Below are 124,312 nucleotides of genomic sequence, written 5' to 3'. Positions count from 1 at the left end.
GTTTTTTGTTGTGCAGATTTTTAACTACTGCCTTGAATTCTCTGATGGTTATTAGACCATTGAGGTCTTCTATTTTTTCTTAAGATAGTTTTTTAGTTATTTTTTCCCCTAGGAAATTGTTCATATTGTTTGTTTTCAAGTATTAACATATTGTTCTTGGTAATCATCTTTTTTTATATAAATTTATATTTATTTATTTATTTATTTAATTGGTTGTGTTGGGACTTCATTGCTGCACATGGGCTTTCTCTAGTTGTAGCGGGGGGCAGGGTGGGAGGTGCTACTCTTCATTGCCGTGCGTGGGCTCCTCATTGTGGAGGCCTCTCTTGTTGCAGAGCAGGGGCTCTAGGCGCGTAGGTTTCAGTAGTTGCAGTACATGGGCTCAATAGTTGTTGTGCACGGGCTTAGTTGCTCCTCAGCATGTGGTATTTTCCTGGGGCAGGGATCAAACCCATGTCCCCTGCATTGGTAGGCAGATTCTTAACCACTGCGCCACTTAGGAAGTCCCTGTACTCATCTTTTTTTAAAATTTTTTTAAAAAATTTATTTATTTATTTAATTTGCTTATTGGCTGCATAGGGTCTTTGTTGCTGCACACGGGCTTTCTCTAGCTATGGTAAGCGGGGGCTACTCTACATCGTGGTGCACAGGCTCCTCATTACGGTGGCCTCTCTTGTTGTGGAGCATGGGCTCTAGGCACGTAGGCTTCAGTAGTCGCAGCACATGGGCTCAATAGTTGTGGCTCACGGGCTCTAGAGCGCAGGCTCAATAGTTGTGGCACATGGGCTTAGTTGCTCCACAGCATGTGGGATCCTCCGAGCAGGGCTTGAACCCAGGTCCCCTGCATTGGCAGGCGGATTCTTAACCACTGCACCACCTAGGAAGTCCCCTCATCTTTTTTTAAATCAATAAACTTTATTTTTTTAGAGAAGTTTTAGGTTTACATCAAAATTGAGCAGAAAGTACAGACAGTGCCCATGGACAACTTTTCCCATTGTTGACATCCTGCACCACAGTGGTACATTTGTTACAACTGAAGAACTTATGTTGAAACATCATTTTCACCTAAAGTCCACACTTTAAATTAGGGTTCACTCTTGGTGCTGTCCATTCTATGGTTTTTGACAAATGTATAATAACATGTATCCAGCATTGTAGTATCATATAGAATAGTTTCACTGCCCTGTATTCTGAACTCCGCCTCTGTGCTTCATTCCTTACCTCCCCCCATCCCCCCACCCCCTGCACAACCCACTGAAAGGATTTATCCTTTTACTGTCTCCACAGTTTTGCCTTTTCCATAATGTTGTATTGTTGGAATCATAGTATGTAGCCTTTTCATACTGGCTTCTTTCATTTAGTAATATGCGTTTAAATTTCCTCATTATCTTTTTAAATATTGGCTTTATCTATAGTGAAAGCCCTCTTTTTGTTCCTAGTTTTATATGTGCTTTATCTTCCCTGCCCCCCACCCCAATCAATTTCACCACGATGTTATGTATTTTATTAATCTCTGCCAAAGAACAAACTTCTTGGCTTTTTTGAGCTAGTTTATTATATCTGTGCTTTCAACTTTATGAATTTTTGCTCCTATTTCATTATTTCCTTCCTTATTGTTCTTTTTCTAACTTGCTAAGCAGGAAACATTGCTCATTAATTTTTTTTTTTTTTTTTTTTTTTATAGTTGTGGCACATGGGCTTAGTTGCTCCATGGCATGTGGAATCTTCCCAGGGCAGGGCTCGAACCCGTGTCCCCTGCATTGGCAGGCGGATTCTTTACCACTGCGCCACCTAGGAAGTCCTGCTCATTAATTTTTAACCTTTATTTTCTTATATAAGCATTTAAGGTTATACATTATTTTCAAAGTGCCATTTTACTTTTGTTACACACAAATTTTGATATATAGTAATTTCACTTTCTTTAAAGGTTAAATAATTAAAATTTTTCACTATGACTTCTTCTTTGACTCATTAGTTATTTATACATGTGTTATGGAGTTTCTACAGATTTTTGTAATTGATTTCTAACCTAACTTCTTTATGGTCAGAAAACATGACAAGCTACTTTTTTTTTGATCTCATAGAAACTCTGCTTTATTTATCTGTTAATAGATGAATAATAACTTCTGATATTTAAAGGCATTTCCAATAAAAAGAATTTGTGTGGTACTTGCACATTAGAACAAATATTCACAGTTCTTTGATTTTTGCCAGTTGGCAATAATTATACTTCAACTTCCTTTACCCTTCTAACCCCTGCGACCTTTTAAAACCAGTATTTGCTTGGGACTTCCTTGGTGGTCCAGTGGCTAAGACTCCATGCTCCCAGTGCAGGGGGTCCAGGTTCCATCCCCAGTCAGGGAACTAGATCCCACATGCCGTAACTAAAGATCCCACATGGATAAACTAAAGATCTCACAGGCCGCAACTAAGACCCAACGCAGCCAAATAAATATTAAAAAAAAAACCCAAAAAACCCAGACAACAGTATTTTCTTAAGTATTCCAAGTGTGCTTGAGAACAGATGTGTGTATATTTTCTTTGCTATTAATTTGGTTATATCAGCTTCATTTAGGGCTTCCTAGGGTATATATTTCTTGCCATACATTTGCTTTAGCTACTGCTTATTTAAAAATCCAATTAGACAATCTGTTTTAACTTATTAGCTTAGTACATTTATTATGCTTTTTAATTCATTTGGAATTATTTCTACCATCTAATTTTGTGATTGGTTTGTCTGGCTTTCTCTATGTCTTCTTTTTCTGCCTTCTTTTGAATTTCTTTTGTTATGTCCTCTTCTCTTTTGGAAGTTATATGCTCTGTTTCTATTAGCAACAATCCTTTACATTTTAACCCAAGGCCAAAGCTAATAAATTTTTCTGCCATTCTCTGGAAAAAAATAGTGATCTTAGAACATTTTAATTACCTCCCGTCATATATGTTGTTATTATCCAGTATTTTTATTCTCCCTGAGAAAAAGGCACTATTATTGTTGTTTTAAACTACACATGTATATACATTTCTTTGCTTACCATTTCATTTGCCAGCTCACATGTTTGTCCTGGGATTTTTTTCTCCTTGAAATATATGCTTTAGAAGTTCATTCAGTATTGGATTTATTGTTGGTAAATTCTCTTGGCTTTCCTTTTTCTATTTCATCCTCATTCGTATACAACTGCTTTAGGTTGGTTGTTTCCGTCAGCACACTGAAGATATTATTCCTCTGAATTTTGGCCTATCATCTTGCTGTTCAAACATTTGATGTCAGTCTAATTTTCATATAATTGTAGTAGTACACACACCCCCACTGCTTTTAAAATCTCTGTCTTTGATAATCTGCAATTTGGCTATGTAAGTAAGCACGGATTTCATTTTATTTATCCTCCTTGGGATTCACTGTGGTTCTTGAATATGAGAATTCCTTTCAATACTTCTGGAAAATTCTCAGCCATTCCAAATTGTTTTCTCTCCTTATGGAACTCCAGTTTAAGTATATTTTAGATTTTTCATTCTATTCTCCATGCTCTCTTCATATTTTCTCCCTCTTTGTCTCTGCACTGTTGTACTGTTCTAATTCACAGATTTCTTCAGCTGTAACTAATTTGGTTTAGTCATCCACTGAATTTTTAATTTTAGCTTTTGCTTTTTTTAATTTCTAGAGGTTCCACTAGTTTCTTTAGAAATTCTGCCCAGTCATTCCATAGTCACTTCTTCCTTGCTCATATTTTTACTACATCTTTTATTTCTAAAGATATATGAAATATAGTTATTACATACTCAGTATTTGATTATTATAATGTCTAAAAGTCCTTGGAGGTCAAATGGACAAAGGACATGAACAGACATGTCACAGAAAAGAAACACAAACAGCCAATTACCATGGGAAAAAAAATCACTAACTTTACTTACAATCAGGGAAACAAAAGAGATCATTTTTCATGCATCAGATTGGCAAAAATAAAAGCTTAATAACCGTCAGCATCAGTAAAACTAGGGGTAAACAAGTGCTTTCAGATATTATTGGTTGGAGTGTAAAATAGTACAGCTTTTAAGAGGGCAATTGGACAATATATATCATACAATTTTTACATTTACATTCTTTAATTTACATTCTTTCATCCATCATTCAATTCTAAGTATCCTAGAGAAACAGTACACACATGCACACAAACATTCTTTAACTGTTGTTCCAGTTTTTTATATAAAACGGAGGTGAATGTTTTTTGTTGTGTTATTTCCGAATGGGTGAACAGTGGGGTTGTTTTTTTTTTTGGTGGTCATTTACTTACCTTTGTGATATATTCATAGTTTATTGTATTGAGATTTTTAAAAAAGATTGCTTTCTTAAACCCATCTCCTCTTTCCTCTCTCCTTCCTTCTCTCTACATCCCACTGAATCGGGAAGGCAGTCTGCACTAGTTAACTATCCCTACCTCCCACTCCTTGACTCACTGAAGCCTACATTTTGCACCTACTACTTCATTGAAAGTGCTCATTTTTAGTCACCAATTTCTTCCTTATTGCTAAATCCAGTGGACGTTTTATTTCACAACTTGTATTTTCCCCTCTGCCATATTTGACTCTTGACTGCTGCTATTTCCTTGCATTTTCTCCTCCTCCATTTCTGCAACATTACGGATCCTCAGTATCTCTCCCAGCTGTCAGGCAGCTCCTCCTCATTCCCCTCTGCAAGCTTCTCTGTCTCTGTCCCCTTCAATACAGATAGACCTAAGAGTTCTGTCCTCAGTCCTCTTCTCACTCTAGTGTCTCTGGGTGATTGCCACTCCATGGGTTGAACCACCTAAATGCTGATAACTCCCATCTCTATTCCAGCCTGGATCTCCCTTCCAAATTCCATATCATTACCTACTGGATATTTCTACCTGAATGTCACACGTAACCAAGCTCCACATTTTGAAAGGCAGACCTCATTAGCTTTCATCTTCTGCCCTCTAACTAGCAGCTATCCTTACTCACCCTCACAAACTGCTCTTCTTCCTTTTCCCACCCCAGTAAACTAGTCCCACCATCCATCTCCTCATGCCAGGAACCTGGAAGACATCTTGACTAAAAACAGATTAGATCAAAGGCACCCTAGGATATTTTAAGATTAAGAAAAGTCCAAATTCCTTGGCATGGCATTAAGAACTGGCCCTGGTTTGGTCCTTTAGTTTTAGATCTTATCACCTCACACCCAGTACTCTAGCTGGTAGTACTATCAGCACATGGTAGAAAGTCATTTGGTTAAAACAAGATTGAGATAAATCGATTAACTCCACAAACGTACTGAGCACTATTATTTACTACCTACTGGGTATATACAGCATTGAAGAAAACAGTCACCAGCTTTCAGTGGGGAACACAGGTTTTAAAGATATAACCACACAAATACATAATTTAAAATTACGACAAATACTATAAAGGGAAAGTGTAAGACAGCTTGAAAGGCTACTGATTTAGATTGTGGGTAAAGGAAGGAAGGCTTTACAGGAAGAGACATTTAAGTGGACAATTGAAGACAAAGAGTAGACAAAAGGCATTCACCTGGCAGGGATCTGCAATGGGAGTCTTGGTCCCCAATCCACCCTTCTTTGCCTTGCTTTGTGAAACAATTCTCCTTTGGCAGTTGATTCGGTGTTAAGCTTTGTCAATAGAAGGAGCTGGGGGAACAAGGCAAGGTGATAGTGACAAGAAGGCACGTTCCTCATGGTTCTTTTTATTCAGTGTGCAAGCCAGTGGATCAGTGTACATAAGACCCAGTGGTGCTCCCCTCAGTGGTTCTCGGGACCTGTCCTGGCTGTACCCTCAGGCCACACTTTCCCCACCTGCGGCTGCTTCCATGGCAGCTTTGGCTGCACCAGCCTGCAACACTCTTGCAGGCTGACATAAAATACAGGATACCCAGTTAAATGACAAATAACTTTTAATACGTTTCATGCAATATTTGGGACTGTGGTTTCACTTGCTAAATCTGGCAACCCTCGCTCCCTCACCTGGTGGACTATTTCTGAAGATCATCTTCAGCCCACCCACCTCTGGCCAATGGTAGGCAGCTCCTAAGGACCAGCTTTGGCTCACACCCGCTGGCGTGTTTCTTCACCGAGCTGCATGCTCCTGCCCACTTTGAAGAGGTCAGAAACTCAGTGCTCTCCTAAACCCTGAGTTTCTGCATTGTCCACTCTGTCCGCAAGTAGTAGCTGCTTTTTTTTTTTCTGTACCTGCAATTTCTGGATCCTTTTTAGTAGTTAACCACTTTTTACTCTTTAACAACTATTTATGGAAAATTTTCCCTTTTCAAATTTTAGTGCTTGTCGCTATCTCCTGACTGGACCCTGACTGATAGTGTTCACTTATTCAAGAAACTGAAAGATGAGTGTGGAGCAGAAGGGCTTACAGGAGTGGAGAACGGCTTGCTGTGTGTGAAGCTGGGTCAACACAGATTGCGCTTTAGAAGGCACTGCAGGCAATATTAAAGATTTTAGATTACACACTAAATACAATTTGAAGCAAAGACTTTCAAGCAGGGAAATATCATGTCAGATTTACATCTGTAAAAGATTCCTTTGGGCTTCTGATTCTGGTAGAAATGTTAGCGGCCTGGTTCTGGATCTTTCCACTTCTGGAAAACACAGGGAGCAAACAAGGAAAACATACGACCAACTGACTCCCACAAACAGTATCTTAAGTAAAACTAGGGATGCAAAGAAAACGTACACATTCCACACTGAGTGGAAGTGTGGTACTGGATGGGAAGCCAACCGAGTGCCGTGGGGAAAGGACAGAGAGTGAGGAGGGGGCTGGTGGTGGCAGACCTCAGAAATCACTCGAAAATATTCACTCTGAGAAGAGAGACAAACCCTGAGTGGAGCCTGCTGTGGGAAGGACTGAACAAGTACGTGAGTGCTGGGAGTGGCAGGGAGGGAAGGTGTGTGAAGTGCCAAACGGGTCCAGAGGCTATGTCTTTCAGAAAGCAAGTGAGGGGATCTCCTTGAAGGCAGAAGTTAGGTCCCTTAATGTAGCAGATGAACAAACCAAGGGAGCTCAGAGCTGGCACAGAACTTCTGAACAGGGTCACATCCCAAAGAGGACCCATGGCTACGCTTTTAAGGAGATAATTCATTCATTGTAGCCACAGAGGGAGGTGAGAAACCTCAACAGGGTCTTTCCCCTTCATCCTCCTGCTGGTACTTGGTCTAAGAAAAACCGTTTCAAGTATGAATAAATAGAAAGGAATAAGCACAGCATTTGTACCAAGATAGTGTAATTAAAAATAAGAAAGACAGCAAAACTTACCTAGAGTTTCCCTGGAGAAAACTCACAAGAAAAATGTTTCCACAAAGCAGCTGAAAATAATATACCGACATTCCAATGTGAATTTTAAAAATCTAATAAAGTAAATGCAGCTAAGAAATACAGGAATTCAGGGAAGAGATGTCCCTGAAGTGAAATAGAAATTGGTAGAATTTAGGAAACGGAAAAAAAATCCCTTCCCCCCCCCCAACCCGAAATGAAGATTACATTAAAAGGAACACAAGTGAGTCTGGATACCACAGGAAGTGAATATATTAAGGAACGGAGATTAGAAGATCAGAGGTGAGAAAAGCAGGGACTTTCTTGACGGTCCAGTGGTTAAGACCTCGTGCTTCCAATGCAGGGAGCGCGGGTTGGATCCCTGGTGGGGGAAACGAAGATCCTGCATGCTGCACACCTCCCCCCCACCCCCTCCAAAGAGAAAAGCAGACACAAAGATAAAAATAACTAAGAAGAAATGATAGAAACCGATGACAGGCAGAGGAAATCCAACATACAATTGCAGTTGCCAAACAAAACCAAAGCAGTGGAATAGTATAAATATTTATGAATATAATTCAGGAAACATGAAATATTATCTTGGTGCATGTACTTGGCTCAGGGAATGTTTCCTTACACAGTGTTTTCCCTGAAATGTCTCTTCCCATTTGCCTGATTTTCTTTTAGGATCTAGTCTTCTTATTTTCTCCATAGTTCTGTAAAACAACTCACAATACATAGCCTGACCTCTCAGATAACCTTAAGTCTAGCCCTCTGACCACCAGTCTGGATTGGCTGCCAGGTTGCTTCACAGCTGTAATCGTGGGACCTCCCGTTACCTCACTCCTGTTTCTAGATGATACATCATATTTTTTCTTCACTTACTCGTTTTGATGAAGTTCATCCAGTAACTGGGAATCAGTGAACAGGAAGAAAATCTTTTGAAAACTTGCATGTCTAAAACTGTCTTTATTCTATTGTTATCCATGACATAATTCATTCAAACTTTTGAAGACAGTACCCCATTGACCCCTAGGTTCCAATGTTGCTGTTTAGTATTTTTTTAATCCTTTTTCTAGTTGGTAAATTTTATTTTTTAAAAATTTATTATTTATTTATTGGCTGTGTTGGGTCTTCTTTGCTGCACACGGGCTTTCTGTAGTTGCGGCGAGTGGGGGCTACTCTTCGTTGTGGTGCGCAGGCTCCTCATTGCCGTGCCTTCTCTTGTTGCGAAGCACGGGCTCCAGACGCAAGGGCTTCAGTAGTTGCGGCACACGGGCTCAATAGTTGTGGCTCATGGGCTCTAAAGCGCAGGCTCAATAGCTGTGGCACACAGGCTTAGTTGCTCTGCAGCACGTGGGATCTTCCTGGAGCAGGAATGGAACCTGTGTCCCCTACACTGGCAGGCAGATTCCTAACCACTGCACCACCTAGGAAGCCCTACTTGGTAAATTTTAGAATGTTCTCTTTATAGGTACAGCATTCTAAAATTTCACAGTGGCATGCCTTTGTATGGGTCTTTTATATTTATTGTATAAATTCAACATTAGCCTTTTTTCAATCTTGGAACTCAAAAAAATCATCAGGGAAATTTTCCTTTATTTAATACATTCCACCCACTCCCCCATTTTCTGTTTTCTTCCTGGGACTCCTACTGATTTTATATTAAACCTCCTGAATTGATCCATATTTATTTCTTCCCTCCACTTTTGAATCCTGTTCTAGAACATCTCCTTGTCTTTTAATATTCTCACTGCATTTATTTATATTCTAGTTTCTTGTGGAATTTTATTAGTATCCTGTTCTAATTTCTTGAGTACAGTATCTTATTTGAGGATATGATAGTTGAAGTTTTATGATTCTTGAGAATTGCTTTTTATTTAGCTCTGCCTTTCACAATCAAAGTGTTTCTCAATTTCTGGTGACCTTTGGCTGTCTTTATTTAAAAGTGAAGCACTAAAAAAGGTTTGTGTACATGTGCAGGGCTTACTGATTGGCACACTCCACTGTAAGGGGATGGTGGCCAGTTACTTTTTGGTGGGGACTCTCAAATGTCAGTATCTGTCTTTTCACTCAAGAGTTGCTCAGTTTTCCCAGAGTAGAAGCCTCTAAATCTTGCCTGGTGTGTTTAAGTGTGGCTGTTGGTCTTCTAGAGATGAACAAAGATAAGGAGCTAGGGGTCTCATTTACCTAGCATGTAAAACTGCTTAATTCCTATTTTCTGTATAGCATCTCATCCAAGCTTATTAACCCTGAGTCAGAAATCTACTTTTTCCTTTTTTAGGTGAATTACAATCAGAATAACTTTTTCCTTTTTTAGGTGAATTACAATCAGAATAACAACTCTAGAGGCCATACTATAAAGTCCTATTCAACTGAGACACATTCACATACATTTTATCAAGGCTCTTAAATTAAAATTTGTTGTTTTGGAGGTATGTTCTTTAAGTTCTGAATAGTCAAAATGCTGTGACTGGAAAAAACCTACAAAGAAGATTTTGTTTTTAGAAATCATCACTCTTTCATAGAAAGGGTTTGCTCTTTATTTCCTACAAACACATTTTATACTTCCAATTCAACCGTAACCTCAAGAGCACCCTGTTGCTCCTGGTAAACTCAACTCTCTTTGTGTATGCAAACTAGTCCTTATCAACAGTCTTCTCAAAAGTAATAGAATTCTTTTTTTTTTTTTTGGCACACGGGCTTAGTTGCTCCGTGGCATGTGGGATCTTCCTGGAGCTGGGATCGAACCCGTGACCTCTGCATTGTCAGGCAGATTCTTAACCACTGCGCCACCTAGGAAGCCCCAGTAATAGAATTCTAACACACAAAAGGAAGCTGAGCAAGCACAGGAACAAAACAGGAGAAAAATAAAACTAGAATGTTAATTTCATTTTCAACAGGGAGAGAGTATCAAGAAAAATGAGGTACTGATTTTATAATGAGCTAAATCTACAGCAATTCTTTGTGGTTTTAAACAGTAACCCAATGCAAACCATGGTTTCTGGAATAAGACTGAAAAGAAATCTAACAAATACCTGAGTGAATATAACAATATGGCTAGACCAAAAAGAAAAAAAAAAATCTTTCACACACAATAATCACTGCAAGAAGATCCCAAAGGTTATAGAAAACATAAAGGAACTTTAATATCCAAACAGTCAGGGCAAAGAATACCGGATTAATGACCCATTAAGTGTGAACCACTTCAGGTTCTTTACAGTACCAGATGTATTTTAAAGTAAAATCTGAATGCATATTGCAGAGAATGAATCCATTTTAAAACCTTTAATTTCCTTACCTGATACTAATACCAGTATGATTTTTAGACTGTAATTTTTTTGAATGATTTAACACTGAGAGTAAGATTTAAAGCAAAGTTAGCAATGTTCCTGAATTGCAAATTTGTTCAGTAGTAACCCTTTGAGTAATACTACTTTCTTCTCAAAAAGTAGTCAATGTACATTTTAGAACTGTGCAGTAAGAAAATATTGGCTAATAAAAAGTGTTATTATTTCAGATAGTCAAAATGAAAGAAAAATTATTCTTTTGCTTAGATTATTTATGCCCAAATAATTTACCCTGCAGTCCACAGATGTATAGGACACAAAACATTTTTGAATAAGAGAAAAATAATGAGGGTCCTAAAACAGGAACATAAATCAGAAGAATCTAAAAACAGCATCCTGTTATTTTATTTTTTGAGTATTTCATTTAAGCTGCTTTTGGTTGCATGCCCTGATCTGTAGAAGTTAACAAGGAAATAAAATTTCCAAGTGTTTACAACTGCATAGAATTGAGCTCCAGAGAACTATACACTTATGAGCTGTCTTTCCTGGGCTCTGGTTTACAGGAGTATTGGCTTAGAGACCAGCTTAGAGACATTTGCTCCTACTTGGAAGATACAGGCCAGGAAACTCTTAAGATTCCACAGGCCTTTTCTGTTCCTAAATAAAACACCAGGAACTCTCTGGTCTTGAAAACAACCAAGTATCCAAATAGGTATACTGGGGACCCTTCCCCTTTGTGAGTCAAAGAAGAGGAGAGTTTGTGACTTTCACTGAAAACAAAACAAAACAAAATCTCCCACAATTCTTCCAAGAGACTCTGAAATGTACTAGAAATTTCAAAACTAGAACAATGCCATCAAAGATTAAATCTCTTAATGCTCGGAGCCACCCCAAAATAATAACATTGGGAACTCCAGGAAAACAGGTACCAAAAGAATCAAAGTAATGATTGCACTGAGGATTCTCCTCTTTGAAGGCTGTTTAAGGAGGTAGGATTTCAAGGGGGTTTTTTTGTTTGTTTATCTTTTGGCCTCTGAACATTTAAAAAATGCTTTGCCCGGCTGGTCATTCAGGCTAATTTTGGACTTCACAAGGAACCCCAAGCCTGATATAAGGATATTCTACAGTTTCACAGCTATCATTTGTACATATTAAAATCAAGTTGATTTACTCTTTTTGAGTAAATATAACTAGAATATGGCAAATTAATATATTTCTTTACATACAACTTCATGTCTCAAAATTCTTGAAAAACAAGAGCAGATGACTTTGTATTTAAAGACTACCAAAGTGTGTATTTGATATTCACATGCAAACAAAACCTTATAAATCTCCTGTCAACTCTGCATGATGCCTTTAAGGAGGAAATGACATACAAAGTTTGCTAACTGTGCAAAATATTAAATTGCTAAAACATTTTACATAATGAAATAATACATGTAAATGTAGAAGTTGACACATGAAATTAACATGGGTTCATAAGAACTTATCACATTTCAGAGATTTTCTTTAGTAACAAATTTTTGTTTTTATATTTCCTGGTACATGGCAAAGTTTATCACAGAAGATAAAAACCCTTTTAAACAAATTCAACAGGGAATTCTTGAGGCACCTTCTCATATAAAACACAAGATGAATGCAATTATCAATCCATCTGATAAAAGTTTTCAATCTAAATGAACATCATTTTTTTTCCCATTTAAGTATATTTTACAGAACTTTAATAAGGCAAGACAAATTTGTGAAAAAATGTAGATACAAAAATGATGTTAACTAATAATTTATATTTAAAAACCCCAAAGGGAAAACAGTGGAGATGGGACAGCTCAAACAATGCCTATTTCAAAAAAACCTAAAACAGAATTGTGCATAAGCTGAAGATTACAAAGAACTTCTAGACTATGCACAGTTTTGGTTTTTCTTTCTTTTTTTTTACATCTTTATATTACACGTTTTAAATCATATCAGGAATGCAAACGAACTGCACACTACTTCAGTGGAAAAAAGTTCAATATTGTGCAATTTTCTGCCTCAATTTTAAAAAAGTGGCAGCAATCCCTGCATTTGTATTTGAGACAAGGATCTGAGAAACTTTATCAAAAAAGGTAATGAAGGCAAAAATTGGCAGACATCCAGCATCTTGTTTTCTTTTTAAAACAATGCGGATGGTTAAGTAATTTCATGATTAAAAAATGAATCTTTTAAATAAATACATTGTATCTGACATTTGCACTGACTGATTTGATAAATCTGTAAGTAAACAACGGCTTCACTACACTCCCTGTAGCCTTAAGCCACTAGCTTTAGATCCTGGAGTCCTTTTCACTGGGTTTCATACCCTGCCACTCGATACCCTGCAGGCTGATTAGGCATCATGCTGCCGTTCTGTCCTGGAGGTGGCTGCACTCCATAATTTGGTCCCATCCACGGTGCAGAAGACTGTGTCTGACTGGTGGAGAACGTGAAAGAAGCAGAGGGGAGGGGAAATCCACTGATTAAAATAAAATGTAATGCCAAGAACAAATAACACATACGTGGGAAATATCCTTTTTCTTAGCCCAAATGTAACAAAAATTCTTATGCCAGAGAAAGCAAAGGCAAAAGGTTTTTTTTTTCCCCCCAGAAATAAGCATCCTTGTAGTTTTAATTTGTACAGTTTAATTCTGTTAGTTTATTACAGCTAAGAAAATATCCTTTATCTATAAACATTTATTCCTTTTGAACTCCGAAAAACTCATCTCTAATCTCAGAAAAATGTCCATCTGGGGTTTGACATACACTGAACAAGCCACTACCTAAAAGAAACTTGATCATTTGGTATAATATGGACTTTCATTTATATTGCTCAAAGAAGAAGTTAAAATAATTATTAGTATATGTAAGTGCATAAATTTTTCAACATTACAAGATTCTTTTTATTTAAAAACAGCAAAGTGTTTTAATTTCCAGTTTGTTTTTCAGAAATTTAAGTGAAATTGTGTAATTCAGGATGTATAAAGAAGCTTCAATATAACAATATATGAATAAACCCTTTTGCACAGAAAAAAAGCATAATGAATAATGTAACTAGGATCAAAATAACTGTATCCAAGAAAGGCTAGTGACCATTAGTCACATAAGAAGCTTAACAACCATTAAGTTCTTATTTTCTTACTCAAATATTCATTGATTCATTACCAAGCATTACCAAAATTCTTATAACACTGGTTATAAATCAAGGCAACACATTTCTAGACAAAATTTTAAAGATATACACTTAAAACTGTAAATAAAAACCTAAGTCCTTCAAAGGCTATGCTTTAGACAGAAGGCCATATTACCTGCTTATTACTTAAAACCTCTTCCTAACTTTTGGATATTTCAAAGTCTAATAACAAAGGAAAAGAACAAGTATGCTTACTTAAATCCCTGCTGGTTCCATGGCTGGCCATACATTCCATATGCAGGTACTTGCCAACCATTAGGCATATATTGACCAATTTGTTGTGCATTCCCATACCACTGGCCCCACTGGCCATAAGCTTGTGGATATCCAATTTGATTTTGCTATTAAGTAAAATTGTAACAGATAACAATATTATTTGAAGTTACAAGTGCACATACAGTTCTAATATACCACAAATACATATCCACAACACACAGGGCCATCGTTACAATGAAAAAACTAAAGGATAAACAAGGGTTTACAAAGTCACTGCTTAAAAAAGAAAAAAGCGAGATTATAGTGCTTTCACTTTACAATGATGCTCTAGATGGCATAGTCTTTGTAAGGTAGCAGATAATGCCGTAGTAATAAATATTAAACTCAGGATAATGTTTAAGTGTTTTGTAAATTATCCACATGACTGTTTACTTTAGATAGGGAAGATATAAAGACTATTTGTATATTCAGTTTACTTAAGAAAGTTATATAATTTAGGATTTTCTTACTCCTATCTTGATGCTCCATTTACTATTTCCTCATAGAAATGTTTGTTCAAACTTGTGGGATCAAGTTTGAACCACTAGAACTGCCTGGAAAAACAAAGGCTGCAAAATTGGGAAGAAAATGCCAAGGTCCTAAATTTATTTATAGGTTTTGTTTCAACTGGATCAAACATGCTTGTGAGTTCTCCACATAATATGTGCATAAATCTACTAAGTTTTACAAAAAATTTAATACCCTGTTAGGTTTGTCAGAGCATTTTAAAATCCACTGTGTAAGCACGAGTCAACTGATGCAGTCACACTCACCATGTCACCACTGCACCCATGAACCACCACTCTGGAACTATAATACACGTAGGAAGAGCCCTTATACACTATCATTTTAGCTGGAAACATTAATAAGGATTATCAACAATTTCATTAAAAAATACCTATTAGGCTAGCAATTACTTTGCAAAGTCAAGAACCTCTCACCTGTTGCACGGGATTTATCATATCAAGAGTTTCTTTGCCCCAGTAGCATTTCACAACATGGCCTTCAATGGTAGTTCCATTAACAGAAACAATTGCATGTGCTGCACTTTCATGGGAATTGAACCTATTGAAAATAATATTAAGAATTACCAATATAAATTGTTTAAAGTACTTATGAATAAAACCTATTTTTAAAAATCAAACTGAGCCTGAGGTAAACAGGCAGTTAATATAAAAGAATCAATGAAATGGCATATGTTCATCCCCTCTTCCCCCCAGAGCTTATAGTTCTGGCGAAACTTCTTTTAATAGAGACTGCTTTATTTGCCTTGTGTAGGAAGGAGAGAGCTATTAAAAAGGTGGCAAATGTGATAACTGCTAGAGAAATTTCTATTTCTTTATAACCAAAGTAAATTTTAAAGAAAACCATTAGGCTAAATGTTCAAAAATGATCTGGGGGAAAAAGTTTTTTAAAAAACCACCCATACCGAACAAAAGAATATCCTTTATCTGGAAAGACTCGAATTTCCATTATTTGTCCAAATGGCGAAAAAGTTTGACGCATTAGTTGTTCTGTTAGACAAAAACCAAAAACAAACCACATTAAAATTCTACAAATATCAACTTTTTAATTTAAAAATTAATGTCAAGATGCCACAAAGGTAAAGCCCCCATACCTGTTAGCCCAGAGGTGACACCTCCACAGTATACAGTACAGTTGCTTGGACTAGACTGATTTACGACCTCATCATATGATAGCTGTTTGGTGTTTGCTGGGGGGTGAAAGTTCAATATTTTTAATTCATTAAATAAAATGTTCAGAAAGAGAAAAGCAACATTAACTACACTACTATAATGGTAATATTTATCTTGATCAAAATGCTTAATACATATTACATTTGATCAAGGATTAAACCTCCCCCAAGAATGTCTAAAAATTACTCAGTATTCTCTATTTAATAGGAGACTTGACATTAGAGATATCATTTATTATTTATAATTACAAAAATGAAAACTAAGTACATTTTTGAACAGTAGTCTTGATTTGCTTCTCATCTATTTCTGCAATAAGTCTCCGGGAACAGCTCTAACATTTAAAATCTAGTGTATTTTCCTCCAAAATTCCACATTTCCTTTTCTTCTCCAATACACCTACACTCATATGTACTCTTTGGAGCTGGAGGCTTTCGGGTTGCCCAGTTAGTTCTGATTTGTCTTCCACCAAGCCACTGGCCACCCATCTGTTGAATGGCGTTTTCGGCATCCTGTTCCACACGACATTAGAAATGACAAAGAAGCCACTATTAGTTGATGTTAAACAATTGTTAGCAATAGAGAAAACTCATGGTTGCTTTTCACAGATGTTTTTTGAATGAAATGCTTTATGCAATACACAATATATGACAGCTTTCCTAAAATGCAATGGTGCTTTTAAACTGTCTTTCTTTTACTTGAATATCAGACTTTGTGAATGTTAATCACCTGAGAGACTCAAGCCCAAAAGCCCTTATGAGGTAGCCATTGTAAAGTTCATGTAACAACCAAGACTATTAAGGATGGAAATCTCACTTTATACAATCCAACAAGCTCTTAACGACAGTGTTTGGTTTTTCATTCATCTTACAAGTAAATACTGAACAGCTATCATGTTCTCGACAGCAGGTTAAGCGCTGGGGAAACATTGGTTAATGAGGTAGACGTGGAGCTTACACTCTTTAGGGGGGAAAAATAAAGTAATCACTCTTTAGGGGGGACAAATAAAGTAATCACAAATTGTGGTAAATGCCATGACAAAAACAAAAGGCTGAGAGAGTGAGTATCCCATGCTGAGATACAGGCATGGGAATCTACCTTAGAGCAGCATGATTAGAGAGGGTCTTTTTGAAATGATATTTAAACTGAAATTGAGAGGAATAGGAGGTAGAAAAGTCAAAACACCATGGTGTCCCTGGTAGAGAAAAAAAGCACTGCAAAGTGTGTTAAAGCAGGAAAGAGTCTGGTATGTATCTAAAAGATGCATGCGAAAGATGACTAGTTTCACTGGAATCTAGTGTACAAAAAGGAAAAGTGCCAGAGGGGAAAAACTGATTAAGTAAGAGATTATCATGATCCGATTTATGTTTTAAGAAGGCCGCTCTTAGGCCAATCTTATGTTTTAAGGAGAATAGTTTGGGGAGAGAGATGGTAAAAGGAAAAAGACTTATAAGACTAATGCAATTTCCAGATTAAAAAAAGATGTTGGTGACCAGGACTAATGCAGCAGCAGTGGATGTAAACTAAAGGAAGACTCAACAGAATTGGAGGGGGAGGAGATGTGCACAGTAAGTAAACGGGGAGGAATCAAAGATAACTCCTAGGTTCTGCCTCTGCAGTAGGGAGGATAGTGCTAGCATTATATGGAAATAAGAAGCCTGGGAGGGGGGAGGGAAAACAAGTTTGAGGAAGAAACAAAGACCACTGAAGACACAGTAAGTCTGAGATGTCTGTAAGACATTTAAATGAAGACCATTCGTTAGTAAGTGTGAAGTAAATGGAGGTGGAGATATAAGATTCAGAGTCATGAAGAAAGACTTAGAGAGAAAAGAAAGCATCCTGGGATAGAGCCCTGAAACACAGCAAAATCTGAAAACTAGGTAAAGGACTAAATGCTAAGTAAGGTGACTAAGAAGGAATAGTCAGTGATGAATGAAGAAACCCACAGAAATGTACTGTCACAGAGCCAAGCAAACAGAAGTCAAGAGGTGAACTTGAAAAGAGTAGTGTTAGTACAGAGCAAGAACAAAAGTCAGCTTAAGAGAAGACTGAAAAGTAGCTAGGGTTCAGCTTTAGTTTGCATATGTCAAATGTGGGCCTAACCTAACACAAAAGAACTGGCAAATTCAAGGCTAAAAGCTGTTCTTGAGACACATAAAAAGGAAATGCATATTCTTAAAAAGAAACAAATACTGCTTACCACACTAACCAGCCTGAACTCCATAAGATGTTTAATTACTGCTATGGGTTGAACTGTGTCTCTTAAATTTATATGAAGTCCTATCTACCTGGCCCCATAACTGAGACTGTGACCTTATTTGGAAGTAAGGTCTTTGCAGATGTATTAGTTAAGATGAGGTCACACAAATTAGAGTGGGCCCTTTAGGGCCATTATAAGAAGAGGAGAAGCTAATGTGGACACACAGATAGGGAAGAGAGAGGGCCATGTGAAGACAAAGGCAGAGATTGGAGTGATGCAGCTACAAGCCAAGGATACCAAGGGTTGCCAGTCACCACCAGAAACTAAGAGGGAAGGAAGGATTCTTCCAGAGTCTTCAGATGGAATACGGCCATGATGACAACTTAATTTTGAACTTCAATCCTCCAGAACTTTGAGAGAATACGTTTTTGTTGTTTTAAGTCATTCAGCTACTTTGATACAGCAACACTAGAAAACAATTACTTGCTCACAGAGGAAGGAAAAGTTTTCTATGGGGTATATATATATTGTGAATGGGAAACAGAGAAGTGGAAGCATATGCAAACAAACTCTTTTGAGAAGTTGGATTCTGAAGTATAAGAGAAATAAGGGACTTCCCTGGTGGTACAGTGGTTAAGAATCCGCCTGCCAGTGCAGGGGACACGGGTTCCATCCCTGGTCTGGGAAGATCTCAGATGCTGCAGAGCAACTAAGCCCGTGTGCCACAACTTCTGAGCATGCAGCCTAGAGCCCACGAGCCACAACTATTGAGCCTTCATGCCACCGCGATGAGAAGCCTGCACACTGCAACGAAGAGTAGCCCCTGCTCACCGCAACTAGAGAAAGCCTGTGCGCAGCAACTAAGACCCAATGCAGCCAATAAATAAATAAATTTATAATAATAATAAAAAAAGAAATGAGGACACAGATAGGGAAGGGATACAGGGTTAAGTGTGGTTTTATTAAGAGACACTAGAATATGTTTTTTGGTTTATGGGAATGATTCAGTGAAGAGGGAAAGACTGATGACACAAAACAACAAGCAGTGCACAATTACACAATTCCATTTGTAAAAAAATGTTTTGGATGGGACTTCCCTAGCGGTCCAGTGGCTAAGACTCTGTGCTCCCACTGCAGGGGGCCCAGGTTCAATCCCTGGTCAGGGAACCAGATCCCATGTGCCTCAACTAATAAGATTTCATATGCCACAACTAAAGATCCCGCATGCTGCAACTAAAAAAAAGGATCCTGCACATGCTGCAACTAAAACCCACGCAGCCAAATAAATAAATATAAAAAAATGTTTGGAACAGGGAACTCTATATAGACAGAAAGCAGATTAATAGTTGCTCAAGGCTGAGGGGAGAGGGTGTGGAAGAAAAAAGCTAGTGACTGCTAATGAGTATGTAGTTTCTTTTTAGGGTGATGAAAATATTCTAAAATTGTGGTGATAGTTGCATAACTTTGTGAATATTCTAAATCACCTAATCACAAGTGATCTGGTCTTTTATAGGAAGGATCTTTCTTCCACTGTAATAGGAGGAGGGAAGAGGTGAGTGCGTTTAATGCAGGTTTGGTGGTTGAAAGCGATCCTGTGTGATAGCTTCTACCGTCTCAGTGGAAGCTCAGGGTGATGATGGAGAAAAGAGTGAGAAATATTTGAGGAGAAATGAGGGGGCATGAAATAGTTATCAAAGAACAGGATCAAATCAAATTTACTAGAGAAACACAGGTTTGCAAAAACAGTACCACGTACTCATCTAACGTGTGTGATCATTAAATTAGAAGCAAAACCTGTTGACTCAGTTTTTCTCTAGCAATACTCAATAGAGAGGCTATGTTCAACCAGTATTGGAGTTTGCCTAGCATACACAACAGAGGCAGAGGCAAGGGAGCCGGGGATAACTGCAATGACCGCTGTGGCACTTCACAGCACCAGAGAATGCCTGCCAATCACATATCACAAATTGACAGAAGCTGAAATACAAATTTGAAAGATCAAATTAAATCACTTACTCAAAGTTACACCTATCATGATGATTGTGAGAATTACAATCCATTTCTGGCTAACTCCAGAGGCCACACACAGACATACTTTGCTATCTGACTTTCATGCTAAATAAGCATTAAATAGTGCCTTTCATATAGCAGGGGTATATATTTCATAATCTTAAATGGAAAAAATGAGTACAATAAAATAAATACAATAAAATCTAAGGTTAATGAAACCTTAGTGTATACTCCAAGATTAGTGCATTTAATTCTCCTACAATCCACTCCAATATTTTTTGAAGTGTGATATCTCTGCATTTAATTGCTTGGAACCTTGAGTTACTGCACTAAAAAAATTAAATTATTTATTTGAATTTGTAATATACTTACAAGGTTCAAACTTCAAACAGCAAAATACAGCTGGAAGCCGCCTGCTCTGCTGCCTATCTGGCTAACTCTCATTACCTACCCCGCAAACAGGAAACCCCACAAGTTTCTCGTTTATCCCTGCAGGGGGAAAAGAATCACACACACAGACACACGCACACACCACATACACATACGCTCCCTTCTTTTTTAAGCAAAAGAGCTTTTTCACCTGACAATATACCATGGAAATCTTTCTATAACCAATACTTACAGAGCTTCCTCATTCATTTTCTTTCTTTTTTTTAAATGACGGCACAGTATTACATTGTATGAAGAACATACCAAAGATTTTACTCAGCTGTCACACTAAATACAAGCCTTTTCCTGCTTTATACCCTCCTTTCACCTGTCATTTGACAAACTGCACTATCCTTCCTTTTCTCTGCAAAACCCAGAAATTTCAAGTCCATGCAAATTCATGTTCAGTAATGTTTACTGAATGAAGGAAATGATGAGGTTTTTAAATACATTAATATACAATTTTAAGAAAAGTTCCCACCCACTGGAACATTTTATTAGCTATGTTTAAATTACCATGGGAATATAAAACAGGGAGATGATGAATTAAACACACAAATGAGACGCTCAATATCTACCTTTGGTCAATGATTTAAACACCTCTACTTTCTATATTCTGAAAACATTTTATAAGTACTTTGCATGCATCAGGTGCTAAAGAAATGTTGACTAAATGACCAAACAGGAGAAAGAAGATATCCTCTAGTAAGTGTTAATTATCAGCAAAATGAACAAACAGCAGATGAGAGAAATGATTAATAATTGAAACAAAATGAGTATTTTTATTCTTTACTCGTAAAGCACTGCACATGCACTTTTTATTGAGCTCACCCATTTGTTGAAAAAGGAGACAAAGCCATATCCTTTAGACTTTCCTGTTGCCATGTCTTTTACCACTCGGGCATCTCTGAAATCAGAAACAATCAGAAGTTTAGGTTTGCAAACTTTCCTCTGGATATCAAGTAAGAATTTCATACACAACTCATTTTCATGTTTCATCTTCATTAAAATGAACCTTTAATGCAAATTCACCTTTTATTCTATAAAATTTATCATGTATTAGCAAATGAAGCTTAATTTTATAAACATGCAAATCAATTTCTTAAATATATATGTTTACATTGTACAGAAACTGCCTCCCACTTCAAAAAGTTTTAAATTTTCAAATATTAAGCATGGTAAAAGCAGCTATTCACATGAATTACTTAACAACTTATAGGATTCACAGGCACACTAAATGAATGGCTTTCTTTAACCATGCAATTTATAATTTGCTATTTGACACTATATACTACCTAATCATTAAAAAATTAAAATAGAAAACTGGAAACTAAAAGAATGAAAAAGTTGTATATTCCCTAAATTAATTAAATTTTTTCATTTTCTCAGATCAGTTCATTCCCCCCTTCTGGACTATGGGTAAATTTTGAGAACTTGACATTTTCAGAAATGTTAAATCATTGAAGAAAAATACTAGACACACACTTTAGTTTTAAACTATATAAGAAAAGATTTTACACTAAATTCTAAAATAGCAATCATATAAGATTGATTGGAAACTACAAGATATAAAAGCAAAATTTTAAAAAGTCAGAAAGTAAAAAAGCACGCCAACATTTATCCACTGTGAACCGTAGCTTGTAGTTAGCCAGGGCAATTCTGTCCATTCTTCAGAGATACTCTGCAAAATAACCAGAGCCCTATTATTTGAGATTGAGTAAAAAACCCAGCCATGATAGCTAAAACTCCATACCTCAAAAAATTGGACTCAAATTGTGCTTCACAGGCAATCTGCTTTTAAGTTAGCCAGGTATGTCACAATGCTTGTTCTCTCAGGACACATGAACAAAACAGGCACTTTCACAACAAAAACCCAAGTCAGAAAGCCATGCAATATAATTTTATATTAAAGTATACATAAGCATATTTTGATCAATTTAGGAGTGATTTATTAAGTGTTTAGGGTCAAAATGACAAAGAGGTGATGGTGAAGGGGGAAAATTAATGCAAGTCACTTCTCAATATGTAAAAATACTTATTAAAATTATCTGTATGGTACCCATGCATTTAATTTGTAGCTGATTCACTTCTACAGCAAAATTTGTTAGAGTACCCTAAACTCAAGGAATAGGAAAAGTTTAAGCTGTATAAATTAGGGAAAGAAAGTACTGTATTTTATATACTAAATATTTTAATAGGCCAACATTTACTACACACCTTTTATAAATCAAGCACTGTTGGAGATCTCTACAGAGAATACCTGACTATCATGAGAACACTTCAATATATATAGTTATCAACTTATCTCCTTTAATTAAAAAAATCAACTGAAAAACGTTACCAGATGAAAATGGTTCCTTCAAATTTAGAAACACTAACTCTTTGGGTGGCCTAAAGCTTAGACATTATCTTGACTGAAAGTTACAAAACTTAAAGGCCTTACCAAGAAAAAAATGACATATACATCAGTAATCATACTTGACTCTAAGAAAATCTACAGACTATAATTATGATACCAACATATTTAACAAAAAGAAATTATTAATCCTTGATTAAAAAGGAATGAAATTACTAAAATTTGAATTGTTAAACAATCTTTATCTAATCCCAAACTAAAATTCTCATGCTTTTAGAAAAACTACTTCAATCAAAATCAAAGCATTTAATAAAATAGCGTTTAATCTGTGAAAATGTTAGAAAAGCTTTTTCTTCTTAAAGTTAAGTTTCAGGAAATGTTAGCCTTGAAATATACTGGGTTGGCCAAAAAGCCCATAAGATGTTATAGAAAGACACAAATGAACTTTTTGGCCAATCCAATATTTAATTCTTACTTATATCTAAAAGGATTCTCTAAGGAAACAGCAGCAAAGATCTGGATTAGAGTTCTTTAATCCTTTATGGCCCTGTGACTACTCTGAAAATAGGATAAAACTTACAAAGATACTCCACACCAAAATGAAAACAAGCACAAAATTTTGCATACAGAGATTTATAGAGCCTCTGAGAGGCCAAAGGTTAAGACCTTCCAACCTAGTATTTGAAAGCAAGCTAACTATCATCAAAACCCTAAAACAGATTAAAAGAACAATTGAGAAATTAGAACTTTATTTTCCTAAAGTCAGTTCGCAGAGACAAAGAAAAATGTCACCTAACAGAAGAGTCCACTTATAAACCCTAATCTTGTGACTGCCTTTAAAATTGGCCCCTTATTTATGGTCATTCTTTGGTCCCTATGCATTTCATCCTCCTGCCAATGAACTACAACTCTTCAAACAAAAACTCCCAAAATTCAACACCAATACCACCAGCATTTACTTTCCAGTCTCCTCATCTATGCTGTTGGACTGTTCATCAAACCAAACCAAAGCTAGCATTTCCTTTCTCTATTCTTCTAGCTGGAACAACAACAATAAAGCAACGAGAAACTCTAAAAAATTTTTTCTAAATTTAACAATTACTTCTAAGAAAGTTCAATAATCAACTTATTATTCTTACTCTACTACAGGCATGCTTTTCAAAATATTAAAGTTCTTTTTATGAGGAATACTCCTTGAGTGAACTATTTATAAAAGGCCTAAACTGTACAATTAATAACAAATGCAAGCAAGACAGTGCTTTACAAAATACCAAAAGGATTATTATTATTGTTAATAGCAACAACAACAACGAAAGGATAGACACCTTGGAATTAACATTTAATAACTGCTTTTTAGGTTGAATTGTTAAGGTTTCTTTTTGTTAAAATATATTAACAGAAAATGCATGGTATCATAGAAGTGCCAAAGGGTCTAAATTCCTTAGTCACAGCACAAATTCACTAAAGATTATGACCAAGCTAGCAAGACACTCATGTAAGAAACAGTATGCACAATAGCACATTTGTCTCTTAAAAGCTAATGCTAATTGAAAAAGAATTTTAAGATAACTGAAGACCAAAGATGTATTTATCAATGGGAAAACAATCTTTGGCTGTTAACTACTTGAATAGCCTCTAAACAATATATTTATTCAAGTGAATATAACACATCACACTCAGGTGTTAAAATTAATGTCCAAAATTCACAATAGATTTTCAAATTACTTCTACATAAGATTGTTTCTAATTAAAATAATTTTAAATTTTTCTGTTACTTACGATATTCTTCCAAACGGTGCAAAAGCAGCTTTTATGTCTTCAGTTGTAATTTCTGGACTGAGATCACCAACAAAGACATGGAAATGATCTTATAAGGGGAAGGAAGGGGAAGTGAAAAGAAAAATATAATTTTAGGATTTAAAAAAATGCTAAAATCTATTCAATAAAGTATTCTTAAAATAATTTATAGATTATAGTAAAGTATAAGTAAAACACTATCCTCTATCTAAACAAATCCTATCAGTTTTAAACATAACGAATCAAGGTGACAATATAGGGAAGATTCTCCTAAGGACTGTGATATATCTAATGGGAAACTGACAGTTACATTTCTATCAAAAGCCGATTATTATACTGGTCTAAGAAAATAAACTAATAATACATAAGTTTTGAAAAAAAAAAAGACTTAATTACCATTCTAATAGTAATTATTTACATTTATTCAGTTTACCACTATATTAAATCTTTACAAATTAAAATAGTGGTATTATGAGTTACGTAGACTAGATTTGCCTCAGTTAAGACAATTTACTGAAGCTAGCTATGCAATACTTGGTTTAACCATATTTTGTGAAGAACAATCAAAGAAATACCTTGCATTGCAACAGTTTGCTGTTAAAGTATTTGACAGTTTTCTCAAAAGCCAACAGTTTTGGTTGCCCAGACATTACACCATTCAGTTTATGTGAATCCATGTGCAAGTGAACTAAGACTGAAGGCAACAGAATGAAAACAGTAATCCCTTCACTTTATAGCAGAGCCATTAAAAAAGCATTGGAGAGAAATAACGATCCCATATATGGAGTTTTCTTAAAAAGACAATGCTCAAAAAAAAAAAAAGAAAAGAAAAAAAAAAAGAAAAAAAAAGAAACACTTTAAAAATACAAAATAGCTGGATCAACACTTTAAATGGACATATATATCAATTCTGACAAAGTATATTTGGAAAGAAAAGTTACCCCTACTTGGCAGGCCTTAAGCAACATATTGGGTTGCCATTTGGGAAACATAGTTTCAGGAGCAATTCAAGCAATCAGAAGATCTGGGTATGAAGCACAGATTGTGACCTCAAGGAAACAGGGTATCTTGCCCTTCAGTGGTGAAAGTATTTCTAAGGCATCGGCTGCTACCAAGGGGGATCAGAGAACTTAAAATAGCACCAAAGTAGTGGACAAGCCACACACAGTCAACACTGGGAAAAAGGGGGAAAAATATTGCTAGAGAGACAAATAGAAATACAATCCCTCCCTCCCCGCTCCCCCCAATATCAAACAAAAAAACTTCAGGTGGTTAGTGAATACCCTTTCAAGAGATTTCATTTTATGTTTAAGAAGATACAATTACCTTGTGAACGCTGTGTGCTGACAACGGTACTACCTGATGACAAAGATTAGATTTGTTCTTAAATTTATTAACACAAACACATTCAATCATATCTTAGGATAACGATCAAAACATTACTGCAAACGTATGATGTTTATATGCTTTACAATAAAACTACTATGTACAATAAACACAAACGTTCAAAGAGTATAAAATATACTTACTGCTTGTATCTTTCTTTTGACTGCTGGGGGTTGTTGCCCAATTCACTTTGACTTCCTAAAAAAATTTTTCTACATTTATGCGCCATAAAAATAAAGGTCATAATCAGATATTACAAGATTTGCATCTATGAAAACTTAGATACACGTTTGAGATGAAGCATTCAAACTTTCTGGCCAATTTTCAATACTTATTTTTTTAACATACACTTATGCAAATAATATTAACAAATCCTAACCAAACATACTTCTTTATTAACATTTAACTAACCTTTCTAAAGCACCAATAATTTTTTTTTATTCTTTCCCACTAGTATCCAATGTTCCTAGATGTTTCATCAAAGCTTGAGTAATTCAGCAAACATCTGAGTAGTTACCATGTGCAAGGCACCATGAATACTAACACATAAACACACCCTCTAAAAGCTTTATCCCATCTTTTTAATATTTCACAGTGACCATTTTCTGTAAAGCAAAAATAGTGCTTCTAAAAGGAAACAAAACCGTATACAACTTAGAATTTCCCAGTGCAAGTCACCTTCTTTAATTATGACAGCTTACCTTACCCATTATCTTCCGCCCATTCATAGCAGCTAGTGCTGCAGCTGCATGACGATGCTCATAAAACTCCACAAAACAATATGGATCATTGCCAGCTGTCTGTGAAGAAACACAAAAGCCAGTTTTAAGTCTTATATTTCTGTTACCTTAAAACTATATAAAGTTTTATACATCTCAGTATCAGCCCATGCAGAATGAAGGGTCAGTTCTGCAAATAAATGTTCAGGTAAGGAAGTAAACACTGAAAAATGAACTATTTTTATAGAAAGCTATCTTCAACAGCTTATACTATACTACTATATATAATTTAATCTTTTATTAATGGCTAAGTGTTCTAATTAACCTTCTTAAACCTGTTACTCAAATATAAGTAAATAGGCTCTGAAAACTGAAGAGGTTCTCTGGTAAGTAAAGTTTTAGAATGTGGACTTTCTGACATCAAAATGTTTGCCTGCTTAGAACTCTTTTAAAAATAAAAATTCTCAGGAATTCCCAGCAGTTAGGACTCTGTGCTTCCACTGAAGGGGGCATGGGTTCAGTCTCTGGTTGGGAAACTAATATTTCACAAGCTGTGCGGCCAAAAAAAAAAATTCTCTCCTCTTTTCTGCTGGTGTTCCAACTAGTTGAGGTCTGATGACAGGTGAAGCCTGGATGTTTCCTTATAAATTAAAGAAGCAGAAAAAGCACCCAATATTTACACCTATCAGTGCAAAACACCAAATGACTTTATAGTGCATTTTAAAATTCTTTCCATAATCTCCTAAGCAGAATTGTTAAAATAAGAAGCTAATTCAAAAGACTAGAATGATAATAGAATAAGGAAATACGCCATTTTGTTTCAAGCACAATTAACAGTTAAAAAATGTTACTGGCAATGATTTTCAAGAATTTGGAGCAATGAGGCAACCACAAAATTGATGACATTGAAACTATTTTATTTTAAAAACATATTTTTATTATTTTATTTTAAAAACATTAGAGACTATAAAAATGCTTTTTAAATTGCATAATTCAAACTAATGCTATACTTAATGGGAATTCTACTACCAAGATCAATGTTGACAGGCATCAGAATGTGGTTAGAAAAGTGGCTTACACCTAAGAGTGGGGCAATCAAATAAATAAGAATGTTCATTTTACTTAATTTGTGCCCGGAAGAAAAAAAAAAAAACCTATACTTTTTAGATTAAAAAAAAATTATAAGCATATACATTATCAGCCTTTATACTCTAAGGAGTATAAAATTCATAAGTATGAACATCAGTCCAACTGTGTGAATAGACTGGAATTTAGACTTTAATCATAATAAAATAATGACAAGGAGGAGGAGAAAGAGTAGTTAACCTAAGACTGAGTGACCAAAATCCAAAATTTATACAAAATGGCAGAGGCTAACCTAACTAGTCTTTTCTGTAGGTCCAGCAGTCATTAATATTTTGTGATTTGCCTAGTGATCTTTACCAGGCAAATATTTAGAGAGACCCCAACATAGAGAGAATAGCAGCCTACAGAACTATGGAGAGAATAGACCAATCTGGGTTTACATCCTTGCTTTGCCTTATTTCTGTATATATTAAGTAGGAATAACACTTGCTTTGTAATGTTTCTATTGAGCATTTGTGACAAGGCATCAGCATTAAAATAACAGGCAGTAAGCATTCCATAAATGCTATTACTAAGATAAGGAAGGAGACCCAGATGAAGGCAAGACTGGTTTTAAATTCTGTATCATTTTCCTCATCTCCCCCTCTTATCTTCCTTTATGGGTACAGGAATCTTTTCTTCTTTATCCAGAAGCATACAGATATTAAACATGATAAGAAAACACTTTAGAAGAGTGTAAAGGACAAAAACATCCGTTGAATCCATCTATACTATGTGAGGTGACCCTGCCACATCAGGAGAAAGGCCTGACATTTTAAAATCCAAAATAACAAACCAAAGCCAGCTGGCTAAATAAATACCAAGTTTAAAAAAAAAAAAAAAAGAGTTAAATTGGAATACAACAGAAGAGAAAGTAGATAAAGATACATATATGACTTTCTTCCTTGTAGAAAAGAAAATCAAAAATTTAAAGGAAGGAGAGACCATTGGATAAAAGGATTTCTCTTTAGCACTGTTTTTCTCATCAAAAGAATTTCAAGTTGACTTTTTACATATGTTATGATTCAGGATTAACACCAATTAGAAGAGTGAATTCAATGTTTTTTCTATACATTAACGTCTGATGGATGGGCACTGCTATAATACAAGAAAAACTTGAATCATGACCTTTAAAAATAAAGTTAAAAACACTTTCTCAGTATCAAATGTCTATACAAACAATTCTGATGCCTCAATACATTTTAAAACAAGAGCCCACATATAGTTCTCATCTGCTTTAGAAATCATTAGTTCTCTTCTCTATTTAGTAAAACAAACTTAGTGGCTAAAACTGGATTCATTACAAATTTACTAAAACCTCTATGAATTTAGACTTACAAACCAATTTAAGAGTTACTGGAAGTAATGGATTTAAATAATGTATTAAAAAAAAGAAGGAAGTTAACTAAGTAAAATACCCTTACATCCATAATCATTTTGCAGTTTTTACAAGGTCCAATCTGGCTAAAGAGCTGGAGAATTAGAGCTTCCGTCACATCTCGGGAAAGGTTACCGACATATCTGAAACACAAAGAAAAACAATTCACCATTTTAAGTTTGCTTCTCTTGCAAAGTTGATTAATGAAGAGTGAATTTGGGGAACAGGTACATCTTTGCTATATACTACACTATTTGGGAATTTATAAAAGTTAGTAAAAACTTCAAAATCTCTTTCAAAACAGATGTAAGTTACTTTATTTGCAAATATATTAGACGCTGTTAGAAGAGGGAAAGCTAGTGTGTGTCTGTTTTTAGTCAAGGCTGTGCAAATTAAACCTGTCGCTTGTCTCTAAACTTCTAGGCTTACCTTAGGAAGATACGGTTAAAATCTCTCAATGAGTCATTAGACATATAGAACATTTTATATTGATACAATCAATCCTGGAAAGCTTTGCAATTATTTCTACTTCTACAGTATTGCTGAGAACATTAGATTTTCAACTTTTAAATCACATGATTTCCCTAAAACTGTCCAATTTAGGTATACTTTCGTTTACAAAGTAAACATATTTTTGAAAAATCATGGATAAAACACTTATCGGGTACTGCACATGCTCACAAAAGAATGGGAAACCTTCCAGTGCAGACCACTGATCAGTGAAAGCGGAAAGGGAGTAGGAAGATTCTAGGAGAGACTTTTAACAGATAACATGAACTGGTGACTAACAAACTTAATTAGTATAAATAATGTGTTACAAGACCACATGACTAGGATGATCCTTACTTTTTTTAGGGGAAGGGGGATGATCCTTATTTACAGGGTTTATAAATTTTCAAAATGGGATTCTGAAATGAGATTACCTCCAGACATGTTAGAATTAGAGGTTTATTACTTCTGAAATCAGAGAATGTAGTCTCCCAACAACTCTAAGAGTTTCTCATTCTTCTGCTAAGAATCCTTCAGGGAATGTGATGAAGGGTATGGACGCTCTCCCCCAAAAAATAAACACCTATACATGCCAGAAGGTGTGGATTCAATTCCTTCCTTCCATTTACCCATTCAACAGAATTTTCAGTGTCTACTATGAAGGCATATGTATAGGTTAAAACGGCAAAGGGAGAAGTGCTGAGTCTTAAGGAATAGCGAACAATTCCTTTATAGAAAAATGTCAGTCAATAAATGTAGACAGACAGCATTAAATTAACAATGTGTAAGCCCTACTGAAATAATTGATTCAGGCATGAACCCTTAATGGATGTAAAACTATCAGGGAAAGGTTGGTAAGAAAATGGTATTTGCAGGGTGCCTAAGTTATCACATGGATTACTTAACAATTGCAAAGGGAAAACCCACCTTAAAAGTGAGAGCTTTGGCTGTTTTACCACTTTGACTCAGTGATCAAACTTTAAATCATTTTATGGATAAACAATGAGACATTGTGTGTACAATATGAATTATACAATATCATCCATAAAGTAGTCAAGTCAAAAAGATCTAACTTGGACTTCCTAGGTGGCGCAGTGGTAAAGAATCTACCTGCCAATACAGGGGACACGAGTTTGAACCCTGCTCTGGGAAGATTCCACATGCCATGGAACAACTAAGCCCATGTGCCACAACTACTGAAGCCCACGCACCTAGGGCCAGTGCTCCACAAGAGAAGTCACAATAATGAGCCTGCGCACCACAATGAAGAGTAGCCCCTGCTCGCAGCAACTAGAGAAGGCCCGTGTGCAGCAATGAAGACCCAATGCAGCCAATAAATAAAAATTTTTAAAAAATTTAAAAAAAGGATCTAACTTGAATCTAGCTGAGTTTAAATTTATATCTAAATTTACAGGATACTGGACATATAAAACAATTACACAAATCCAGATGGCGGATATTATATAAGGTGACTTATTTGATATCTTCAAAAGAGTATTGTCCTAAAAAAAAAGTAAAAAGAAGGGAAGACTGTTTTTGATTAAGAGGGACTTAAAAACACTGACAACCTAATACAATGAATAATCCTTAACTGCATCCTAGATTAGGATGGGGGAAAATAGCTTTTCCTGGCAGAATTCTGATTAATAAATGTAGAAGAAATGAGGGAAACCACCATTAAAACACCTTAGTAATAATTGCTACTGGCAGAATTCTTTGATACACCTCCCTCTATGAAGTGAAGCTTTATTTCCCTCTCCTTGAGTGTATGCTACTCTTAGTGACTCAATTCTAACTGACAGAGTATGTTGAGAAAAAAAGTAGTCACTGCACAGTGGAGAAACAGTACCCTTCAAAAAGTGCCATGGTAATGAAAGATATATCCTCACATACTAAAGGAAAGTAAAGAGACATGACAACTAAACACAATGTGGTATCTTGGATTAGATTCTGGAATAGAAAAAGGACATTAGTGGCAAAACTGGGGAAACAGTAATAAAACTTGTAGTTAATAGTATTGCACCCCTTTAATTTCTTAGTTTTGATAACTATACCATGGTTACATAAGTAAGATGTTAACATTGAAAGAAGCTGGGTGAAGGTCAAGTGAGAACTCTGTACTATCTCTGCAACTCTTCTGTGTCTCTTCTTCTCCAACTCTTGTGCCTTTAAGAAATCTTAGGGATGGCATATGTCTAAATAAAAAAAAGGTTCTTGTAAAAGCTTAATTCTGACATATACTTCACTAAAGCTAGATAATCTAGAGACAAGTTGACAGTATTTAGGGAACCTGGAGTCTATCAGTTACTCTTTGCAAAACTAAGATTTTCTCAGAAATATTTTCTAAGTGATTTACCTAGTTTGAAAATAGCTAATAATAATAATAATAATAGCTATTTGAAAAAGCACTAAGGTTTGTATCGCCTTTATATTTGTTCATTTAATGTGGCCTGATGTATACTGTAAGCTCCAGAAGCCTCTATCAATTAACTCTACACACAGCTGTTCAGAGAAACTCTCTTCAGAGGAAGTTACACAAACAACTTGCTCTCAATCTTTGACACCATTACAATAAACTATAAGTAACATACGCATCATTTTCACTCCCACTTTTATATATAAATGTTTCTTTAGTTGTCTCATCTTTGTCACATACTATTCTGTCTCTGAAGCTAAAGGATTTCCTATTAACCATATGGATTTAAGTAACAGATTTTTTTTTCTTTTAGGCTGGCAAACATCTTCCTATTTTTATAGAAATCCTCACTCTATGGCAAAGCTTGACTCCTCTTCAGAAGATGAAAAGGCTAAATATGGTTATATAGTCTCACTTGCATGTGATCAAGGCTAGAGCAATTACAGATACCAAGTCCTGAACACAGGAGACAAAGATAGGGCTTAAAGAAGCAGAGACTGAAGAGAATCCACTTTGGTGGCAAATAGCAGTAGAGTCTGATACCCAGTGAAAGTGGAAGCTGTAATATCAGGCCCTCAGTGGATATGGCAGTAGTATCTTTTCTGGGATGGTCTGTGGCTTGATTAGGACTGTGGGCCTGACAGTTAGTTGTCTTTCTTTCCTGAACATTTTCTAAGCCAGGTTCTATAACCTTCCTGCAAATTCTGGGAGTGTCCAATATCTTTTTAAACATTATGTTTAAATTTTTTTGCAGCTTGCATTTAAGAAAATTCTGGTTGATACAAAAAATTGATATTGGAGCAATTGTAAGCCAAGATTCCCTGTCACAATGTCGACTGGACTACTAAACAAAGAAGTAAATTTCTTTCATTTATATAGTCTTAATTTTTCAAGATGCTTTTTATTCAAGAACATTAAAATATTTCTTTCTAGGTGTTCCATGAACTTCTTGTTAACAACATAGATTGAAGTATCCCATGTTGATATTTATTATATCACCTCTGAGATCATGTACCAATCTTGTGCAGCTGGAAAGTAAATGTCCTCCTTGGGCAACTGGATAAAATATGAACTGTGTATTAGTTAACAATACTGCATCAATGTAGTCTCCTTAATATGAAAATTATATTGCAGTTATATAAGCAAATGCTCTTACTTCCAGACATATTTAGGCCCTAAGTGTCATGATATCTTCTCAAATGGTTCAGCAAATCTGTATAACTGTTAGCAATTGGTAAATCCACATGAAAGGTACCTAAGTCCTCAACGTACTATTTTTGCTACTTTTCCATAGGTTTTATATTTTTCAAAATAAAAAGCTACCTGAGAAGATTCAATGGAAAAGTCATCAATGCTAGTGACAACTTTGACAGGTCTGAGGCTGGATTTCATGTCAATTATATATATATATGTGTGTGTGTGTATGTATGTATATATATACATACATACTTATATTTTTGGCTGCGCCGCACAGCATGTGGGATCTTAGTTCCCTGACCAGGGACTGAATCCACACCTCCTGCAATGGAAACACAGACTCTTAACTGGACAGCCAGGGAAGTCCCTAATATATATTTTTGAAGCTGATATTAAGTTCAAATAGTTATAAAATTGGAATCCAAAACATTTAAAATATTTATTTTGATCAGTACAGCTCTAGAAATTTTAACCTACAAAGAAAAACTGGCAAGGCAGAATGCTGTATTGGGTTTGTTTTAAGCCACAATTATTGTATAAAAATGAAGAATTTGATATGGGGCCTCTGAAAATTTGAGTGAAAAACATGAATAAATAGGTTTACTCTAATGATAAATTTCATAAGAGTAGAAATTTTCTTTTCATTCATACTATACACCTACTATCTAGAACCCTGCCTGGAATATTAGAAGTGCTCTATAAACACTTGTTGAAGAGGTAACTGTACGCTCTCAGAATTACTTTTGAATATTTGCAATTTGCTAGGAAATTAACCCATTTTGCCTGAGTTCTTCTAGTTTGGGGAAAAGGGTGTGTCTCTTACTAATTATGAAATTATGACAAGGATATATTGTACATCATGGGGAACACAGTCAATATTTTATCATTGGGCTTCCTAGGTGGCGCAGTGGTTGAGAATCCACCTGCCAGTGTAGGGGACACGGGTTCGAGCCCTGCTCCAGGAAGATCCCACATGCCTTGGAGCAACTAAGCCCGTGTGCCACAACTATTGAGCCTGTGCTTCAGAGCCCGTGAGCCACAACTATTGAGCCCATGTGCTGCAACTACTGAAGCTCACATGCCTAGAGCCTGTGCTCCGCAACAAGAGAAGCCACAGCAATGAGCAGCCTGCGCGTCACAACGAAGAGTAGCCCCCGCTCACCACAACTAAAGAAAGCCTGTGCACAGCAAAAAAAGACCCAACACGGCCAATTAAATAAATAAATAAATAAATAAATTTATTTAAAAAAATATTTTATCATTGCAAATGGAGTATAACCTTTAAAAACGGTGACACTATATTGTACACCTGTAACTTACATAATATTGTACATCAAGTACATTCCAATTAAAAAAAATTATGTACAACAGTAAAGCTTGCTATACATAACACACAATACACATACTATATACCAGCATCATAACCTTACTATTATTTAACAACTGTCTACTCTTCACTAAGGATAGTCTGTTTTATGAGAGCTGAAACCCTCTTATTTTATTAGCTAGCACTTCTTTCACTTGGAGATCAGATCATATGCAGTCATCCATCCCTTGGTACTTGCAGGGGATTGGTTCCTGGACCTGACCCCTCCCATGGATACCAAAACCCATAGATGCTCAAGTCTCTTGCAGTTGGCATCTGAGGGTTCCACATTTGTGGATACAGAGGGCCAACTATACATAAACCAGTCTAAACAAAAGTATCTAACACTATGCCCAGAAGACTTACTAGGACATCCATACTCTCAAGACAGTTCTCATTTTTCATTATATTTTGCAACAAACTAACATTTTAGATGACTGATAATTGCACATTTGTAAATAAAAGTTATTGTTGACTTCATTCTCACAGTCAACATCCAAACCAATGGCAATTCCTGTAGCTCTATTTTCAAGACATATCCAAAATTAAACCACTTCTCACAATATGGTTGACCTCTGAACTGCTGTAGATCCACTTATATACGTAGATTTTTTTCACTAAATATGTACTACAAGATCCACCGTTAGTTGAATCCCACAGATGTGGAGCCACTGATACAGAGGTCTGACTGTAAAAGTTATATATAGATTTTTGACTACTCAAGGGCTGCAGCCCCTAAATCCCTGCATTGTTCAAGGGTCAACTGTAGGTTTCCAGAGTACTGCTGACAAGAAATTGAATACTGGCAGTTTCTAACAAGGCAGTGCCGCACACTCATTTGTGGCAAACAAAGGCACTTCCTCTGAGCCACTTTAGAAAGGTACACAGGCAATACTGAAATTCAGACTATATCTTACCCTCAAGAATGAGTAAAATCTTGATTTCACTGCTTGAAAATGAACCAGTTTTTAAAACAAATTTATTGATCACTTACCACGGACCAGACAGTCTAAGAACATATTAAAAGCCTCTGACTCCCAATGTTATTCAAACAAACATTCTGTACTAAAATTAAAAACACTGCTGGGAAAACTTAGGGATGAGCACTGACTCATATTTAATCAAGATTGGTCTGACTGGAAGATCGAGAGTTTTGACTGAGAAGGGTAGAAAGAAGCAAGGGAGGAGATAATAGGTAAGCATGGACTACTTGGGGGAAAAAATTCTTGGATGGGGTGTTCAAGTAAAGGATACAAGCGAAAACCATGCATAAATGTAAGAGTCAAGAGTTGAGGACAGGAGAGCTGTAGAATGATGAATAAAAAAGGAGATGACATAGGATGAGTTACTTAAATTCTAAACTTAGCTTTTCCTCAGCTGCAAAATGGACCCATTTACCGCAGAATTCTGGTAAGGATTAAACAAGAACATAAAGCACTTAACAGAGAACACAGTATTTGTTGAATAAAACGTTCTTCAATAATTCTCCTGCAATGATTGGTCCCCTGTCGCCAAGCTAGTACTACTTAACTACCTGCTTTGTAGACTGGCTTGGGAAAGCCGAATTTGTCTTCATTATTTGATATTCCCAAATCAGTGTATAAAAACGTCAAGTTCTCAGATATTTTTGGCAGTTTCTGAAATTATAAATTTCGAAATAAGAATCTTAAAGACATTAGAAATGATGAACAGTGCTTAATCCAATATGCTTCTGGCTCTCATACCTCTAGCGGAGAGGCAAGAGGGAAAAAAAGGTTTCCATAAACTCTATGGGGCTAATGATTTTTTAGGGAGTATTCATCTACAGATACAATCTTTCAAAAAAACAAAAGTCATGCGCTAATTGCTGCATCCTATTAAAAAGATACCTAAGGTAACAGCTTGTGAGATAAACTAGCAAAAAAGTGCTTATCTATTAAGAAAACAAGTATGACCACGTCTCATATAGATTACAAAACGGAAAGAACTTTGGTGGTGAAAAAAAATAATTGATTACATTGTACTTCATAACAACTGTTATATCTAGCTACAGAGTTGCAAAAAGAAACCTAAGATTGTATTTTTAATGCATAGAGTTCTCAAACTGCCAGTCCTCTAAGAATAAAAACAAAAAGCTACGTCAAAAACTCATCGAGCTTTTTCTTTATGAGAAAAGCAACAAAGGCAGAATCACCTCGTCGGATTATACTTCGAAAAACAAAGGAGAATGCGGGGGGGGGGGGGGGGGCGGCGGGCGGCTACAAAACAAAGAAAAGATCCCAAACTAAGATCACTTAACACTAACTCTAAAAATGTTCAGAGGTGACTAAAGATGTTAAGGTACTCATCAATCGCTGCTTCATTAACCGCCCCCCCCCCCCCCCGCTCCCTCAACGACATGTCAATCACAAAAGTGGCAAGCGACGATATAAATGCATTAAACCCACTTCCCCTCAGTTGAAATATACCTCCGGGTGAGAGTTCCATTTTTAAAAAGCAGTTTCAAAATCCTTAGGGGGCCGATTTGGGGCTTTCTGATGGGGGGGGGGGGTGCCACAGACGGAAAGCCAAAGAGAAGTTCAAGAAAAAACACTTGGCTTTTTTTCCAATTCGCAACAGCGAGAATAAAGTTTACGTCCCTGAAAATGAGTACAAGCATTTTCAAGACAGAAATTCTTATTAAGGAAAAGAAAATCAAACAACGCGTTTCTAAAGGGAATCACAGTAAAATGAAAGGGTGTAAAGATCAAAAGAGGTTAAATTGAGAAGCGGGGGAGGGGGATAGGGGAGAGAAGGAAAGCGTGGGACAAAAAAGCTCGCCGAGTTCTAAGAAAAGCTTTGAATGAAAGTCTTTTTTCCAGGCCTAAGGCCACGGAGGGCCCGGGACCAGGCCAAAGGCCACGCTGTGGGGGTAGCTACGGTGTAGGGACTAATTCCGAAGGCTGACCCCCCTCTCCCTTTATCTCGTGCTCTCACAGCCCGGATCTCGGTCTCTCGGCATCCAAGTGAGCGCCAAGGAGAGGAACCAGGATATCGCGGCGTCCACGGGGAACAATAGGCTGGGGAGCGGCGCAGAGCCGAAGCCTCGCTCCTGGACCACCATCATCCCGCCCCCCTCATCGCTGCCCCAGACTCACAGAGTCTTAGGCATTTCGTCCTCCATGGCTGCTGCTGTCGCGGCGGCGCCTCCGGGTCCACCTCCCTACCCTTTCCTACCTCACAAATCTTTTGAGCGGCTATGGCTGCGGAATAGTGGGGTTTCTTGGCTGACCGGAGGTTACTCGCCGCCTTCTTCGGCGGCAACTACACTAAACCGCCCGGCCCAGCGCGAACAATGAAGACCCAATACAAGATGGCGGCGAGCCGGGAGCCTTAGAGCAGCCAGAGAAGTCACCCGGGCCGCGCAGGCGTAGAAGAATCTTGCACTTTCAACCTGCCGGCCGCCAAGCTACATCTCAGTCCATATATTCACTTGTTGCGCAGCCGCTCTTCCAACGACTGCGCAGGGGATGCTGTCGTTGTCTCAGACTGCGCAGGCTTAAAGATTAACTATTTCATGACGAGTAAACTTTTTTGTATTTCACCTCCAGATTCGAATGTATCAACAGTGATTTATAGTGAAATATAAATCTTTATGGAAATGAAATATTCTAAGTGTTTCCAGAAGAAAGATTATAAAAAGTATTCAAAACAAGGACAAAAGTCACATGCGCCGCCCGGGAATCGAACCCGGGTCGCAAGAATGGGAATCTTGCATGATACCACTACACCAGCGGCGCTGATAGTAGGCGGGTTTGCGGAAATGCTTTAGGACTAAGTATGAGCAAACGTTCACGTATGAGGAAGATTTGCTTATTCATTTGAAAATAAAAGTTTGAGAGTCTGTATAATCTGCTACTTTTCACGTAAGAGACGATTTCTTTTTCTCGCATTCCGATACTCTTGAATGGAGGTTCCTACTTTTTCTGTAGAGAAAAATCTCATTAAAATTTTTTTATCTTTTTTCCTTTTTTTTTTTTTTTTCTTTTTTAATTTAAAAGAGTTTCTGGAATCCTCTGGGGGGCCAGTAGTCAGGACTCCGCTTTCACTGACGAGGCCGCGTTCAATCCCTGATGAGGGAACTAATATCCCACATGCCATGCCCCGCGGCCAAAAAAAAAAATCGTTTCCTTACAAATTTGTCTTCTTGGTTTGATCAAATTTTTGCGAGCCAGGGATATACTACCAGATCTTTGCGGAATTTTTCTTTATACTTGAATTACTTGGTATACTCAGTGTACACTGGAAAATAATTAAGAAAAAGTTATTTAATGCAAATCGGTCCCAAGAGTTCTAAAACCGAATGAATCAGAAGATATACAAATTTCGGTCCTCCTCCGGGGGGGGGGGGGGGGGGCAGAAAAATTAGGGCTCAGTATACTCATTATGCATTTTGCATTGCATTTTATGTTACGTAAAAAAATTTTTAAACATTGGAAAATGTACATACCCCAAAATGTGATGATTTCTTTGAAGTAGTTTCTTTAGATTATGATACTTTTGGATAACCATTTTTGGAATTGTCTTTAGAATCTGTGACGCATTCTTTGGATTTTATTCAAAGATATCAATATTAGTCTTTTGAGGATGAATAAGACAAATCTTAATAGTAGATAGTCTTTTTAAACACATTTTTGAGATATAATTCATATAACATACATTTCTTCTGTTTAAAATGTACAGTTCAGGAATTCTGTGGTGGCCTAAAGGTTAGGAGTCTGGGCTTTCTACTGCCATGGCCTGGTTTCAATCCCTGGCCTGGGAACTCAGATCCCGCAAGCCAGCAGCCAAAAAAAAGGAAAAAAAGTATATAAAAATAAAGTGTACAGTTCAGTGGGGTTTTTTAGTGTATTCACAGAGATGTGCAACCATCTCTATAATCAATTTTAGAACATTTTCAGCCCTCCAAAAAGGAAACCCTTATCAATTAGAGGTCACTCCCTATTCCCCATCCCACCCCTCTCCCATACCCACTAATCCTATATCTCCATATATTTGTCTATTCTGGACATTTCATATTGTCCACAAAAAATTGATTAATAGTCAATCTAAGAAGGAAATAGAGAATTTTATTTGAGCCAACCTGAGGATTATAACCCAGGAGACAGTCTTTCAGAAGGCTCTGAGTACTTTTCCACCCACTAGAAGTTAATGCACAGGGCTGCCCCAGGCTGCTGCTGTTGAGGTGAGCTCCAGTCCTTCTGCACTGCCACAAGGAGGCCACCCCGGCCCCACAAATCAAATCAAGGTTGGATCTGGAGGTCATGCCTGAGTGCTTGCTGGGTAAAGAGCAATGGGAATTCGCACTGGTCTCCTCTAAGCTGTGACCTCATCCTTAACCTGACTCAGGATGGGATCAAACTACTGTTTGATGCTTTCAATCAGAGACTTAGGTGATTGAAATGTATGACTTGACTAAAATAAAATTGAAATATTGTGTTGTGCCTTTCAGTTCTCAAGCCATAGCTCCCACCATTGAGCAGATTGACCAGTCTTTTGGTGCAACCCATCCTAGAGTGTACAACTCTGCTGAGCAGCTCTTCCACCTCAGCTTCAGAGGCCTGTCTTTCTCCTTTCAGCTAGATTCATGGACTGAGGCTCCCAAGTACAAGCCCAATTTTGCCCATAGTCTGACTTCTCTCCAGATACCCCACGTAGCAACTGTGAAACGAATGTACATCTACAGTGGAAACAGCCTACAGGATACCAAGACTCCCATGGTGCCCCTGAGCTGTTTCCTGGGCAATGTGTATGCTGAGAGTGTAGATGTTCTTTGAGATGGAACTGGACCCTCAGGTTTATGATTTCGCCTACTTGCTATAGGTTGTGGACCCAGCCTATTGGCAGATGCCAAGATGCGGGTATTTGAATTCTTGGTGTGTTTTGGCGATTCCTGCCAAGATGTTCTTAGCTTGCTTGACTCTCCACACAACATCTTCTGCAAGTCAGAAGACAAGATGAAGTCATTCTCCTTCTCCTCATAAGCAAGTTCCATCCAAGTACAATGACTAAAATACTTCCCTCTCGGGGTGGACATCTCTTTGATGCACGTACACACAAAGTAAAGAAGTTTGTCCTACACACCAATTACCCTGGACATTATAATTTTCTTATTTATCACCACTGTGAGTTCCAGATCCCACTACCCATAAAGAGAGAAAACAGAGATGGTCAGACAGAAATATGCATGCCCTACAGCAAGTGGGACAACATCCAGGAGCTTCTGGGCCACCCTATGGAGAAGCATGTTGTCCTGCACAGGTCTTCCTTCCCAAACAGCACCAACCCATTTGGCTCCACATTCTGCTTTGGTCTTCAATGGATGATCTTTGAGGTCATGCAGAACAACCACATTGCCTCAGTGACCCTTTATGGCCCTTCCAGGCCTGGTGCCCAGCTGAGAGCCATAGAGCTCCCCTAGGAACATCACCATCCGTGGCCCTCTGCCCCATGGAACTGTGCATCGTATCCTATGCAGTGGACCACCCTGTGGGTTTTCTTGGACACCTTGCCAGGGTGGAAGGGCTGTTGTGATATTTTGAGGTGGAGTTCAGGCTGGGTGCTCTGCCATGGGGTGAGAGGCCCAGATAGTCCTCTGTCCATTCTCAGCCTGCTGATACCAACAGGGGACACAGACTACAAAGAGAAGCACAAACTCTGAGCCTTGACATCTGGACCCAGGAGCTCTCGACTAACATGTAAGGAGACAAGATTCTGTCTCCCCTGTCCTACACACATTGGGAAAATTGGGGGCTCTTTCTGTGGCTGAGGACACAGGTACCCAGGACAAGGACAAGGTCCTGCCTTTGACCCAGCATTGCCATATGACCCTTAAGGCAAGCAGGTAGTATGTCCAGAGACTTGGTTTTGACCTTTGTACTACATCAAATTTAGTTACTTGATAAGCTGTCTGTGGCCAAGGTGGCCCATCTGCCCTTCCCTGTTTCCTTCCTGTACCGCCTCCCTGCCAGGCCCAGTAGGCACACCCAACTGGTTGAAACACAACTTTCTACTATCAAGGTACGTGCCCAGGCCTGGTTCCCACCCCTCTTGGAGCCAGCCTTCAAGGCCACCTGTTAGCCTACTCTGCCCCAACCTGGCTGGTGGGGATCCATCCTATTTGCCTCTTTTATTTAATGCCAAAGTTTTAGCCAAAGACACCTTTCTCCTTTTTTGTGTTTCAGCATTTTGTTCTGCACTGTGAACTTGGCCCCCCTTCCCTGACTCTGGGCAGTGTCTCTTAGCCGCACCCATTCATGGCTCAAGGCCTCTGGGGCTCAAGAAGGGCTGGGCTGCTCAGTCTCTTCATGGGATTTGCTAAAGGAAGTAGCATATGTGCTTTTAAAGTATTAATCCATTTGAATCAACCAGTTTGCAAGGCAGAAATAGAGACACAGATGTAGAAAACAAACATATGGGCACTAAGTGGGGAAAGCGGGGAGGGTTGGGAGAGAATGGATTGGGAGATTGGGATATCGAATTGTACACTCTAAATATATGCAATTTAGTGTATGTTAACTGTATCGCAATAAAAATTCTTAAAAAAATGTATTAATCCATTTGAAAAGACTTGAGAAAAGAAATGCATAATTTTATCCTATTTTTAATATTTTGGATATTAAAACTTGGATTTAGCAACTTGTGATACATAGATGACAATTTTGTGAGTTTTTCAAATGTGTGTACAGAGTTTTGTAAGTGTGACTCTTTTGTAATTAACTCACATATAGCCTCTTCCTGTATAGTTTAACAATGAATGTGCAGGGCACCTGCCTTGGGCTCCTGTGTGGTGCCTGGGCCTACAACCAGGCTTGTGTGGCATTCCCATGACTTTGTGACTGATTGCTGTCTTCCCATGTGGACTATGGCCTGGCCAGAGACCCCCACACAATCCCATTGTGGGGCAGCCAGGACTGTTCCCATCCTCCTAGAATGGGGGAAACTTCCTCATGCCCTGCCCGTACCCCTCCTCCAATAAAGACCTATGCCCTCAGCAACAGCTCACCATGTGTTGCTGGGATGTTTATACAAAAAAAAGAAAAAGAAAAAAAGAAGAAAGAAAAAAAGAAAGGAAGAAATTAACGCACAGTTATATACCTTTTGAAGACAAAGAGTTAAAGGTCAAATGATGTATTGACAGTTTACATAGTCCAGATCTGCATGTACAAGGCAAGTACAGTCATCTTGATTAAGGGTTAAGAAAGGAATGTGGGAATTCTCTGGCGGTCCAGTGGTTAGGATTTTGCATTTTCACTACCCAGGCCTGGTCAGGGAACTAAGATCCTGCAAGCTGTGCAGTGTGGCCAAAAAATTAAAATAAAATAAAATAAAATAAAACACTTCAGCTGGATATGAAAACCCTCTTCAGCTGAGAAGGAAAAGAAAGAAAACACCCCCATGCTCAATGCTGCCTCATCCCTCACATTATATCCTGAGGTATTACCTTTCTGGTGCCAGGAAAAATTGCTCTTTAATGTCAAGCAGGCATTCCTGTGTCTTTTAAGGAACTCTGGTTAATGCATAATTGTAGAAGCACAGTGCACACTAAAGAGGAGTAGTAAGCCAAATGCGCAAAGAGAGAGTTTTATGTTTACATTTTTTTTGCCCTCCCTTAAAAATAGTTTTATTTCATCAGTTCCCTCTTTTTATCATTAATCTTTTGATAGAAAGCATTAGATGATCAAATAATTGGTCCCTTGATGCCACCCAGGGTGGTTGCTTACCTGTCCTAGGTCCATCATGTCTCTCCAGTCCCAGTTCTAAAAGCCTGGTTCTTTCTTTCCTTTTAGGGAGTTGTACTGGTAGAATGTCTGGCAAAGACTGGCAAGGACTGACAGTCAATTCCAAGTTGTCCAATGGGACTTATGCCAATTTTACATTGCATGTGCATTGTGCATGTTAATTATTTTATAGAGAACTATAGACATGATCAATTGTTTCAAGCAGCTTAGATATCATTATCGTAGTAGAAGGCGGTGATACACAGCCTGAAACGCAAGAAACCATCACCTTATAAGGTACGCAAACTGTAATCAAAATTACCAGCAGGAGTAACAATGCCATTAGTAAAGATTTAAAGCAGGACCCACCCAACCAAAACAAACAAACCCCCACATTTTCCTAGTATTTCACCTAAACTGGGAAGATCATTCAGAGTAGAAATCTGAGTTTCCATATGTGTCACGACATGAATTATATTAGAAGATTATTGGGAAGCAGTTAAAATATCAAGGGCCATCAGATTTTGTAGGACATCTTTTCTCATCATGGAAACTTCTGAAATGAGCAAGCTAATGGCTTGGTTACTATCATTTAGGGCTTGCTGGGTGAATTTTCTTAAAGCCTCTGTGAATAACGACATCTTCTATTCCAAGTGAAGGAAAAAATATCCTGGCCAAATGATCATACCAAGACTGATTGATCCCAGTGTGTTCACATCAAAGACAGACTGGCAGGGCCAGTATCAAAGGCTACCTCTAGGTGGCATTGAGTGTGAGTAAAACCAATTGTGCATCTTCCTAACCAAGCTGGGGAGAGCCAAGGCCATAAATTTATTTCATAAATCCACTGGATCCTGGATTTAATATATTTAAATGCTAACATATTTAACATCTAGTGAAAAGGAGTGGCCAGATTCCAAACAAATGTCATTAATTGGCTGGATAAGAGAGTCCCACTTAGTGGTATCAATGGTAGGTTGCATAGTCCTAGAGTATCTTTCTTCTAAGAAGAAATTTCTAAGGGCCCATCCAATTAGAGCCTTGGAGAAGAGAAATCCACCAGGGTACACCCAGAAGAATTGGACATAGGTTATTGATGATAAAACCAAAAGTTGAATTAATTTTAAACTCTACATAGAATTTGTGCCCATGATAGGAAAAAAAATTGATATATGCAAAAGTCCAAGAAATCAATAAAACACTGCAAATGATCGTACAAGTCAGGTCCAGCATCTCAGGATAGCTGTCTATACTTCTGATGTCATTGCCTTCTTGTCCTAGTGTGAATGCAGTTTCTCTTCTATTTGAGAACTACCGGCCCAGTGCAAGTCATTTTTAAGTGGGAAATAAGAATCCAAAAGTCAATTTCCTTCAGTTTTACTGTGCATGAACTAGTTAAGTGTACCTGCTAAGGGTCTTTCCATCTAGGTTGGGGATAGTCCTTTTTTAAAAAAATTAATTTATTTTATTTTATTATTATTATTTTTATTGGCTGCATTGGGTCTTTGTTGCTGCGCATGGGCTTTCTGCAATTACAGAGAGAGGGGGCTACTCTTCATTGAAGTGTGTGGGTTTCCTATTGCGGTGGCTTCTCATGTTGCAGAGCACAGGCTCTAGGCACACGGGTTTCAGTAGTTGCGGCACGTGGGTTCAATGGTTGTGGCTCGTGGGCTCTAGAGTGCAGGCTCAGTGGTTGTGGTGCACGGGCTTAGTTGCTTTGCAGCATGTGGAATCTTCTCGGACCATGGCTGGAACCCGTGTCCCCGCACTGGTAGGCAGGTTCTAACCACTGAGCCACCAGAGAAGCCTGGGGATAGTCCTTTAAATAATGTCTTTCCCAGTATGTGTAATGTGCCTGGTTGCAGGTCATGGGGCACCTGATCTTCACCCCAAGATAGAGTACTAGGATAAGCTTCAGAAAGAAACTTAGAATGCCCTTTAAAAATTTAACAAAACTTTACAAAAATATAATATAGTAATGAGGAGACATTCAGGAAGTGAGTCTTAGGTAGTAAACATAAAACCCCAAAGACAATTGAACAACATTAGAATTTAATATCCACAAAGTTATACTGCTGAAACATAATTTTTTCTCTCTAAAATTATTCTCATTTCCACCAAATTAAGACTAATTTGTTTGCAAAATAATCCTGGTTTCAATAAACTTGTCCTGATTATTTACATAACTGTAATTGATTATATAGGCTCTTTAAATTGGCTTTGCTGGAAGTTTTCATAAGGAATCTCAGGTTGAACTTTTAGAAGGCCTCCCAAGGGCAGGAAGCCACATCAAGGGCTTGCTATCAGATTCTGCCTGCAGTATCTATAGATTTGGATAAATTCCTCTCTTCTTGAAGTCCCCAAAATATCTTGCAATTCCTGCACCAGCCAGGAGGTGGACTTCTTTATTTACCTGGTAAGGCTGCTGAGAACCCTGAAAGCAGGGTAGCAGGTTGTTTTCCAAGGGGTTTTATAGTTCCATAAAGTTCACTTAGTTCTTTAAAGCTGTTTGGTCATATCTGACTCTATGCATATTCTGTAATATGACGTTCCAGTCAAAGCCATGTTATAAGGAGAACAGATTCTTATCGAACTTATGCAAATAACTTTATTGCCTAAGAATAAGAATATTTACTAAGAGTTTCCAAATTCTGGAGTGATCAGGTAGAGAGAAAAGATAATATTTCAATTGTGCTTAAAAAGGTACAACTTATCAAGTTGCTATATGTCATAATTAGCTTAAGGGGAAAGATTTCCTTAAAACTGGAAAACAAAGATTAGAATGTTTCAGGCAAAAAGCCATAAAAATTATAACCATATTATCAGTTCACTCAGTCCTATGTAGCTAATTCTTGTTGATCCTGAGCATCTGTTAACTGTTTATGAAGCCATCTCATTTTCCATTAGAATTCTTTAATCCCTTACCCAGATTAGCATTGTGATTTGAAAGTTATCAGAAACCTGTACTTGTCCAAAGTTCTTTTCTATGAATATTCTTGAAGATGAAGCATTTTTTTTTTACCAAAAACATGAGTACAACAATAGCTGTCTATAAATGACAAAAGACTTTAAAAGTTACAGTTAAAGATCTAACTACAGTACAATTGACAAAGAAACTTGGTTTCATCAAATCAAGTTCTTTTTCTTGCTGACTAATTTTTTTAACAGAGATAATGAGGTCTTATTTGACTTTTAGGTACTTAATGTTGGTGGTTCCAAAGACATATCTGTATTAATCAAACAAAAAAAATTAAACTAATTTTGACACCAAATATTAATTAAGCATTGAATATTTTCCAGATCATGTCAACCTGAAACTCATTTGGGTTAGTTTCTTTTATATTTCTGAGTATCTACATAATAATTTATTTAATTGGCTATTAAAGTCTATTTAATTGGCTTAGTTTTCTTTAAGCCAATTAGAGCTAATCTACAAGTTAATTTTGGTAAAGTCAACTGACGGTAAAGGTATGTCATATCTATAACATACACAAATAGAGAGACACAACCAGAGATCTCATAGCTTCATTTTCAAATCTAGTCATGAATCAGGCATTACAATATAAACTCATGTTTGTAAATAACAATTAGAGTAAGTTAAGCTTATTTTCATGAGTTTAAGAAGGCCTGTTTTCCATTTTGTTTCCTCTCAGTCTCAAGAATTGGAGATGGTTTAGGTAAGAGTAAGGTAAGAGTCCCTGAGAGCCCTGGTAAAGCATTTACATCTCAAGGCATAGGGAGAGAAAAGCAAGTTCCTCCTAGAAGAACTTGTTCCCTTTGGGTCCGAATTCTGACAAGATGTTTATCAAGCTGGCATATCAGGTTCATATTTAAGCCAGTTTGGGAATGTCAAAAGAGTCCCATCTTGGTCATTTTCAGGGTTCAACTTTCCTCAGTTGCCAACTAAGTAAGCATTTGCAAGTATCATTTCCATACGTGTTACACATAAGCCCAGCTGGGGTTCCCATAAGTTCCTGTCTGTCAGGGAGCGGTTGGCCTTTGAGGAACAATTGCCCATTATTAATTTGGTAGCCTAATTCAGATATGATCTGAACACCTTCTGAGAACAGTGTGGTGGATTGGATGTGTGCTGCTTCTGAGTCTAACTCTGAAAGTGTTAACCTTGGATTGGTTTGACTCTTTTATGCATCTCTCTTTTCCCCTCTGACAGTCTAAAACTGCTTTGGGTGCTCAGAGCACTAGATGACCAGTCTTTACATCATGTGTCTCAGGAAGAGCAGAATTTACTTAATGGTTGTACTGTGATTCCCTGTGAGACTGCTCCATGTTGCAAGGATTAACCCTCAGATACTTCCACTAGGTTCTCAGTTGCCTGAGGACACCTTGTGGCCAGAAGAAGCAAATGTCCCTTTTCTTTGGAGCAGAATAATTCAGTCTCATTTCACTAGCAGTTTGTTCAGACCATATACCTACTTGTTTTTCAGTTAAGCCAAATTTAACAAAAACCTGGCCACCTATGTTTCCCTGAGCCTCCCACCCAGATTCCCCAAATCCCTGCCTAGGAAATGCACCAGGGCTCCTTAAGACTCCAAGTCTTAAGTAAAAACAACTTGAATAAAATTTTTAGGATCATCACTTAAAACAATAAGATCTGGATATCAGGAGAACTCACTGGAACACTTGCCAAGTACAGAGAAGCCAGGGGAACTCAAAGTGCCTGAGCTGGTACTGAACACCAACCTGCTCAGAGTAGACTGCAGGGGTCCTCTGTTGGGTGTCTCTGATATCCTGCTGGCTATGCCATGCAAATGTCTATGAAAAATCATTAATAGTCAATCTAAGAAGGAAATAAAGAAATTTATTCGAGCCCATCTAAGGATTATAACCCAGGAGACAGTCTTTCAGAAAGCTCTGAGCACTATTCTGACCATTATAAGTTAAACACAATTATATATATTTTGGAGACAAAAGGTTATACATCAAATGATGTATTGACAGTCTACGTTGTTCAGATCTGCTTGTATAAGGCGAGAAGTGGGTCATTGGTGACCCCTTACAAGATTAAAAGATGAATGTTATATCCTAAGAAGTTACCTTGCTGGAGCCGGGAGAAAAATATTTTTACGGCTGAGCAGGCATTCCTACGTCTTCTAAGAAGATCTGGTTAATGTATCAAACAGATGCACAGTGCAAGAGGGGTAGTAGCCCAAACAAGCACACAGATAATTTTATGTTTAAAAATTTTCTGGTCCTGCCTTAAAAATAATATTATTTCATCAATATAAATGGAGTCATACAACATGTGGTCCTTTGTATCTGGCTTATTTCACTTAGCATTATACGTTTACAGTTCATCTATGTTATAGCCTGTATCAATACTTAATTCCCTTTTTTTCTGCCAAATAAATCCTTCTATGGATATAGGGAGTATTTTTAAGCTTTGAAAAGTTTATTAAAACTTTATTATTTTATTATTATATTTATTTTAAAAGCTTTATTAAAAACTTTAATAAAGTATCAAAGTTACAACAGTGTTGCCCTAAATTAGAAATAACTTCCAGAAAAGAATCAGGGTTATCTTGAAGCAAAAAGACAGCTTTATTGTTCACAAGGTTTGCAAACCGGGGATATGCAGCCCTCATCTGAAACTGAAATTGTGTTCCCAGGGTGTGGAGGGATTGAGGGATTTTTAAAAGCGAAAACCTCAGAAGCCATAGGTGGGAGACTTGTAAGGGACTGGATGGCCCTTGCAGACTGACCACAAGTCCTCCCAGCGTGATCGATGATTGGCTGTCATTGGAGTTTCTTGATTGAGGCTTTTTAAGTAGGACCCTTAGCAAAATAGATGTCTTTAAAGCTTTCGTTGGTGATTTTTCTAAGAACACAGTATGTGACTAAACCCCAGGTCTGTCATGACTGCCCGCCCCATTTTTTTGGCCCCTGTTAGCCACACTGGTCCTTTTTCTATGTTCTTCCTTAGAAGATTTCTCTTTTTTTTTTTTACTTTTTCTTAAAGGACATTGTTTTATTTTCAGAAGAGTAATACATGCTCACTGTCACAAATGAAACAATGTAGATAAATAGGGAAATGATTAATAATCACCTCATCTTCCCCCCATTAGTCTGTTAAGATTCCACATCTTACGTGATATGCATACAGATGCATATGTATATAAGTACTTTGGGGTTTTGTTATCTTAAAAAATGTGGTTACACCATGGATACTACTTGCAACTTTCTTTTCTCACTTAAACTTACATTGTAGATATTCTCTAATTCAACTAATATGGATCTCATCAATTGTTATTTTAAAAGCTGCAGAGTCCATAGAATATGCCACAATTTATTCAATGGTAAATTGAATAAATGACCACAAGTGGCATTCAATGACACACGTTCAGGTTCCACCTGTTTTTTTGATTTTGTACTTGTTAATCTCCCTCACCTATTTCACTCCACCCCATGACCTCCTCTCCTCTGACAACTGCCTGTTCATTCTTTGTATCTATACCTCTATTTCTGTTTTATGTTTGTTCATTTGTTTTTTAGATTCTGCATATATGTGAAATCGTACAGTATTTATCTTTCATTGTCTGATTTATATCACTTAGCATAATCCCCTCTGGGTTCATCTATGATGTCACACATGTCATGATTACATTGTTTTTTTCTGGCTCAGTAATATTCCTTTATATATATTATACATAATATATTCCTAGCTACACAGTATATAGGGAGGAATATCTAATATGTAATTACTATATGCAATGAATATATAAAATAAGTATATATAGAAAGAAATAGATATATATAAGTATATATTAGATACTATAATTATATAATGTATATAATTACTATATACATATTATATATATATTTTATATATATATATATATACTATATATATATATCTTCTCTATCCATTTATCTATTGATGGGCACTTAAAATGCTTCCATATCTTGGCTACTGTAAATAATGCTGCAATAAACATGAGGGTGCACATATCCTTTTGAATTAGCCTTTTGTTTTTTTCTGATAAATACTCAGAAGTGAAGCAGCTGGATTATATAGTAGTTCTATTGCAATTTTTTTTTTTTTTTTTTTGCTGCACCCACGGCTTGCGGGATTAGTTTCCTGACTAGGCATTGAACCTGGGCCTTCAGAAGTGAAAGTGCAGAGTCCTAACCACTGGACTGCTGGGGAATTCTGTAAGTTTCTTTTCTGAATATCCAAACTGTTTACCATAGTGGCTGCACCAGGTTACGTGCCCACCAACAGTGTACAAGGGTTTCCTTTTCTCTATATCCTTACCAACAATTGTTATTTGTTGCCTTTTTTTTTTTTTTTTTTCTTTTGGCCATGCCTCTTGGCTTGTGGGATCTTAGTTCCCTGAACCAGCGATTGAAACTGGCCCTCAGCAATGAGAGCACAGAGTCCTAACCACTGGACCACCAGGGAATTCCCTATTTCTTTTCATTTTGATAATACCCATTCTGACAGGTACGAGGTGATATCTCATTGTGATTCTGATGTGCATTCCCTGATGGTTTGTGAAGTTGAGCATCTTTTCATGTGCTTGTTGATAATTTGTATATCCTTTTTGGAAAAATGTCTGTTCAGGTCCTCTGACTATTTTTTAATATTTTTTTGATTTTGAGTTGTGTGAGTTCTTTGTGTATTTTGGATATTAACCCCTTGTTGTATATATCATTTGCAAATATGTTCTCCGGTTCAGTTGGTGGCCTTTTCATTTTGTTGGTAATTTTTTTCTCTGTGCAAAAGTCTGTAGTTTGATGTTATCCCATTTATTTCTTTTTGCTTTCGTTTCCCTTGCCTGAGGAAACATCCAAAAAGATATTGCTAAGACCAATGTCAATGAACTGTATGTTTTCTTCAAAAAGTTTTATGATTTCAGGTTTTACATTTAGATCTTTAATCTGTTTTGAATTTATTTTTGTGCATGGTGTTAGAGAGTAGTCCAGTTTGATTCTTCTGCATGCAGCTGTCCAGTTTTCCCAAAACCTTGTTGAAGAGGTTGTCCTTCCCCCATTTATATGCTTGCCTCCTTTGTCATAGATTAATTGCTTATATAAGTGTAGGTTCATTTCTGGGCTCTCTATTCTGTTGCATTGATCTATGTGTCTGTTTTTGGTGCCATTACCATACTGTTTTCATTACTGTGGCTTTGTAGCAAGAAGCATGATATGTGCAGCTCTGTTCATCTTTCTTTAGATTGGTTTGGCTATTTGGAGTCTTTTGTGTTTCCACACAAGTTTTAAAATTAGTTTGTTTTAGTTTTGTGAAAAATGGCACTGGCACTTTGATAGGGATTGCATAGAGTCTGTAAATTGCCTTGGTAGTATGTTCATTTTAACAATATGGAATCTTCCAAGCCATTAACATGATATATCTTTTCATCTGTGTTATTTTCAATTTCGTTCATCAATATCTTATAATTTTCCAAGTACAGGTCTTTTACTCCTTTAGTTAGATTTATTCCTAGATATTTTATTCTTTTTTATGAAACTGCAAAGGGGATTGTTTTCTTATTTTCCCTTTCTGGTTGTTTGTTGTTAGTGATAAATGCAGCAGATATCTGGATATTCATTTTGGATCCTGTAATTTTACTGAATTCTTTGATAAGCTCCATAGTTTTCTGGTGATGACTTTAGGCCTGTGTATAGTATCATGTCATCTGCTAACAGTGACAATTTTACTTTTTTATTTCCACTTTGTATTTCTTTTATTTGTCTTTCTTACCTGATTGCTGTGGCTAATAGTCTTAATATTACAAATAAGGGTGGTGAAAGTGGTCATTCTTGTCTTGCTCCTGATCTTAGAGGAAAGGCTTTTAACTTCTTACCATTGAGTATGATGGTAGCGATGGGTGTGTCATATATGGTCTTTATTGTGTTGAGGTATGTTCCTTCTAAGTGTGCCTTGTTGAGAGATTTAATCATAAATAAATGTTCAATTTTGTCCAAAGGTGTTCTGCATCTATGAGATGATCTTATTTTTATTTTTTGATTTGTTAATGTGGTATATAATATGATTGATTATCAGATATTAAACCATACTTCCACCCCTGGGATAAAGCTCACTTGTTCAAGGTGTATGATCCTTTTAATGTATTGTTGAATTTGGTTTGCTAATATTTCATTGAACATTTTTATGTTCATCAATGATATTGGCGGGTAATTTTCTTTTTTGTGTGATATCTTTCTCTTGTTTGTTTTCAGGGTGATTTTGGCCTTGTAAAATGAGATTGGATGCATTCTTTCCTCCACAAGTGTTTGGAATAGTTTGAGAAGGATAGGTGTTAACTGTTCTCTAACCATTTGATAGAATTCATCTGTGAAGTTATCTGGTCCTGGGCTTTTATTTGTTGGGAGTTTTTCTATTCTATTCTATTTCAATTTCATTACTGGTAGTTGGTTTGTTCATACTTTCTATTTGTTCATGATTCAGTCTTAGGATATTGCATGTTCCTTGGAATTTGTCTATTTCTTTTAGGTTGTCCATTTAATTGGCACATAATTGTTCATAGTACTTTTTAATGATCCTCTGTATTTGTGTGGCATTGGTTGTAACCTCTCCTTTTTTATTTCTGATTGTATTTATTTGGGCCCTCTCTCTTCCTTTTTTTTTTGGCTGCATTGGATCTTCGTTGCTGCACACGAGCTTTCTCTAGTTGTGACAAGTGGGGGCTGCTCTTCGTTGCGATGAGCAGGCTTCTTATTGTGGTGGCTTCTCTTGCTGTGGAGCATGGGCTCTAGGCATGAAGCCTTCAGTAGTTGTGGCACGCAGGCTCAGCTGCTGTACAAACAATGTTGCAATAAGCATCATTGTACATTTATCCTTATGACTGATTCTTTTATTTCTGTAGATTTCCAAACATGGGATTTATGAATTAAATGGTGTCTCTCTATATATCTTAATAAATAATTGTCTTTTAAAGGTTTTAGTTATTCACACCTCCACCAAAACTCAGTACCTGAGAATTCCACCCAGTCCACCTTATTTTCTCTTGCATTAATATCTTATTAGTCTTGGGACTTCCTTGGTGGCACAGTGGTTAACAGTCCGCCTGCCAATGCAGGGGACATGGGTTCAATCCCTAGTCTGGGAGGATCCCACATGCTGTGGAGCAATTAAGCTCGTGCGCCTCAACTACTGAGCCCATGTGCCACAACTACTGAAGCCCCTGCGCCTAGAGCCCGTGCTCCACAACAAGAGAAGCCACCACAATGAGGAGTCTGCACAACACAATGAAGAGTAGCTCCTGCTCGTTGCAAGTAGAGAAGGCCGGTGCACAGCAATGAAGACCCATGCAGCCAATAAATAAATAAATAAATTTATTTATTTATTTTAAAAAAGATGTTATTAGTCTTCCTAACTCTTGTATGAGTGATGAAAACTGGTATCTCCTTGTTTGAATTTGCATTTGTCTAAAGTACTACCGGAATTGATCATCCCGTTGTGTGTGTGCGCGCGTGCGCGTGCGCGTGCGTGTGTGTGCGTGCGTGCGCATGCGTGTGTGTGCGTGCGTGTGTGTGTTTTGACGAATGGTACTTGCTCTTTGTTTTGTGATTTGCCTACTCATGTACTTAGTCTGTATTTATATTGAGTTGTTTACCTCTTTGTATCCATTTGTAGAGCTCTTTGTATGTCTGTGATATCAACCACCATCTTGTCTGTAATTTTAGCAGCAAATATTCATTCTCATGCACTGTTTTTTTTTAACTTTCAAAATTCTATCTCTTGCTATCTGAAAATCCTTATGTTTTATGTAGTCAAATATGTTTATCTTTTTTTGTATTGCCTCTGAATTTCCTTTTCCTCCCCTAAGATAGAATAACTATCATTTGGACTATTCAGAATAAGAAGAAAATGAGAGTAGTTATGAAATGAATTTTTTCAAGGTAGTTTCAAAGACAAGCAAAAAAACCCCCAAAATGAAAACAAAAACCCATGGAGCAGTGTCAGGATTATTGACTTGAGTGCTGTCATTGATAAACAATGCCAGACTCAACTTAATGCTTAAATTTTAATCAGTGATATACTATTGTAGTAGGGAAAAGTCCAGTGTGAATTGTACAAATCAGCTTTGATTTGTGTAGAGTTGATAGTCTGGTTTAAAAGAAGAAAGAGGAAACAGGGAGGGAGATAAACAGGGGCCCAGTAGAGTCAGGGAAGTGTAAGATTAAAAACATTGGGAAGCAGGGATTAGTCCAGGTGAAACACTTCTGTTTTCATTAACTGATGCTTATCAAAGTTATACTCTGACCTGAGTAATATTCCATTGTATATATATATTCCATTACATATATATGCATATACATATGCAATATCTCTTTTATTCATTCATCTACTGATGGCCTTTGCTTGCTTCCATATCTTGGCTGTTATAAATAATGGTGCAATGAACTTAGTGGTGCATATGTGTTTTCTAATTAGTGTTTCAATGAACTTAATGGTGCATACATGTTTTCTAATTAGTGTTTTTGTTTTGGGGGGATAAATAACCAGTAACGGAATTGCTGGATCATTGGCATTTCTATTTTAATTTTTTTTTCCTTTGTGGTGGGGAGGGGAGGGGTGTGTATGTGTGTTTTGTTTTAAATAAATTTGTTTATTTATTTATTTTATTGGCTGTGTTGGGTCTTTTTTTGCTGTGCGCGGGCTTTCTTTAGTTGAGGTGAGTGGGGGCTACTCTTCGTTGTGGTGCGCGGGCTCCTCATTGCTGTGGCTTCTCTTGCTGCAGAGCACGGGCTCTAGGCGCGTGGGCTTCAGTAGTTGCAGCACATGGGCTCAATAGTTGTGGCTCACGGGCTCTAGAGCGCAGGCTCAATAGTTGTGGCACACGGGCTTAGTCACTCCGCAGCATGTGGGATCTTGCTGGAGCAGGGATTGAACCCATGTTTTCTGCATTGGCAGGTGGATTCTTAACCACTGCGCCACCTAGGAAGCCCTATTTTAATTTTTTGAGCAACAGTTTTCCATGGTGACTGCACCAATTTACATTCCCACCAAAGTACAAGAGGATTTCCTTTTTTCCATGCATTGTTATTGCCAACACTTCACTTGTTATCTTTTTAATAGTAGCTATTCTAACAGGTGTGAGGTGGTCTCACGGTGGTTTTGATTTGTATTTTTTTGATGATTAGTAAAGTCGACCCTCTTTACATGTGCCTGTTGGTCATGTGCCTTTTGTCTTACTTGGAAAAATATGTATTCAGAGCCTCTGCCCATTTCCCAGTTGAGTTTTCTTTTTTTCTTTTTTTTGCATGTTGAGTTGCATATATTCTTTATATATTTTGGATATTAACACCCTGTTGGATATATCATTTGCAACTATCTTCTCTGATTCAGTAGGTAGCTTTTTGTTTTGTTGACAGTTTGCTTCGCTGTACAAAAGTTTTAACTTCAATATAGTCCCATTTGTTTATTTTTGCTTTTGTTTCCCTTGGTTGAAGAAACATATCCAAAAAATATTACTAAGATGGATGCGAAAGAGCTTACTGCCTATGATTTCTTCTGGAAGTTTTATGGTTCAGGTTATACATTTATGTCTTTAATTCATTTTGAATTTATTTTTGTGCATGGAGTGAGAGAGTAGTCCAGTTTGATTCTTTTGAATGTAGCAGTTCAGTTTTCCAATTATCATTTGTTGAAGAGGTTGTCTCTCCCCCATTGTGTATTCTCCCTTATGTCTGCTAGTATTTTACACCTGTTCCCCTCCCCCCAACTACAAACAATGTTGCAGTAAGCATCCTGGTACATATAACTTTATGACAGATTATTCTCTTTCTGTACAATAGATTTCCAAACATGGGATTTATGAATTCAATATTATCTCTTTATGTATCTTAATAAACAATTGCTTTGACAAGTTTTGTCATTCATACCCCCACCAACAAAGTCAGTACATGAGATCTGTATCTATTCCATCTCATTTTTAAAAAAATAAAGTTATTTATTTATTTATTTTTATTTATTGGCTGCGTTGGGTCTTCATTGCTGTGTGTGGGCTTTCTCTAGTTGCAGAGAGCAGGGGCTGCCCTTTGTTGTGGTGCATGGGTTTCTCACTGCAGTGGCTTCTCTTGTTGCAGAGCATATGCTCTAGGTGCACAGGCTTCAGTAGTTGTGGCACTCAGGCTCAGTAGTTGTGGCTCGAGGGCTCTAGAGTGCAGGCTCAGTAGTTGTGGTGCACGGGCTTAGTTGCTCCATGGCATGTGGGCTCTTCCTGGGCCAGGGATCTAATCCATGTCCCCTGCATTGGCAGGCAAATTCTTAACCACTGTGCTACCAAGGAAGCCCCACCTTTTTTTTTTTGCATTAAGATGTTATTATTCTTATTAATTTTTCCCAGTATGATTGATGAAAACTGATATCTTCTTGTTTGCAGTTGCATTCGTCTAAACTACTACTAGAGTTGAGCATCTCTTCACGTGTGCTTTTTTGACCAATGGCACTTGCTTTCCCTTTTTTGATTTACCTAATGTTCACGTTTTATGTAAACATGTTTTATGTAAAAATGAGATGTATGGAAGTAACATATGAACATGAATTTCTTCAAGGTAGTTGCAATGAAAAAAAAAACCTGGAGACATTGCAGAATTATTGATTTGAGTGTTGTCGAAGACAAAGCATACACTAGTTAAATTTTGACTTTTGTCAGTACTATACTATTTCACTGGGGAGAAGTCCAGTGTGAATACAAAGCCGGACACCTGTCAATATTTAAATTTTAATCAATAATATACTATTGCAATAGGGAAAGGTCCAGTGTGAATTGTAGAAATCAACTTTGATTTGTACAAAGGTAATCTCATGTTTTAAAAGGAGAATGAGGGAATGGCGGTTGGAGGATGAGCAGAGGCCCAGCAGAGACAGGCAAGTGAAAGATTAGAAAAGTTGAGAAGCAGCTGTTAGGCAAGTGAAACCCCTCTGCTTTTGTTAATTGCTGCTTATCAAATTTAGCCTCCTGTCCTTCCACAAAGACTAGAAGTTAAGCAGCTCTGATATGTGTAAAAATACAGCTGATTCATTTTGCTGTATCTTAAAAATTGGCACAGCATTGTAAAGCAATTTTATTCCAATAAAGAGCTTAAATAAAAAAAAAGAAGAAGAAGAAGTTAAGCAGCTCTATCTTCACTTGTTAGCTGGAACCAACACAGTTTTTTTGGCAGCCTTGCGTTTTCTCAGATAGGCACTTTAAGGGAAGCTAGGCTTATTCGAAGGATGCGGCTTTGAGCTGTTGTAAACTACATTAGCCTTTTATATGCTAAGGTTGAGGCCCTGTTGAGAAGAGGCCCTGGCTAGAGTTTGGTCAAGGAGAGAATCTTAGTGTTTAGCTTCCTAAGGTGGACTGCTTTCTTGAACACTCCTTCCTAAGGTGGACTGCTTTCTTGAACACTCCTTCCTAAGGTGGACTGCTTTCTTGAACACTACTTCTTAAGGTGGACTGCTTTCTTGAACACTCCTTCCTAAGGTGGACTGCTTTCTTGAACACTTCTTCTTAAGGTGGAATGCTTTCTTGAACACTTCTTTGAATAAATGTTCCTTATATTACTTTCTATACATGGCAACAATTTTCCACAAATGACTTTTTCTTTTTGGCTGCTTTCGGTCTGGGTTGCTGTGCTCCGCCTTTCTCTAGATGCAGAGATCGGGGGCTACTCTTGGTTGTGATGTGCCCGCTTCTCATTGCAGTGGCTCCTCTTGTTGAGGAGCATGGGTTCCAGGGGTGTGGGCTTCAGTAGTTGTGCCTCACGGGCTCTAGGGCACAGGCTCAGCAGCTGTGGCGCAGGGGCTTTGTTGCTCTGTGGCATGTGGGATCTGCCCGGACCAGGGATTGAACCCGTGTTCCGTGCATTGGCAGGCAGATTCTTAACCACTGCGGCACCAGAGAAGTCCTCCACAAATGACTTAAAAAAAATCTTTTTCAGTTTTAGTGACAGTGTTTTTTTGACAAGGTAAGAGTGTAGAATGAGAAAACCTTCAATCCATCTCCACTTTGCAAATCTTTTATACTGTCTCTTCACCAAGGGTCCTTTTAGCAAAATCTTTCCTGATGTTTTAGAAGCAGAAATGAAAGTTTCCACCTAGAATACATGTGTCGAGGTCACTGACATGCTAAAATTAATCAACAAACATATTTATTGAAGGCCTTTTACGCTTAATGTACTTAGGTGTTGTGGGTATAATGTAGTTTGGAAAATAAAAAGTAAAAGACATATTTTAGTTCTTTCTTTGTGATTTGTAGAAAAAGGAGACAATCTTCATATTTTTATTTTCTTACATGGAAGTGTTTATTTCTCGTGTGGCCTGGATCTTGTTCTGTTAACACCTCCATTTCCCCCTTTCTTACTGTGCTCCACTGGCTGTTCCACAAACATGCCAGGCTTTTTCCTTGCCTAGAAAGTTCTTTCCCTAGATATTGACCTGGTTCACTCTCTCACTTACTGCAAATTTTGCTCAAATGCCATCTTGCTCAGTGAGGCCTGATCTGACCATCCTATTTAAAACTGCAAGCCGTTCCCCATGCCTCTTTACCCCATCTCCATTACATCATTTGCTTGTTTATTCTAATTGCCATCTGTCTTCCTCCCCTAGAATGTCTGTGTCATTAGAATCAATATTTTTAAAAAACTCATTTAAAAAAAAATAAAAATAAAAATAAAAAAACCCATTTTGTTCACTGGTTTTTCTCAAGTACCTGGAACACTGCCTGCCACTTGGAAGGAACTCAGAATAAATATTTGTCCAATAAATGAATCCTTTTTTGTAGTGGATTTTCTACTTCCTTTCTCCAAGTTTGGTTTTTTGTTGTTGTTGTTGTTTTGTTTGTTGGTATTTTAAAAAAATATCTATTTATTTGGCTGTGCTGGGTCTTGGTTGTGGCATGTGGGATCTTTTAGTTGCAGCATGTGGGGTCTAGTTCCATGACCAGATGTCCAACCCCTGCCGCCTGCATTAGGAGCATGAAGTCTTAACCACTGGATCACCAGGGAAGTCCCCCTTTCTCCAAGTTGAACCTTTCTTTTTTTTTTTCTTTCCATCCATAGTGTTCTTCAGGTTCATGTGGTTTTTCTTTTCCTTTCCTTTTGTTATGGTTGGGTGGAGTATTTTAATTACTGAAGTGTGATCATATAATACCCATCACTCAGTCAGCAACTTTCCTCACCTAACAATACTAGGACAATAGTACAGATCCTACAGTCTTTTTACTGCTTGCATAATGTTCCATCATATGAGGTGAGTACACTACTTTTCACGTCTGTCAATATTTTTGCATTCCCTTCACTTTGGACCACCCCATCTCTGGTCTCCCCCATTTTTCCTTTTACCTAAGACCATTTACCCATTTATTGCGTACCCAGCATTTCCCGAACACAGTGAACTTAGTGATCACTCCGTAAAGTGTTTGTTGCACCCTTGGTGTGTTTGTGGCAGCATTAGCTGTGTGCACTGCTTGAGCAAGAGCATAGAAAGGACTGAAAAGGGCACGACCGAAGAAATTAGAAGCTGGGGCGAGCCTCCTTTGGGGCCTCTGGTGTCTCCCTGAAGCAGGGTGGGCTTCGGAGGGGCAGGGGAGCTAAGGGACCGAGAGGACCCGGTTGGGAGCTCCTGGAGGCAGGGCTGGCCCTGGTGAGTCAGGGGCCTGCTCTGGGGAGTGGGGGTAGGGTGGGGGCGGACCTGGGCGGGGCCTAGAGGGGCGAGGTCAGCTAGGGGGCGGGGCTGGCGGAGAGCGCAGACTCCAATGCCGGCGGACAGCCAGGCTCACGAGTTTGACTGCAGCGCCCCGAGAGCCATGACGCGCGCCGGTGGGCGGCTCGCCGCTTCGACTGTGGGGCTGGGGCTGGGGCTGGGGCTGCTGCTGCTGTGCAGCTGGGGGCGCCCCGGGAGCGCCGAGCCGCGAGCCCCGCCGGAGAAGATCGGTAGGGGAGAAGGAGGCGGGCGCGGCGGGGGTGGTGGGAGCGCGCGCCGTGCCGGGCTGCCTGCCGCTGCCTGCTGCGCCAGGCCGGGCACCCGCGCCGCCCCGGACAAGCCCTCTGCGCAAGCGGCGGTCTTCCCGGGCCGCGCCTCGGGACCGCCTTCCGTGCCCCAGGGATCGCCCTTTCCCAGGCGTGGAGACATGCCCACTTGAGGAATGGGCCTTGGAGGGGGGCGCCCCGGGCTGGCGGGCGCCACGCGTCCCCGCAGCCCCTGCCTCGGAGGCCTGGGGCTCCAGGGAGGCCGAGGCCCTTCCCGCGGCCGTCCCTTGGTGCACTCGTTGGGAGGCCGGTGCTGGAGCGACGGGCCAACTCCGCTCTGCAGAGGAGAGGCGCACGCGGGGGAGGCACACCGAGCCGCGCGAGCAAGCTGACCGCGCTGACCGCGCCTGCTTCCCGTGATGGGCTGGGGCGCCCTTCCCCCGTCCGCTTTGCTGAGGTCGGCTGACTTGCAGAGCCTCCTGGCTAGCACAAGTTCCCTGCCTAAGACGACTGCACAGCCGAAACAGTCCCCCTTTGAGTTGGAGTCGTTTTGGGGGTTTGCTCCCTGTTTATTTTGTTTTGCTTTTTTTATTCCCCTTTAAGCCGTGTTCTTTGGGATCAATAAGCTGTTTACATTAACCAGGCAGAACAAATCTAGGCAAAAATGGCGGCCACTTTTTTTAAAATGCGTGCTGGAAAGGCCCCACCTCCTCTGTTCCCTTGCATTGGATACAAAGAAGGGTGTGCGGGCCCCTTGGTGCCTCTGCAAAGAGCTGTGAGAATCTTGGGACATGTGGCCAAAAAAAAAAAAAGTAACTTAATCTACTACCATTTTTGTCTGGGGGCAGTGTCTGTCCAGGTTAAGAGTTCTGTCTTCCCTGCCTCTGTCACTTGCCTCCACCTCCCCAGGCTTCCTTAAATTGTTGATAACAGCCTTAAGAAACGTCTGTTGTTGATTTACGGCCTTTCAAAAACAAAACAAACCTACAAAGCTGGTAAGAGGGGAAAAAACCGGTTCCTTTTTTTCCCCCCACAGCGATTGTTGGAGCTGGAATTGGTGGCACTTCAGCAGCCTATTATCTGCGGCAGAAATTTGGGAAAGATGTGAAGATTGACGTGTTCGAAAAAGGAGAGGTGGGGGGCCGTCTGGCCACCCTGACTATGCAAGGGCAAGAATATGAGTCAGGAGGTTCTGTCATCCATCCTTTAAATCTGCACATGAAGCGTTTTGTCAAGGACTTGGGTATGTAGTTTGGTCTTAGAGCTAAGCAGACTTCCATATGCATGGGTATTGTTATCTGATAGGGAACTGAAACTTTTCTGCCTTTTTAATTGTCTTTTACAGAGAAACTGGTAAAACTGCTTTCCTCACTTTCCTGATAGCAATTGGTACTGCCTTTGGAGCCGCTCTGCTGTAATGGGACACTAGTTATCTGTATCTTTCAAAGTTAGATACAGTTATCTGGAATTACAGCCCATGGGGTGCCGGGTGGGGATGGTTGCTGTTGTTGGTTCTTAAACCTCTGGGTTTGTGTTAAAGAATCAAAGAATGGTTTGAGTTAGCAGAAAACCTAACGTGCTCATTTTACAGCTGGGGAAATGAGGCCCAGAGACTTGAGGTGTGTGGCTTAAGGTCACTCATACAGCTATAGGTGCAAACATGTGCCTAGAACTTGGGACAACTGACGGCTTCCCTACCAGCAGAGACACTGGGCAGGTTGTGGCGGAAGCCTGGCAGGCCTCTGCAGGCTCTTTCCTCAGGGAATAGTGTGTAATTTTGGCCTCCTTCCAGTTTTCAGAAATATTGAGTTATGCAAAATAGGGTCTGCACAGGAATGGGGCTGCCTCCTTTCCCGTAGCTGCTTTCCACATTGCCTGGGGATGCTTCCTGGGCCTCTTTCCTCCATGAGGGCAAGTGTACGCCAGGAGCAATGTATGCTGCAAAGTCATGTCTGACATTTCTGTGCTTAAGTTGAATTCACTCATCCTCTGGCTTTTTCTTTTGACTTCTTAGACTAAAGATAGCCAGTCTAATTTTGATATATCTGCATGATCATCCAACCCATCTTCCAGGGAATCTGCTTTTGGACAGTGTGGTGTCTAGTGTATCACACACTGTTCTAAAGATAGAGCCCCTTTAAACATGTCTCCTGAGAACTGGGGGAAGCCTGGATTCCCTCACTTCAGAGTGTCCCTGATAGCTTCACATTACCTTCTCTCGTTTGATCAGTACAGAAACCACTGACTTAGCTGCCCTTTCTTTGTTTTTGCAGGTCTCTCTGCTGTTCAGAGCCCTAGTGGCCTAGTGGGGGTGTATAACGGAGAGACTCTGGTATATGAGGAGAGCAGCTGGTTTATAATTAACATGATTAAACTAATTTGGCACTATGGATTTCAGTCCCTCCGAATGCACATGTGGGTAGAGGATATATTAGACAAGTTTATGAGGTAATTTTTTTCTCTTCCATTTAACCTGAAACCTTTTATTAGATGACCTGTAGGAATTACAAGTTTCTTGGAACAGTTCTCTACCTAACTGTAAGGCCTGTTTGTAAGAGTGTTAGGTAAAATGTTTTGTATACAATATGCAGACCATTTATCCACTTGGAAATTGAAAGAGTAGTTTATTTTTGCTTCTGAAAACATATTTTGCAAATGCTTATTTCATGTTGCCAGATACTTTTAAGTGCTCTACAAATATTAACTCCAAATATTAACTCCTTGAAGTCTCATGACAGCTCTCTGAGGTAGGTACTGTTATTAGCTGCTGCTGCTGCTACTGCTGCTGCTAATTCTTTTTTTTTTTTTTTAAGTAGCTTCTTTTTATAGGTGTGGAAGGGGGGGGTATAGAGAAGTTTCAAGTGTGCAAGTCCACCTGCCTAGTAACTGGGGGAGCTGGAGTTCTTACCCAGGCACTGTGGCTCCAGAGTCCTTCCTTCTGAATCTTGAACTGTTTTAGTGTTGTGTGTAGATGAATAAGGTGATGTGTACAAGAGCTTGTAGAAAGGATCAGAAAACTTAAATGAGCTTTATTTAACTGTGATGTTTCAGTGAGCCAGCAGCCTGAAATAGCCTTTCAGTTCTGTGCCCCAAGAATTTTAATTAAGATATTAAATTCCCACACTGTCCTGCCTAGTGAGAATACACGTGCCTCTTTTCCTTCTCTGTGCTTTTCTGTATTTTCAAAAATTTCTTTGTGTGTGAATATGCATTGCTTTGGTAAATAGGAAAAATGACATAAAATAACCAGTCTAACTTTGAAAGATGCAACCTGTTTTTTTAAGTTTATTGGCATGTGCTAATTTTTATGTTGGTTTAGAGTTTTAGATCCTGGAGAAATTCAGCTTGTAAATGCTCATAATATTTCATTACTGTGACTGTCCCAACATAATAATATAATTGTTAAAAAGGTAAAATTACATGTCAGGGAGGGTGGGGGGGACTCGAGGGGGGGGGAGTCAAGGAAGGGAGGGAATACGGGGATATGTGTATAAAAACAGATGATTGAACCTGGTGTACCCCCAAAAAAAAATAAAAAAGAAAAAAAAAGAAAAAAAAATTACATGTCATATGACCAAGTATTGACCAGCACAAATGTAAGAGTTTAATAGGATAAATGTCCTCTAGTTTCTGTAACTTATAGTAGTTAGGGATTTCTTTTTTTCTAAATATCATCCTGAGGTCAACTGCTTGAATACCTTTCCAATGGGAACGTGTTCAACTATAGTGCAGGTTGTTTTAGTTATTCATTCACCAAATATTGAGTGCTTATTGTGCGCCAGGCAGTATTCTAGGTCCTAAAGATGTAGAACCTAGAATGTGTCCCTGCCCTTAGGAAGTTTATATTCTAGTAGAGAGACAAGCAGTTAACTAGGAAAATATATAGAATTTGTGTAGAGATAGCCAGTCACTTGCATGTTGCTGCATCCTCAGCAGGAAAGTCAAAAACAGCCTTGCCTGTGTATATCAGTTTTCTTGATATGTAGAGAATTGCCCTTTGAGAAATCAACAGATCACTTTTGAAGTGAATTCAGGGTGTTATAGAACTGTGAAAAAGATCCAGTGGAGCTACATAGATTATACTATTAAAAATTTTTATTTTATTGAAGTATAGTTGATTTGCAGTGTTGTGTTAATTTCTGCTGTACAGCAAAGTGATTCAGTTATACATATATATATATTTTTCATATTCTTTTCCATTACAGTTTATCACAGGATATTGAATATGATTCCCTGTAGGTTATACTATTTTTGATTTTAGAAAACAATTCCCAAACTTTGTGGGATTACTGCCCCCATTCAGTGTATCTTTTTTTTTTTTTTCTTTCATTCAGTGTGTCTTTGATACTTGATTGTGGAGCACTGACCTTTATGTTGTTTAAAGGGCCATGCATTGTACATTTCTGTTTCTTTCGATAAATCAAGAACATACAAATCTTATTCTGATAACTTTATCATACCCTATGAGACAGTTGGAGAAAGGGCAGGTATTAAGCTAGTATGTGTCATTTGGTAAAGTGGTGAAATAATGCTGTACTTACGAAATAGCTAGTGCCTGCATGTTTTCTCTTCCCTGGGAGTCCCCTCCCCTGCCCCAGGGACTCAATTCAGGGAGTCTTGACTCATTTCCAGTGCTGTAGTCAGTCTTCTTTCTGTTTAATGCTGTGTCAGTTGTTAAATATTTGTAATATCACCCATGTCACAAAAACCAGGATTGGGAGCCACAGAGGTTGCCAAAGAGGAACCTAGAACAGTGAGTTCGCCTACATTTCAGTGAAGCAGTAGTTCTTAATCCTGGCTGCACATTATATTCACATGGGGATCTTTTAAAAATAAGAGTGCTGTGCTCTACTCCTAGAGAATTTTTATTTCATGGTTCTAGAGTAGGAATCTGGGCATTGGTATGTTCACCTTGAGTGAGTTTTGCCTGTAATCAGAGTTGGGAATCACTAGGTTAAAATGCATAATTGGAGAATATTCTTTTTTTTTTAAATAAATTTATTTATTTATTTATTGACTGCATTGGGTCTTTGTTGCTACACACAGGCTTTCTCTAGTTGTGGCGAGTGGGGGCTACTCTTCGTTGTGGTGCGCAGGCTCCTCATTTTGGTGGCTTCTCTTGTTGTGGAGCACAGGCGCTAGGTGCGTGGGCTTCAATAGTTGTGGCTCATGGGCTCTAGAGTGCAGGCTCAATAGATGTGGCTCACGGGCTCTAGAGGGCAGGCTCAGTAGTTGTGGTGCACGGGCTTAGTTGCTCTGCGGCATGTGGGATCTTCCTGGAGCAGGGATCGAACCTGTGTCCCCTGCATTGGCAGGTGGATTCTTAACCACTCTGCCACCTAGGAAGTCCCCAAATCCTATCAGTCTTTATATCCAGAATTTCACCACTTCTCGCCACCATCACTGCTACCACTTTGATCCAAGCCACCATTATCTCTTGCCTGGATTGTTGGAGTAGCCTTCTGTGGTGGGCTGAATAATGCCTCTCTCCCTTTGCAAGATGTGTACATTCTAATCCCTGGAACCTGTGAATGTGTTACCTTACATGGTAAAAGGGAGTTTGTAGATAAGGTTAAGTTAAGGATCTTGAAAAGCAGAGATAATTCTTAATTATTTAGGTGGGCCCAATGTAATCACAAGAGAGTCTTTACAAGAGGGAGGCAGGAGGACCAGAATGAGTAGTAGATGTGATGATGGAAGATGGAAGTTCCTCTGTGAGCATCAGAGGGGCCATGAGCCAAGGAATGCAGGTGGCTTATAGAAACTGAAAAAGACAAGAAGATGGATTCTTCCCTCAGAGCTTCCAGAAAGAACCAGACTTCCTGACACCTTGACTTTAGCCCAGTGAGATTAATTTTGGATTTCTAGCCTGCAGAACCATAAGATAATAAATTTATATTGTTTTAGGCCACTGAGTTTGTGGTAATTTGTTACTGCAGCTGTAGAAAGCTGATGCATCTCTTAACTCATCTGCCAGCTTTTGCCCTGGTGCCTTCACAATTTGTTTTCAGTATAGCAGTCAAAGTAGTTTTCTAAAACTCTAAGAGTCATCACATTACTCCTCTGCTCAGAAATTTGCAGTGGTTGTTTCATGCAGAGTAATAGCCAAAATCTGTACCACGGCTTGGAAGACCTGATAGAACGTAGATAATCCCATCCATTATTTACTTTTATTTTTTTAAATTTATTTTTATTTATTGGCTGCATTGGGTCTTCATTGCTGCACGTGGACTTTTTGTAGTTGCGAAGACTGGGGGCTGCTCTTCGTTGTGCAGGGGCTTCTTATTGTGGTGGCTTCTCTTGTAGCAGAGAACAGGCTGTAGGTGTGTGGGCTTCAGAAGTTGTGGCACATGGGTTCTGTAGTTGTGGCGGATGGGCTTAGTTGCTCTAAAGCATGTAGGATCTTCCCAGACCAGGGACCAAACCCGTGTGCACTGCATTGGCAGGCAGATTCTTAACCACTGCACCATCAAGGAAGTCCCCTAACTGTTATTTTTTAATTTCCTTTTTGTTGTGGGCAGAGTTGTGTGTCTTCCCTACCCCCAAACTTATATGTTAAAACCTTACCTCCTGTACTTTCAGAATCTGACTGTATTTGCAGATAGGGTTTTTTTGTTTTTTTAAAGGACTTTTATTGAGATATAATTGACATAGAATAAACTGCATATATTTAAAGTGTACAGTTTGATTTTTTTTTTCTTATTAGTAATGTACATGTGGCAATCCCAATCTCCCAATTCATCATCCACCCCCCCCACCCCGCCCCGCTTTCCCCACTTGGTGTCTGTATGTTTGTCCTCTACATCTGTGTCTTTGTTTCTGCCTTGCAAACCAGTTGATCTGTACCATTTTTCTAGATTTCGCATATATGTGTTAATATACGATATTTGTTTTTCTCTTTCTGACTCACTTCACTCTGTATGACAGTTTCTAGGTCCGTCCGTGGCTCTACAAACGTCCCAATTTCATTCCTTTTTACAGCTGAGTAATACTCCATTGTATATATGTACCACATCTTCTTTATCCAGTCATCTGTCTTTGGAGACTTAGGTTGCTTCCATGACCTGGCTATTCTAGATAGTGCTGCAGTGAATATTGAGGTGCATGTGTCTTTTTGAATTATGGATTTCTCTGGGTATATGCCCCGTAGTGGGATTGCTGGGTCATATGGTAATTCTGTTTTTAGTTTTCTAAGGAACCTCCATGCTGTTCTCCATAGTGGTTGTATCAGTTTACATTCCCACCAACAGTGCAAGAGGGTTCCCTTTTCTCCACACCTTCTCCAGCATTTATTGTTTGTTGATTTTCTGATGATGCCTATTCTCACCAGTGTGAGAGATAGGGTTTTAATGAGGTAATTAAGTTAAACTGAAGCCGTTAGGCTGGGCCCTATCCAATTTGACTGTTGTCCTTAAAAGAAGAGTACGTTAGAACACACAGAAGAGGCACCAGGGATGTGCACACGCAGAGGAAAGACCATGTGAAGACACAGCAAGAAGTTGGCCATCTGGAAGCCAAGGAGACAGGCTTAAGAAGAAACCAAATCTGCCAACACCATGATCTTGGACTTGTAGCCTCCAAACCTGTTGGAAATAAATTTCTGTTGTTTAAGCCAGCCAGCCTGTGATACTTTGTAATGGCAGCCCTAGTGAACTAATACAGTTGATATTCTGCGTACTTATTCTACTCATTTTTGAAGGTGGTCTGTTGGAGTGTCCAGCTATTATTGTTGAATTGTCTGTTTCTCCCTTCAGTTCTGTCAGTTTTGCTTCATGTATTTTGGAGCTCTGTTGTTGGGTGCATATATGTTTATAATTATTATGTCTTCCTGATGGAGTAACCCTTTTATCATTATAAAATGTCCTCCTTTGTCTCTAGTAACAATTTTTGTCTTAAGTCTATTTTCTCTGATATTAGTGTAGCCACTGCTGCTCTCTTTTAGTTACTGTTTGCATAGTACATCTTTTCTCATCTTTTTACTTTCATCCTATTTGTGTCTTTGAATCTAATGTGTATAGATTAGATATAGTTGGATCATGGTTTGTTTGTTTGTTTTCTGTAATCCTGCCAATCTCTGTGTTGGGATTGGAGTGTGTAGTCCATTTATGTTTAATTACTGTTAAGATAGGGCTTATGTCTGCTGTTTTGATATTTGCTTTCTATATGTTTTATATCATTTTTGTTCCTCTATTTCTCCAGTACTAACTTCTTTTGTTTTATCCATTCATCTTTTGATAGATATTTGGGTATCCCTTGGCTATTGTGAATAATTCTGCAGTAAATGTGGATATTCAAATATCTCTGATCCTTTTTTCAGTTCTTTTGGATATATACCTAGAAGTGGGATTGCTGGATCTTTTGGTAATTCCACTTTTAGTTTTTTGAGGAAACACCATACTGTTTTCCATAGCAGCTGCACCATTTCATGTTCCCACCAACAATGCACAAGGTTTCTAATTTCTGTATATGCCCAGGAGTGGGATTGCTGAGTCACATGGTAGTTCTGTTTTTAGTTTGTTAAGGAACCTCTACACTGTTCTCCACTGTGCCGGTTTATATTCCCACCGAGGATAGAGCTTTTGAGTGAGATGCCAGATAGGGCAGATAGTGGCACTTCTTTGGGAATGGGAATTTTGGAATGCTCCAAGCCTGTCTTATCCACCTCTTGTGGCTGCCAGCTTGCTGGTTTTACAGGGATTGTAGGTGCAAGGCTGCTGATTTTGAAGGCTACCTTGTTGCTAGCAAGAGGGGAATGGGATTAGGGGAAGTTAAAATACCACAGGGTGGGCTCCTTTGTTCTTATAGTTATTCAGCCATTTTTCTTGAATAAATACTCCTGGGGTTTGAGCAAGTCTTTGGTTTATTTCCAGAGTTCTGAAAAGGTCGATGTTGACAGTGTTTGCCAGTGTTCTCGTTGCTTTTATGTAGGGGCCAATTATCTGAGGTCCTTGCTCCATTATTTTAGAAGCACTTCGCCCCCCCTAGTTTTTTCTGTCTGTGCCTCCACCTGCTCTCCTGGATCTCTCTGCTTCAGCTGCACTGGCCTCACTGTTCTTTGAATACCAGGCATGCTTCTTCTAGCTGAAATATACACCAGCCCCCCGCCCGTCCTGCAAGGCTTGCATCCTCACCTGCTTCAGGTGTTTGCTCAGGTGTCACCTTCTCAGTGAGGCTTCCCTTGACTACTCTACTTATTTTTTGTATCACCTTATTTAGAGTTGCTTATTTAGAGTCTTACTTTTGATTTTACTTTTCTTCTTGATAATTATCATCCTCTAAACTGTTATGTAATTTTCTTGCATTTGTGTATTTTATTCCCTATTTCCCCATCCAGGACAAAAGCTCCGTTAGGGCAGGGATTTTTTTTTCTGTGTTATATTGACTTCTGCATCCTTAGCACCTAGAAAGGTGTCTGGCTCTAAGCTGATGCTCCAGAAATATTTGTTGAATGAATAAAAGAATGAATGAGTGAATAAATGGTTCAGGGTTATACAAATGTAGTTTAAAAAGAAAAAAAAAAGTTTGTACAAGCAATCTACAGATTGCAGAAACTACTAGTTACATCTCACTTTGCAGCTAGTATTGTAAAGCAGTTACAGGGCTCAGTGTTTTACGGTGTATGTTGTCTCATGTCACCTTCTATGAGACCTTCACTTAGGAGGCTTGCTTGAGTGGGGTTGGGGCTTAGGTGGGAGGAGGCAGGGAGTAATTTTTTATGACATCATATTTAAGTTATTTAATTGGCTGCTATTTTGTCATGCTGACCATTAGTAAAAAAACACTCTTCATTGTATGAGGTATTCAGTGTATTATTTTTCTGAAGAACTCAGTGTTTTCATCTTACTTTTTCCAACTTCCTAGGGACTACAAGCCAAATGATATGGTTGGGAGGAATTATTTTAACTTCTCAGTTTTGGCGCTGAGAATTTTCCCACAAAAATGTATTCAATGTTTTGTATACTACACTGTTAGACAGTAGGTTATGTTGAAGTGGATATGACATTATCTCTGCTTTTTAAAAAAGTTACAGTTTATTTTGAGAGAAGAAAGTTGATGTAAAAACTCTTCTATGATCACTGGTAGAGATCTTTCCTTGGCACTTATATTTCTTCCTTTGCTTCACACACTTAGCTATGCATGTGCCTGAGTACCTGTCCCTAACTGTAGGTTCCTGGAGAGAAAAAAAACCAAGACTTCCTCATTTTTGTATCGCTTGCAGCCTGAAAAAAATATGTGTTGAATTATTGCATGTACTAATATGTGGACATTCTTTTAAGTCCATAAAGTGCAGAGAAATGTCAGGTAATACTTCCTAAAAATTAAATGATACAGAGTAGTATCTAAGTGCTAAGCATGAGTGCTAAGTTTTATGGGACTTTTGGAGATGATGACAGCACTGTGGACTGGGAGGTTGGGTAAGACTTTGCGAAGGGGGTGGGATTCAAGCTCTGAAGGAAGCGTAGCTCGCTACTCTATGGTTAGGGGTGGGAAGTGTATTCCACGTGGAGGGAAGAGCTAGTGCAGTGTTTAGGAGCAATATCCAGAGCATAATTAGAGAGCAGTGAATGGTCAGCTGTGTTCAAGTGGAAGATATGAGAGAGAGAGAATGTGTGTGTGTATGTGTGTGGGGGGTGTGTGTGTGTGTCTGTGTGTGTGGTTGAGGGCAGAGGGGGATAGTGGTTCTTGAGCCTTCTACTTGCCATGTGACTTTTGGACAGGTTCTCTTAACTTCTACTTTGTTTATTTGCAATTGGAGCAAAGGAGTTAGACTTGATAAGTTTAGCTCTAAAAATCCATGATTTTTTTTTTTTAAATGTCAGAACTTTAGTAAGTAGTAGTAATAAGTAAGATGTTTTTTGAATAAGTGGATGGATGAAAAAATAAAAAGGGTGTTTAGGACTTCTGGGAGATTCAAATGGTTCAAAGAAGAGAAACCGGGGGCAGGTAAATCAGTTATTCCTTTTAGTAGTTTGCATATAAATCCTCACTTAAGATCAGGGAGATGAGAATGAAGTAACAAAAGAGATGGTAGAAAGATGGGTAGGGTTTCCTTCTTAGGTGGGAGAAGCATAGAGAAGTGAAATATTTAAATTTGAAACCAAATGAACTGAGGGTGTTAGGAGTAATCCGTTATTTTTGGTTGCGGGAGGAGAGAGGATCTAGTCGAAAGGTAAAGTTTAATTTCAGACATGTCTGAGTGTGCTCAAGACAAGATGAATGAGAATAAGACATACCTACTTCTTGAAAGGTGCTCCCAGTGACCATATTAATGCAGAAGAGTGTATACAAAGGACAGTGGACTTGCTCCAGAGGAGACCGAGGGAGAGAGGGAGGCCAGGAATCTCTGGGATACCTGGGGAAGATGCATCTCACAGAATAGGTAGGGACTCATCAAAAGGAAACATGAAGTCACTTTGAGTTTTAGGTTGCTATTTTCCTTCTTTATGTATACCCTTCCCCCTGTCTTGTTTGGTGTTTAATGGCCATTTCTCTTCTGTTCAAAAGGATCTACCGGTACCAATCTCATGACTATGCCTTCAGTAGCGTAGAAAAGTTACTGCATTCCCTAGGAGGGGACGACTACCTTGGATTATTTAACCGATCACTTCTTGAAACCTTGCAGAAAGCAGGCTTCTCTGAGAAGTTCCTCGATGAAATTATTACTCCCGTCATGAGGATCAATTATGGCCAAACCATGAACATCAATGGCTTTGTAGGTAAGTCAGGGCTTGGAATAGTTATGGACAGTAGTTTATAGAGCAGTTTACCTGATGCTATGGTGGCTCCTTACTTTAGGCCATGATTTGGAGAAGACTGCCTTTCTTTCTGGAACCTCAAACACAATAAAAATGTTGGCAAAATCGTGTATATGTAGATGTACATTTTTATGGGAACAGAGTTTTTTTTTGGCTGGGTTGAGTCCTTGTTGCTGTGGGAGGGCTTTTTGTAGTTGTGGCTAGCAGGGGCTGCTCTTTGCTGCCGTGCACTGGCTTCTTGTGGTGGCTTCTCTTGTTGCAGAGCATGGGCTCTAGGCACACGGGCTTCAGTAGTTGCAGCACGAAGGCTCAGTAGTTGTGGCACGTGGGCCCTAGAGCGCTTGAGCTTCATTAGTTGAGGTGCGTGGGCTCAGTAGTTGTGGCCCATGGGCTCTAGGGCATGTGGGCTTCATTAGTTGTGGTGTGTGGGCTCTAGAGTGCAGGCTCAGTAGTTGTAGTGCATGGGGCTTAGTTGCTCTGTAGCATGTGGGATCTTTCCAGAGCAGGGATCAAACCCATGTCCCCTGCATTGGCAGGCGCATTCTTAACCACTGTGCCACCAGGGAAGTCCCGGCAAGAGAGTCTTTAGCTTTTATTAGTTGAATGGTTCTCAGCTGGGGCAGATTTTGCTCCCAGGGCCATCTGGCAATGTCTGGAGACATTTAGAGCAAGGCTTAGCTAATTGGGAAGAGAGGGCCTCTTACAGAGTCAGAATTAAAACACATTTTTTTCCTGCTGCTGACAGGGGCAGTGTCAATGTCCTGTACTGATCCTGGCCTTTGGGCAGTAAAAGGTGGCAATAAACTTGTTTGCTCACGGCTCCTTCAGGCTTCCAAAAGCAATCTTATACCTGGCTCAGTAGTGTCCGTAGAGGAGAAAACAAGGACCAAGCAGACAGGTAAGCTTGAACTTCTATTTTATTGTTTCTAATTTTCCCTGCAGAAAATAATTGCTCAGGGAGAAAAACCTTCTTCCATCTCTCACTCAGTTCCAAATGATGGTTCCCTGACCAGGGATCCAACCTATGCCCCCTGCAGTGGAAGTGCTGAATCTTAACCACTAGACCACCAGGGGAGTCCCAAATGATGGAATTTTAAATTGGAGGTGGTGTACATCATGTGGAAATATTCACAAATGTGCTCAAGTACAGTGGCATGACTCCTTGGATTTAAAAAACAATTACATCCTCAAAAGTAAAAATTTCATATTTTGTACTTATTGACAAGATTTTGTTTCTATTCCAAGTAGAAAATTGGCCTCAATGTAATACAAATGCAAGAGACAGTTATCTTAAGGGATAAAACTTGTTTAATACCTTAGAATTAGAGAGAAACTATTAAGAAGGTATAGAATTATTTTTAGAAGGTATAAAATATAGTATGTTAGAAACACTAAAAAAATATGCTTCCTTATTTCCTCTAGGAAATCCCGCAAAGGTATATGAAGTGGTCTACCAAACCGGATCTGAGACCCATTCAGACTTCTATGACATCGTCCTGGTGGCCACTCCACTGAATCGAAAAATGTCCAATATAACTTTTCTCAACTTTGATCCTCCAATTGAGGAATTCCATCAACACTATGAACCTTTAGTGACAACTTTAATTAAGGGGCAGTTGAATTCAACTGTCTTCAGCTCTAGAGCCTTAGATGAGTTTGATCTCGGTACAGTCTTAACCACTGATAATCCAGATTTGTTCATTAACAGCATTGGGTTTGTGTCTTCTGTAGAAGAAAATAATAATCCTCAACCCAAAGCGGATAGGGTACATGTTTGGAAGATCTTTTCCGCAGGACCTCTTACTAAAGAACAAATTTTAAAGCTCTTTGTGTCTTACGATTATGCTGTAAAGCGGTCATGGCTTGCATACCCTCATTATACGCCCCCCGAGAAATGCCCTTCCATCATACTGCATGATCGGCTTTATTACCTCAACGGCATAGAGTTTGCAGCAAGTGCCATGGAGATGAGTGCCGTTGCAGGCTACAATGCTGCTCTCCTCGCCTATCACCGCTGGAATGGGCACACACACATGATTGACCAAGAGGACTTGTATGAGAAACTTAAAACTGAACTGTGAAATACCACTATTTCTTTTTCCCCCTTCCTGGTTCCAAATGGAATATCACTGGCAAAAAGGAACACAGTCGAGCAGAGATGATTTTGAATCAGATATTTTGCCATTATCATTGTTTAACAAAAGTAATCCCAGTGAGTCATGAGAAATACAAGGTTCTAACTAAGCATGGAGGCATAACTATTGTATCTCCAAAATTTCTTAACTCTTTCTCCAGTATCCATCAGCAGTGTTTCCCACACTTGTCTGATCATGAATCATCTGGAGTTTGTTAAATATAAGGATTCTCTAGCTCCTCTGGAGATTCTGATTGAATCTGGGGTGGGGCCCTGGATTTTGAACCAAACCTTAAAGCATTTTAAGCTGAGCACTTGAAGAAGACAATGTTTGGGACTAGTTCATTTGTGCTTCGCAGCTGGATGTGATCTTCAGTCAGATAAAACTACTATGGGAGCTGGTATCTTTTGCCTGGCTTTAGTAATTTATATTTTTCAAGTACATATGCCCATGCTTTGAAGGCTTGACTTTCAGAATGTTCTTTTAATTGCTTGTCTCTATTTTATTAGGGGCGAAATCCAGAAGTCTTAGTGTAGTGTAAACTTAAAGATGTCATACAGAAATCTCAAGTAAAATGAAAAGCAAGTACAGGGATTTAAGAAACTGACTTTCTATTATCAAACTTTCACCTGAGGAGCTTTTTTTAAAAACAGTGATAGAGCCCCACAACAAAGATTCTGATTTAGTGGATTGAGGATAGGACCTCAGCTTTTTGTAGCCTGTTAAAATTTCCTAACGTGCAGCCTGCATTGAGATTCACTGATGTGGGGGTTTATGTTTGCAAAGGGTTTTTAGTGCCTTAAAAGTCCCAAGAAACCCAATCCATTATCAAAGCGAATCCATGTTGCAAAGAATGATTTCTGTCAATGAGAACTCTAGTAATCTTGATAGTAAGAGGCACTGATAGTCTCACAGCAGAGGCAGCTTAGAGTACTCCACAGCAGTTGGCACTAGAGTAGCATATTCAGAATGACAGCATGCTTGATCAGATCCAGTGTATGTTTAAACTGTTAAATGCTTCTAAAGATACTGTAGCATTTTGGTTGAGAAACTGGTTGCTGAAATCTTGTTTTGAGGCCATGGTTCTGAGCCTTGGCTGTGCATTGGAATCACCTGTAGGACTGCTTCCTGAATGATTCTGGTATGTAGCCAAACTTGAGAACCAGTTCTCCATCTGTACAAAGGTCATGAGTGACTGTCTTTATAGTCACTGAAAGGACAGGACAAATAAAAGCTTGTGAATTCTAAAAGTAACTGCAACCAAGTTAATGTATTTTTTTTTTTAAAAGTCCTCCAGATTATAGCAGTAGCTACTTCAGCAGAAAAGAGAACACTGATTCTTAAAGCAATTTGTTCTCTACTACAATTGTGAATATTAATATGCTGATAAAACTTCCAAGATATATTTGATGTAGAGGCAGGAATTAAATTTATCGTTTGTCACATGGTCAGCTTTTGACTATTTTCATTTTTAACAAGTATGTTAAGAGGCATTCATACTTTTTCCTCTTGTGGCTTTAATGCAGACAGGATGTAGAGTGTGTAATGTTACATTACGTATGTGCTAAAAGTGGGTGAACACTAATGAAATAATTTCTGTCACTTGTAGATGTGTTTTGCAATGGGATATTTTTACTTAGAAGAACACCAATTCAGAATGTTGCTGTTATATCAAACCCAACTGATTGTTTTCCAACAAGGCATCTGAAATTGTTTCCTCAGAGAGCAAAACAGTGATATCTATATATCAAGCATATTAGTTTTAATGCAATTACAGTATTAAAACTTTTTTTTTTAATTGGAAGAAAAATCCTATCACAGCCCATTATTCCAGGAGGCCGCTCAAGTCATCTTTTTACAGAAGAGACTGGTAAAAATTATGCAGGGGCTGAATGAAGGCCAAGTTCTGCTCCAGTGGTTCTCCAACTTGAGTATGCATGAGTCACCTGGAAGGCTTGTTAAAACATTGCTGGGCCTCACCCCCAGAATTCGTTTCAATAGCTCTGGAGTGGGGTACAAAAGACTGCACTTCTGTTACGTTCCTAAGTGATGCTACCAGTCTAGGAACCACATTTAGAAAACCAGTTCTACAGTTCAGCTCTGTGTGGTTGCAAAAAAACACAAAGTTATCAACATTAGTGAAGATTTAAAAAGAGGAGAATGGAGAAATAAAAATGTATTGGGTTTCATATCAACTCTATAGTTAGTTTGATCCCTCTTGCTCTTCTTTTGCTGTAAGCATTTCCTATAAATAGGAAATACCACTTCACAAATAAGCCAACCCCTTTTTTATATTTTACAAGGACCTCACATGCTCATTGTGTGTACACCCCACTCTCTAGTTTTAAAGCAATTCATGATTTGTAGGCTCTTTATCAGATCACAGAAATAAGCTTAAGCATTTGCTCTATAGGTTTCTTAAAGTTAGGTTTATGATACAACCATCTGTAACACATCTCTCATTTGAATTTACGAATCACAAAATTTACGAACTAGGTGAAAATACGGGCAGCGTTATCACTATCTTCTCCACAAAGAACCACAACACACTGGAATGTTTTTCTCTGGAATTGTATTTCTACTCTTGTATTCAAAAAAATTTCCCACTTATGTTCAAAATAAAACGATGCCATTACTTCCTGTGTTTCACTTCTGTTGTACTATATGCTTGACCCTTAAACAATGTGGGGGTTAGAGATGCTGACCCTCCGAGCAGCCAAAAACCTGCATGTAACTTATAGTCAGCCCTCTGGACGTGTGGTTCCTTTACCCAGTTTGGAATCCATGGATTCAACCAAACATGGATGCTGCAGTACTGCAGTATTTACTATTGGAAAAAATCTGTATATAAGTGCACAGTTCAAACCTGTGTTGAGTGAAACCATCCTTGGAATATAGATGTACGTGAAAAAGTCTGTCAAAGTTACTACAAGAACTCTGAAAATTCCAGTTAACGTTTCAGAAGAAACCCACTCAGGCTTGCAGCTTCTTCATCTCTGTTCAGTGGTAAAGATACGGAAAAAGGGCATCCTTGCCAATGTTTCATATTTAATAAGATTCTTCTATTTTAATGCATTAAAAACCCCTGAACAAATCAGTCTCAACCAGGAACAAGTCATGATAGAAAAAAATCAGAATAAAAGCAAACCGTCTATGTTCAGAACAGTGGAGAAAGCATTTTTAACTATATAAAAGTTTATTTAACAAAGTTCAGTAAGAAAATGTATACGACCCAATTTTTATCGCAGTAAAATATGGAGGAGGGACCCGTGGAAGCAGTTGATTTCTCTGGTGAACACAGCCATTTTTCATACTCGTTCTAAGGCTTCTAACATGATGATACTATTTCCTCGTATTACCTATGAAAGAGAAAATGAATTTGAAAAGAACACAATTCATTTAACAGACATATTGATGATTAAAGAATTTTCATCAAATCATTAATGGTTTTTCAGTTATTAAATGTCATTTTGTGAGGCCTTTTTTCTAGTCACAGGAACACGAAATAATACGAGTCTTCTAATGACATGAAGCCACTAAGCCCTTCAGGATGAGATTCACATGTAGATAAAAGGCTAACAAGTACTTTTTGAGGCCAAGTCTCCAATGACCAATTTCACTTAAACTGCAGGACTCAAATGAACATGGCCAGCCCTGCTCTAAGGGATCCATAAAGTTAATGGGGAAAATAGGTACAGCAGAATACATTAGTCAGTTTAGGGGTATAAGATCATTGAGGGAACAAACCAGGATGGAAGTTGGAAAAAGGACTTCTGAAGATGACATTTTAGCTTGGTTTTGAAAATGGGGTAGAATTGTGACAGGAAGATAGGAAATTCTATGCAGAAGTGAGATGAAAAAGTGTAGGGATAAGGAAAGAATCTAATCTGAATAAAAGTTTATTAAGAAAAGTGGTATACAAAGAGAGTCTGCACCTAATCTTAGTTTGCATCTCAAACACCATCTTAAAAATGTTGGGAGAGCATCATGAAACCAACAATGAACCAGTGGCAGTTTCACAGCTGGGGGAATGACCACTATTTTGGGAAAAGCATATATAACAGAGTGGGGGTGGGGAGATTAAGAGGCAGGAAGAAAAGTTATAAAAAAAAAAAGGCCCCAGGGGCACAGTGCCTGACACAGCAGCCATTCTATACATGATAAGCCAGGACACTCATGACAGCACAGGTGAAATGGCTGGTAATGGCTGGTAGAGGGAGAGAAAAATAAGTCAAACTGGAAGAGGACTGTGAAAATAAGGAGTCCCTGGTGGACTGCAGGTAATGCAATCACAGATCAATTCAAACAGAGCTGGACAGGTGAAAAGGCCAGGAGCGGGATGAGGGGACATGGAACAATTTATCAGAGATAGAGGCATTCTGAGTCAGATTCAAAGTGGAGCTATGCTTGTAGGCAGCTGGCATAAAAATACCTATAACTTTTTCTTTTCTCCACTCAATCTACTTGCTTTATTTATTACAAACACCATTAGCTGTTATCTTCTTACTCAAATGTCATTTCTATGAAGGCATGGACTTTGCTTGGAGTACCATCCCCAGTGCCTAGAGCAGTGGCAGGCACACAAAAAGCTCAGTAAGTTCTGTTAAGTAAACAAATGAACCTGCGTGTGATGACTGCAGCAGACAGACTGGAAGGAACGTGACAGGTGGGAAAGTGTCCTGGAGCTTGGCAGAGACAAACAGCAATGAGCACGGTGAGAAGGTGGCGAGGAATTAAAGAGCTGTATTACAAGAGAACAAGGCCCTGAGTAGGACAACAGGGACTGACAGAACCTACACCCTTATTCTTCTTACAAGTCAGGAAAAGAATTGAAGAAAGCATGATTACCTAGTTCTCAAGAGTTTTAAACTTGCTGGTTTATTTGCAACAGATGATGAACATCACATTTCACTGATCAAAAAAGCATGAAAAACAGCAGCCTTCTTCCTAACTCCCCCCTAAATCTGTCCATTTCTGACACTTTCCCGAGAAGTGGAGGGTAGTAGAGAGAAGTTTTTTCAGATTACTAAGATTTTCAGATCTGCGGACTTTTTCTTTTTGGCATCATCAAAAAACAAAACTGCCACCTTCATCAACATTTTCTAGACTGGTATCACTCACTTCTTTGCCTTCTCACATAATCCACAGGAATTAAGGTTCATTGTGAACACCTTTGCTTTGCAGTGCTCTACCTCTTTTCCCACTGTGTTCGAGGCCCCATTCTCCAAATCAAACTGGAACCATCAGGTCCAGAATTCCATGTTGCTCCTTTTGTTGGGCTTCAATACTAAGTTTTGGCAAAGTGTTGCTCAGGCTTTTTCAGTCTCTTGAAAGGGCACAACTGTCTAATAAAGAATACAAACCTAAAATGGAGCTACAGAAGCACAAAGCCAGTAAGAACTCTTGAAATATGTAGCATCAAAAAATACACAATTTTTACCACATTCTTAGGGGAACCGTGGAGTGGAGTAGAATCTTGAGGAAATAAGACAGAGGTGAGGCTACTGACTACTCTGTGGATGTCTCAGAAGATAAGAGGCTAGTCGAGACATCATTAGCTCATTATCCACTTGCCAGATCCCCAAAACAAATTACCGTCCTCTTCAGAATACACACATTCTGAATACTATTCTTAATTTAATAGTATTAAGTAATTTCAATGGCCTCAATGGGTCACTGATTGGACAAGGGAATAATGAAGTCAATGTAAGTGTCTCAGCCAAACAACTTGTGAAAAAACAAAACTGTGACTTGTTTCCCTTCTTTCCCTTAGAAAAGCCATTCTTCCATTTTCGTTAGACTGTTTTTTCATTAAAGACAATTAATATATTATCATTATTTCATTTTCAAAGTGTTAACTCAGCCACAAGAATTAGCGCCTACAGACTATAATTTTTAGTCACACAACATGCATCAGAGGTGGAAGAACAGGCTGCCTAACACAGTAAGCAGGTGCTCATTATCTGAACGACTTGGGATGGCACTACTTGTAATCAATTTCCATGTAAAGAAAATGAAGCCCACCAAAATTTAGGGGGAAAATTAAGAGAAAGCTCCACGATATAGGCTCAATTCCTTCTCTGATAAAAATTCCGAGAAGTGCCGCACAATTCTCTAAAAAGTTATCTTCCCAAATTAGAGCTTTAGATGTCAATTCCATCTTGGATCCTTTTGTAGCAAATCTGTTGAGATATGAACCAAAACTCTAAACTACCCTCTATTAGAGCGAAGATTTCCTAATCTGTGAAAGGAAGGGCTGGGGGAAATCTTGGGTATTTTAAAACTGTTTTTATAAGAAACTGCTGCTAATAATTTGCCCATACTTTTATTCATTTTCAACAGAAGCTCAAGGAGACTGTACCTGAAAAGAAAGTTGGTTTACACGAAATGTGTGTGGGTGGGCAGGAAATCTCATATCTAGAGACTCCAAGTCATTTTTCCAACCCTGAGCACTGATTTGCTTTTCAAAATGCAGTAATGGTAATACACTTGAAATAAGCAAACACAAGCCTTGGAAAGTGTGATTAAAATATTACACCCTTCTACTGCTCAGACTTTAAAAAGTGAGGCAAAATCAAGGCTATAATTAGGAACTCTTACCATCTCTTAGAGGTCTATATGCTTAATGATTTCCTAAAGCTACGTTGTCTACTTTGATTCACCTTGCCCAAGTAACTCGGACTTAACACTTACTGGATATATTGTTCTGTGTTGGGCAGAGGGGAATTTAAAGTCGGGGTCTTGTTTGACAAACATCAAAAGCTTTTCTTCAGTAGTCACAGCACTATGGCCTAATGACGGCAGAAATGTTTGTTCCTATAATTCACAAATCAGCATCTGTTTTCTTCCTATTTTCTTCCATGTGAATGGCTGTCGTAGTGAATATGCTCTGCAACTTTTCCGCTGACTACTTTTTAATTTGAGTGTGATAAACCAGAAAATCTAGGTTATACACACACTTAAACCCCAAGAGTATGATCTGTGGTCTGGCAGATCTGCATCAAATGGACATTTGTTAGAAATGCAAAATCTTAGGTTCCATCCCATATCTACTGAATTACGATCTGCATTTGAACAAGATCTGGGAATTCATAGGATGTTAAAGTTTGATAAGTAGTAATCCTCACTGTACGTTAAAATTATACAAGACCTTTTTAACAATAAAAGCACCCTCAGAAATACAGTTTCAACTGCTTTCAGGTGAGCTCTAGGGATAATTTTTGTTTGCTTGCTTTTAAAAAAACTCCTCAATGAGTGATTGTAAATGCTCTGGATCAAAGATTAATCTTTGCCTTACATTAGAATCACCTGTGGAACTTTAAAAAAAAATTTCATTGTTGATTTGCAATGTTGTGTAAGTTTCTGCTGTACAGCAAAGTGAATCTGTTATACATCTATCCACTCTTTTTTAGATTCTTTTCCCATATAGGCCACTACAGAGTACTGAGTAGAGTTTCCTGTGCTATACAGTAGGTTCTCATTAGTTATCTACTTTATACATGGTAGTGTATGTCAATCCCAATCTCCCCATTTGTCCCTCCTGCCCCCCATAAGTTTGTTCTCTACATCTGTGCATCTGTGTCTCTATTTCTGCTTTGCAAATAAGTTCATCTGTACCATTTCACCTGGGGAACTTTAAAAAACTCTATGATGCATCCCAGACTAATTTGATTCTAAAATACAACTAAGATTGAGAACTACTGCTCTAATGAAGGAACAAATATGAGCCTCTATTACTGAATAAAGCTCAAAAATGATTTCCAACAGCTATTTCAAGTCCAAGGACCTCAGTGGGTTCTGAGGTAAGATTCAGATTTAACCTACAGGTAACTGGGATATTATTATCACAGTTGAATAACTGTCAGGTTAAACTAAAAGGGAAATGGAATGTCTAATCTTGCCTGTAATTTGCCTAAATTCAGTTTAACCCAAGAGTTTGATAGAAAGGAAGCTAATGCTTATTCCAAAAGAAAAATGAAATCTCTATGAGAAATCTTGTATTTTCACTTACCACCATCCCAATATTGTTCTGTTGTCCACTAGTTGCCATCTCCACACATTCATCTATCACAAGATTCATAAAGGGATCAAATCCCCGCAATATTCCTTGGACATGTCTGCCACCATTTAATTTCACTATGTAAAGGGAAAAAGACATTTTAATAAAACTGACCATTAACTACCAACTAAACTATTCATTAAAAATTAGGTGAGATAAAACCCAGATATTTGAAATGTATAAGCTACCATCTTTACTATATGCCAAGCACTGGGCTAAACATTTTACATTTACTTCCACATTTAAACTTATTAGACTTCCGTAAAGTGGAATTATCCTGACTTTTTATGAAGGAACTGAAGTATAGTATTTTTAAGTAACTGGTTCAAGATCATACAGTTACTGTGGGGAACAGCTGGAATTCAAACTGAAGACTGCTTGCCTCTAAAGCCATGGTCTTAACCCCTATATACTTCAAGTACTGTGCAGGTCAGATTTTCAGTCCTGTCTGTCCACTGCTTAAAGGAAAAGAAGTTGAGTTTTCAAATATAAAATGGAAAATCTTGTTAATTTTATCAAAGTGGGAGAGGGCTTATATGAAATAATGAAAAGTCTGAAGTACTGTGAAACTTCCTAAATATCAGAAATTAAACTGTCTAGTTAGAGTTTTGATAAAGCTGTTTAATTAATGGATGTGAATTAGAGGTTCTGTGTGCTTTGAATTTTTATATAGTTGCTCCAAACATTATATACTGCCAAGGCACATGTAAAAAGGAATTTAATATTAAAAAACCCCACAAAACCCGAAAATTAAAAAAAAAAAACAAACAAAAAGACTTACATGATAACTTCTTGTCCATAAATCTGAAAAAGCAAAAGGGGTAAAGATTATGTAACTAATTTTAAAAATTTAAGCACAAGTAAGCACAAAAGTATATAGTCAATATATCTGCTAAAATTTACACAATAAGAATAATGAAATTTAAAAGAGTAAAAACTCTGTACTGCTGTAAAGGATGACAGAGTGATGGGCTACCTCAGTCAGTACTTATACTAACTGAGCAATATAATTTGGGAAGGGGAAGATAATAAAAATGGAGTGGATTTAGAATATATTAATGTACCTTAAATTGAGTCTTTATACTGATGTGAATTACAAAAACATCCTTGTTGTTCAATACTGACCTAATTTTCAATGACAGGACTTTACAATGATAACAGAAAAACAAAGATTTGGTTATATTTTTGGTTATTTCCAAAACCAGAGTTGTGAAGAAACCAGAAGGTAACAAACCATACTTAATCCAATAGATATTTTATTTTATATTTGAGACAATTAGTGTTATTTTATTTAATATTAAACATCAATCTTAAGTGTTCAGGATATTCTTCAACATATAAGTACACTTCACAAAATACATGCATATTTTGAAGTTTTATAATTTGAGTTAAACAAGAAAATTCCATCTCAGCAGGGCAGTATGAGAATATGAAGACATGTAGTCAAACCAGTTTTTACCTCTTCCAGTTACAGGCTAAAAAATATGAAACTTCATTCAATTTTAAAAAGGGCCTGACAGAAGGTGCAAGAAGACAGTTTTTTTTTTACAAATAAAAACATAATATGATATATAAAATAATGTATTTTAACAGGATGTTATATAAAACAAATATAACACACATGAGCTTATTTAATCCTTATGACAGCTTTTATAAATTACATACATACAAATTAATAACAATTACCACCATTTAGTAGATGGGGAACTGAGGCTCAGAAAGGTTAAGTAAAATTTCCAAAGTCACACAGCAGTGAAAAAGTTTGACCAAAGTCAAATGCTTCAGTTTGGCTGGAGAACATGGTACTCAAATATTAGTGGGTGTAATATTTGGTGCCTGGATTTCAGATGGAGGAGCTAGAATACTGGGTCAAGAAGTCTGGACTTTGTTATGTATACAGCAATAAGTATTGCAGCAGAACCTGCCACTGGCAAGATTACTGTGGCGTATGTAAGTCAAATCATTATGCTATACACCTTAAACTTACAGCGTTGTATGTCAATTATATCTCAGAATAATGGGGAAAAAAAAGACTACTCTGGCATAGATTTTTAAGAGCAGGAGGAAGAATTTGGTTAGGCCAAGTATCTCAACCTCGGCATACTGACATTTGGGGCCTGATAATTCTGTTGAGTGATATCCAGTGCAATGTAGAACGTTTTAGCAGTAACCCTAGCCTCTACCTACTAGGCGCTGATAGAACCAGACTCCCACCCCCAAAGTTAAGAACCACTGAATTATGCTAAACTAGGAGGAGGGTATAAAAGTGTAAAAGATAGTATTTGTGAGAAAGCAAAGAAAGAAAAAAATTAAGTCATTTTGGAGGCAGACCTGCCAGGATTTCACAATTCATGAAATCTAGAGATCAGAAGAGAAAGGTATCTGGGACTGCCCTGGTGGCGTAGTGGTTGGGAGTCCGCCTGCCAATACACTGGACACAGGTCCAATCCCTGGTCCGGGAGGATCTCACATGCCTCAGAGCAACTGGGCCCGTGCGCCACAACTACTGAGCCCATGTGCCACAAATGCTGAAGCCTGCGTGCCTGGAGCCCATGCTCCGCAGCAAGAGAGGCCACTACAATGGGAGGACTGCACACCACAACGAAGACTGGCCCCCGCTCTCTGCAACTGGAGAGAGCCCATACGTGGCAAAGAAGACCCAAAAGAACCAAAAGATAAAAATAAACAGGTGAATTAATAAAAAAAAAAGTTAAAAAAGAAAAAAGAGAGAAAGGTATCAAAACTAGTTTCATCCTCTGAAATTCTCAAATAATGTCTTAAGAGTCAAAAAGAAAATCTTACAAGTAGAGAATGATCCTTTTGTTAAAAAATAATTACCATTTCATCAGTTCCTGATGAATCCAGAGGACAGGTAAGAATTTACCAGCTCCCCAATAAAAGGATAACTTGAATAAGCATTTTCACAGCAATAATTTCTCTTTTTCTTTCGTTAGGCTTATGATTTAATAACTGTCTTAAATAACAGATCCAACTAAAATATACACGAAGTTTTTGCACAAAAGATGGCTTCAATACAAGAGTGCACTTAAATGTAAAATCATTACACATGAACTCTTCCTTAAATCTGACTTCTTTACGGGGCTGGTTATAAATGGACTGCACACAAGGCAGACCATTGTGGTCTGCCTCACAAACGGACCCCTAGATCAATTTTCCATCCTTTGTGTTATCCAACTACTACATGCAGAATTCTGGCATTACATAGTATAAACAAGACAGAGAAGTTACTTAGGAAACACGGAACATGCTAAGTTCAGCCACGAGTGTTTGAGGATGCTAACGCTTTAAACTGGGCCTTATCTAAAGTAGGAATATCCTACTTTAATTTTACTGGGTTCAAACCCCCACCCCCACCCCCAAACAACCTAGCCTTCTCTAATTAGAAAAATTGATATTCTCACACAGCTCTGTTAACAGAGCAAGATATCACACGACAATCAAGTTTAACCTAAGAACAAGAAAACAAGAAAGAGGAATGGGATTTCTAAGTTAAAGCTTAAAGAAGTAGCTACAAACACACTCTAAGATTAAGGCGGCTTTTGATTCCTCAGATACTATCAAGCACCCATTCGACCCATGTCCTTAGTTCCTTACAGAATCACTCTCCAGCCACCTTATTTAGAACCTGATGCTACGCAAGATGTTCAAGGGTGGCATTCGTGATCTTCAAGCAACGAGGGGGCGCGTGCGGGAGACGGGGCCTGGCGTTCAGGCTTGGGAGGCAACTCGGCAGAGCGAGGCGCCTTGCTGCCTGTGGTAACGGTGCCCACCGGGCCGAAATACTAAGTCTGCGCGGGTCTCAGGCCCCAAAGCGCGGGACACTGGCCGGGATCTCGGCGGCCGCGGACCAGAACACGTACGCCAGGCGCACTCTCAGGAAATGGCGGAGGATCTAAGGAACTCGAGGCACACAAAGAAGCGCCCATTTCGGCGCGGCCCTCACGCATACTTACTTCTTCAACTCGGGAGGGTGAGCTTTGCTCATGATGTCTACTCGGCGAGCTCAAAGATGCCTCCAAACGGAATTGGACTTGTTCCCCACGCTCCAGCGGTAGGCCCGGCGCTTTGCGTCTGACGTCACTAATCCCATTAGCCAATCGATTGTCGGCCGCTTTCCCGTTTCACGTCGCGATACTTAGGGAAAGACTGAGCTTGTCGATCAGTCTCAAGCTTCCGGTTGTCTAGCTAGCGATTGGCCAGGACGGAGGGGTGGGGTCTTCACGAGTCCCCGTTCATTCTCTTATTCTATACAATTGGCGTGCACCTCTATCTTCTGAAGAATACGGGAGACTCCCTTGTTTTTGTGGGTTGCAACATTTATTTTATTCATATGTACCATATGAAAATAAACTTTAGACGAGTGAGCCCCTAATACTTATTTGGCACGCATGGACATACCTCCATGTATTGCCTTCCCTTTGTTGTGCTTTGCAGATACTGGGTTTTTTTGTTTTTTGTTTTTAAACAAAAGGAGGATTTGTGGCAACCCCTAGTCTAACAGATCTCTCGGTGCCATTTTTTTCCCATCAGCAGTTGTTCACTTGGTGTCTCTGTCATTTTAATTCTTACAGTGTTTCACTTTTTCATCACTGTATTTGTTATGGTGATGTGTGCTCAGTGATCACACCAAAAAACTCCTATGAGTTGCTTTATTGAGATGTTTGCTTCATTGTGTTGGTCTCCAATCGAACCTGCAGTATCTCTGAGGTTTGTCTGTACTCCCACAGGCTAATGTCATGCTAAGCCTAGGGTTCTGGTAACAGCTCAGTTAGAGACCTCTGCACTGGAAGAGTAGGGTGACTGGGCCTTAATTTCCAAGAATTTAAATCTAGAGCCCAGAAGTGTATTCCCAGCGGTCGGTCCTGCAATGCTTGTTAACAATGCCTCCAAAACCCCACCTAAGGTACTTTGCTTTATACTCTATATAAAATGTGAATTGCAGCACACAAATTATCACTAATACAAGGTGTTGTTTTTTAAGTCAAGAGTGTAGGTGTAAAAAGTGGTCTCTGACTTGTTCCTAGTTAAGTTATCCAAAATAGGTGCATCCACATTTATGAATCGGATACAATTGGGTTATACAAGAGATGCCAAAATATAATAGCAATGGTGATTTCAAGTAGGGGATGATTCTACAAGATTCAGTTCCTTCCTAATATTCAGGCTTTATTTATTTGGCTGCATTGGGTCTTTGTTGCTGCATGCAGGCTTTCTCTAGTTGTGGCGAGCAAGGGCTTCTCTTTGTTGTGGTATGCAGGCTTCTCATTATGGTGGCTTCTTTCTTGTTGTGGAGCATGGGCTCTAGGTGCCCGGGCTTCAGTAGTTGCAGCATATGGGCTCCGTTGTTGTGGCTCGCAGGCTCTAAAGCATAGGCTCAGTAGTTGTGGTGCACGGGCTTAGCTGCTCCTCCACATGTGGGATCTTCCTGGAGCAGGGATCGAACCCGTGTCCCCTGCATTGGCAGGCGGATTCTTAACCACTGTGCCATTAGGCAAGTTCCCAGTGATGACTCTTTAAATACCAGTGATAGTAAAGACTTAAACTCTTTGTATATTTTGTACTCTCTTGGTACTCAAAAGTCCCAGGCATTGCATTTTCTCTAGAGGGGTCATAACTGTCTCTTTTCCATTTCTTGCTGTTAGTGTTTAGTGGAAACTAGAGATCTGATGTGAATATTGAATTTTTCAGCCTTATAGTTTCTGTCTTTTTATATTAACGGACTTCAACTTGTAGTGCCCTAACATGACCTCAAATTCTTCCCATTTACAAGTATCCAAACTATAACATATAACTAATTTTCACTCCCCTGGACCTCTTAAATTATTTCACACTGTTACAAAGAGAAGCAGCCTGCCAAAGTTATACTATTTTCACTGCCCAGATATAAGGAAAGAAACACAACAGTGGAAGAAAGATTAAGTCTTATTTATTTTTAAAACCAAACCACTAGGAAAATATATCACAGTCTTGAAACAGCAAACAGGCTATATTATCATTTCAAGTAACAAGTGGGTAAAAGACAACAAGGTCCTTATCAAAACAATAAGGTGCCAGAACTGGGGCAAGAACAACGCATGTCACAAAGGCCCTGGCAAAAGTGGTATTTGGTAATGGAGGGCTGTCCCTTTTTTGCTCTAAAGGAGTCACAGCTTGCCCCCGAGTTGCTTACTTTTTCTCCCTTGACCTTTGTGTTGCCAAGGGATTGTCTCAATAGAGCTCTGTTATTTCAGGGGGCAAAATAAGCAATACTGGGTTTAGGCTTTCATTCTCTTCTGTTTTATGAAAACTAGATTTTTCCAAACCCAGTACTTCATAACTCTCTTAACTACGCAGCTAACAATTCCTCTTTCAACGTTCATTCCTGAATACTAGCATATAGCACAATCAAAATCCCCTTTCCCTTCAAGGGTGAGTGTCACTGCAAGATTGTCTTGTCACTTGGCTGACTCTGCTATAGACAGCCTCAAGGCCCATCATGGCTGTCAGTGAGAGGGAAGGTTTGCTTCCCCTATGGGCGTGATAGTGTTTCTTGTGTTTTTGCAGGGTCTCCAGGCTGAGAGATGTCATGTGTGAGAATTTTAAGAAGTGCACATCCACATCTTGATGGCCAGAAATGAATATCTGCAAGGACCTTTTCAAAGTTTTTATCCAAACTACCTCTCCCAACTTTACATTTTAAATTAACCTCATGCCCTTGCATATAAAACAATACCAAGCAAAACAAAACCTCAGAAACCCCCTTTCCGCTTCTAAATTAGTGACCTCATGAATTTTGTTTGTGGAAAATGCTGTAGTGATCCTTAAGGAGGTTGGCAACAAGTAGAAACACCTCTCCTCACTCCACCAGATCATAAGCAGGTTACGTGAACCCGCCAGCCTGTTGGTATCTGTGTACTAAGAGAATCTGGTACCTTGGAGGGCTCTGGTTTGGTACAAGAAAGACTCCCTATTGCCAGGATAAGTACTTGCCACATGAAATTCAAACTCACAGAAACTCTCCTGTGCTATATCTGACCCAAACTTTAGCACCATTTTTTTCCATTTCACTTTCTAGAACTGAAACACAAAGGAATGAGTGTCCAGAGGCAAGTAACACAGGCCTTAAACTTGCTGCCATCCTTAATTTCCTTATTCATAAACTTTCCTTAAAGGATCCAAATCCCCATTCCTCTTTTAAAACAGATCCCTGCCCTCAGTCCCGATGGCCAATAGCAGACATCTATTTCCCAATGGATGAGAGAGACTCCTTCATCTTCTTGGTCATGGTTGGGATGAGGTTCATGTGGTCATCCACACACTTGGTCACGCAACTCTCCAGCTGCCGCTTCACCTGAAGCTCTTTACTCCCTGCATCTATTGAATCTTTGGCTTTATCATTGCAATGCATAGTGCATCGGGCCAGGCGGTCCTGTGGCAAGAAGGAAAGGGTAGAGAAAGTGAAAGGCTGACCTTTATTTACCAAGTGCTTATCATGTGCCAGGCTCTGTGCTACATATTTTGGCTTGATGTGTATCATCTTGAGCAACTGAAGAGACATTATAGTGCAATTAACCAAGATTGTCCTGATTGAAACAGAGGGTGGCACCATGAGGGCCCAGACAAAGCATTACTAGAAAGCTTGTGAATGATAGAATAAATTGTACAGAAGCCCTTTCCAGGAAGTGAGAAGGAACTAGAGGCTATTGTTACTCAACTACAGACTTTCAAACACCTTGATTTTATATGGTCTGTCCTTGTTACAGAAAAATACTCAAGTCAAAAAATATTTATTGAGCATCTACTATGTGCTAGGGACTCTTCTAATGTTGGGGAATACAGCAATGAGTAAAAGAGATAAAGTTCTTGCCTTCATTGAACTGATATTCCAGTGAGGGGAGAAAGACAAACAAAATAAATAAGTGGAGACATTGGAGAGACAGTTGGATCTAGGAACCTGGAGGTGAGGAGTGAAGCTGGTCTAAAGATATGAATGTAGGAGTTGTCAGCATACAGGTAATATTTGCTATGAGACTAGAGAACTAGATCGAAAAGAAAAAAGATCCAAGGACAGACCTGGGCACCCCAATGCTCCTCAGAAGCTGGAGAGGGGAAAAAAACCAAAACCAAAAACTGTAAATAAGAACATTTCTGAGAGGGAGAGAGGTGGAAAAGCTGGAGAGTGAGCTATCCTATCCTGGTGGCCCACCGAATAAAGATTTTTAAGGAAAGAGAGAGTAATCCACTGTGTCAATGATGCAGGTAGGCTGAGTAAGATGAAGAATGAGAAATGACCACTGGATTCAGCCCCATGGAGGGTAGTGGCAGGAGTGGTTCTGGCACAGTGGAAAAGGAAGTCTGACTGGAGGAATGAAAAGTGAATGGAAGGAGAAAGTTATACAGTAATCAAGAATCAAATTTTGCAAGACCCTATCTGTAAAATAAAATGTCAAACACAGAGCAACCCTTTGAAGTTCCATGATCTTGGAGAAGTTATTCTTTTATAGTGTAATTTTGAAGAATTTCGAATAGAATATAGAATGTAAAAATATATCACATTAGATATAATTTTTCCATTTGAACAGAATCCCAGGCTATGAAAAACTGGTTCAAAGTGGGCCCTGCTTCCCCAAATTCCAGGAAAGTATACATTGAAGGAGGGAGTAAAAGGAAGTTGTGGATACCCTTTGCACCAGAGAGGGATACGAGGGGGCTCTTAGTGACCTCAGAGAGGCTTGTGAGTCAGGCATCAGTAAATCAATGATAATGTTTCACATAAATAAATGACTGCTCTTTAGTGACACAGGAGCTGCCCTCTGGGTGTAGCAAGTAGGAGCATCCTGGGTGGGTATATCCACAAAATGATGGTACGATCTTGCTCTAATCTGTACCTTTTAAAGACTGGCCTGTTCTATTTTCTTGAGGATTCTGCTGTTGTAAGAATGAATTAATATGTTTTAGAAAGCTTTATACTGTACAGTATACATATTATATTTGATGTCTATGGGAGAAAAAAGCATAAGGCTCTTGGTCATGAACTCCGTTGGTAACTCCCTTTTACACTGTTACTATGGGAAATTTTTATAGCACTCCACCTCCAGGACTTTTTCCGAAATTTTAAGCTGTGTAAAGACCAGTAGGCCATAGGACTATCACAAATGTTAACACAGAACCAAGACACTAAAGCCAAGAGTTTTGAACAAATGCCTGTCATCTGCAAAAGAGCAACATCAAGGGCTAGAGTCGTCTGGGATATCCCTCACCTGGAATTTCTCCAACTCGTTGGTCACCAGGGCCTGGGCTTGAGCCAGAGGTGCATGGCAGCGCTCAATGCACTGGTGCACTTGCTGCATGGACGCCTGGCTGTCCTCACAACAGCCGGCGCTACACCTGAACATAAAGCCCTGTAGGGGGAGGGCAGAGAGAGGTTAGGTAGGAAAGCCTCTGGGACAGAGCTGCCCATGGAGAGCAACAGAGGCGAGGAGGAGCGTCACACCGCACCTCTCCTTAGACTAGACACCAGGAGCTTAAAACCACGAATGGGAACATTATCCTCGGTGTCTAGCCGAGTGTTTCAAAGCTCCTCGCCGTGAGCTCATTGGTACTCGTTGAATCGAAGGCTGGGTGGACCGGGAAGGTGGTGGAGCGTCAAATGAAGCTAGGTTCTGAAAACCAGGTGCCTAAACCACAGGGTTCAGAGGCCAGCAATCTAGTAACCTACACTCCACCAGGGGCAACGGGCCCACTGACTCCAGGGGTACCTTTACAAGGGAGACCCACAATCCGGTTAGGGAAGCAGGACCAACAGCCCCCAAACCATTAGTGGATCAAAGCGGAACAGCATATAAGCCAGCGCTGTGTGGAGCCGGGTTCGGTGCAACAGAACCGGGCATGACCTGGTCATCGAGGAGGCCGAGCGCTGGCGCCTTTCCGGTCTTTCACCTTGGCCGTGCTCTTGCCGGGCCTCTGGCCGCTCACCTTAACAAGGGGCCGCGCAAGTGGGAAAGGTGGGGGAGGCCGGCCGCCTCACACCAGGGACTTCTCAACCCTGGCCCGGGGACACCCCCTCCCCCGGCCTGGCCTGGGGGGGCAAACGGCCTTGCGCGTGGCGGGGGCGCACAGATTTCATCGGCTCAGCCGAAGCTCCAGAAGTTCTGTCTGAGGATGAGCCGTGCTCCCGAGGACGCCGCGACGAGCCCAGGGACACCCCGACCGGGGTCTGCGGGGAGGGAGGCAGCGGCGCCGGGGATCTTGCGGCGGCTGCGGAAGGGGCCGGGAGTCCCGGACCGCCTTGGCTCCCCGGGGTCGGCCCCCGCCCCACTACCTGCATCTTCCGGATGTTCTCTCTCTCCAGACTCTTCACCATGGAGTCCACCGCCTCCTGCACCCGGAGCTGCTGCAGCTCCGCCATGGCGACCCCGCACAGCTCCCAGCGGCGCCGGCGCCCACATGGACTCCAGCGCTCGGCCCGCCCCCTCGCCGCCGCTTCCCGGGTCAGCGCGGGGCGCCGGGCCCGGCCTACGCCGCCGCCTAGCGTGGGAGAGGAGCAACTGCACGGCGGTCGGCCCTTTCTTGCCGCGCTCCCTGGCCCCGCCCCCCTGAGTCCCCGCCCCCCTCTGCGGGCGGTGCCTGCGCCAAAAGGCCTTTTTCTTTCTATCTACCTGCCTGCCTCTTCCCCTCTCTTCCTTAAAATTCTTTAAATTTATTTTCATTTAGTTTTAAAAATTGAAGTGTAGTTGATTTACAGTGTTGTGCCAATCTCTGCTGTATAGCAAAGTGAAAAAAAAATTTAATATAATTAACATAGCAGGTAAGTGCGCAGATCTTAGATGTAAACAGCTTGGTGAGTTTTAACAAACCTTGCTCCTTCCCAAGCAATCTCCGCCCATTCTCCCCCTATTTCCCTACTCCAGCCCCAGGCAACTACTGATCTGCTTTCTATCAGTACAGATTACACTTTCCCTTTATAGAATTTTATATATATATATACTTATTTATTTATAATTCATGTACTTTTTTTTGGGGGGGGTCTGGCTTCTTCACCTAATATAAGCTAATAGTATTCCATCGAATGGACATGTAACAATTTGTTTTTCCATTCCTCTGTTGATGCGCATTTGGGTCTTTCCCAGTTATTAGCTATTCTGAATAAAGTGGTGTCTGTGAACATCCTTGAGCAAGTCTTTTGTAGACAGAGATTTCCATTTGTCTTGGGTAAATATCTAGAAGTGGAATTGTTGGATTGTTGATAGATGTATGTTTATGCATTTCTCTCTCTTTCTTTCGTTTTAAGAATATTTGTTTATATATTTGGTTGTGGCACGCGAACTCTTAGTTGTGGCATGCATGTGGGATCTAGTTCCCTGACCAGGGATCAAACCCTGCATTGGGAGTGTGGAGTCTTATCCACTGCACCACCAGGGAAGTCCCTCTGCATTTATTTATTTCTTTACTTATTTTGCTGTGTGTGGGCATTCTCTAGTTGTGGCGAGCGGGAGCTACTCTTTGTTGCGATGTGTGGGCTTCTCATTGCAGTGGCTTCTCTTGTTGCAGAGCACAAGCTCTAGGTGCTCAGGCTTCAGTAGTTGAAGCATGTGGGCTCAGTAGTTGTGGCATGTTGGCTCTAGGGTATGCAGGCTCAGTAGCTGTGGCCCATGGGCTTAGTTGCTCTGAGGCAATGTGGGATCTTCCTGGACCAGGGATCGAACCCGTGTCCCTGCATTGGTGGGCAGGTTCTTAACCACTGCGCCACCAGGGAAGTCCTGCATTTATTTCTAATAAGAAATTATTAACCTCAAAGGAGCAATGCAGGGGCTACAGATATTCAATCGACAGTAAAACATTTATATGCCATCAACAGTGAGCTGTTTCTGAGCTCCTGGAACAGTTCTATCTGGAATGCCCCACCTCCACCTCCAACTTTACTATCCTATGCATTCATTTATTAAACACATATACTCATCCCTCAGTATCCCCGGATTCTGCAACTGCAGATACCGAGGACCGACTGTGATACTTGAATATCGGCATCAGGACTTGGTGTGCACAGAGGGTCCTGTAACCAACCCCCCGAGGATACCAAGGGACAACTATAGCTGGTGCGTGCTAAGCACAGGACACTGGTAGGGGCGAGGGTCCACAGGGGGGCATTGGTAAAGGGGGCAGACAGACAGTGTTGGAAGAGATGTGCTATACGGGGTGGCAAAAAGGACGTGAGAGGTGCAAGTGCCTCAGGAAAGCTTCCCTGGAGGATACGACGAGTGGGTGTTTTTGCCTGGCACAGCAGAGGGTGAAGACGACGCCATGCCAGGCGCGGGGAGCTGCCTGGACAAAACAGAGTGTGAAAGAGCTTGAAGCTTTGGGGAAGCCAAGTGGTTTTGCTGACGCGGAGCCTGGAGTAGGAAAGGAGACTAATGAGTGGCGTCACAAGGAAGGGGTCACTCACTGACTTTGGAGTTTAGGCATTTGCTGTCATCGGGCACTACTCTGTGGCAGAACTCTCGTTTGAGGGCAGTGGGCCACGTGACTCAGCCCAGAGACTTCAAGCATCAGGCCCTCCTCTAGCCCGTGTGCTGGTAACTCCCAGGAAACCACTGCTCAGCATCTGAAACATCTTTACGCTTCAAGCCAGTCTAGAGGCGGCTACTGGCAGCCTCTGGAGTCAGAATGACCCCGGCTGTTAACTGAGTGGGCCAGGCTTTGTTTTAAGGGCTTTGTATCTCATTTAACTCCCACAACAATCCAATGAGGTGAGAGCTTTATTATCAACTTTTCTCCCACTCAGGGAAGAAAACTGAGGCCTAGGGAGGTGAAGCCACTTGCCAAAGGTTGCATATTTAGAAGCTAGAATTGGTGGAGCTAGATTTCCAAGCTGCATAAGCTGACAACAAACTATGAAGTAGGAAATCATAACTGACAATGTTTATACCTATGTTTCCATATTCCGTGGAGAGTTCTTTCTTCTTTATAGAACAATCTGAAATTTCTCACCTTTCCCCCTTGTTTCTAAAATATCAGACTGAATCTTTCCAACAAATCCTTCTTTTAGGAGCTCAGTTAATCACACTAAAATGAATTTAAAAGTCCTTGAGCAATGCAGCCTTGCTACTTTGTGTATATGAAATGAATGGTTCTTTAGTATATTTATGAAAAATGATTCCTGACTTTATTTGGCTTTGGAAACCTTCCAAAAGGTTGTAAGCAGTTTAATCTCATTTTAGGAAGCTCAGATATGTTTGTGTTATTTTCCTGGTGCTTTGGGAGTAGGAAATGAGGTTTCAGGATTCAAGATCTACTCTGGCCCAGCCTTAGCTGACTCACTGGAAACAAGTCTGAACCCTTTCAGGGTCCTGAATGGTTCGTTGTATAATCTTCCTACCTCTCTTGCATGTGACACTCTGCTCTCAGACCCTGGTGGTGGCCCAACAGCGTCCGAAATACTTCCAGCCACTCTGCCAGAGGCAAACAGTGACACTAGATAGACCAAGACTCTTTCTTATATTCAGATATGGGTGGGATAAAGGGGATTTGGGATGATAGGAGCAAGTGAACTTTGCTTATTGCTGACAGCTTGATTAGACTTCACATTAGCGATGGGTGACAGCCAGAAACGCAGCGTGGCCAACCTGGGTTGAAGAGCTCCGGATGAAAGTCTGTGCATCACACTGATCATTTAAAAAGCAATTCTTACGTTATCACTGTCTAGTCATGATATTCTATTCCTTAGTACATTAGGGGGTCTGCTGGGGAAAACAAAACTCTCACACAAAGAGTACCACCTTCTGCAGAATGAGGAATTTAACTTTTCGGAAGTCACAGAAATTTTTATTAAAATACATTTGAAACTTTGATTGAATAGTTTTATATACGTATATATATGTAATATATAATTAAATATTAAATAAAGCAAATGTTTTCTGATTATAAATATCCTTCCATGTAAATATCTCTTGAATCTATTCACATCTTTCTAGCCTACTGTTATCATCTTAGATAAAGCCACCATCATTATTAATGTTATTATTATTTGCCTGGGCTACTATAATTGACTATTTAAATTTTTTGCACATCTTCCTATTGAGTGGTCTTTTTTTAAAAAATAAATTTATTTATTTATTTTATTTTTATTGGCTGTGTTGGGTCTTTGTTGCTGCGCTGGCTTTCTCTAGTTGCGATGAGCGGGGGGCTACTCTTCGTTGCGGTGCATGGGCTTCTCATTGCAGTGGCTTCTCTTGTTGCGGAGCACGGGCTCTAGGCGTGCGGGTTTCAGTAGCTGTGGAGCATGAGCTCAGTAATTGTGGCTCTTGGGCTCTGGAGCGCAGGCTCAGTAGTTGTGGTGCACAGGCTTAGTTGCCCTGCAGCATGTGGGATCTTCCTGGCCCAGGGCTCGAACCCGTGTCCCCTGCATTGGCAAGCGAAATCTTCTTTTTTTTTTTTCCATTTTTGCAGCTTCAAGCTATCTCTTTTTTTTTCTAAGCTCTTTATTGGAATATAATTGCTTTACACTCTTGTACCAGCTTATGAAGTACACCACAGTCAATCAGCTGTATTTATGCACATATCCCCATATGCCCTCCCTCCCGCAACTCCCCCCACCCTCCCCGTCCCAGCCCTCTAAGGCATCACCCATCATCGATTTGATCTCCCTTTGTTATACAGCAACTTTCCACTGGCTATTTTACAGTTGGTAGTATATATATGCCTATGCTGCCCTCTCACTTCGTCCCAGCTTCCACTTCACCCCCCACCCCCTCAACCCTGTGTCCTCCAGTCTCTTCTTGGCAGGTGGATTCTTAACCACTGTGCTACCAGGGTAGCCCAAAGCAAAACTTTTAAACTTTCAGATAAGCTGAAGAATAGGATGATGAGCACCTACCTATATATCCTTCTCCTAGATTCGCTAACAGTTAATATTCCTCTACAATTGCTTTCGCTTTCTATACACATATTCCCTCTTCTGAAGCATTTAAAGTACATTTCAGACAATAGATTCTTTCCCTCTTAAATCCTTCAGGACGTACCTCTAAGAATGAGGGCCTTGTCTTACATAACACAATGTTATTATCACACCCAAGACACTTAACGTGACCCAATGGTATCATCTAACACGAAATCACATTCAAATTTCCCTCATTGTCCTCATACTGTACTTTGTGGCTGGGTTGTTGTTTTTTTTCCCTTTCTCCAGCCAGAATCCAATTAAGGATTACATATTGCATGTGTCATGTCTCTTTGGTATCCCGTGATCTAAAACAGTCTCTTACCTTTTCTTGCTTTTTATGACAGTGAGAGTTTTGAAGACTTCCAGGCTTGTTGTCTTGTAGTATGTTCAGAATGTGTCTGATTGTGCCTGCATGATTAGATTCAGGTTAAACCTTTTGGGCAAAAATTCTATATAGGTGACGCTGTGTAATTCTACTATTATACCTTAATCTTACAAATTTGACTCTATACTCATTTTCTTCTACTTTTATCCCCAACTGCATTTCTTTCTGCTTTCTTGGAGAAGAAGCTTATCCAGCCCTTCTCCTTTAGGACTGCTCTTTTATCTTCCCTTCAAAGATATATTTTTCAAACTGTGGGTCATAACTCATTAGTGTGTAGTGAAATACACTTAGAGGATTGTAACTAGCACTTTAAAGAACAAAATAGAATAGACTTAGAATGAAAGAGAAAATATCCCAATGCATGGCACACGGTAAGGGTTAATGGGACTTTTGTGAAAGATTTTTTTTCTGTTTTATACATACATGCAAGGGTGTAAATGTAAAAGCATATTTTTTACTGTGGATAGTGGTCACAAGAGTTTGGAAATTCCTGCGCTGAAGTGTTGTGTAGGGCACAAATCTAGGTTATGTGGAAAACACAGGTCTACAGATCCAATCTTGGGCTGAGCATCCAAGTCTTCTGTGTTTTCCACTTATCTCTGACGATCTATCTTTTGATTAATCCACTGACAGAGCACCCCCCTTTTCTCTTCCTTCCTTCTCCTTTCTAAAAACTGTAGACAGTACTGCTGCCTCTCAGGGGCGTGGTGTCAGGCCATGATTCAATGTCTTCGAGGTATGTGGTAAATGATTGTTATTATTGTTGGGAATCTTGGATTTCCCCCTCTCTCACTGTTATTACCATGGTTGTCATAGCAAAAACAACAGTGTTAATGATAATAATAGTAATTTGTGGAGCCTGCAGTGGGCCAGGCTTTGGAAGCAGAAGAAGACCTCTTGCGGGGCGGTGTTCAGTGCAGCCTGAAGGAGGAGACCTGAGGCCGGTCACACATGTTCTTCACCCAACAGGCTCTGGTTCTCACAACGGTGAAGGGGACTTTGGTTGAAATCTTTGGGTCTGTGACGGTCTTAAGCCTTCCATTCTCTAGGACTCAGTTTCTTTATCTATAACATGAGCAGGATTGGATTAGACTGTCCCTATGGTTCTCATCAACTTTACTCCCTGTGACACCCTTTACCAAGAGATGAAGAGTCTCTTGCTAATTGGCAAATTTTGAAGAGTAAGAGTGGAGGAGAGATCTGTTCCGAGGTCTTGTCAAGACTGGGTGGAGGTGGTGGGGTTGGAGGAGATGAGTGGTGAGAATAGTGGGCAGTTAGAGGGCAGAATGATGACACTAGGCTCCTGAGAAGACCAGGGATAGGAGAGAAGTTTTAAGAGAGAATTCAGGGAGTTACTAAAGAAAGACCAACTTCATCTACTATAAACACTGAATACTTTAGCTACTTTAAACACCATGCAGCGCAAATATTAAAAATATACCTGAGTTCAACAAGAAGAGTGATGCAGGTAGGCTAGATATAGTTTCTCTTGGGGGTATTAGAGTGTCAGCAAACCTCACACAAAGTCGAGACAGCTCAGGTACAAGTGCAGGGCAAGCACAAGTAGCTCATTCTTCATCTGACCCTGGACCATGGTAAGTCATTGAATCCTGGAGAAATGGAAAGGGTGCCTTCAACTTTTAAAAACAGGATCTGCATACTTACTTGTGAAATTACATCAACATAACTTAGGGGGTGCAGGGGAATGACTGTGGGCTGGGAAGGGGGGTTGCCGTTCAGGAGGTCAGTGGTGAGGTGGGTGAGAGGGGCTGAAGGAAGGAAGGGAGGTGCTGTCATCCTACCAGCAGCTCCTCTGGGCATTGGGGCTTCCAGCTGCAGCCTGTGGCTTCTAGCCAGGAGGCAGGACCCTCAGATTCCAGCTAAACTCTTAGCAGACTTGCAGGATGGTCCCATCTGAAAACCAGAGAGGGTGGGATATGTTTATTCTCGCGATATGAAGTGATGTTGGTAATAATGAGAAAGATAATCAGCGGGACTTTCTCTCCTCCCTGTTAGAGGCATAGAGAGTTGCTTAGCAAGGGGCCAGGTGAGTATATTCTTACTGGAAGGGCAAGAGAAAAGGAAGGAACTAGCCAGTAGGAATCCAAAGAGTAGCCTGGAATAAAGGCAGGTTGTGTGTACACAAGCTTTGAGTGCATTCTAGCATCACGTTTCTCATACTTTTTTGTCCTCCATCACTACTCCACTGGAGCAGCCATAGCCTGATGGCACCTTGGGCCCCCTGTAACCTGGGGATGTGGACATGATGTGGAGTGGTCATCCCTTCTGTGGAAATAAAGGAAGAACAACTGAATGAGGAAAGCAAAGGCTCTTCACTCTAAACTTGATATAGCAAGAGAGTCAACTACCATGACTTCTGTTTTGGCAGAGACTCAAAGCTAGGCAAAGGAGTGGGAAAGCTTTATAGTGGAAAAGAGGGAAGACTTCAGGGATGCCCTGACTGGAGCCTGACCGCCTGGGGAAGCTGTCGGTGGGCTAAATAGAAGCAGGGCTTCCTACGCAATTGGTTAGGGGTGCATATGTGGCTTTCTGTAGTTGGGCCCAAGTTTGAGGTGGGGACAAAAATGAGAAAAGCCATCAAAAATTAGGGAGGCTTAGAAATTGATCAAGTCCTGGTCACTTTGGGCTGATTGTGAGAGAAGCTATTGCTTAGCTTCCTGGCTTCCCGCTAGGCTGACTCCTAGCAGGCTGGCTTCCTGGGTTGTTTATTGGCGATAAGGGGGTTGGATTCCTGCACAGATTGCTGCAGGTTGTGGGTCAGGGACCTGTTCTTAGGTCTAGCCATTGTCCATTTATTTTCGTCTTTTAGTTTTACTTTATTAAAATCTTGGCCATAGTCTATTTATATGTTCAGTCTCTCAGAACTATTCTGACAGGGCATAGAAGGAGCTGCAGGGCAGGCCTCTTTCCCCAAGTGGCCGAGGCACTAGGATGGGCTCAGCTTCACATGTGTACCCGGTGGTCAAGGCTGCAGGGTCTCTTACCAGAAAAGGGGTGGGAAGGGGTCGCTGGATAAAGTTTTAAAAAATAGCCATCAACATAAATAAACAAATACAACACGTTGTTATTAAAAACAAAACAGTAATATATACACCACAGCTAGTCCAATAAAGGTAACTCAAATGAGTAATCAAAAAAGGGACCTAAATATAGATATTGTGGAGAAGAAGAATTACTAGAATATTATGCATAGTGCTATGTTAATGTGTTTTAAAACCTTGACAAAATTCTTTTTAGGATAATATAAATCATCAATATATATTCAAGAAGCTTAATGCATAGTGAGTTCTTTCAAATCTTCAAAGAAAAGAATTCCCCTCATATATACACTGTTGGGTAGCAGAAAATTTTATTTTGTTTTACAAAACTAGCATAGTCCTGAGACAAAAATAGAACAAAAGATCCTCCAAACAAGCCAACAGACAAACAAAAACCCTATAGACTAATGAATGAACATGAATGCAAAAGTATTAAGTGGAATACTTCTAAATAAAATCTAGGAGTATGTTTAAAGAATAAATGCCATGTTCAGGTAAGGTTTGTTCCAGCAATGCTGATACAGTTCAATATAAAGAGGTCAGTTAAGTGTATATTTCTCATTTCATCACACCTACAGGTCAAAGGCAGCAAAAGTAATCATTTCATAGTTCAAATATAATCAAGTTATGCTCATGTTTAAAACACAGCCATAGCTTCCTAACACATTTAATGTAAAGACAAAAACTCCTCAGTACACAAGGTCTTGTATAGCTGGCCTCTCCTTTCTCTACAGGCTTGTCCCACCCCCACCCCGCCTCTCCCTGGAGTACTTTGTTCCAGCCCTACTGGCTTGTTTCGTTCTTCATATGCACCACACTTCCATCACATCACATTCACACGTGCTGTTCCCTCCACCCACGGCACTCTTCCCTCCCTTTTAGACTTAGTTAAGGCCTGCTCTTCCTTCAGATCTAAGTTAACTCATTGCTTCCTCTAGAAATCATTCCTTGCCTCTCTAATCAGTCAAATCCTCCCTACTTGGGTGCTTTTCAAACTATAGTCTTTGAGATTCTGTTAAAATACAGATTCTGACTGGGGAGGTGTGGAGGGACTGGAGATTCTGTTTTTAAAATTAATTAATTAATTTTTATTTATTGGCTGTGTTGGGTCTTTGTTGCTGCACATGCTTTCTCTAGTTGCAGAGAGTGGGGTCTACTCTTTGTGTGGTGCGCAGGCTTCTCATTGCGGTGGCTTCCCTTGTTGGGGGGCATGGGCTCTTCCCTGGTAGCACAGTGGTTAAGAATCTGCCTGCCAATGCAGAGGACAGGGGTTCAAGTCCTGGTCCAGGAAGAACCCACATGCTGCAGAGCAACTAAGCCTGTGCTCCACAACTATTGAGCCCATGTGCCCCGCTTGCCACAAGTATAGAAAGCCTGTGTGCAGCAACGAAGACCCAACACAGCCAATAAAATAAATAAATAAATAAATAAATAAAAACAAATAAATTTATTAAAAATATTAAATGTATTATAAAGTTATAATAACTTTATATAAAGTTATAAAATAGTTATATAAAGCTAAAAGTTATAACTTATTGTTATAATAACTTAATAATTATATCATTAAAAGACAGAAAAATGGAACAAAGAGTTCAGGAATAGATCCAAGTATATATATATAGAAATTTAACAAAATGAAAGATGGCTTCAAATCACTGGGGAAAAAGAGGAGTCATTTGATAAACATATTGGAACAATTGGCTATCCATGTTGGGGAAAAATGACCTGGGTCACAAAATAAACTCCAGATCTAAATTTTAAAAATAAAACCAAAAAGCACTAGAAGAAACACAGGCAAACTATTTTTGTAACCTTGAGGTAGAATGATTCTACATATGCAATAAAAACAAGAAATAGGAAAAGATGAATACATAAAAATATTTTAAACTCTTGTTTCCCGCTACCTAGGAAAACATTAGGAACAAATATGATAGATAATATAAAGTTCTCCTACCAACCAAAGAAAAAGACAACTCAATAGAAAAGTGAACAATTCACTGCAGGAAAAAGAAATACACGTAGCTAGTACACATGTTGTTATGATTTGAATTGTGTCTCCCCAAAAAGATACGTTGAAGTCCCAGCCCCTAGCACCTCCGAATTCAACCGTATTTGGAAATAGGGTCTTTACAGGAGTAATCAAACAAATGCAAGGTCATTAGGGTGGGTCCTTATTCAATATGACTGGTATCCTTATAAAAAGGAGAAATTTGGAGGCAGAGACAGACATGCACGGAGGGAGGATCCTGTGAACATGGGCACAGGGAGAAGGTAGCCTTCCATAAGCCAAGGAAGGCTCGAGGCCACCAGCAGCTGGGAGAGAGGCCTGGAACAGATCCTCCCCTAGAACCTTCAGAGGGAGCAGCCCCATGGCTACCAACACCTTAACTTTGGGCTTTCAGTCTCCGGAACTGTGAGATAGTACTTTTCCGTGGGTTTAATGTACCCAGTTTGTCGTACTTTGTTATGGTAGCCCTAGGAAACTAAGGTACATGTGAAACAATATTCATCTTCACTAGAAATTTAAGAAATCAAAAAGAAAACAAATCACTGTTCTTTACACCACTGTTCAACTTGTAAGGCAGCAAGATGGAGCCAATTGCAGGGGAAGATGAGAGGAATAAGGACCATTTATACGATGGTGGTGGATATGAATGGCACGACTTATCTGTGAGGCAAGGAAGGCCATTTGGCAATATATATATATATATAAAACCATAAATACATGAAAATTGACCCAACATTTCCTCTAGAAGGAAGAACTTAGGGGAATAATCAGACATGTTTGGAAAGATATGTGAACAAGGATATTCAGTACAGCATTTATAATGTTCCATATTATAAACAGCTAAATGTGTAACCTTAGAAAATTGATTAAACAACTAATGAGTGTACTATAATATATAATGGAACGCCCTATGGATATAAAGAATGATGCCATGGGAGTGGTTTTTACTGACACGGAAAGATGTATATTTGATTGAGTTACTTGAGAAGTCAAGTAATAAAAGATTCTGTGCATAAAGTTTTATATTTATAAGAAACATATATACACATAGAAGAAAGTTTGGAGAGTTATACAATAAAATGTTAAGGTTTGTTATATGTGGGTGATGAGATTACAAATGATTATACTGATAATTTTCTTCTGAATGTTTACATGGGATTTCTATGCTTTCTTCCTTGGTTATATAAAAATTGTTTCAAGTTAGAACATTCCATCATAATTAATGAGCAAGAGAGTAAGGACTGATCAGCTCATGTAATATGGCAGCTCACTCAAGAGCAACACTTTAAAATTATTTTTATTTTTTACTATCAGGTGCTTTCTCCACAAAGCCTTAAGGCCACGTCACTGCCCAGATATATCAGGTAGAAAAAAAGGCAGCCTGGGAAAGCTCTGGCACATAGCAGGGAGCTGGTGCTCTGGATTGGGTTTCCATCTCGATTTCCTCTGTAATCACAGCTCTGCCCAGATTGCCTTAATGACAGCCTCTCCTTACCTGGCTTCCTGAGCAATGCATTCCTTCCCACTTGGATCACAGAATGCTATTCTGATTCTCGAGGACGTGGCCCATACTAGCTCAGTGCCTCCTTGGCAAGGACCTGCCCAAAGTCACTCTATCTTTGGTACCAACAGTCTGATTACTGTAATGAGATTTTTTTTCTTCTCACTTTCTTCAACTCGAAGAAAACACCCTCCTACTCACATCTCTTGCTGTCCTGTCCGTGTAAATCACTCTAAGGGTTAACAGAAGTATCTTTCCTCTGTCTGTAGCTTTGGGAAACAGGTAAGCTGATGTGTGCAGGTGAATTGGAGAACGGGACAGATGGGGCATGCTGGAGCTTTGACTTTTGTTTTGATGGGCTTGCTAGAGTATGCAAACTACTTCTAATAGAAGAGGCATCCTGCTAACTTTTTTTTTTAAAATTTATTTATTTACTTATTTATTGGCTGCGTTGGATCTTTGTTGCTACATGCGGGCTTTCTCTAGTTGCATCAGGCGGGGACTGCTCTTTGTTGCAGTGCGCAGGCTTCTCATTGCGGTGGGCTTGTGATTCATGGGCTTCTAGGCATGTGGGCTTCAGTAGTTGCGGCACACGGGCTTAGGTGCTCTGTGGCATGTGGGATCTTCCGGATCAGGGCTCAAACCCGGTCCCCTGCATTGGCAGGCGGATTCTTAACCACTGCGCCACCAGGGAAGTCCCTGTTAACTTGTTTACAGTAGTCAATCATGAAGATCTGCTGTTAACCACCCCCCCATCTATATGTATATCTATGTATATAGATATATATAAAACACACACACACACACACATATGTTGAGATATACAAAGTGTTCTACAATTGTTAGTTATTTTATTACCAGAGATGCTTTTGGCTGACTTTCTGCTTTGATTCTTCTGAGCACATCGATGAAGTGGAACAGAAAAGGTTAAGGACAGACATTGCAGTAGCTTCTCCTCTTAAAGAGAGATTTGTGACCAGAGCTTAAGCCTGCTAAAGGGGCAGGTCCTGCCTAGTATTCTTTGCTGCTTAGAGACCACTGATACACTGCGGAGAGAAGTGATGCCTGGTATGTGCCAGGCACCCTAATGACCACTTTGGTTCCTAAGTGCAATATTGCCTGCCCTCACTGTGTGACTTTTAGGACCACAAAACATACTTGATGGAATAACAATATGAATAAAGAAATTTCCTCCAAACTTATAAGTTTTATAACAATTTGAGATATACTAACCTATTTGCAGAGTTATTTTGAAAGTAGAAATAGGTGAAATTGTGTTTTTCTTTCTACTTTCCAGGATATTGCCAAATTTTCTTTAAGGACCATGTGCAACTTTTGTAAACGTGAACATCATGAGAAAAAAGAGAGGCTGGAACCCAAACTCTACCTGGGCTGACAGCTGAGGTCCTTATGTCAGCTTCTGCCGCATGTGGAGACCTTTATCATGAGCAGGTTGCCCAGCCCTGGGCCAGGTCACAGCCTAAGAGATGGCAGGTCACTGAGCTCCTCCCTTCCCCAACAGTCCTCGTGAGTTCCTTCAAGGATGGACAGCTGCTCCTCTGCCCCATGGCTCCCTCCTCTTTTTCCAATACAAGCAGGGGTGGGGGCCTTTGAGCGCCTTCCCTTTAGCTCTAGCCCACCTCTCACGGCTGATAGAGCAGGCAGGGCAGTCCAGTCAAACTCACAGGGCCCAGTGGTCCAGAGGTGAGGCCCAGCGAGCCCACTGCTTATCAATCCAAACCTGCTCTTATTTGGGGGTGGGGGGACCATTTTTTTTTCCCACCGGAAACAAACTGCTCTCTGAGCCTTGCACGCCCACCTTTGATTCTCTGGCTCACAACCGTCTGTCCAAGTTCAAACAGTCCACCCAATATTTCTCCAACTGGGGAACCACCAGGGGCCTCAATGTAGTCTTAGAGTTTGTGTATTCTATACAAATTTTTAATATTGTGTTTTTATTTTGTTGATAATCTTAAAGAAAATAATATAAAATACAAAGATATAAAAATATAAAATATTTATAAAAATATTATTTATATAAACATAAAATAGTTTTATACTATCCAGAGGACCAAATTGTGAGGATATTCTCCTATGTGATTTCAGAGTTCATGTTTGCATCTCTGTTTACCATAACATTGGCTCTAAGTGATGCCTCAAAGTGATTCTTTTCTTAAACTTATAAATTGAAGTATTGGGACTTCCCTGGTGGCACGTTGGTTAAGACTCCATGCTCCCAATGCAGGGAGTCGGGGTTTGATCCCTGGTCAGGGAACTAGATCCTACATGCATGCTGCAACTAAGAGTTTGCATGCCACAACTAAGGAACCTGTGTGCCACAACTAGGGAGCCGGCGAGATGCAACTAAGGAGCCCAACTGCTGCAACTAAAACCCGGAGCAACCAAATAAATAAATAAATATTTAAATAAATAAATAAAGAATTTTCTCTGACCATGGCCTTGGATAAGCCAACAGAAAAATCTTTAAAAACAGTCTCAGTCTGCACATTTTTCAAGTTTGAATGTAACTGCTCTGGATTGCTCTGCCTGAGCCTGCTCCCTCTGCTGGGGCCTCCCTTTGCCTGTGCTCACCTGATGCCTCGCTAGCTATCCTCGCTTCCTAGGCTTCTCTTCAGGGTGGCCCCTAATTCACAGCTGAAATCCACATGAACACCTGACTCCAATCGTGGGCTTTGCTGTGGGTGAGTGAGGGGTGGGCAAGACCTGTGGGTACAGGGAGAGCAGAGGGGCCAGAGTCCCTTCCAAGTTGGCATTATGATTTTCCTGTGCATCTCAGGTCCCAGCAGCAGGGGTCACTGCACGAAAGGTTATAACCATGTGGCAGCTTCTCACCAGGCTCCTGGGGTGAGCACAAGGGAAATCACAGCAGCATGGCACCAGCTTTTTAGCCCATGGCGCTGTTTAACTATGCCAGTGCGCAAATGGGAGCTGAATGGATCTGACGTCATCGTGGCTTCTGCTAGCATTGTCACCCAGAGTCTTGCTGAGACTAAGGACACACACACAAATTAGGCCCACCAAATTAGACTGCAAGTTATTTATAAACTCACTAGATGGTTATACATAGTAAGAAGATAATAAAAATCTCTAAATGAGGCCCAAGGACCAGATCTCTGTTTTAAATACTTAACATGTTGAAAATTTCAGCAATAGCTCTAGTTCTTCTGACACTCCCATGACTCCCAGCAGCTTGCCAGTCCTCGTGGGTCCCCTCAAGATCAGAGGCCAGGAAGTACTTAGCATGTCTGTGAGTCTTCTCCAAATCTTTTTTCCTCCTGAGATTCTGAAACAAAACCACTACCATCTTGGTCCGGTCATTTCTGCTTCTTGGACTCAGTTTACCCAACTGAAAATGAGGTTAGATCAGTGTTTCTAAATTTCTCTTCTGTGAGGTGATTCTAAAAATCCTAAAATCAACCAAACTCTCAAAATAATGGAGACAGTATTTTTACTTAAATGTATTTAAAAACATGTAGTAAAATAGAAACACATTTATTGTAATTATTATTGTGTAATAAACTATCTTTAAGGGGTGGTGAGCCAGGCTTAGGCACACAAGGTGGAGGGCGTGCTGCATGGATAGGCACTGATGGTGGTGGTGGGGACCAGACCCACCATCCATTTGATGATCACTGGTCCATGCTCATCCTCTTGTCTTGTAATTATGGTACAATTTTGTCATAGTTTGTGGTTTCTGTTCTTCATGCAATAAAAATGATTTAATTTTTCTTAATATTTTCACTAGAACATATGAATATACTTGGGATCATTTTGTGTAGCATGTAACCCCCCTATGAGACCATTTTGGCTGCTTAGGTGAATCCCCAAGTGGCCCTCCTCACATTCTGTCAATGGGTGATGATTTAAAAAAAATTATCATCAAATTTCTTAAGAAAGCACTAGGTTGTAGGATCTTTAAATTTCCTTTTAGATCAGGGAATCAATACTACTGTGGACATAATTCAGGGAATGAAAGAAGAAAAAAGCTTTGGAGGCCCCATGCAGTAGGAACTTAGGGATCTATCAATCAGAACAAAGTGTGTGTGTGTGTGTGTGTGTGTGTGTGTGTATCTGAGTGCATGGTGTGTGTGAGGGAAAAACACTCAGGTACTAGGAGGCTTGAAGCAAGGAGGCTGAATAGATACGGACTGCTCCCGAGCTTATCAAGAAACACCTTATCTAAGGGACTCCTTCCAAGGCCACCCAGACACACTTAGACAGACAGACAGACATGCACACACACACACAAGCAGAAACACACTTGGACACACACATACTCAGACATAGACCAGCGCAGAGACACAGACACTTTTTTGTATTCTTTCACGAGATTAGTCAGGTGCAGCCGCAAGACGGGACAGAGGAGGGGCTTGGGAAACAAAGTTTCTCACAGTCATGGGTCCTAGAGAAGGGAGGCATAGCACGTCATGCAGGGCCACAGGGAGAGACACCAGGGTGGTCAGGAGGCAGGAGTGAGGGGAGCCCTCAGCCCATGGTTTTCCTTAGGGTTTCTGCAGAAATGGCAAGGTGAGGCAGGGCGAGCTGTTCAGGACAGGCCAGCTTGAAGTTTCTCTGGGCTCCCTAGTTGCTGGAGCAGGCTGGGCCTCGCTGTCAAACTCACAAGGCCCAGTCGTCCAGAGGTAAGCCCCAGGGAGCCCTTCGTTGTTTATCAGCCCAAGTCTTCTCTTACTCAGGGTTGCGGGGGGGGGGGGGGGACAATTTTTTGGGTCCCTGGCCCTGGGATGATTAAGGAACAGGAATATTGCTTCTGGGTCAGATAAAGGCAATGTGACCTGGCTCTGGATTGCTTGTTTTGTGTCCTGAGTGGATCCTTTGCTACCTCTAAGAATTGGCTACCCAGCGAGGGGCAGTCTCCCCTCAGCAGGAAAGGTTTTTTAAGATGCCAAAACATAATAATATATAGAAAATTATGTAATATAATTTATATATACATACAAAACAGACACATTGTCAGACACACACACAGAGACAGACACAAACACAGACACAGACACAGACATACACACAGATATACAGTACTCCTCAGAAATACAATCTCTTAAAAAAAAAAATGGAGGTGTTCCAGCCATGGCCCCTGTTCCCGCAAAGGAGTCCTGGATGAGGTTTCTTGATAATCAGGCCTATTTCCAGTTACATCCACGATGCAATGAGACCCCTCAGTATTCTGACCAGCTTAAAGGCCTTTGCATGATAGAGTTAGCCTTCATTTTCTAGGGGAATTTGAACTTAAAATCTGAAGTCCTCTCTGTGCCTCAGTAGATCTCAAACTTTAGTCTGCTGATGATTCTCTGCGAAGCTGGGTCTTGGGCTCTATGCCTCTGATACTGAAGTTTCAAAGAGAGGCTCAGGGATCTTGTATTTTTACAAACTCCCAAGTGATTCTGATGCAGGAGTTTCATGGAGAAACATGCCATCAAACTGTCTCAGAAATTCCATTAATGAAATAAAAACAAAAATAAATAAGTGGGACCTAATGAAACTTACAACTTCTGCACAGCGAAGGAAACTCTAAGCAAGATGAAAAGACAACCCTCAGAATGGGAGAAAATATTTACAAACGGATCAACAGACAAAGGATTAATCTCCAAAATATATAAACAGTTCATCCAGCTCAATATCAAAAAAAAACAAACAACCCAATCCAAAAAAGGGGAGAAGACCTAAATAGGCATTTCTCCAAAGAAGATATACAGATGGCCAAGAGGCACATGAAAAGCTGTTCAACATCACTAATTATTAGAGAAATGCAAATCAAAATGACAATGAGGTATCACCTCATACTGGTTAGAATGGGCATCATCAGAAAATTGACAAACAGTAAGTGCTGTAGAGGGTGTGGAGAAAAGAGAATGCTCTTGCACTGTTGGTGGGAATGTAAGTGGATACAGCCACTATGGAGAGCAGTATGGAGGTTCCTTGCAAAACTAAAAATAGAGTTACCATATGACCCAGCAATCCCACTGCTGGGCATATACCCAGAGAACACCATAATTCAAAAAGACACATGCACTCCAACGTTCATTGCAGCACTATTTACGATAGCCAGGACATGGAAGCAACCTAAATGTCCATCAACAGATGAATGGATAAAAAAGAGGTGGTACATATATACAATGGAATATTACTCAGCTGTAAAAAGCAATGAAACTGCGACATTTGTAGAGACATGGATGAACCTAGGGACTGCCATACAGAGTGAAGTGAGTCATAAAGAGAAAAACAAATATTGTATATTAACACATATATGTAGACTATAGAAAAATGGTACAGATCAACCAGCTTGCAAGGCAGAAATAGAGACACAGATGTAGAGAACAAACATATGGACACCAAGTGGGGAAAGTGGGGAGGGTTGGGGGGGAATGAACTGAGAGATTGGAATACCAAATAGTACACTCTAAATATACGCAGTTTATTGTATGTTAACTGTATCTCAATAAAAGTTAAAAAAAAAAAAAAGAAATTCCATTAATGCAATAGAGTATTTACTGAGAGAGTCAAGGTACTAAATACGTAAAAAATGTACAAGAACCACCTCTTGTATGTGGTTCACCCTCTTTCTTGCTCTCACAAGCAGAAGTTACTTTTTTTAAAAATATATCTTTATTGGAGTATAACTGCTTTACAATGTTGTGCCAGTTTCCACTGTACAACAAAGTGAATCAGCTATATGTGTACATATATCCCCATATCCTCTCCCTCTCAAGGCTCCCTCCCATCCTCCCTATCCCACCCCTCTAAGTCGTCACAAAGCACTGAGCTGATCTCCCTGTGCTATGCAGCAGCTTCCCACTAGCTTCTATTTTACATTTGGTAGTATATATATATATGTCAGTGCTACTCTTTCACTAAGTCCCAGTCTCCCCTTCCCCACCCGTGTCCTCACATCTGTTCTCTATGTCTATGTCTTTATTCCTGCCCTGCCACTAGGTTCATCGGTACCATTTTTCTAGATTCCATATATACACATTAGCATACAGTATTTGTTTTTCTCTTTCTAACTTACCTCACTCTGTATGACAGACTCTGGGCCCATCCACCTCACTACACCTCACTACAAATAACTCAATTTCATTCTCTTTTATGGCTGAGTAATATTCCATTGTGCACTACTTCTTTATCCATTCATCTGTTGATGGATATTTAGGTTGCTTCCATGTCCTGGCTCTTGTAAATAGGGAAGCAGAAGGCACTTCTGATCCTCTTTCTTGTCTAGATGATAAAGCCAAATGGGCCCACCTGTAACACCTGGCAAGGTACTAATTTCCCAGCCTCCTAGACTCATGGCAATGATATTGGCCTCAGTGGGATTTGGTAAATTCTGGAGTTGCAATAATAGTCTAGCTTCTCAAAACTTAAAAAAAATTATATTATTCACAGGAACAAATACATTTAATTTTTTAAAGCTGATTTTTTAAAAAAAAATTATTTATTTATTTATTTATTTATTTATTTTATTGGCTGTGTTGGGTCTTCGTTGCTGCACATGGGCTTTCTCTAGTTGCGGCGAGCAGGGGCTACTCTTCCTTGTGGTACGTGGTCTCATTGCGGTGGCCTCTGTTGTTGCAGAGCACAGGCTCTAGGCATGTGGGCTTCAGTAGTTGCGGCACACGGGCTCAATAGTTGTGGCTCACAGGCTCTAGAGCGCAGGCTCAGTAGTTGTGGTGCACGGGCTTAGTTGCTCCGCGGTGTGTGGTATCTTCCTGGGCAGCGATCGAACCCATGTCCCCTGCATTGGCAGGCGGATTCTTACCCACTGAGCCACCTAGGAAGTCCAATACATTTAATTTTTGATACCTTAATCCAGTATAACATACACAAACACACACATTTATTGAAAAAGTTTCTTAACAGTACTTATACCCTTATTATTTCATTTTCCATTCTATTCTGTTCTGTTCTAGTTAGTTTTAAAAAACATACTAGCCATTACATACTACTCTGAATTCATGACCCACTGTTCTAGTTATATATTGCTGCATAACACATCGCCCCAAAACACAGTGTCTAAAAACAGCAAAAATCATCTTATTGTCTGCCATGTTTTCTGTGGGGCAGGAATTTGGGAGGGGCTCAGCAGGGCTGCTCTTAGGTCTGTAAGTTGTTGTAGTCAGTTAGTGGCTGGGGTTGGGAGGGTGTGGGCCTGAATCACTGCCTCTCACGTAGTCTCTCTAGGTGGTCTCTCTACATAGGCTAGTTTGTGCTTCCTCACAGCATGGCAACCTCAGCTACTTGAATTGATTACAGGTGGCTAAGGGCTCCCAACCTGAGAACAAGACAGAAGGCAGCCTAGCCTTGGAAGTACCTAGCATCACTTCCTCCATAATCACAAGATCGCCCCAACTGAAGAAGATACAACATAAACTCCACCTCTTGATGGGTGGGGTGTCAAAGCCACATTGTAGACAGAGCCATTGGGGTGGGAGATAATGATGTGGCGATCTTTGAAAAATGCAATCTGTCGCACCCTCTTAAACGGCACCATTGCAATTTGGAAAACTCTCCTCTAGAGGGCACTATTGTCATGTGACTTTGGCTCCATTTCACTTTGAGAAATTGGGTGGAGTGATGGGTAGGGTGATGGGAAGAGAGAAAAAGGAATTTGGGTGTTGGCAAAGGTGGAGCAGCTCATCCTTTTTGAATTGATCATTCTTTCTATTGCATAGAACGTGATGGCAGGGATGGGTGTGTGTGTGGCCATGTGGATATCCTAGGAGGAGGAGGGCTAGTGACCAGCTTCAGGGTTTTAAGTCTATGTGCATCCCCCCAACCCCCACCCCTTCGCCAAGCAGAAGGCACTGCACACGGATCTGCCGTGACAGCTAAGCATAAAGTGCCTGTGGGTCACCAGGCAGAAGTCTAAGCTTTGGGTAGGAAAGCGCCATCCCTAGCACCCTCATGGAACCCACAGTTCCCAATAAATGGTGGCTGGCTCCATGCCTGCAGTGCTCAGAGCCTAGAATGGTGATTTGGAAGAATAAGGAAGATGAATTATCAAGTGAGCCTGTCCAGGGTGAGTGTATAAAGTGAGAAGAGAAAGGGGCCAAGGAAAGAAAACTGGGGGCCTTCAACGTTTAAAGAGAAGCAGAGGTGACTTAGGAGACTAAGGAGGTAAGCAATGGTCTGATATAGGAGGAGAACCTGGTGAGAATGGTGGCATGGGCTGGGATGGATAGAGTTTCCAGAAAGAGGGAGTGGGCCTGAGGATCAAGTGTGGCAGCAAAATTAAGACTGAAAAGAGACCATCGGATTGGCAACATGGAGGTTGTTAGTGACTTTTATGATGGCATTTGCAGGAAGCCAGGTGGGCAGGTATTATAGGAGTTCCATAGTGATGGGAGGGAGAAGTAAAAGGGTGGAAACTGGAGAGGAGGACAGGTCCAGGGGGTGTTTTTAAAAAATCTTGGCCAAGACTAAGCATGCGTATAGGCAGGGAAAGAAGACAGGGGAAAAAAACCAGACTAAAGTGGAATAATTGATATATCCTCACCCAGAGAGGAGTGGGGTCCAAGGTCCAGATGGAGGGCTTAGCCTTAGAAGGTGGCCATTCCTTCTGAGAGAGAGTGCAGGTGATGAAACAGGGAAGAGATTGAGGTTTAGGGAGAAGGGGTGATCGGCGGAGCTAGTTCAAGTTGCCTATGTTTCCAGAGTGAGCAGTGAGGAGAGGTAAATGGCTTGAGAAGAGTTCACCAGCCCGTTAGAGAGGAATGAAAAGCCTGTTTAATTTCAACTCACACATATTTAGGACCTACGCTGTATCAAGTATTTTCACTGAAATTACTTTATTCTTCCAACAATATGTGAAATAGAAAGTATCCCTATTTGCAGGCTCTAACCTCTTCCTTGCTTCTTCTAAGCATGAAAATAGTATGGCTGTGAGGAAAAGAGAGGTGTGATTGTTCCAGGTCAGTCCTGGAGCTCAGAGAACGGACCCTAGTCTTAAGCCATTTTATAGCCTCCTCTTGCCTTGATTTTCCTCCTTTTTTTTTTCTCCTCAAAACTCCTTATTCTCCAGGTTGCTTTCAGGAACTTCAAAGTCTTCTCTCTGTAGTTTGAAGACCAATTTACCTGCCAAGAGCATCCTTGATAATAAAATAACCAACAACTGTAGAGTACTTTATAGTTATTACTATATATGTACATGTGTGTGTGGGGGTGTGTGTGTGTTGAGGGGAGATTTTGGTGCCCTCTCTTATCTGATCCAGGAACACCAAGCTCAGACCCAACTCAGCTCTTCCTTGCCTTACTCAGGACAAACTGCTGAAATGGCTCTATGGGCCAACGAATATATGCCTGCAGCTTTCCCTGCCTGTGAGAGGACCCAACCAACCCTAGGGCCAAGGAATAGGGGCAAGAAATAGAGGACCACTTAGTGATTTCTGCTTTGCTTACCCCAATTATTGGGCCTCTGCTTTAAGAAGCAGGGTGCTAAATGCTTAGTGGGACTGCCTGGGCCATAGGTTGGCAGCGGCTGCCTCTCTCTACTGAAGGCCATGCTCTGTTAAATAGTTCTCTTTTGTAGCTGTGGGTCTCTCTGGGTTGCATGACCATTCCCCGCTGGTCCCCTCCAGGTCTGGAGACAGTAACGGCTCCCCGTGATTTGCTCGTCTGGGGTACAGTGCCGGATTGTTGCTTTTCCTTAATCCTATCCGCATTCATTGTAATTGATTTCTTTATCTCACTCTCCTCAATTAGCTGACTGCCGGGTGCACCCTCTCTTTTGAGCTCGCTCTTCCTTTGAGGCCTTTGTGTCCTGGTCCTAGTTTTATAAAAGTCTTGCCAGCCTTTAGAAGTGCCTGTGGGCCTTTCAGGTGTTGCTTCCCTGAGGGCCTTCCCTGGGGCCCTGGGGATGTGAGGGTAGAAGAATGAGGTTTTGTAAGCAGTTGGCAGCCCTCTTACTCCCCCCTCCCCCCTTCATTTCCCCCAGAGGCCCTAAAACCCTCAAGAAGCCCAGGGGTATGCTCTGGAATGAAAAAGTGATGAATAGGTTTTCTAGTCTGTGGGGGTGGGGGTGGGGCAAGCCCCTTTAGAACAAGAATCAGAATAGGACAATGCCTGAGACCTGTCATCTTGTTACCAAGGCTGTTGCCCCAGAATCATCCCCCCCACCCCCAAAGAGAAACCAATTACTCTTATCTAAGTTTCAGGAGGAAGCTGCAAAGAGGAAAAAAACAAGAACCAGTTAGAACCAACTAGGCCCAAGGTGACAGGAGATTTGACTTCCAGTGGACTTTGAGCCTCATTACACTGTCACTGTAACACATTAGCGCCTAAATGACACACCCACCAGCATAGTGACACCTGGAAAAGCCCTTGCGGGGACTGAAAAGGAGAGTTGCTTCAGTCCCAGGTCCAAACCACACCCCTGTTCTTGCATAACTCATGAATATTCATTCCTCTCACTCTTTCCAAATTCCTCCATTTTACCCTAACCCTTCTATATATTTGGTGTCTCCACCCGAATTGGGGCGAGAAGCTGATTTGTGAATTAGGTTCCCACTTCTCCATTCCTTGGCCATTGAATAAAGCTTGTGTTATTCCGGTCTCATCATTGGTTTCATTATTGGCTGCAAATCTGACTGGAAAATGAACTTCCCTGACTGAGACGAGGGTTCTCGGCCCAGGCTAGGTACCCCAGTTGACCAATTTGGTAACACTTTTATCCACCACCCCCACTTCTCTCTCCTCCTAGTGGAGGCTCCAGAATTCTTATACCACGACGTGTAGGGGCTGTGAGGGTTGAGAAGACTTAGGAAACTTGTCTTGAAACTTCAACTGCAGCTCTTTGCTGGAGATTCAGTGTTTAATGAGGAGGCTCGTGGGGAGAGGTAGTCAGAAGGCGGCCCTCTCACCCCTTAGCGCTGCCACTGGCTCCCCCTTTTGTTAGAAACTGGCCATGCCAGTTTCCAAATAAAAAATTATAAATTTAATGTGATTCAAGTTGCAGGGGAGCCAAACTTGCCACCCCAGACTATTTCGAGCTGGAAACAATCAAGGCCCAAAAGATTCATGAAAAAGCTTTGACCTTCCACCTAACTGCCTAGAAGAATGTAGCTAGAGGATGTGTTCCAGGAAATGCTATCAGCAAAGATAACTGTAGAATGAATTAGGTATATAGACAGGGAAGAACCTAGCAGAGGCTCTTTGTGAAAATTCCTCTCTGTGTCCCATTGTCTCTGCAGGGCCCAGCAAACACTGATTTACCAAACCTTTGCTTTTCCATCTCCACGTCAACTGCCTTCCTTCCCTTTGAAGTCCAAACCACTACTTTCAACAGTCTCTTTTGTCTTTAGCTGAAGATGGTATTTAAAGTGAGGGTTTCACCTCATAGACAAACGTCACACCCCAGGGGGTCAGTCAGCCAGCTCAGGGTGGGTTGATTGTAAGTGACCAGGTCCATTAGGGACAGGTGATAGTTTATCCTACCACTGGCTCAGGGCACTGACTCTGCCCCAAATTCTGTGTCAGCTCAGCTTCTTTGGACTTACAGAATTCTGTAGTTATCATCATTGTATTCCACATAGGATTCTTTATGGCCAATGAACTCATTTTGCAGAATATAAAGTGCAACAGTGGCCTTTTGCTCATGTAATTTACTTGTCTTTTGATGTTCCCCATCACCTGAAAGCAGAGGGCCTGAGAGGAAATTAAATGGCCTTTCTGGAGGCTCAATTACAGTGCCAGCTGAGAGGTGATAACTTACAGACTGATGCAATGTCCTTAGGATATATATACGCCCTGAATCAACCAGCAATATATGGGACTATGTCCCCCCTAGCCAGGACCTATGGGTCTAAAATCAAAAAGAGAAAATGGGACTGGATCCTCTCACTATTAACTCTAAAGATTCATTAGTGATTTTTTTCTTATCTCCACAACTTTGGAATCTGCTGGTTTGAAGATCTTTGTTCCTAAAAAAAGGAGTGTTCTCAATGGGGAACACAGCAGTAGTTTATGGAACTGGAAAATGGGGGTGTCATTTGACCACTTTGTGCTTCTCAGGCCAGTGAACCAAGAAAAAAATGAAATTATTGTCTTGGCTGGGATGATTGGTCTTAACTATACAAAATAAGGGTAAGGAAGAGTTTGGTTGCTGTATACAATGAGGAAGATTATGTCTGGAATGCAGGAAATCTCCTTGGATGTCTTTTAATATTTTCATATCTTCTGATAAAAGTTAATGGAATCTCCATAGTCCAATACATGTAGGACTGCTAATAGCCCAGAGTCTTTGGAAACAAAGATTTGGAACCAGTAGTCAAGAAACCATGAACAATTAAGGTGTTTCCTGAGGGCAAAGGAAATATGGAATAGTAGAGATAGAAGGAAATTATAACTATAAACTACAAACACGTGACCAGTTACAGAAATAAGCACCATAATAGTTATAAGTATTTCTTCTTAATTTTAACTTGGATACATTTGTGAATATATTAACAAATTTTCCCCTTTCCCATCTCCCAATTGTAGAATATGTTAATCACCATTAACATTATATCTCAAGGTTTACATTAAATGAGATCTAACAGGTAATGTGACACCATTTGAAAAAGAATTAATATTACTCAAAGATGAATAAAATGATATATGAGATGATATTTTCTTTAATAAGAGAGGATTAGCATGTTTTTATTTATGGGAGGGATATTTGCATGTGTTAGATGAAAGCACAATTTTGGTTAACAGGTGTGTATGCATAGCAAGTTAACAAGAGTGGATTATGGTGATTTTGTACTGTGTTAACTTGGCTAAGCTATAACTAACTTTCCCAGAATTACCTTTCCTGTATTAATCAGAATTAGTATGGCCACAAAAAAGTGAGTGAGATTTGGGTGGTAGAAGTGAAGCACTAACCTTTAAAATCTGAAGGTTGTATTTATAATTGCCAAAACTTGGAAGAAACCAAGACGCTTTTCCTTAGCTATATGGATAAACAAACGGTGGTACATCCATACAGTGGAATATTATACAGCAATAAAAAGAAAAGAGCTCTCAAGCCATGGAAAGACAGGGAGGAAACACTAATGCATATCACGAAGTGAAAGAAGCCAGCTTGAAAAGGTTGTATGATTTCAGAAAAGGCAAAACTATAGAGATAGCCAGGGCAGAGGTAAGGGAGGTATGGATAGGCAGAGCACAGAGGATTTTTAGGGTGGTGAAACTGTATTGTACACTGTAATAGTGGATACGTTACATTATGTATTTTTCAAAATCCATAGAACTAGATAGCACAAGGAGTGAGCTCTGAGGTAAATATGGACTTCAGTTAATAATAATAATCAATACTGGTTCATCAATTTAGTAAATGTACTGCACTAAGCAAGATATTAAAAATAGGGGGACTGTGTGGTGGGAAACAGGGAATATATGGAAACTCTGAGTATTTTCTGCTCAATTTTTTCTGTAAACCTAAAACTGCTTTAAAAATAAATTGTATTAATTAAAAAAAAAGTGAGAGTTTCAGCCATTTTGGCTTGTTACTCAGTTTTTCTGGGTCTCTTCCATGTATACATGTTATTAAACTTTTGTGTGATTTTTCTTCTGTTAATTTGTCTCATGTCAATTTAATTTTTAGCCCAGCCAGAATAATCTAGAAAGGTAGAGGTTTGTCCCTCCCTGACAAAGTCAAACTTTGAGAAGGATTTTCATGGAATTTGACAAAAATAATATTGAAGTGTAAAGGATCAAGAATTGCTAAGACAATTTTGAAGATGAATGTGGTGAGGATATTCTCCTTTAAGTTATTAAGATATCATAAGGAATTCCCTGGTTGTCCAGTGTTAAGCTTAGGTGCTTTTACTGCTGAGGCTGCTGAGGGCTCGGGTTGGATCCCTAGTCAGGGAACCAAGATCCCACAAGCTTCGCAGCCGGGCCAAAAAAAAAAAAAAAAAAAAAGACATCATAAAACTGTAGAAGTTAAAACTGAGTTTTGAAGAGGGATGAATTTCTAAGGTATCCAGTGTATATGCCTCTTTAGTGGCAGAGGCACACAGAATATAGGAAATGATGAACTATTCAATAAATGTACTGGGACCAGTGGCTCTCTATGGAGAAAAATAAAAATAAATCCCTACCTCACATCACACACAAAATAAATCTCATATGGATTAAAGACCAAAGGTAGAAGAAAAGCATAAAACTTTAAAAAGAAGAGTATTTTTATGGGGTAGAGAGAGATTTCTCAAATGAAACAAAAAACTCCCATGAACTATAAAGGAATATTTGACAATCATTAAAATTAAAAACCTGCAAATACTAAAACACATCATAACCAAAGTGAAATGACAAGCTGTAGACTGAGTGAAGATATCCGCCATATATGTAACTGACAAACAGTTAGTACCCAGAATACACATCAAGAAATAAAAGACAAATAACCCAGTATAGAATTGTTGTTTGGGGAACTTTCTAGGTGGGGCAGTGGTTAAGAATCCTCCTGCCAATGCAGGGGACATGGGTTTGATCCCTGCCCCAGGAAGATCCCACATGCCACGGAGCAACTCAACCTGTGTGCTGCAACTACTGAGCCTGTGCTCTACAGCTCTTGAGCCACAACTACTGAGCCCATGTGCTGCAACTACTGAAGCCCATGTGCCTAGAGCCTGTGATCCACAAGAAGAGAAGCCACCGCAATGAGAAGCCCATGCACCGCAACAAAGAGTAGCCCCCACTCGCCGCAACTAGAGAAAGCCTTGTGCAGCAACAAAGACCCAATGCAGCCAAAAAAAAGAAAAAAAAGAAAAAAAGAAGAGTAGGGAATGGGTGATTAGAGAAAGAACCTGAATATTCATAAACTAATGGACAGATGCTCAACTTCACTGGTAGTCGGAGAAATGCCCACTAAAACAACACTTTATAATCATCATGCTGAAAAAAAGAATCAAGTCTGGTATGCAGAGGGCTGGTGAAGAGCTGATGAATGGGAGCTCTTCCACGTTGCTGGTGGGAATGTAAATTATTTCAACTGTTTTGAAGAATAATTTGTCAATGTCTAGGGGAGATGAATATATGGGGTATGGCCCAAGAATTCCCCTCTAGTCTATTCCCTAGAGAAACTCTCACACTAGTGCCCAAGTCAATATGGGTAAGAATGGCCACTGCGTTTCCTTTGCCAAGGGGAATAGTGGAAACAACAGAAATGTCCTTCAGTAGGTACATGCAATGTTTTTTGTTTTTTTTGTTTTTTGTTTTGTTTTTAATCTCTCTCTCTTTCTCTTTCTGCCTGGATCTGGTGGGGTGAGTGTGGTAGGGGGACCCCAGGACTGGGATCAACTTGGGCAAGAAGCACAAGTAGGGCAAATGCCTCGATGAAGAATGTGTACAGAAGCCTCTGAAGCTGGTCTTAAAAGTAGGAGGAAGCAAGGCCACTGGCGGGTCCGGACACAATTTTTAAAAAATAACAGCTTTGGACTTCCCTGGTGGTGCAGTGGTTAAGACTGTGCTTCCAATGCAGGGGGCATGGGGCTGATCCCTGGTCAGGGAAGTTCCACATGCTGTGTAGTGCGGCCAAAACAAACAAACAGCATAATTGAGATTTAATTCACATGCCATACAATTCATCCATCTGAAGTGTACAAGTCAATGTTTTTTAGTATGTTTCAATAGTTGTACAGCCCTCACCATAACTGATCACTGTTGACTCTATTTTATTTTTTGGCTTAAAACAAAAAAATTCATTCTCTTACGGAGAGGCTAGAAGTCAGAAATCATGATGACAGGGTTGTTCCTCCTGGAAGCCCTGGGGAAGAACGTGTCCCATGCCTCCCCTAACTTCTGCTAGCTGCCGGCAATCCTTGCATTCTTTGGCTTATGGCTGCATCATGCCAACTCTTGTCTCAATCTTCACGTGGCCTCCTCCTCTGTATGTTTCTGTGTGTCTTCTCTTCTTATAAGGACACTAGTCATTGGATTTAGGGTTCTTTCTAATTTAGTATGCAGGTCAGGGCACAGTTAAACCTCTTTGAGAATGGAAATGATCATGATAAATCAGAACAGAAAAAGAAGAAAGGGAAAGAAAGGATAAAAGCAGGTTCTGGGTGAGGAAAAAGGGGTAGGCAGGAGGAAACGAAAAGAGCAAAGGAGACAAAAAGAAGCAAGATAAAGACCCATGAAGAATGAAGCACAACACCTCTGGGGTCAGGCTCCCAGGAGTTTGGAATTTCTACCTCTGAGCAATCTCTTGAAAGTTCTTTAGCGAAGCAAGAAGGACAACAGAATTTGTGTCTTCCAGAGTTTTTTTTTGTTTTTTGGGTTTTTTTTTGACTGTTTTTTTAAAGAGCAATTTTAGGTTTACAATAAAACTGAGAGGAAGGTAGAGATTTCCCATACACCCCCCCCCACTCATGCATAGCCTCCACCATTATCAGTATTGCTCACCAGGGAAGTCCCTGGCAGTTCAGTGGTTAGGACTCCGTGCTCTCACAGCTGAGGGCACAGGTTCAGTCCCTGGTTGGGAAACTAAGATCCCACAAGCCACATGGCATGGCCAAAAAAAGAAAAAAATCACTCACCAAGATGGTACTTTTTTTTTTTTTTTTTACCGAGGATGAGCCTATTTTGATACATCGTAATCATTCAAAGTCCATGGTTTACCTTAGCGTTTACTCTCGGTGTTGTACATTCTATGCGTTTGGATAAATGTATACTGACATATATCCATCATCATAATACCATATGTGGTATTTTCACTTCCCTAAGAATCCTCTGTGCTCTGCCTATTCCTCTCTCCCCCTTCTTCCACTCCTGGCAACCAGGGATCTTTTTATTGTTTCCATAGTTTTGCCTTTCCTTCCAGAAGTTTCGAATCAATGGATGAGGCAATCACAGAGAAAGGACCCCAAAGCTTGCTTTCATTTCCTATGACTCCTGGCTACTCTAAAATTATTCAACATTAGTGATTTTAGTACCATAAAAGAGGAGATCTAAACTAATGACCACCAACCCATAGAAGCACTATAGGATAATTTAGAACTAATATGTACTAATCCCATGCTTTACAATAACAGACACCATTTATCACAAAGCTGCAAAGAGACTATTGCACTCAGGGGTGCAAACTCTTAAGCCTGGACCAAACTCAGATTCTGAATCAGTGCATAATCGTTATGACAGACTCATGAAAGACTGGAGAGGAAAAAGGTGAATCAGCTACCTTGCAGAGAGGGGAGGACCCTGGCTGCTGGCCAAGGCAGAAAGAAGATCTTGTAGACACTGATGCTGAAGGCTTCAAAATCCCCACTGAGATCCGCTTAAAGATAAATGTAAAGCAGTAGTTCAGAATAAGAACAAGGGCAGACTGGTCCCATCGTTAAGAGATGTAGAAGAAAGTTGACTGGCAGGTCAACTGAATTTGAAAGAAGACGAGATGGCTAACTACATGGAGACCTCTCCAATCTGAGGAGCCTGTGGTAGGAGAACCAGACCATTGTCCTGTAAGTCTGGGGATGACAGCTCAATGGCTCTGGTCTGGAGTGAATATGGACAAGGCGGCAACCCCGAATCCCACGGCACCACTGTTTTGAGACAGCGAGCAATGCCCAGGGGCATACTGCCCTAGGATCACAATGCAAAAGTATATAGGAATTCATGTTTCCAGCTTGCAGATTGGGAAACTGAAACTAAGGTTACATGACTTGCTCCTGGTAAAACTGCCCCAAGGGTTGAAGTTGGGAGGGGCCCCCAGACATGTGTGACTTCCGCCACAGGAGGCCTGAAAAAAAACTTGTGACCGTGGAAGGTATATAGAAATCAAAGGATGCCGGTGGAAGGTTTGTTTCACTAAAAAATGTCTGTCTTCATTGAATTCGTTAACTCATTCTAGGGAGGAGGCCTCAGCCTAACTCTCCTTTTCGTAGAAAGGTCAGCTGGGTGGGTCAGGCAGCTGGGGAATGCGTGCTATTTCATGAGTTCAGGCGTCCTGATTCATGGGGTGAAATTTAGCTTTCTTATTGCCTCTCTGAGAAGGATGAGCTCATTGCTGGTGACAAGAGCAGGCCTCTGTCCTTCCTTTTTTTCCAAGTGCTGGAAGAAGTGGGATGTGAGCTCTGAAATGTCACAGAAGCCTACAAAATGCTGACTCCCGGATGTCAGGCATAACTGGGGTTGGCTCAGAACGTGGAGACAGGGCAATACCATCATCTGGTAAGAATTCATTGTTCTGCAGCTCGCCTGGGACACGGTGGCAGGACTGAAACAGGAGGGATAGATCTGGGGCTGGGTAGGGGCAGGCAACCTGGGTGTGTCTTTGCAAACACAGCCTTCTCCGGGGTGGGGAGAGGAGCAGTGCAGGATTAGTCAACAGGCAGATTGTACGTGGGTTTAGCGCACCAAGAAAGCACGGACACAAAAAATCCTGACAGAACAAAGCAAAACGAAGCATAGACCCAAGCCAAGAAAGGGAGGGGGGAGCATTTGTTTGAGAAGATTTTGATATTCACTGCTTAAACAAAGCATTGACGTCGTCATGGGAAAATTCAGGACTGTGTTCAGTGTTATGTATTTTGAATCGCAAATGGTAGGTGGGCACCATGACATGTGCAGACTCTAGGGTGCTGTGTAGGTTAGGAGGTCCCCTGGGTTGAATGGCGCCAGACTCCCTTGCAGGCAGAGTGGCAGCTAATAGTCTGATGGACCTGATTTGAGCCCCTGAGTGGACCCCTGACTCTTTGCCAAAGGGCTCTGGAGGGTTAGCCGTTGAGGGGGGATTAGAGATCATTTCTTATCCCTTCTTTGTTCTTTGTGTGTTCTCCAGATTTTCTTTCGTGTATATGTATATGTGTGTGTGTATGTAAACTTCATTTTTAAAAAAAATTATGTATTGGCTGCGTTGGGGCTTCGTTGCTGCACACGGGCTTTCTCTAGTTGCTGCGAGCGGGGGTTACTCTTCCTTGTGGTGCGCGGACTCCTCATTATAGTGGCTTCTCTTGTTGTGGAGCACGGGCCCTAGGTGCGTGGGCTTCAATAGTTGCGGCACGTGGGCTCAGTAGTTGTGGCTCACGGGCTCTAGAGCACAGGCTCAATAGTTGTGGCGCATGGGCTTAGTTGCTCCATGGCATGTGGAATCTTCCCAGGGCAGGGCTCAAACCCGTGTCCCCTGCATTGGCAGGCGGGTTCTTTACCACTGCGCCACCTAGGAAGTCCTGTAAACTT

The 124,312-nt window shown here is 39.9% G+C and overlaps 4 protein-coding genes, 1 non-coding gene and 1 pseudogene across 13 annotated transcripts; 2 read left to right on the top strand and 4 right to left on the bottom strand.

Moving 5' to 3' along the window:
• Positions 1 to 10,414: 10,414 nt before the first annotated feature.
• TIA1 (TIA1 cytotoxic granule associated RNA binding protein) lies at positions 10,415 to 38,005 on the bottom strand. 4 transcript variants are annotated; one of them, XM_057741018.1, is made up of 13 exons: positions 37,719 to 37,984; positions 29,181 to 29,277; positions 26,614 to 26,712; positions 26,056 to 26,110; positions 25,853 to 25,885; positions 24,509 to 24,596; positions 21,205 to 21,280; positions 16,138 to 16,246; positions 15,659 to 15,754; positions 15,470 to 15,554; positions 14,982 to 15,105; positions 13,981 to 14,126; positions 10,415 to 13,029 (listed from the first exon to the last, which is right to left on the bottom strand). In XM_057741018.1, exons 1-13 carry the CDS (start codon positions 37,742 to 37,744, stop codon positions 12,903 to 12,905), a joined length of 1,161 nt encoding a protein of 386 aa, XP_057597001.1. In that variant the 5' UTR covers positions 37,745 to 37,984; the 3' UTR covers positions 10,415 to 12,902. The 4 variants fall into 4 exon arrangements, 3 of the variants coding, with proteins under 3 accessions (XP_057597001.1, XP_057597002.1, XP_057597004.1); XM_057741019.1 differs by having other exon boundaries at positions 37,798 to 37,983; XM_057741021.1 differs by lacking the exon at positions 37,719 to 37,984 and adding an exon at positions 33,489 to 33,507.
• A 284-nt stretch (positions 38,006 to 38,289) lies between these two features.
• On the bottom strand, positions 38,290 to 38,360 carry TRNAG-CCC (transfer RNA glycine (anticodon CCC)). Its single transcript has one exon. It is a non-coding gene; the product is annotated as a tRNA-Gly (tRNA).
• On the top strand, positions 38,324 to 41,041 carry LOC130857660 (phagosome assembly factor 1-like; annotated as a pseudogene).
• Positions 41,042 to 60,058: 19,017 nt separating this feature from the next.
• PCYOX1 (prenylcysteine oxidase 1) lies at positions 60,059 to 76,821 on the top strand. Its single transcript, XM_057741000.1, has 6 exons — positions 60,059 to 60,245; positions 61,318 to 61,524; positions 62,555 to 62,729; positions 71,787 to 71,998; positions 72,783 to 72,935; positions 73,460 to 76,821. Exons 1-6 carry the CDS (start codon positions 60,068 to 60,070, stop codon positions 74,116 to 74,118), a joined length of 1,584 nt encoding a protein of 527 aa, XP_057596983.1. The 5' UTR covers positions 60,059 to 60,067; the 3' UTR covers positions 74,119 to 76,821.
• A 405-nt stretch (positions 76,822 to 77,226) lies between these two features.
• On the bottom strand, positions 77,227 to 86,332 carry SNRPG (small nuclear ribonucleoprotein polypeptide G). Of its 6 annotated transcripts, none has more exons than XR_009054607.1 (5): positions 86,206 to 86,332; positions 83,013 to 83,035; positions 82,184 to 82,308; positions 79,294 to 79,546; positions 77,399 to 77,531 (listed from the first exon to the last, which is right to left on the bottom strand). XR_009054607.1 is itself a non-coding variant. In XM_057741001.1 (4 exons), exons 1-4 carry the CDS (start codon positions 86,235 to 86,237, stop codon positions 77,481 to 77,483), a joined length of 231 nt encoding a protein of 76 aa, XP_057596984.1. In that variant the 5' UTR covers positions 86,238 to 86,332; the 3' UTR covers positions 77,227 to 77,480. The 6 variants fall into 6 exon arrangements, 1 of the variants encoding a protein (XP_057596984.1); XR_009054610.1 differs by having other exon boundaries at positions 79,294 to 79,517; XR_009054609.1 differs by having other exon boundaries at positions 79,294 to 79,513.
• Positions 86,333 to 88,167: 1,835 nt separating this feature from the next.
• On the bottom strand, positions 88,168 to 92,758 carry FAM136A (family with sequence similarity 136 member A). The gene is given in 6 exon segments (XM_057743580.1): positions 88,168 to 89,660; positions 91,492 to 91,632; positions 92,207 to 92,242; positions 92,245 to 92,403; positions 92,405 to 92,443; positions 92,445 to 92,758. Coding segments are annotated over 6 exon segments (759 nt in total). The 5' UTR covers positions 92,640 to 92,758; the 3' UTR covers positions 88,168 to 89,471.
• Positions 92,759 to 124,312: the final 31,554 nt, after the last annotated feature.

The sequence above is a fragment of the Hippopotamus amphibius genome, chromosome 7, assembly GCF_030028045.1.
Source record: "Hippopotamus amphibius kiboko isolate mHipAmp2 chromosome 7, mHipAmp2.hap2, whole genome shotgun sequence".
NCBI lineage: Eukaryota > Metazoa > Chordata > Mammalia > Artiodactyla > Hippopotamidae > Hippopotamus > Hippopotamus amphibius.
The sequence above is the reverse complement of the archived record's forward strand: the minus strand, read 5'-3'. Positions and strand labels throughout refer to the sequence as shown.

What these genes read in the sequence shown, in the direction of transcription:
- TIA1 (XM_057741018.1), bottom strand. Translation starts at nt 37,744, where the DNA reads ATGGAGGACGAAATGCCTAAGACTCT. An exon ending in TGTCACCTCTGGGCTAACAG is followed by an intron (nt 15,555 to 15,658) that starts GTATGGGGGCTT and finishes TTTGTCTAACAG; the next exon opens with AACAACTAATGCGTCAAACT. An exon ending in TGATAAATCCCGTGCAACAG is followed by an intron (nt 14,127 to 14,981) that starts GTGAGAGGTTCT and finishes TTTACTTAATAG; the next exon opens with CAAAATCAAATTGGATATCC.
- PCYOX1 (XM_057741000.1), top strand. Translation starts at nt 60,068, where the DNA reads ATGCCGGCGGACAGCCAGGCTCACGAGTTTGACTGCAGCGCCCCGAGA. An exon ending in ATATTAGACAAGTTTATGAG is followed by an intron (nt 62,730 to 71,786) that starts GTAATTTTTTTC and finishes TCTGTTCAAAAG; the next exon opens with GATCTACCGGTACCAATCTC. An exon ending in GAACATCAATGGCTTTGTAG is followed by an intron (nt 71,999 to 72,782) that starts GTAAGTCAGGGC and finishes TGCTGCTGACAG; the next exon opens with GGGCAGTGTCAATGTCCTGT.
- SNRPG (XM_057741001.1), bottom strand. Translation starts at nt 86,237, where the DNA reads ATGAGCAAAGCTCACCCTCCCGAGTTGAAGAA. An exon ending in TATGGACAAGAAGTTATCAT is followed by an intron (nt 82,309 to 83,012) that starts GTAAGTCTTTTT and finishes CCCTTTACATAG; the next exon opens with TGAAATTAAATGGTGGCAGA. An exon ending in AGAACAATATTGGGATGGTG is followed by an intron (nt 77,532 to 82,183) that starts GTAAGTGAAAAT and finishes TCTCTTTCATAG; the next exon opens with GTAATACGAGGAAATAGTAT.